The sequence below is a fragment of the Rhinoraja longicauda genome, chromosome 13, assembly GCF_053455715.1.
Source record: "Rhinoraja longicauda isolate Sanriku21f chromosome 13, sRhiLon1.1, whole genome shotgun sequence".
Taxonomy (NCBI): domain Eukaryota; kingdom Metazoa; phylum Chordata; class Chondrichthyes; order Rajiformes; family Arhynchobatidae; genus Rhinoraja; species Rhinoraja longicauda.
In genome coordinates, this window is record NC_135965.1 from 53063646 (window position 1) to 53198461 (window position 134816).

General features: G+C 48.0%; 2 protein-coding genes across 2 annotated transcripts in view; one reads left to right on the top strand and one right to left on the bottom strand.

Moving 5' to 3' along the window:
- The first annotated feature begins 41575 nt into the window (after window positions 1-41575).
- LOC144599323 (transient receptor potential cation channel subfamily V member 5-like) lies at window positions 41576-119067 on the top strand. Its single transcript, XM_078410118.1, has 15 exons — window positions 41576-41733; window positions 64618-64712; window positions 73838-73960; window positions 81280-81420; window positions 84153-84251; window positions 92825-92997; window positions 95526-95672; window positions 98380-98583; window positions 103484-103570; window positions 105219-105295; window positions 108631-108796; window positions 110599-110665; window positions 112734-113002; window positions 117306-117415; window positions 118753-119067. Exons 1-15 carry the CDS (start codon window positions 41576-41578, stop codon window positions 118925-118927), a joined length of 2091 nt encoding a protein of 696 aa, XP_078266244.1. The 3' UTR covers window positions 118928-119067.
- A 5646-nt stretch (window positions 119068-124713) lies between these two features.
- Window positions 124714-134816, bottom strand: part of LOC144599723 (neuroserpin-like) — a 48303-nt gene continuing 38200 nt past the window's right edge. The window contains exons 7-9 of the mRNA XM_078410984.1: window positions 129221-129307; window positions 129015-129104; window positions 124714-126204 (exon numbers count right to left, since the gene is read on the bottom strand). Of these exons, the coding sequence (XP_078267110.1) occupies window positions 126128-126204; window positions 129015-129104; window positions 129221-129307 (254 nt within the window). The 3' untranslated portion in view covers window positions 124714-126127. The remainder of the gene's footprint in view (window positions 126205-129014; window positions 129105-129220; window positions 129308-134816) is intronic.

Consider the following 134816-nt stretch of genomic DNA (forward strand, 5'->3'; position numbering starts at 1 on the left):
ATTTCTGCAGACATTTGCCTGGGCTCCCAAAGGTAGATTTGTTGAAACCTAGAACTTGTGTCCCAAATAAAATTCATAAATGAAGGAAAAATATCCTTGGTCATAACAGGAATGAAACGTAAGTTACAATGGGGTGAGGGGGATCCATTTTAACTCCGGTTTCTTGTTTGTAACCACATTCTAAAATGCATATGGTACATTACAGTTTGTAGCACTCTTCACTTCCACTCATTGTTTGCTTTTGGAAAGAACTATTGTGGAGATCTATGTGGGAAAGAGCTGCAGATGCAAACTGTTGAGGTCTGAAGAAGGGTCTCGACCCAAAACGTCACCCATTCCTTCAATCCAGAGATGCTGCCTGTCCTCCTGTTGTAGAGATCTATTCTGTAGAGGAAAAGATAGACACAAAGTGCTGGAGTAACTCAGCGGGTACACCAGCATCTATAACATCAGCATCACAAAGTGCTGGAGTAACCCAGCGGGTACACCAGCATCTACAGTTCTTTGTTTCTACACTATACAAGTTCACAAGTTAGAGGAGTAGAATTAGGCCATTCGGCCCATCGGGTCCACTCCGCCATTCAATCATGGCCGATCTCTGCTTCCTAATCCCATTTTCCTAACTTCTCCCCATCACCCTTGGCACCCGTTCTAATCAAGAATCTGTCTATCTCTGCCTTAAAAATATCCACTAACTTGGGTATTCTGTGGCAGAATTCCACAGATTAACCACCCTGTGACTAAAGAAGTTCCTTATAGCAAAGATCAATTTCTCTTCCAAATGACCTGTTGTTGATGATCAAAGGTCAAATTGGATGTTCTTTTAGGAAGGAGATGAGGAGGAATTTCTTTAGTCAGAGGGCAGTGAATCTGTGGAATTCTTTGCCACAGATGGCTGTGGAGGCCAAGTCAGTGGATATATTTAAGGCAGAGATTGATAGATTCTTGATTAGTACGGGTGTCAGAGGTTATGGGGAGAAGGCAGGAGAGTGGGGTTAGGAGGGAGAGATAGATCAGCCATGATTGAATGGCGGAGTAGACTTGATGGGCCGAATGGCCTAATTCTGCTCCTTTCATTTATGATCTTATGATGTATATTCTGCACTCTGTATCTTCACCTCTGACCTCTGGTTATGTTGATGGAAAGTATATCTGATCTGTTTGGACAGCATGCAAAACAAATCGTTTCACTGTACCTCGTTACATGTGACAATAATCAACCTCAACCTAATCCAAGCACCTCACAGAACAAGCCCACCAACAAACAAGGCTCCTGAAGCTGAAGCCAACAGAGCTGAAACACAGTGAAGAGGAAACTCAGTCACAAACCCACGACAAAGGCACAAAAGATGGAACTGAGCCATTTAAACAGGAAATACAATAAAGACAAGAAAATGTTTTCAAAATTCACTTCTGTATCACTTTACATCTATTTTAAAATAAAATAAAATACACTTATGCATCTGACTTCATTTGTTTATCCCAGAAGAGGGGAATCAAGAACTAGAGGGCATCAGCTTAAGGTGAGAGCGGAAATATTGAATAGGAAGCTGAGGGGCAGATTTTTCACTCGGAGGGTCGTGGATATATAGGACAAACTGCCCAGAGAGGGTAGGTACTATGGTTGAGGCAGGTACTATAACAGCATTTCATCGGCATGGATACGTTGAGCTGAAAGGCCTGTTTCTGTGCTGCATGAGTCTAGTACCTTTTGAATGAATCAAAACCGCAAATCTGCCCCATGAAAACCTTTACCAAGTTATACCAAAGACACTTCTAATCTGGTCAGATCAGCTTCAACAACAAACTTCTTCGTATTTGGGGAGATATGGGGAGAAGGCAGGAACGGGATACTGATTGTCCATGATCAGCCATGATTAGGGTGAATGGCGGGTGCTGGCTCGAAGGGCCGAATGGCCTTTTCCTGCACCTATTGTCTATTGTCTATTGTCTATTTTTATTTTTTGTTTTTTATTTTAGAGATACAGCGCGGAAACAATTCCTTCGGCCCACCGCGTCCGCTCCGACCTACGATCCCCGCACATTATCACTACCTTTAAAAGGACAATGTTTTACATTTATATCAATCCTGTACGTCTGTACAAACCTGTACGTCTTTTGAGTGTGGGAGGGAACCGAAGATCTCAGAGAAAACCCATGCTGGTCACGGGGAGAACGTACAACCTTCGTACAGGCAACACTTGTAGTCAGAATCGGGACTCTGGCGATGTATGGCAGCAACTCTACCGCTGCACCGCCGTGCCACCCAACTATTCTCCAATGTTTTGTTGCACTTCCACGTTAGGAGAAGTATCAAGAAACAAAGGGCCACACAGTGGTGCAGCTGTAGAGTTAGTGCCTCACAGCACCAGAGACCCAGGTTCGATCCTGACTACGGATGCTGTCTGCATGGAGTTTGCACGTTCTCCCTGTGACCATGTGGGTTTTCTCCAGGTGTTCCGGTTTCCTCCCATGTTCCAAAGGCATGTGGGTTAATTGTCTTCTGTAAATTGTAAAATAGGTGTAAGATAGAACTAGTCTACAGGTGCTCTTTGTTCGGCGTGGTCCCAGTGGGCCTATGAACTATTTCCAAGCTCTATCTCCAAATTAAAAAAGAGGAAAAAATAAGTCAAGATTCTGGGACAGAAAGTCAAGTCAAGTCAAGTCAAATTTATTTGTCACATCCACATACTCGATGTGCAGTGAAATGAAAGTGGCAATGCCTGCGGGTTGTGCACAAAAATAATTACAGTTACAATAAATAAAGTTAATAAGTTACTAAACATAGCACCAAAAGTGTCGACAAAAATTTAGTCTCTGGGGTTATCAAAGTTGACAGTCCTGATGGCCTGTGGGAAGAAGCTCCGTCTCATCCTCTCCGTTTTCACAGCGTGACAGCGGAGGCGTTTGCCTGACTGTAGCATCTGGAACAGTCCGTTACTGGGGTGGCAGGGGTCCCTCATGATCTTGCTTGCTCTGGATCTGCACCTCCTGATGTATAGGTCCTGCAGGGGGACGAGTGTAGTTCCCATGGTGCGTTCTGCCGAACGCACTACTCTCTGCAGGGCCATCCTGTCCTGGGCAGAGCTGTTCCCAAACCAGACTGTAATGTTGCCGGACAGGATGCTCTCTACAGCCCCAGAGTAGAAGCAATGAAGGATCCTCAGCGACACTCTGAATTTCCTCAGTTGTCTAAGGTGGTAAAGGCGCTGCTTAGCCTTACCCACCAGTGCGGCAATGTGCGTTGCCCACGTCAGATCCTCTGCGATGCGGACTCCCAAGTATTTGAAACTGCTCACCCTATCCACAATAGACCCATTTATCTCCAGTGGCGTGTACGTCCTTGGATGTTTAGCCCTTCTGAAGTCCACAATCAGCTCCTTTGTTTTAGTGACATTCAAGAGGAGGCTATTGTCCTGACACCAGAGTGCCAGATCAGCCACCTCCTCCCGGTAGGCCTTCTCATCGTTGTTGGAGATCCGGCCCACCACCACAGTGTCATCAGCAAACTTGATGATGGAGTTTGAGCTGAACCTGGCCCTACAGTCATGTGTGTACAGGGAGTACAATAGGGGGCTAAGGACGCAGCCCTGGGGGGATCCTATGTTCAGGGTGAGGGAGCTAGATGTGTGTTCCCCCATCCTGACCACTTGGGGCCTGGCAGTGAGAAAGTCCAGGACCCAGGCACACAGAGGGGTGCTAAGCCCCAGTTCCAGCAGCTTCTCAACCAGTCTGCTGGGGACTATTGTGTTGAATGCTGAACTAAAGTCAATGAACAGCATCCTCACATAGCCCCCCTGGCTGTCCAGATGAGAGAGAGCGGTGTGTAGAACCTGGGAGACCGCATCATCCGTGGACCTGTTCGGACGGTATGCGAACTGTAGTGGGTCCATGTTGCGAGGAAGGAGGGCGCAGATGTGCTTCTTGACTAGCCTCTCCAAGCATTTCATGACAACCGAGGTGAGGGCCACCGGTCGGTAGTCATTTAAACACGCTGGAGAGGCATTCTTTGGCACCGGTACAATGATGGATCTTTTGAAGCATGCAGGGACCACGGACTTTGCCAAGGAGAGGTTGAATATTGTGGTGAGCACTGGAGCAAGCTGAGTAGCACAAGACTTTAGTACTCGCCCAGATATACCATCTGGGCCTCCAGCTTTCCTCGTGTTCACACGCGTCAGAGCCCACCTCACCTCATGCTCGGACACCGAGAATGTGTGCACATCCCCGGCGGTGGATCCCCCTCCAGCCTCGCTAGCCAGCGCCCCTTCGGTGCTGTTTTTAGACGGCGAGCTGGTGGTGTTACCCGTCTCAAACCGTGCGTAAAAAGAAAGTAAGAAGTACTGTAGTGAGTCCGATAGCGAATGGATGTTGCAGACGAAGTTTATTGCATAGTTCTAAAACTCCGTGACAATTCGCAACACTCAAAACACTAGACAACTACCTAACGTCTTACCTATACAGAATTCAACGCTAGACTCCCGAATCTACCGCGCTATCACACCTCGTGACATCGCTAGCCAATCCGAGGGTTCGAACTCTTCTAGCCAATCCCTATGTCCCTACAGTACGCTCATGTGATTCCTTCCCTTCTCTCATACGCTGAAGACAGAAACATTGATTAACAAAGGTGGGCCTTTGTCAACAAAATGGTTAGAAAATTGTGCCACCTCTTGGTTTCACTGGCATCACCAGTAAACCTGCTAGTTAGAACATAGAACAGTACAGAACAATGTCTGTGCTGAACATGATGCCAGGTTCAACTGATCTCATCTGCCTGTACATGATTCATGTCCCTCTATTCCCTGCACCTCCATATGCTTATCTAAAAGCTTCTTCAGTGCTACTATCGTATCTGCCTCCACCACCACCCCAGGCAGCGTGTTCCAGGCCCCCACCACTCTCTGTGTAAAACACTTGCCCTGCACATCGCTATTGAACTTTCCCCTTCCCACTTTACAGCTATGCTCTCTAATGTTGGACATTTACACACTGAGAAAAAGGTTCTGACTATCTACCCTGTCTACGCCTTTCATTTCAGGCAACTGAACCATCCTAGAGAACAGTCCTGAACTACTATCTACCTTATTGAAGACCCTGGGACTATTATTGATCGGACTTCACTGGGTTAACCTTGCACCAAACGTTATTCATGGGGTTATTCACTGGGTTAACCTTGCACCAAACGTTATTCATGGGGTTATTCACTGGGTTAACCTTGCACCAAACGTTATTCATGGGGTTATTCACTGGGTTAACCTTGCACCAAACATTATTCATGTTATTCCTTTTGCCGTGTATCTGTACACTGTGGACGGCTCGATTGTAATTACGTATTATCTTTCTGCTGACTGGTGCATGCAACAAAAACCTTTTCGCTGTACCTCAGTTCACGTGACAATAAACTAAATTCAAACTTTGAAGTTTGAATTCATAATTTCATATACTTCCATCAAGTCTCCCCTCAACCTCTGATGTAGTTGCAACATGTACTTCTTCAATTTGCAGCAGTCCTGAATGTATTTGCTACTTGCAGGTTGATCTCCGTCAAAGGAATCAGTTCAGCCCTGCAGTAACCAGGGGTCTCTGGCCATCCTTGCCACAAGAAGCACGTTTCCATAAGAACTTTCCACGGGGTTTTTGGGAAGCAAGAGGTTGAATGACTGAATGAATTAATACTTTATTGTTACATGTGACAAGCCACAGTGAAATTCTTTGCTTGCATACCCAAGGTATGTAAAGAGTAGCCACACAAAGGGCACAGCCAAAGTTCCAAGGTACCCTCATGCTCCTCCTTTGTTCTCCCCCTTCCGTCCATTAGGGCAGTCCTCTCCCACGCCGGGTGTTCCCAGCAGTGTGTCCTCCAGCCCCCACATGGCCCATCCTCGACCGCCGGCACCCTCGTCCACGGCCGCGCTGGCCTCCTTTTTTTTTAATCAAAAAATACTTTATTCAAGTTATAAATATCATTTACAAACCATCATTTTTAAAACAAACCCATCCGACATTCCCGGAGGTTACATATTCAATACAGGCATTTACTTAGACCTTTACATACATTTACATACATATCCCTTATTTGGAGGGGCGTCTCTCTCCACCACACCCTGCCCCCCATGTCCAGCAGCTGGAAGGACCCTAGACTGTGGTCCTCCCCCACAGGGCTTTGGCGTTGGCTGCACCGAGCTTCAGAGCGTCCCTCAGCACGTACTCCTGCAGTCTGCAGTGGGCCAGTCGGCAACATTCCTTGACGGACAGCTCGCTCCGCTGGGAGGTCAACAAGGATCGGGCAGACCAAAGGGCGTCTTTCACCGAGTTGATGACCTTCCAGCAGCACTCGATGTCAGTCTCGGAATGCGTCCCTGGGAACAGTCCGTAGAGCACAGAGTCCTCTGTGACGGAGCTGCTCGGAATGAATCGTGACAGGGACCCCTGCAGACCTCTCCAGACTCTCCTGGCAAATCCACACTCTTTGAAGAGGTGGGCCACCGTTTCCTCTCCGTAGCAGCCGTCCCGAGGGCAGCGTGCGCTGGTAGTGAGGTTCCGGCGGTGCAGGAAGGATCTGACTGGGAGGGCTCCCCTCACCGCCAGCCAAGCCAGGTCTTGGTGCTTGTTGGTGAGTACTGGCGATGAGGCATTTTGCCAGACAAGCTGGGCTGTCCGTTCTGGGAACCACGCCACAGGATCCATGGAGTCATTCCCCTGCAGTGCCTGCAGGACGTTCCGTGCTGACCACTGCCCGATGGACTTGTGGTCAAAGGTGTTGGTCCGGAAGAACCTGTCCACAAACGACAGATGGTTCGGCAATGTCCAGCTGACTGGCACATTGAATGGCATCTGCGCCAGGCCCATCCTTCGCAACACCGGGGACAGGTAGAACCTCAGCAGGTAGTGGCATTTGGTGCCCACGTGCCTTGGCTCTACGCTCCGCCTGATGCAGCCACACACGAAGGTGGCCATCAGAATGAGGGCGACGTTGGGCACGTCTTTACACCCGTTGTCTGCCGACTTGTGCATTGTGGCTCGTCGCACCCGGTCCATCGCCGACCCCCAGATGAAACGGAAGACGGCCCGGGTGATCCCCGTGGCGTAGGAGGGAGGGACGGGCCACACTTGCGCCAAGTACAGCAGCCCCGAGAGCACCTCACACCTGATGACCAGGTTTTTCCCCGTGATGGAGAGGGAGCGCTGCTTCCACAGCTCCAGCTTCTTCCCCACCTTGGCTATCCACTCCAGCCAATTTTTGTTACATGCCTCAGCCTTCCCGAACCAGATCCCCAGCACCTTCAGGAAGTCAGGCTTGATGGTGAAGGGGATGGAAGATCGGTCGGGCCAGTTGCCAAAGAGCATGGCCTCGCTCTTCCTGCGGTTTACCCTGGCCTTTTTTTTTTTTTTTTTTTTTTTATATCAAAAAATACTTTATTCAAGTTATAAATATCATTTACAAACCATCATTTTTAAACAAACCCATCCGACATTTCCGGAGGTTACATATTCAATACAGGCATTTACTTGGACATTTACATACATTTACATACATATCCCTTATTTGGAGGGGCGTCTCTCTCCACCACACCCTGCCCCCCATGTCCAGCAGCGGAAGGACCCTAGACTGTGGTCCTCCCCCACAGGGCCTTGGCGTTGGCTGCACCGAGCTTCAGAGCGTCCCTCAGCACGTACTCCTGCAGTCTGCAGTGGGCCAGTCGGCAACATTCCTTGACGGACAGCTCGCTCCGCTGGGAGGTCAACAAGGATCGGGCAGACCAAAGAGCGTCTTTCACCGAGTTGATGACCTTCCAGCAGCACTCGATGTCAGTCTCGGAATGCGTCCCTGGGAACAGTCCGTAGAGCACAGAGTCCTCTGTGACGGAGCTGCTCGGAATGAATCGTGACAGGGACCCCTGCAGACCTCTCCAGACTCGCCTGGCAAATCCACACTCTTTGAAGAGGTGGGCCACCGTTTCCTCTCCGTAGCAGCCGTCCCGAGGGCAGCGTGCGCTGGTAGTGAGGTTCCGGCGGTGCAGGAAGGATCTGACTGGGAGGGCTCCCCTCACCGCCAGCCAAGCCAGGTCTTGGTGCTTGTTGGTGAGTACTGGCGATGAGGCATTTTGCCAGACAAGCTGGGCTGTCCGTTCTGGGAACCACGCCACAGGATCCATGGAGTCATTCCCCTGCAGTGCCTGCAGGACGTTCCGTGCTGACCACTGCCCGATGGACTTGTGGTCAAAGGTGTTGGTCCGGAAGAACCTGTCCACAAACGACAGATGGTTCGGCAATGTCCAGCTGACTGGCACATTGCGTGGCATCTGCGCCAGGCCCATCCTTCGCAACACTGGGGACAGGTAGAACCTCAGCAGGTAGTGGCATTTGGTGCCCACGTGCCTTGGCTCTACGCTCCGCCTGATGCAGCCACACACGAAAGTGGCCATCAGAATGAGGGCGACGTTGGGCACGCTTTTACCCCCGTTGTCTGCCGACTTGTGCATTGTGGCTCGTCGCACCCGGTCCATCGCCGACCCCCAGACGAAACGGAAGACGGCCCGGGTGATCCCCGTGGCGTAGGAGGGAGGGACGGGCCACACTTGCGCCAAGTACAGCAGCCCCGAGAGCACCTCACACCTGATGACCAGGTTTTTCCCCGTGATGGAGAGGGAGCGCTGCTTCCACAGCTCCAGCTTCTTCCCCACCCTGGCTATCCACTCCAGCCAATTTTTGTCACATGCCTCAGCCTTCCCGAACCAGATCCCCAGCACCTTCAGGAAGTCAGGCTTGATGGTGAAGGGGATGGAAGATCGGTCGGGCCAGTTGCCAAAGAGCATGGCCTCGCTCTTCCTGCGGTTTACCCTGGCCCCCGTGGCCAACTCAAACTGGTCGCAGACGCTGATCAGTCTGCGGACCGACCCTGGATCCGAGCAGAAGACGGCGACATCGTCCATGTACAGGGAGGCCTTGGCCTGAGTGCCCCCACTGCCTGGCAATGTCACTCCTCTTATGCTCGCATCCTTCCTGATGGATTCGGCAAAGGGTTCAATGCAACAGACGAACAAGACCCTGGCCTGCACGTCCCGTCCAGCGGCTCTCTGAGGTCTGTCTCTATCCCAGTCCCATTCTACACTTACTCCTCGCGTGTAAACCTCTTCACAGCCGTGCCGAAGGCTTTATTGTCGACAGCAATCTCTTCCGCTGCGATATTGTAGAAATGGAGCACCTTCCCTTCAGGCACATCTCTTCCCACAACCGTGATGCCACTGAGGCAACACTACATCTCCATGGCAACAAGTGAGGGGCGGCCATTTTGTACAGGGACTTATCCCCCACCTCTTTAACCCTCTCAATATCCATCGTTAGCTTAACTTAGTTTAGTCTGGTTTAGTTTAGTTTAGTCTGGTTTAGTTTAGTTTAGTTTAATTTAGTTTAGTCTAGTTTGGTTTAGTTTAATCTGGTTTAATTTAGTCTAATTTAGTTTAGTTTAGTCTGGTTTAGTTTTTGTTTAGTGTAGCTTAGTTTTAATTTAGTTTCCATTTAGTTTAATGTAGTTTAGTCTGGTTTAGTTTAGTTTAGTTTAGTTTAGCTTTGTTTAGTTTAGTTTTCATTTAGTGCAGCTTAGTTTTAATTTAGTTTTAATTTAATTAAGTTTAGTTTGGTTTAGTTTAGCTTAGTTTATTGTCACGTGTACTGAGGTACAGTGAAAACCTGTTTTGTTGCGTGCTAACCAGTCATCGGAAAGACGATACATCGAGCCGTCCACAGTGTACTGATACAGGATAAAGTGAATAATGTTTGGTGCAAGATGAAGTCCAGTAAAATCAGATTAAAGATAGTTCAAGGGTCTCCAATGAGGTAGATGGGAGGGGGGGGGGGGGGGGGGACTGCAGATGCTGGTTTAAACTGAAGACAGGCACAAAATGCTGGAGTAACTCAGCAGGCCAGGCAGCATCTCTGGAGAAAAGGAGTAGGTGCTGTTTTGGGTCGAGATCCTTGTTCAGAGAGGTCAGGACCGCTCTCTATTTGGTGAGAGGACGGTTCGCTTGCCTGATAACAGCTGGGAAGAAACCGGTCCTGGATCTGGAGGTGTGCACCTCACCTCCTGCCTGATGGTAGAGGGGAGAAGGGGACGAGACCGGGGTGAGACTGGCCCTTGATTATGCTGGTGCACTGATGGTCTGCTCCTGATATGGAGTAGACCATCAGTGCACCCTGACAATGAGTCTGATGCCTGAATACTTCATGTAGCTTCTTTCATTTGAGTATATGGAGTGGATAGGTTTGGAGGGATGTGGGCTCCAAATGCTGGCAGGTGGGACTCGTGTCGCTGGGACATGTTGGCCGGTGTGGGCAAGTTGGGCTGAAGGGCCTGTTTCCACGCTGTATCAATCTATGACTCTAAGCAACGTTTCAGAAAAACACCTTCAGCGGGACAGACCATTGAATCCAAGTAGGATATAGAGGGAGAGTCGAGTACGTATCTGTACCTAGATGGCACCAGGTCTGTATGGAATATAACAGCTGAACAAACCTGCTCTCCACATCTCTCTGACCTTGAAGTCCTCAAATGAACTGCACAGTGCCCACAAACAAAGTGTACTTCTCTTCACAGCCCCACATAGCACAGGTCAGTCTGCCATTTAGATGAACAGGTATCAAACAGAACAGTACAGCACAGCAGCAGGCCCTTCGGCCCACATTGTTAGTGCCGAACATGAAGCCATGTTAAATTAATCTCCTCCATGTGATCCATACCCTTCCATTCTCTGCATGTAGAAACATAGACATAGACAATAGACAATAGTTGCAGGAGTAGGCCATTCAGCCCTTAGAGCCATATCAAAATATAAATTAGAATCTACTTTACTTCAGAGATACAGTGCAGAAACAGGCCCTTATGATCACGGCTGATCATCCAAAATCAGTACCCCGTTCCTGCTTTTTCCCCGTATCCCTTGATTCCATTAGGCCCTAAGAGCTAAATATCTAAAAGCATCATAAATGCCCCATCGTAGGTTTTAGCTTTTTTCTGATGATAATATTTAATAATTGACAGCCCTTCCCTTGTTGCAGATATATCACATGTCCAAATCCGCCTCCTGCCCTCGTTAATTCTACCTTCTATTATAAATGAAAACAGAAAATGCTGGAAATACTCAGGAGGCCAAGAAACACCTGTTGTTGGAGAATCAAAATGTTTTCAGATGGTGTCCTGAAAGGATTTTATCATAATTTGTATTGGTTAAAGAAATTAACCCAGGAATTGACAATATGATGCATCCTGCATTTTATGTTATTATTTGGAATTTCCAAAACAATATTAATTTAATAATGGAATAGTGTAACTGAATGGTTTAGGTTTAAAACGGATGGCGCAGTAGTGGAGTTGCTGCCTTGCAGTGCCAGAGACCCAGGTTCGATCCGGACTACCGGTCGGTGCGTATCTGTCTGGAGCTCAGTATGTTTGCCCTGTGACCATGTGGGTTTTCTCCGGGTGATCCGGTTTCCTCCCACACTCCAAAGATGTGAAGATTTGTACAGGTTAATTGGCTTCTATTGTAAATTGTAAATCATCCCCTGTGTGTAGGATAGTGTTAGTGTACGGGGTTATCACTGGTCGGTGCAGACCTAGTGGGCCGAAGGGCCTGTTTCCGCACTGTATCTCTGAAGTAAAGTAGAGTCTAATTTATATTTTGATATCGGGAGTATCTACAGGAATTTAAACATGCCAGTATTAGATCAAACACACAAATGGAAATTCTTAATATTAGCAAGGAAACACATGGGCCAAGAATAGGGTCTATATATTAGGATCTATATATTTCTCAATAATTACTGAATGGAGGCAGAGAAATATATTCCTTATGTTCTACTTTCGAATAACTTAATTCAGAGAAATGAAGGGAAGGGTGGCACGATGGTGCAGCGGTAGAGTTGCTGCCTTACAGCGCTTTCAGCGCCAGAGACCCGGGTTCGATCCTAACTACGGGCGCTGTCTGTACGGAGTTTGTACGTTCTCCCCGTGACCTGCGTGGGTTTTCTCCGAGATCTTCAGTTTCCTCCCACACTCCAAAGACGTACAGGTTTGTAGGTTAAATGGCTTGGGTTTGTATGCTCGGTATATGTGTAAATTGTCCCTAGTGTGTGTAGGCATGTGTAAATGTGCGAGGATCACTGGTCGGTGCGGACTCGGTTGGCCGAAGGGCCTGTTTCCGCACTGTATCTCTAAACTAAACTAAACTAAAATTCACAGCAAATGTTGGTCACTAGTGCAATATTTTGTGCAGATATATCTTTAACCGGCTCAGTTATGGTAAATACTACACAACCTCGTCTGTTTGTGTCATAATAAAAAGTCAAGAGAATAAAACAGCAGTTCTGTTGATAGTAAAAATGAAGTCAGACAGGTACTACTGCAGCTGCTGTAGCTTAGGCCGCTATCTTTCACTAACTGCAATGTCCTGCTAGTGGGCTAAATAATACCCTTGTAACGCCACCACAATCTCACCAGCACATCTTTGATGTTGTGTAAAGTTTGTGTTATCAATGGGTGTTATAACTTAGCCACAATAATTACCCCAGTGATTAGAGTCCTAGTGTTGTACAGCACAGAAGCAGGCCGTTTGGCCCATCACATCCATGCCATCGTTCTGCCCAACTTCACCAGCTCCATTTGCCAGCATTTGGACTATATCCTTCTCTACCTTGCCTGTTTAATGCTCTGTCTAAATGCCTCTTAAAAGTGGTAAACGTACCTAACTCTATTAATGGTGCAATGGTCAATGGTCCAATGGTCAATGGTCCAATGGTTCATGGTCAATGGATCAATGGTCCAATGGTCAACAGATCAATGGTCAATGGATCAATGGTCAATGGTCAATGGTCCAATGGTCAACAGATCAATGGTTAATGGTCAATGGTCAATGGTCCAATGGTCAATGCTCAATGGTCAATGGTCAATGGTCCAATAGTCAATGGTCAATGGTCAATGGTTCAATGGTTCAATGGTCCAATGGTCCAATGGTTCAAAGGTTCAATGGTCAATGGTCAATGGTTCAATGGTTCAATGGTCAATGGTCAATGGTCAATGGTCAATGGTCAATGGTTCAATGGTCAATGGTTCAATGGTCAATGGTCAATGGTCCAATGGTCAATGGTTCAATGGTTCAATGGTTCAATGGTCCAATGGATCAATGGTCCAATGGATCAATGGTCCAATGGTCAATGGTCCAATGGTCAACGGATCAATGGTCAATGGTCAATGGTTCAAAGGTTCAATGGTCAATGGTCAATGGTTCAATGGTCAATGGTCAATGGTCCAATGGTTCATGGTCAATGGATCAATGGTCCAATGGTCAACGGATCAATGGTCAATGGTCAATGGTTCAATGGTCAATGGATCAATGGTCAATGGTCAATGGTCAATGGTTAACGGGTCAATGGTCAATGGTTCAATGGTCCAATGGTCAATGGTTCAATGGTCCAATGGTCCAATGGTCAATGGTCAATGATGGTCAATGATGGTCAATGGTCAATGGCTCAATGGTCCAATGGTCAATGGTCAATGGTCAACAGTCAATGGTCAATGGTCAATGGTCAATGGTCAATGGTCAATGGTCAATGGTCAATGGTCAATGGTCAATCATCAATGGTCAATGGTCAACAGATCAATGGTCAATGGTCAATGGATCAATGGTCAATGGTTGACAGTCAATGGTCAACGGATCACTGGTCAATGGTCGACAGTCAATGGTCAATGGTCAATGGTCAATGGTCAATGGTCCAATGGTCAATGGTTCAATGGTTCAATGGTTCAATGGTCCAATGGATCAATGGTCCAATGGTCAATGGTCAACAGTCAATGGTCAATGGTCAATGGTCAATGGTCAATGGTCAATGGTCAATGGTCAATGGTCAATGGTCAATGGTCAATGGTCAATCATCAATGGTCAATGGTCAACAGATCAATGGTCAATGGTCAATGGATCAATGGTCAATGGTTGACAGTCAATGGTCAACGGATCACTGATCAATGGTCGACAGTCAATGGTCAATGGTCAATGGTCAATGGTCAATGGTCAATGGTCAACGGATCACTGGTCAATGGTCAATGGTCAATGGTCAATGGTCAATGGTCAATAGTCAATGGTCAATGGTCAATGGTCAATGGATCACTGGTCAATGGCCAATGGCCAATGGTCAATGGCCAATGGTCAATGGTCAATGGCCAATGGTCAATGGTCAATGGTCAATGGTCAATGGTCAATGGTTTCTTTCTTATCACGTGTGCCAGGTACAGTGAAATACGTTTTTTTGCGTGCAGCTCAGCAAGACTGACCCGTACAGAAGCACCATCACCCTGGTCAGTACAGAATGTACAGAACAGCCCACTGAGTCTAGATGTAAGTGGTGCCATTTTGGGGCCATTGTACAGTCCCAGCTGCAGTCTGCACAACTTAGTTCCATCCCTTCCTCTGGCAGTGCATTTCCACATATTAACCACTCTCTTATGTGAGAAAAAGTTTTTAAAAAAGAATGCATGTTTTAACGTTTCTTACCTGTTTGGAACTTCTTCAAATGGAAAAACACTGAATTAGAGTCATGGAGTCACGCAACACGGAAACAGGCACTTCAGCCTAACTCGTCCATGCCGACCAAGAAGCCCCATCTAAGCTAGTCCCATCTGTCCTCAATTGGCCCACACCCTCTAAACTTTCCTATCCATGTACACATGACACATGATTTTGGAGCCTATATGGGCTGATAGCCCATGTCGCCTTGTCCCTAGGTAGGGCATCACAGTGGCGCAGTGGTAGGGTTGCTGCCTGAAAGCTCCAGAGACCCAGGTTCAACCCCAACTATGGGTGCTGTCTGCAAGGCGTTTGTATTTTCTCTGCGAGCTCCAATTTCCTCCCACATTTCAAAGACGTTCAGGTTTGTGTGTTAAATGGCCTCTGTAAGTAGCCCCTAGTGTGCAGGATGCGAAAGTGGGATAACATAGATCTCGTTGCACTAAACATTATTCCCTTATCACTTATCCGCACACTGTGAATAGCTTGTTTGTAATGTATATCCGCTGGCTGGTTAGAATGCAACAAAAGCTTTTCATTGTACACAGGACAATAAACTAAATGAACTAAGTTGGTGTACGGGTGATCATTGTGGACTCGGTGTGCCGACAGGCTTGTTTCCATGCTGTCTCTCTGAGCTCAATTAAACAGAAAGTGGATGAAGGGGCAAGAATCCATGGTGTTACTTCTTGTGGAAGGGACTTGGGTTTGCACAGGCTTTCTCCTGAGGACAGATCTGGACCTTGTTTTAAAATCCATGTGAAAATGAGCAGCAGAAATAGTTTCATAAATCATAAGGTTATAAGTAGTATAATAGTAGGAGGGCAGGAGAAATCAGGGTCTCGACCCGAAACGTCACCCATTCCTTCTCTCCCGAGATGCTGCCTGACCTGCTGAGTTACTCCAGCATTTTGTGAATAAATTAATAAGGTTATAAGTGTCAGGAGTAGAATTAGGCCATTCGGCCCATCGTCTACTCTGCCATTCAATCGTGGCTGATCTATCTCTCCCTCCTAACCCCATTCTCCTGCCTTCTCCCCATAACCTCTGACAACCGTATTAATCAACAATCCATCTATCTCTGCCTTAAAAATATCCTTTGCCTTGGCCTCCACTGCCTTCTGTGACAAAGAATTCCACAGATTCACCACCCTCTGACTAAATAAATTTCTCCTCGTCTCCTTCCTAAAAGAACGTCCTATTCTACACCATTCATATTGAAAGACAATCTGATGCAGATCGCTTGCTGAGGCCAACTGGTGGGACCTAAAACAACACTGAATGCACATAGAATGTCACATATAACTAAAAGCCACAGAAATCTCAAGGTCACCTTGTTTTTGTGTTTTTTGTGTTGCTTTCAATTCCTGTTCAGGTCAGTTTCAATGGCCTTCTGTCTTGTCAACAAGCCCATATTTTGTTGAATCTGTATAAATGATTGAAACTAATCCCATTCACAGTGTGAGCTAGGTGGCAATAGACAATAGACAATAGACAATAGGTGCAGGAGTAGGCCATTCAGCCCTTCGAGCCAGCACCGCCATTCAATGCGATCATGGCTGATCACTCTCAATCAGTACCCCGTTCCTGCCTTCTCCCCATACCCCCTCACTCCGCTATCCTTAAGAGCTCTATCCAGCTCTCTCTTGAAAGCATCCAATGAACTGGCCTCCACTGCCTTCTGAGGCAGAGAATTCCACACCTTCACCACTCTCTGACTGAAAAAGTTCTTCCTCATCTCTGTTCTAAATGGCCTACCCCTTATTCTTAAACTGTGGCCCCTTGTTCTGGACTCCCCCAACATTGGGAACATGTTTCCTGCCTCTAATGTGTCCAATCCCCTAATTATCTTATATGTTTCAATAAGATCCCCCCTCATCCTTCTAAATTCCAGTGTATACAAGCCCAATCGCTCCAGCCTTTCAACATACGACAGTCCCGCCATTCCGGGAATTAACCTAGTGAACCTACGCTGCACGCCGTCCATAGCAAGAATATCCTTCCTCAAATTTGGAGACCAAAACTGCACACAGTACTCCAGGTGCGGTCTCACCAGGGCCCGGTACAACTGTAGAAGGACCTCTTTGCTCCTATACTCAACTCCTCTTGTTACGAAGGCCAACATTCCATTGGCTTTCTTCACTGCCTGCTGTACCTGCATACTTCCTTTCATTGACTGATGCACTAGGACACCCAGATCTCGTTGAACTCCCCCTCCTCCTAACTTGACACCATTCAGATAATAATCTGCCTTTCTATTCTTACTTCCAAAGTGAATAACCTCACACTTATCTACATTAAACTGCATCTGCCATGTATCCGCCCACTCACACAACCTGTCCAAGTCACCCTGCAGCCTTATTGCATCTTCCTCACAATTCACACTACCCCCCAGCTTAGTATCATCTGCAAATTTGCTAATGGTACTTTTAATCCCTTCGTCTAAGTCATTAATGTATATCGTAAATAGCTGGGGTCCCAGCACCGAACCTTGCGGTACCCCACTGGTCACTGCCTGCCATTCCGAAAGGGACCCATTTATCCCCACTCTTTGCTTTCTGTCTGTCAACCAATTTTCTATCCATGTCATGGACAATTCATGGACAATTGGCATCCAATGCATCAAAACCGTAGGACTAGACCCCTGGTACTGACCTGGATGGTTATCTGCATCCCCCACCACTGATGTCAGACTAACTGGTCTATAATTACCCGTTTTCTCTCTCCCTCCTTGACTGGTGTAACTTGATATTTAGTATTTTTAAGTTACCACAACTGTGAAATATACTGCAGGCTCCACCTCTGATTTTCCGGCACCCTTGGTCCCAGAGCCTTTCCGGATTATCCGTGTTGCCGGACTAACAGAGGGCACGGCCTCTGAGAGGAGTCCAACGTTACCGGAACGTTCCGCCGAGGGGCCGAGGGGCCGAGATACTGGCCTGCAAAGTCGGCCATGGAAGTCGGCTATGGGGATGGATCTGCCGGCTCTGGCCAGGCCGGAGTTCCAGAGCCCTGGCCGCAGGGGGCAGATTCCACCCGCCGATCGGCCGCGGAAGTCCCGATGAGGCCGAGACCGGCCGCCTCACCCGGCCTGGGGGACACATTTCCGGGAGGACCTCTGGGGGGGGGGGGGGGATTGCAAGTGCGCTCGCGTGATTTTGTCCGGATTCTAGGAGGTGCCGGAACACCAGCTTCCGGGAAATTGGTGATGGACTGAACACAACCAGTTATCTTAAATGTTTCTGAAGTCTTAATTACGTTTCTCTTTCCTTTTCATTCCCACTTAGCGGGTCAGGCAGTATCCCTGGAGAACATATTGTAGATAGAACATTGATGAGCATGTAACCCTCTGGCCTGTGTTCACGTATCAATGGCCATGTTCAATCCTGCTCCTCCTCTCTCTCAGCTTTCTCCCCCCCCCACCCCTACAATCAGCCTGAAGAAGGGTTCTGAACCAAAGTGTCACTTATCCGTGTTCTTCAGAGATGCTGCCTGACCCGCTGAGTTATTCCAACATTTTGTGTCTCTCTTTGATTGATTGATAGATTGTTTGAAATATAGAGCATGGAAACAGGCCCTTCGGCCCACGGAGTCCACGCCGACCATCAATCGCCCGTTACACATAGGTTCACGTTATCTCACTTTTTTGTCTGCTCCCCTCACACGAGGGGCAGTTTATAGAGGGCAACTAACCGACAAAGATGTGGAAAGTAACCGGAGCACCCACAGAAAACCCATGCAGCACGGTGGAAGCAGCGGTAGAGTTACTGCCTTACACCACTTACAGCGCCGGAGACCCGGGTTCCATCCCGATTACGGGTGCTGTCTGTACGGAGTTTGTACGTTCTCCCCGTGATCTTTCTCCGAGATCTTCAGTTTCCTCCCACACTCCAAAGACGTACAGGTTTGAAGGTTAATTGGCTTGGTATAATTGTAGATTGTCCCAAGTGTGTGTGGGATAGTGTGCGGGGATTGGTGGTCGGTGCGGACTTGTTGGGCCGAAGGGCCTGTTTCCGCACTGTATCTCTATAAACTAAACTAAACAGGGAGAACGTGCAAACTGCACACAGACAGCACCTGATGTCAGGATTGAACCTGGGTCCATGGTGCTGTGAGGCAGCAGCTCTACCTGATATACCACTGTACTTTCCAAAATGATATCCACAAATATCAGACCAGTCACTGCGAAGGTCAACAGAATGATAATAAACTGAAGCCTTTGGAATGTGGGTCAGAATGTGGTGCAGCGGTAAAGATGCTGCCTTTACAGCACTTACATCGCCAGAGACCCGGGTTCCATCCCGATTACGGGCGCTGTCTGTACGGAGTTTGTACGTTCTCCCCGTGACCTGCGTGGGTTTTCTCCGAGATCTTCGGTTTCCTCCCATACTCCAAAGACGGACAGGTTTGTAAGTAAATTGGCTTGGTGTACACTGTAAATTGTCACTTGTGTGTGTAGGATAGTGTTAGTGTGTGGGGATTGCTGGTCGGTGCGGACTCAGTGGGCCAAAGGGTCTGTTTCTACGCTGTATCTCTAAAACTAAACAACTCTCTCTCCCCCCATTGCCATCCTCTGGCATTCCAGGGGAAACAATATTGCACATATTATATCTGCAAGCCCTTTCTCATTGCATTCGATAGGTGTAATATTTTAACCATGAATAAGTCATGATACAGTGCTGTAGCTGCACTCCAAACTGCTGTGTGCAGTAAAAAGGAGGTAAACATGAGAGGGTGGGACTGTGTGCAGATACTGACAGGAAGGATCTACAAGTAAAATATAAATTGTATACTGTTAAACAATGCTGAAAATTGATATCCAGTTTTTGGGATAAGATTGTTCGCAGTTCAGTATTCTGCTCTCTCTCAACGATGGCAATTACCTCCACAACTTAAACACGGCTATTAATAAAATATATGGAAAATATTACTGCTCCAAGTGGCTTTTTTCCATTGAAGACTCACAGTCTTTATTTTGGAAACAGACCACCTGCTGAAGTTTTAAAGCTGCTTTCAGAAACAAAGTTGTATTTGGTGATGATACACCCGTATGAAACCAGCAACATGAGGAAAAAAGGTGAGTAAATAAGGTCACTGTGAATATTACTTTAAAAGGTATTCCAGCTGGAGTTTACAGCTGAGAGAAAGAATCTTAGCTCCAGGTACAAGGCCTTCCTCCTACTCCAGGCAATAGGCCTTCCTCCCACTCCAGGTACAAGGCCTTCCTCCTACTCCTACTCCAGGTACAAGGCCTTCCTCCAACTCCAGGTACAAGGCCTTCCTCCTACTCCTACTCCAGGCACAAGGCCTTCCTCCAACTCCAGGTACAAGGCCTTCCTCCTACTCCAGGCACAAGGCCTTCCTCCAACTCCAGGTACAAGGCCTTCCTCCTACTCCAGGCACAAGGCCTTCCTCCCACTCCAGGCACAAGGCCTTCCTCCAACTCCAGGTACAAGGCCTTCCTCCTACTCCAGGCACAAGGCCTTCCTCCTACTCCAGGTACAAGGCCTTCCTCCTACTCCAGGTACAAGGCCTTCCTCCTACTCCTACTCCAGGTACAAGGCCTTCCTCCTACTCCAGGCACAAGACCTTCCTCCTACTCCAGGTACAAGGCCTTCCTCCTACTCCAGGTACAAGGCCTTCCTCCCACTCCAGGTACAAGGCCTTCCTCCTACTCCAGGTACAAGGCCTTCCTCCTACTCCAGGCACAAGGCCTTCCTCCTACTCCTACTCCAGGCACAAGGCCTTCCTCCTACTCCAGGTACAAGGCCTTCCTCCCACTCCAGGTACAAGGCCTTCCTCCTACTCCAGGTACAAGGCCTTCCTCCTACTCCAGGCACAAGGCCTTCCTCCTACTCCAGGCACAAGGCCTTCCTCCTACTCCAGGTACAAGGCCTTCCTCCTACTCCAGGCACAAGGCCTTCCTCCTACTCCTACTCCAGGCACAAGGCCTTCCTCCTACTCCAGGTACAAGGCCTTCCTCCCACGCCAGGTACAAGGCCTTCCTCCTACTCCAGGTACAAGGCCTTCCTCCTACTCCAGGCACAAGGCCTTCCTCCTACTCCAGGCACAAGGCCTTCCTCCTACTCCAGGTACAAGGCCTTCCTCCCACTCCAGGTACAAGGCCTTCCTCCTACTCCAGGCACAAGGCCTTCCTCCTACTCCAGGCACCAGGCCTTCCTCCTACTCCAGGTACAAGGCCTTCCTCCTACTCCAGGTACAAGGCCTTCCTCCTACTCCTACTCCAGGCACAAGGCCTTCCTCCTACTCCAGGTACAAGGCCTTCCTCCCACTCCAGGTACAAGGCCTTCCTCCTACTCCAGGTACAAGGCCTTCCTCCTACTCCTACTCCAGACACAAGGCCTTCCTCCTACTCCAGGTACAAGGCCTTCCTCCTACTCCAGGCACAAGGCCTTCCTCCCACTCCAGGTACAAGGCCTTCCTCCTACTCCAGGTACAAGGCCTTCCTCCTACTCCTACTCCAGGCACAAGGCCTTCCTCCTACTCCAGGCACAAGGCCTTCCTCCCACTCCAGGCATAAGGCCTTCCTCCTACTCCACACAGTAGATGGGTTCAAGATAATATGGAGGTTGACTCTTGATTGAAATACTTTGAATGAAATTTTTCTTTTGCACACAGATCAGTAAGATTATTGCACACCAATTATGTTTAGTTTAGTTTAGAGATACAGCGCGGAAACCGGCCCTTCGGCCCACCGTGTCCGTGCCGACCAGCGATCCCCGCATGTTTAACATTACTCTACACACACTAGGGACAGTTTACAATTTTTTACCTACAGACCTGCAGGTGTTTGGAGTGTGGGAGGTTAAAGAAGATCTCGGAGAAAACCCATGCTGGTCACGGGGAGAACGTACAAACTCCGTACAGACAGCGCCCGTAATCAAGATCGAACGTGGGTCCCTGACGTTGTGGCTTTACCGCTGCGCCACTGTGCCGATAAGTACATAGTGCATAGAAAGAGCCCACTGAGTCTATGTGTAAGAGTCGCTAGGTATTGGTACCTTCTTACATCCAAAGCCACAGCCATCTTGTGAACTAAGATGACCGGACCCAGGCCCATGGGTCTCCTCTGGCAGCTGGTTCCATTCCTCCTCTACCTCCTCTGGCAGCTGGTTCCATTCCTCCTCTACCTCCTCTGGCAGCTCGTTCCATACAGTTCACTGGCACCCTCTGCCACGCTCAGTTCCCCATGGCCTTCCTTTGGGTCACAGGCTCATACTGCACAGAAACAGGCCCTCCACTCAATGCATCCACGCTGACCAAAATACCCCACCTTGTCAGATCTTCATGTGTAGGAAGGAACTGCAGGTGCTGGTTTAAATCAAAGATAGACACAAAAAGCTGGAGTAACTCAGCGGGACAGACAGCATCTCTGGAGAGAAGGATTGGGTGACGTTTCGGGTCTGAAGAAGGGTCTCGATCTGAAATATCACCCAATCCTTCTCTCCAGAGATGCTGCCTGTCCTGCTGAGTTACTGCAGCTTTCTGTGTCTATTGTCACCTTGATCTGAATATAATAAACACACACCAAGGACACTGTACCCAGAACATGTTGTTTGTATCCTCCATTCCTTTACACATCTAAACTAGTCCCATTTGCCCGCATTTGGCCCATCTCCCTCTAAGCCTTTCCCATCCATGTACCTGTCTGAGTGTGTTTTAAAAGCTTTTGTACTACTTGCCCCAACTACCTCCTCTGGCAGCTCGTCCCATACACCCATCACCATCTGAAAAAGTTGCCCCTCACATTCCTAATAAATCTTGCCCCTCACACCTTAAATCTATGGTTCTTTTCCTCTACCAAAGGATTCAACCTTCAACCTATCTATTTCCTTCATGATTTTATACACCTCTGTAAGATTACCCCTCAGCCTCCTGCACTCCAAGGAGTAAAGTCCTAGCCTGCCCAACCTCTCCCTGTAGCTCAGTGCCTTGAGTCCTGGCAACATCCTCGTAAATCTTCTCCACAGTTTTGCCTTTATAATGCCATCCTTCCTATAGCAACTGAATGCAATACTCCAAATGCAGACACATTGACATCTTGTACAACTGTAACATCTCGTCTCAATGTCTGTACTCCTGACTGATGAAGGCCAGTGTACCAAAAGCCCACTTCACCCCCCTATCTACCTGTAACATCACTTTCAGGGAACTATGCATACGTACTCCTCGATCCCACTGCTCGACAACACTCCCTGTGGCCCTGCCATTCACTATGCAGGTCATAGAAACATAGAAACATAGAAAATAGATGCAGGAGGAGGCCATTCAGCCGTTCGAGCCAGCAAGGCCATTCATTGTGATTGTGGCTGATCATCCACAATCAGTACCCCGTGCCTGCCTTCTCCCCATATCCCTTGATTCCACTAGCCCCTAGAGCTCTATCTTTTAAATTCATCCAGTGATTTGGCCTCCGCTGCCCTCTGTGGCAGAGAATTTCACAAATCCACAACTCTCTGGGTGTAAATGTTTCTTCTCACCTCAGTTTTAAATGGCCTCCCCCTTATTCTTAGACTGTGGCCCCTGGTTTTGGACTCCCCCAACATTGGGAACATTTTTCCTGCATGTCATATCATATCATATCATATATATACAGCCGGAAACAGGCCTTTTCGGCCCTCCAAGTCCGTGCCGCCCAGCGATCCCCGCACATTAACACTATCCTACACCCACTAGGGACAATTTTTACATTTACCCAGCCAATTAACCTACAAACATGTACGTCTTTGGAGTGTGGGAGGAAACCGAAGATCTCGGAGAAAACCCACGCAGGTCACGGGGAGAACGTACAAACTCCTTACAGTGCAGCACCCGTAGTCAGGATCGAACCTGAGTCCAGTCCTTTTATAATTTTATACGTCTCTATAAGGTCCCCTCTCATCCTCTGACCTCCAGGTCCTGTCCTGGTTTGACTTCCCAAGTGATGGCACATGATTCTGACCTCATAGTGTCGTTGTATGTACCACTCACCCCTTGGTCGGTCCAGGGTTAGGGTCCTCTTGGGCTAGATAGAGCAGGCACCACCCATTACTGACCAGTTTAAAATGAGGGGGTTTAATTTGAGTTGAGTTTGTTTAATTGTCATAAGTACCAACAAAGGGATAATGAAATACTTACTTGCAGAGGCATAACAGGCCAGCAAACACAATACACATAGATAATATATAATGAACACAAATTCAATAAATTATTAATCCCAATACTTGTGCAAACCCCCCCCCCCCCAAAGTCCTCAGTGTAACCACACACAGATTCTCGAAAGTTTATAGTTGAGGTTTGTTTTGTGTAATGTTGGGAAGAAGCTATTATTGAACCTGCACGTTACAGTTTTCAGACTCCTGTACCTTCTTCCCGATGGCAGGGGTGAGATGAGAGTGTGGCCAGGGTGGTGTGGGTCAGTGAGAGTGTGGCCAGGGTGGTGTGGGTCAGTGAGAGTGTGGCCAGGGTGGTGTGGGTCAGTGAGAGTGTGGCCAGGGTGGTGTGGGTCAGTGAGAGTGTGACCAGGGTGGTGTGGGTCAGTGAGAGTGTGACCAGGGTGGTGTGGGTCAGTGAGAGTGTGGCCAGGGTGGTGTGGGTCAGTGAGAGTGTGGCCAGGGTGGTGTGGGTCAGTGAGAGTGTGGCCAGGGTGGTATGGGTCAGTGAGTGTGTGGCCAGGGTGGTGTGGGTCAGTGAGAGTGTGTCCAGGGTGGTGTGGGTCAGTGAGAGTGTGTCCAGGGTGGTGTGGGTCAGTGAGAGTGTGGCCAGGGTGGTGTGGGTCAGTGAGAATGTGGCCAGGGTGGTGTGGGTCAGTGAGAATGTGGCAAGGGTGGTGTGGGTCAGTGAGAGTGTGGCCAGGGTGGTGTGGGTCAGTGAGAATGTGGCCAGGGTGGTGTGGGTCAGTGAGAGTGTGTCCAGGGTGGTGTGGGTCAGTGAGAGTGTGTCCAGGGTGGTGTGGGTCAGTGAGAGTGTGTCCAGGGTGGTGTGGGTCAGTGAGAGTGTGGCCAGGGTGGTGTGGGTTTCAGACGATGCTGGCTGCCTTTGTAAGGCAGCAACTCCCATAGATCCCTTCGATGGTGGGGAGGTCAGTACCCGTGATGGGCCTTCGATGGTGGGGAGGTCAGTACCCGTGATGGACTGGGCAGGGTATACCTTTTGTTGTAACTCTGCACTGTGGCTTGTAAAAATGCCACTTTAAAGAGAACTTTGGCAAATTGTTGTGATGGATTTTACTTTAGGCGTTAGAGAAACAACGCGGAAACGTGCCCTTCGGCCCACTGGGTCCGTGCCGACCAGCGATCACCATGTACACTAGCACTATCCTACGCACCTGTGATAATTTACAATTTTTACCAAAGTCAATTAACCTACAAATCAGTACGTCTTTGGAGAGAGGGAGGTAACCGGAGCACCCAAAGAAAACCCACGCAGGTCACGGGGAGAACGTACAAACTCCATTCAACCAGCACCCGCAGTCAGGATCGAACCTGGGTCTCTGGCGCTGTGAGGCAGCAACTCTACCGCTGTGCCACCATGCCGCCCAAAGGAAGCACGATACTTTAAGAAATGCTGATGCAGACATGGAGACGACAGGATGTGCACAACAGATCAGGCAGCATCTGTGGAAAGAAACATGGAAACATAGAAAATAGGTGCAGGAGGAGGCCTTCGAGCCTGTACGCACCACCATTCATTGTGATCATGGCTGATCATCCACAATCAATAACCCGTGCCTGCCTTCTCCCCATATCCCTTGATTCCACTAGCCCCTAGAGCTCTATCTAATTCCGTTTTAAATTCATCCAGTGAATTGACCTCCACTGCCCTCTGTGGCAGAGAATTCCACAAATTCACAACTCTCTGGGTTAAAATTTATTTCGCTCATCTCAGTTTAAAATGGCCCCCCCTTTATTCTTAGACTGTGGCCCCTGGTTTTGGACTCCCCCTAACATTGGGACCATTTTTCCTGCATCTAGCTTGTCCAGTCCTTTCATAATTTTATACGTTTCTATAAGATCCCCCCTCATCCTTCTAAATTCCAATGAATACAAGCCCAGTCTTTCCAATCTTTCCTCATATGACAATCCCGCCATCCCAGGGATTAACCTCGTGAACCTACGCTGCACTACCTCAATAGCAAGGATGTCCTTCCTCAAATTGGGAGACCAAAACTGCACACAATACTCCAGGTGCGGTCTCATCAGGGGCCTGCACAACTGCAGAAGGTCCTCTTTACTCCTGTACTCAAATCCTCTCGTTATGAAAGAAAAATGTTTAATCTTTCAGATTGAAAGCCCTTCATCGGGACTGGGAAAGAGAGAAAGGTAGGTGGCAAAGGAGCAAATCGCACGATAATGTAATGATTACGTTACTGCACTAGTGTGCAGGAATTTCATCCACAATCAGAGAGAGTTAGATAGAGCTCTGGGGGCTAGTGGAATAAAGGGATATGGGGAGAAGGCAGGCACGGGTTACTGATTGTGGATGATCAGCCATGATCACAATGAATGGCGGTGCTGGCTCGAAGGGCCGAATGGCTTCCTCCTGCACCTATTGTCTATGTTTCTATGTAATTCCCCTGAGATTGTTTTTAGCAGAGATAGCTCATTGATCGATCAGTGCCACTCCCTGCCGCATTTAGAATGAAGATGAGGAGGAACTTTTTCAGTCAGAGAGTGGTGAAGGTGTGGAATTCTCTGCCTCAGAAGGCAGTGGAGGCCAGTTCGTTGGATGCTTTCAAGAGAGAGCTGGATAGAGCCCTTAAGGATAGCGGAGTGAGGGGGTATGGGGAGAAGGCAGGAACGGCCTACTCCTGCACCTATTGTCTATTGTCTATTGTCTATTGCTCTTTTGAAATTGTAATCCTATTCCTTTTTGAAAGTTACTATTAAATCTGCTTTCAGCTCACATTCAAGGTGTGCTTTTGGATCATGTCAAGTCACTGCATTAAAATAAGACGCAAGTACTGGAGTAACTCAGCGGGTCAGGCAGAATTTCTGGAGGCGATTTTTCGGGTCGAGATGCTCTTCAGACTGATCATAGAAGAGTGGGTCTGGCTGGTGTTAGTCTGCTTGATTTGCAGATGGGTGGACAATGGCCAGAGATGAGAAGAAGACAAAAGACAGAGAGATAAGGAGAGAAGAGTGTGAAATGTGAAGCCAGAGGAAAGCACAAAATGTGTAGGAAGGAACTCCAGATGCTGGTTTAAACCAAAGATAGACACAAAGTGCTGGAGTGACTCAATGGGTCAGGCAGCATCTCTGGAGGAAAAGGATGGGTGACGTTTTGGATCGGAACCCTTCTTCAGGAAGGGAAATAGGTGGAAGAGGATGGATGGTCACATTTCTAGTTTAGTTTAGTTTAAAGATACAGCGCGGAAACAGGCCCTTCGGCCCACCGAGTCCGTGCCGACCAGCGATCCCCGCACATTAACACTATTTTACACACACTAGGGACAATTTACACTTATACCAAGCCATTTTACCCACATACCTGTTTGTTATTGAATCATGGGAGGAACCAAAGATCTCAAACAAAACCCACGCAGGTTACGGGGAGAACGTACAAATTCCGTACAGACAACACCCGTAGTCAGGATCGAACTTGGGTCTCCAGTGCTGCAAGTGCTGTAAGGCAGCAACTCTACCGCTGCGCCACTGTGTCGCTTTTTTTGATTATGCTTTTTTTAAGAGATACAGCGCGGAAACAGGCCCTTCGGCCCACCGGGTCTGCTCCGACCGACGATCCCCACATATTAACATTAGAGACAACTTACACTTAAACCAAAGCAATTAACCTACAAACCTGTACATCTTTGGCATATTAGCTGCATTTCTGATGCAGTTTGTCAAGTCAAGTCAAGTCAAGTCAATTTTATTTGTATTGCACATTTAAAAACAACCCACGTTGACCAAAGTGCTGTACATCAGTTTAGGTACTAAGAACGAACATACAATGGCACACAAACATAACGGCACATACATAAACAGTTCACAGCGCCCCCTCAGAGGGCCTCAAATGCTAGAGATTAGAAATAGGTTTTGAGCCTGGACTTAAAGGAGTCGACGGAGGAGGCAGTTCTGATGGGGAGAGGAATGCTGTTCCACAGTCTAGGAGCTGCAACTGCAAAAGCGCAGTCACCCCTGAGCTTAAGCCTAGACCGCGGGATAGTGAGTAGCCCCAAGTCGGCCGACCTGAGGGACCTGGAGATAGAGTAGTGGGTTAGAAGATGTTTGATATGGGGGGGGGGGGAGCCCATTTAGGGCTTTGTATGTGAATAGGAGGAGCTTGAAGTTGATTCTGTACTGTACTGGGAGCCAGTGGAGAGAGGCCAGAATCGGGGTGATGTGGTCCCTTTTACGGGTACCCGTCAGGAGTCTCGCTGCGGCGTTTTGGACCAATTGCAGGCGGGACAGGGATGATTGGCTGATCCCAGTGTATAGGGAGTTGCAATAGTCTAGGCGGGAGGAAATGAATGCGTGGATGATTTTTTCAATGTCGTCAAATTGGAGGAATGGTTTGATTTTAGCTATGGTACGAAGCTGGAAGAAGCTGGCTTTTACCACAGCGTTCACTTGCTTGTCAAACTTTAATGCAGAGTCAAATATCACGCCAAGGTTTTTGACATGCGCTGAAGTCGAGAAGGAGCAAGATTGCACAGTCGCCGGTGTCGATGGCGAGAAGCAGGTCGTTGTGTACATAGAAACATAGAAAATAGGTGCAGGAGTAGGCCATTCGGCTCTTCGAGCCTTCACCGCCATTCAATATGATCATGGCTGATCATCCAGCTCAGTAGCCTGTACCTGCCTTCTCTCCATACCCCCTGATCCCTTTAGCAAAAAGGGCCACATCTAACTCCCTCTTAAATATAGCCAATGAACTGGCCTCAACTACCTTCTGTGGCAGAGAATTCCACAGACTCACCACTCTCTGTGTACCTTCAACAAGGCAGACTCCGTGCTGTGGTGGGCCCTGAAACCTGACTGGAAACTTTCCAGGATGGTATTTTGGTGTAGGTAAGGCAGTAGTTGATTTTCAAGGACTTTTGACAGGAATGGCAGTTTGGAAATGGGTCTGTAGTTGCTAGGCAAGGTGGGGTCTAGGTTAGGTTTTTTCAGGAGGGGCTGGACCACCGTGTGCTTTAAACAGGATGGAACGGTGCCAGTGGCCAGAGAACTGTTGATGATAGAGTGTGAGGTGCAGATGGAGTCAATGGTGGGAAGACTGGTCTGCGTGCCGGAAGAAACATAGCAAAGTTAATTTTATTATTTAACTGTGTGCAGTGCATGTGTGTTTTAGTGCTTCAAATGAAAACAAAACTGCAGATGCTGGTTTACAAAGGAAGACACAAAGTGCTGGAGTAATTTAGCGGGTCAAGCAACATCTCTGGGGAACATAGAGAGGGGTGACATTTTGTGCGGAACCCTTGTTCAGACTGATTGTAGAGGGAAGGATAGATGGACCGGGGGGGGGGGGGTGCAGGACCAACGCTGATGAGTGATTGGTTGATTACGTGTGAGAATGGATTTTTGATTGGCTGATAAAGGTCAGAGAGATGAAAAGATGGAAGGTGTGAGACAAGAGGATCGAAGAGCTGCAAATTGTGAAGCTAGAGGAGGGAATGGGGAAGGGGAGAAATAGATGCAAGTCCAGGTGGAGCACAGGGGGTAGTGGAGAGGGGGAGGAAAGGAAGAGGGGGGGCAATTATATGTGGAATTAAGGGGGGGGGGGTTATGAAGTTACTTAAAATTGGAGAATTTAACATTCATACCATTGGGTTGTCAGCTACCCAAGTGGGATATGGGATGCTTCTCCTCCAGTTTGCGTGTGGCCTCACTCAAGCAATGGCCCAGAATAAAAATAATATTTTTAATTTCAGTCATACTATTTTCATTTTTGAGATCCCTGAAGTGTCTGTGAATGCCCAAGACCTTCATACATGAGATCATAAGATCATAAATGATAGATTTCAAGATTTGAAGATTTGAAGATCAGTTTATTGTCACATGTACCAATTAAGGTGCAGTGAAATGTGAGTTACCACACAGCCATACTAAGTGAAAAGCAACAAGACACACAGCCACATAAAGTAAAATGTAACATAGACATCCACCACAGCGGATTCCACATCCCTCACTGTGATGGAAGGTAATAAAGTTCAATCATCTTCCTCTTTGTTCACCCGCGGTCGGGGCTGTTGAACCGTCCATAGTCGCTGCTGCCGACTGTCCGAGGCCCTCACGTCGGGGCGATCGAAACTCCGGCGTGGGGACAGTTGAAACTCTCACCGCGGCACAGAGCCCCCGAGTCCACAGGCCTCTTCTCACCAGAGACCGCGGGCTTCACGGTGTTAAAGTCCACAGGCCCGGCGGTTGGAGCTCTCCACAGTCGATCCCCGGCAAAGGATCGCAGCACCGCGATGTTAAAGTCCGCGCCGGGCCGGTCTCCAGGAAAGGCCACCACCTCCTCGATGTTAGGCCGCAGAATGGATGGAGATACGATACGGAGAAAAATCACATTTCCGTCAAGATAAGAGATTGAAAAAAAGTTTCCCCCAATTCCCCACGAGAGGAGTAGAATTGGGCCATTCGTCCCATCAAGTCTCCAGGGCCTGCACATCCTTCCTCAGATATGGGGCCCAAAATTACTCTCAATATTCCAAATGCAGCCTTACCAGTGCCTTAGAGAGCCTCAGCATTACATCACTGGTTTTGTATACAAACCCTCTCGAAATAAATCCTAGCATTGCGTTTGCTTTCTTTACGACCGATTCGACTTGCAGAATAACTTTATGGGAATCCTGCACTAGCTGCCAAGTCCCTTTGCACCTCCGATTTCTGTATTCTCTCCCCATTTAGAAAATAATCTCCGCCTTTATTCCTACTATCAAAATGCACGACTCCACACTTTGCTACACTACGTTCCATCTGCCCACTCTCCCAGCCTGTCCAAGTCCTTCTGCAGAGTCCCTGCTTCAGTAGCAGTGAGAGTGGTGACCGTGAGTCTGTTGCTGGATCTCTGTTGTTGTCAAAACCATTCTATGTAGACTGGCCGGCCCCTCTGAAACCTGCTTCAAAAAGGCTGCCAGCATTATCAAGGACACACACCACCCTGGCCACGCTCTCATCCCACTAATACCTTCAGGAAGAAGGTCATAAGGTCATAAGTGATAGGAGAATTAGGCCATTCGGCCCATCAAGTCTACTCCACCATTCAATCATGGCTGATCTATGTCTCCCTCCTAACCCCATTCTCCTGCCTTCTCCCCGTAACCCCTGACATCTGTACTAATCAAGAATCTATCTATATCTATCTATCTATCTCGGCGGCACGGTAGCGCAGCGGTAGAGTTGCTGCTTTACAGCGAATGCAGCGCCGGAAACTCAGGTTCGATCCTGACTACGGGTGCTGCACTGTAAGGAGTTTGTACGTCCTCCCCGTGACCTGCGTGGGTTTTCTCCGAGATCTTCGGTTTCCTCCCACACTCCAAAGACGTACAGGTATGTAGGTTAATTGACTGGGTAAATGTAAAAAATTGTCCCTAGTGGGTGTAGGATAGTGTTAATGTGCGGGGATCGCTGGGCGGCGCGGACTTGGTGGGCCGAAAAGGCCTGTTTCCGTGCTGTATATATATGATATGATATGATATGATATGATAAAAATATCCATTGACTTGGCCTCCACAGCCTTCTGTGGCAAAGAATTCCAAACATTCACCACCTTCTGACAAGAGAAATTCCTCCTCATCTCCTACCTAAAGGAACGTCCTTTAATTCTGAGACTATGACCTTTAGTCCTAGACTCTCCCACTAGTAGAAACATCCTCTCCACATCCACTCTATCTGAGCCTTTCACTGTTTGGTACGTTTCAATGAGGTCCCCCCTCATTCCTCTATACTCTGAGTTCACGCCCAGTGCCATCGTTCCTGGGATCATTCTTGTAAACCTCTCCAGGGCCAGCTCATCGTTCCTCAAGAGGGTACAGGAGCCTAAAACCATGACCACCAGTTTCAAGAACAGCTTCTTCACAACAACCACCAGGCTCTTGAACACTGCACGACACGGACTGCTATTGCAGCACTTATGATTTCCCATGGACTGTGCTTTTGGATGCACAGTCGACTGGTGTTGCAGTATAATGCGTACCTCACATTACTGGTCTTAATTTATTGATTGATAATTATATATTTTAGCTGTGTGTATTACGTTAATGGGCCTGTTGAGCTGAATTAAGCATTTCATTATTCCATTGAATATACATATGACAATGAAACACACTTCACTTTTCACTTCACTTCCCGTAAACCATAGAAGTTCCTGAACATGTACGTTAATGAATTACAGCAACGGGTTGCTTATGGGGGGGGAGGGGGGGGGAGTGGTGGAGAGGTAGAGTTGGTGCCTTACAGGAATGAGTGGGTAACACATAATGAGCGTTTGACTGGGCCTGCACTCGCTGGAGTTTAGAAGGATGAAGGGTGATCTCATTGGAAGTTACCGAATAGTGGATTGTGAAAGGCCTGGATAGAGTGGATATGGAGCTGCACAGCTCCAGATTCAGGGACAGTTTCATCCCAGCTGTTATCAGGCAACTGAACTGTCCTACCACAACTAGAGAGCAGTGCTGAACTACTATCTACCTCTTTGGTGACCCTCGGACTATCCTTGATCGGACTTTGCTGGCTTTACCTTGCACTGAACGTTATTCCCACTATCCTGTATCTGTACACAGTAACGGCTCGATTGTAAGCATCTGTAGTCTTTCCGCTGACTGGTTAACACGCAACAAAAGCTTTTCACCGTACCTCGGTAGACGTGACAATAAAATAAACTAACTAACTAAATCATGTCCAATATGATAGAAATAAGCACTAAAATAGATAACAAGGGCAAGAAATTGGATAGTGTTGGAAATGTACATCTGCATCACGGTGAATGGTTCACCTACACCATCTTAATTATCACCCAGTGTAGAGTCGGCACCAATCACACTGTACATCAGCAATCTGGAGTGAAACTGGGATCAGTTGAAGCCAGCTAATACAGGTTGAAACCATGCCAACATCTCGTAAACCAGATCCCATTGCTGCCAGACAGTGGTGTAGGACCTTGCACAGATTTTAGAAACATAGACAATAGGTGCAGGAGGAGGCCATTCGGCCCTTCAAGCCAGCATTGCTATTCATTGTGATCATGGCTGATCATCCACAATCAATAACCCTTGCCTGCCTTCTCCCCGTACCCCTTGATTCCACTCGCCCCCAGAGCTCTATCTAACTCTCCAATTTTGAAAACATAAACCGTGGCAAAGCAGTAAATTACTCCTCTAGTTTTTAATGCTTTGGTCAGTGAGTTTAGTTTTATTCTAGTTTAGAGTTACAGCGTAGAAACAGGCCCTTCAGCCCACCGAGTCCGCACCTATCTGCAATCCCCGCACATTAACACTACCTTGCGCACACACACACACTGGGGACAATTTTACACTTACACCAACACAATTAACCTGCGCGTCATTGTGGGAATGTGGGAGGAAACCGGAGGTCCCGGAGAAAATCCACGCAGGTTACAGGGAGAACGTACAAAATCCGTATAGCCAGCACCCATAGTCAGTATAAGAAAATAACTGCAGATGCTGGTACAAATCGAAGGTATTTATTCACAAAATGCTGGAGTAACTCAGCAGGCCAGGCAGCATCTCAGGAGAGAAGGAATGGGTGACGTTTCAGGTCGAGACCCTTCTTCTCCTGACCCATAGTCAGGATGGAACCCGGGTCTCTGGCGCTGTGAGGCAGCAGCTCTACCACTGCGCCACTGTGCCACCCATGCCGAGTTGGAAGGTAAGATGCTTTCAATCCATTTGGGCCCAGGGAAGCCTCCAGAGAGATAGTGGGAAGAGGGAATCTTTGGCATCAAGACCAGGAGCGGTCACACATGGATACGCAGAGAATGTAGAGATACGTGCAGGCAGAGGATCTAGTATAACTTGGCATCATGCTCAGCAGAGATGTTGCGGGCTGAAGGGCCTGTTCTTGTGCTGACTGTTCCACATTCCATGTTCTAAGAGTTGTTGGGAGGGAGATGGTATAGGAGGGAAGGCAGGGAGAGTGTGCAGTTGCCAACTTCCTCACTCCCAAATAAGGGACAAGGTGATGTCATCACCCCGCGCCCCACGTGACCTCACCCAGCCAGCGGCCATGTGCTCCCACTCTACCAATGGCGGCCGCCCGGGCTGGGAGACGGGTTGCTACGCAACCTCCGTTAGGCGGCGCCCGGGCCTACACTGTCTGGGACTGCTGCGGCCCCTGGGCGATAGTGTCCGGGCCTACAGTGTCCGGGCCTACAGTGTCCGGGCCTACAGTGTCCGGGCCTACAGTGTCCGGGCCTGCAGTGTCCGGGCCTGCAGTGTCCGGGCATGCAGTGTCCGGGCCTACAGTGTGCGGGCCTGCAGTGTCCGGGCCTGCAGTGTCCGGGCCTACAGTGTCCGGCCCTACAGTGTCCGGCCCTACAGTGTCCGGGCCTACAGTGTCCGGGCCTACAGTGTCCGGGCCTACAGTGTCCGGCCCTACAGTGTCCGGGCCTACAGTGTCCGGGCCTACAGTGTCCGGGCCTACAGTGTCCGGGCTTACAGTGTCCGGGCCTACAGTGTCCGGGCATGCAGTGTCCGGGCCTACAGTGTCCGGGCATGCAGTGTCCGGGCCTACAGTGTCCAGGCCTACAGTGTCCGGGCCTACAGCACTAACTGGGCCTAATATGGGACAAGGGCGGTCCCGCACAGGACAAAAAAATTTAGCCCAAAATACGGGATGTCCCGGCTAATACGGGACAGTTGGCGACCCCTAGAACAGACTACGCATCCCAGCAATGTGAGAAGTCAAAATGGCCGATCTGCAGCACTGGAGCGTTTCTATGACGACCAACACAGAGCTTGTGCCCTTCTGTTATCTCTGCTGATAAACTAAACGATAAAAGTATTGTATTTTTCCCAGCTGATAGGGATAGAGTTTGGAGTGGGAGTGCACCACATCCACTCTATCCAGGTCTTTCACTATTCTGTACGTTTCAATGAGGCCCCCCCTCATTCTTCTAAACTCCAGTGAGTACAGGCCCAGTGAGTACAGGCCCAGTGAGTACAGGCCCAGTGAGTACAGGCCCAGTGAGTACAGGCCCAGTGAGTACAGGCCCAGTGCCAACAAACGCTCATCTTATGTTGCCCCACTCATTCCTGGGATCATTCTTGTAAACCTCCTCTGGACTCTTTCCAGAGCCAGCACATCCTTCCTCAGATACGGGGCCCAAAATTGCTCACAATATTACAAATGCGGCCTTACCAGCGGCTGGTAGAGTCTCAACATTACATCGCTGATGGAGTTACTGCCTCACAGTGCCACAGACTCGGGTTCGATTCTGACCTCGGGTGCTGTCTGTGTGGAGTTAGCACGTTCTCCCCGTGACTACATGGGTTTCCTCGGGTGCTTCATTTTCCTCTCTCATTCCAAAGACATACAGGTTTTGTAGGTTAATTGGCCCTCTGTAAATTGCCCCCAGTGTGTCAGGCGTGGATGAGAAAGTGGGATAACATGGAACTGATGTGAAAGAGTGATCAATAGTTGGCTTGGACTCAGTGGGCTGAAGGGCTTATTCCCATGCTTGTTCGTTCTATCTATCTATCTATCTGTCTGTCTATCTATCTGCCTGTCTGTCTGTCTGTCTGTCTATCTGTCTGTCTGTCTGTCTGTCTGTCTGTCTATCTGTCTGTCTATCTGTCTGTCTGTCTGTCTGTCTGTCTGTCTGTCTATCTGTCTGTCTGTCTGTCTATCTGTCTGTCTGTCTATCTGTCTGTCTGTCTGTCTGTCTGTCTGTCTATCGGTCTATCTGTCACAATTCTTACAGATGCCAGTGTTTAGCCTTGCAGGTTTGACCTCTGTGCTCAGCATTTAGAATGCCAATCCTCGATGAAAACAACTCTTTATACCTGCTCTACCAATGCGTTGCTACTGAATGAATGGGTGCTCCATAGATGGGAATAGGCGGCAGAATGCTTCTGGATTCTTGCACAATACTAACCTCAGTAGGGTCTTGAATGCTGCCAGGAATAAGCACAAATTTGCCCTGCTCTGGATTAATTATTTCACAGCTTCACAGTACTGTTTCTTTGCTTGGATTTGATGCAAAGAAACTTCAAGGCCGTCGATTCCGTGGCCTGCTGATTTGCAATTTTAACTTCACCGGGCTTTTGGTTACAGTAATGATCTCTTCATAAGGGTTTGACAAATGACACAGACTGCTGGAGTAACTCAGCGGGTCAGGCAGCATCTCTGGAGACAGGGAATAGGTGACGTTTTGGGTCGAGACGTTTCTTCAGAAAAGAGTCTCTCTTCAATTGGTGTATACTGGATGACCTGGTCAAATGTCAGAAGTTTGTGTATTATGGTAATTATCAATGTGGCACGGTGGCGCAGCGGTAGAGTTGCTGCCTTACAGTACCAGAGACCCGGGTTCAATACCGACTACGGGTGCTGTCTGTACGGAGTTTGTACATTCTCCCTGTGACCGTGTGTGTTTTCTCTGAGATCTCTGGTTTCCTCCCACACTCCAAACACGTACAGGTTTGCAGGTTAATTGTCTTGGTATGAATGTAAATTGTCCCCAGTGTGTGTAGGATAGTGTTAATGCGCAGGGATCACTTGTCAGCGCGGACTCGGTGGGCCGAAGGGCCTGTTTCCGTGCTGTATCTCTAAACAAAAAATAGTGCACTGACTGCTGAATTGGCAATAATAATATGGGGCTGATCTTGTAATGTGGAAAGAGGGAGGAAGGGATTTTACTGTCAGCCGTTATAATAGACAGGTACATGGATAGGACAGGTTTGGAGGGATATGGGCCAAATGCAAGCAGGTGGGATTAGTATAGCTGGGATATGTTGGCCGGTGTGGGCAGGTTGGGCCGAAGGGCCTGTTTCCACACTGTATCACTCTATGACTAGTGTAACTGGGACATGTTGGCCAGTGTGGGCAGGTTGGGCCGAAGGGCCTGTTTCCACACTGTATCACTCTATGACTAGTGTAACTGGGACATGTTGGCCGGTGTGGGCAAGTTGGGCCGAAGGGCCTGTTTCCACACTGTATCACTCTATGACTAGTGTAACTGGGACATGTTGGCCAGTGTGGGCAAGTTGGGCCGAAGGGCCTGTTTCCACACTGTATCACTCTATGACTAGTGTAGCTGGGACATGTTGGCCGGTGTGGGCAAGTTGGGCCGAAGGGCCTGTTTCCACACTGTATCACTCTATGACTAGTGTAACTGGGACATGTTGGCCGGTGTGGGCAAGTTGGGCCGAAGGGCCTGTTTCCACACTGTATCACTCTATGACTAGTGTAGCTGGGACATGTTGGCCAGTGTGGGCAAGTTGGGCCGAAGGGCCTGTTTCCACACTGTATCACTCTATGACTAGTGTAACTGGGACATGTTGGCCGGTGTGGGCAAGTTGGGCCGAAGGGCCTGTTTCCACACTGTATCACTCTATGACTAGTGTAACTGGGACATGTTGGCCGGTGTGGGCAGGTTGGGCCGAAGGGCCTGTTTCCACACTGTATCACTCTAGGACTCTCTATCGTCACAGCAGAAGAAATGGTGTCAGTTGTCATTTACTAAATCCCTTTGATTCTTCCACAAGTGTGGTAGATCAATCCTGGCTGATTGTAAACGTAGATAGGTTCAGGGGAAATACTCATACGAAAATGTTATATGTTAGATTGGCAAATGGATATGCGGGGACTGGAGGGATATGGATCAAGGCAGGCCAATGTTATCTTGGCACCATGTTTGCAAAAGACGTTGTGAGCTGACCGGCCTGTTCCTGTGCTGTACTTTTCCAATATCTCTAAACTGAATTAGACTCTTGATAGTTTTTCCAATCATTATTTTCCAGGAAGGGGTGACATTTCAGGTCGAGACCCTTCTTCAAACCATTCCTTCTCTCCAGAGATACTGCCTGTCCCGCTGAGTTACTCCTGCATTTTGTGTCTATAAGAAAATAACTGCAGATGCTGGTACAAATCGATTTATTCACAAAATGCTGGAGTAACTCAGCAGGTCAGGCAGCATCTCGGGAGAGAAGGAATGGGTGACGTTTCGGGTCGATACAGGCCGAAGAAGCACAGGTCTGAAGAAGGGTCTCGACCCGAAACGTCATCCATTCCTTCTCTCCCGAGATGCTGCCTGACCTGCTGAGTTACTCCAGCATTTTGTGAATAAATCATTTTGTGTCTCTCTTCGGTGTAATCCAGTATCTGCTGTTCCTCCCTGCACAGTACCTTTCTGTGTAGCTTTCTACATTCTGGACCTTATCCTTGTAAAACCATGACATCATAAGACATATGGGCATAGTTAAGCCATTGTGTCATGGAGGGGGTGAGCTGTGTTGTGCAAGATGCTCCACAGTTTGAGGAGCATCCTCCCCTCCAAGACCATCTCCAACTCCACCCCCAGGACAGAGCCAGCCTTCCTGATGAGCTTGTTAATCCTGTTAGCATCCCCGGCCTTCGCCCTGCTGCCCCAGCTCACGACAGCGAAGAAGATGGCACTGGCCACCACCGATTGGTACCTAATGGCCACCTAATGGCCATCTAATGGTACAGGAGTACCTAGACCATAACATAATACTTCTGGCACAGTGGTAGAGTTGCTGCCTTACAGAACTTAAAGCACTGGAGACCCGGGTTCGATCCTGATTACGGGTACTGTCTGTATGGAGTTTGTACATTCTCCCCGTGACCCGCATGGGTTTTCTCCGGGTGCTCCGGTTTCCACCCACATCCCAAAGATGTACAGGTTTGTAGGTTGATTGGCTTCGGTATAATTGTAAATTTTCCCTAGTGTTTAGGACATTAGTGCTTGTGTATGGGGTTATCACTGGTCGGCGTGGACTTGGTGAGCAGAAGGGCCTGTTTCCGCACTGTATCTGTAAATGTCTGCAGTATTACAACGTAATAATGGCTCGTTATGGGTAGGCATCATAGTACATATGTGCGTATGATTCAGAGCCAATTTTACTCTTCATGTTATGTGGGCTCTGGTGTGGAGATAGAGCTCTTAAAGATAGCGGATTGAAGGGATATGGGGAGAGGGCAGGAAAGGGGGACTGATTGTGGATGATCAGCCATGATCACATTGAATGGCGGTGCTGACTCGAAGGGCCGAATGGCCTCCTCCTGCACCTATTGTCTATTGTCTATTGTTCTTGATTCTCCTATTCCAGGAAAAAAACTGTGCATTCACCCAATCTATTCCCCTCATTATTTTATCGAGGTATATATCCTGGCAACATCCTCATATATCTTCTCTGCACTCTTTAAAGCTTAATGACATCTTTCCATTCTGCCGCCCCATTTCAGCTAATAAGGAAACAAAATGTGTTTGAGGTTATTTGAGTTTTTTTGTGATCTTCTTAAACTGTTCCTGGCACTGTTAGATGAATTATAGCACATTGGAACATAGAACAGTACAGCACAGCAACTGGCCTTTCAGCTCGCAATGTCTATGCTGAACATGGTGTCAAGACCAACTCTTACCTGCCTGCACATAATCCGTTTCCCCCCCCCCCGCATGTTCATAAAACTCTCCAAAGGTCTCTTAAATGCCACTATTGTATCTGCCTCTTCCACCATCCCCAACAATGTTTAAAGGCACTCACCACCATCTGTGTAAAAAATACTTGCCCCCACACATCTCCTTTAAACTTTGCCCCTCTCACCTTAAAGCTATGCAACGATGGTCCAGTTTTATACTGCCGTCACAGTCCGTCCTCACCTTCTCCATCATGGTCTGGTTTGGCTCAGCCACCAAGCACCACATCCGGAGGCTGCAACGCATCGTTCGCCAAGCTGAGAAGGTTGTTGGCTGCAACCTTCCCCCCATTGACGAACTGTACACTGCAAGGGCCAGGAAGCGAGCAGGCAAGATCATCTCTGACCCCTCTCACCCTGGCCACAAACTATTTGAAGCACTTCCCTCTGGAAGGCGACTCCGGACTGTCAAAGCAGCCACAGCCGGACATAAAAACAGGTTTTTTTCCACGAGCAGTAGCTCTACTCAACAACCAAAAGTCTGTAGCCTCCTTTTGCTCTGGTATTTTATTTCATTCTTCACATGTTTAGATTATAATGCTTTACTGTTTACTGTATGTCGTGTTGTTACTTGCGAGCAAAGCACCAAGGCACATTCCTTGTGTGTTTACATACTTGGCGAATAAAATGTATTCAATTCAATTCAATATTTCCCCCCTAGTTGGAAAAAGGTTCTGACTGTCTACCCTATCTATGCCTCTCATAATTTTAATGTACTTCTATCAGATCTCCCCTCATCCTCCGACATTCCAGAGAAAACAATGCACGTCTGCCCAACCTCTCCCTGTAGCTAATACCTCCCTGGAATGCAGAGAACATTTCAGAGGATGTTGCCAGGAACTGAGAACCTGAGCCCCAGGGAGAGGTCGTGCAGGCTGGTACTTTGTACCATGGATGGAATGCAGAGAGGTGAGATGCGATCTCATGGAGGTGTGTAACATCATGACGGAAATAGATAGGGTGGAGTCTTTTTCCCAAGAGTTGGGAAAGATAGATAGAAAAGGTTTAGAGGGATAGGTACTGATCAGTGGCAGGTGGGACTATTAACGGGACGTATAAATGGAGTCAATTGAAGGGAGGTTGGTTTTGTTCAAGAGAGAATTAGATTTAGCTCTTCGGGCTAAGGGAATCAAGGAAAATGGGGAAAAAGCCGGAACAGGGTACTGATTTTGGATGATTAGCCATGATCATATTGAATGGCGGTGCTGGCTTGAAGGGCCGAATGGCCTGCAGGAGTAGGCCATTCGGCCCTTCGAGCCAGCACTGCCATTCAATATGATAATGGCTAATCATGATTATTTTCTATGTTTCTATGTGTGATGGGATATCATGTAATCATAGAGTCATACAGCATGGAAACAGGCCCTTCGGCCCGACTTGCCCACACCAGCCGCCATGTCCCATCTGCCTGTGTTTGGCCCATATCCCTCTAAACCTGTCCTATCCATGCACCTGTCTAACTGTTTCATAGATATTGGTGGGTGTGGGCAAGGTGGACCAAAGGGCCTGTTTCCAAGCAGCATGACTTTGTGACTCTAGGACTGGGGATTGTAATAGAATCTAGAATCTTGGGCAACCCCAGAGCTTATCTTGGAGGTAGCATGGACAAAGCCAATATGTAGCACCAAAGAACTGCAGATTCATAGTTCATGTTCTAGGAGCAGAATTCGGCCATTCGGCCCATCAAGCCTACTCTGCCATTCAATCATACCTGATCTACCTCTCCCTCATAACCCCATTCTCCTGCCTTCTCCCCATAACCCCTGACACCCGCACTGATCAAGAATCTGTCAATCTCCGCCTTAAAAATATCTATTGACTTGGTCTCCACAGCCGTCTGTGGATTCCACAGATTCACCACCTTCCTCCTCATCTCCCTGTCTAAAGGTATGTCCTTTTATTCTGAGGCTGTGCCCTCTGGTCCCACACTCTCCCATTAGTGGAAACATCCTTTCCACATCCACTCTATCCAGGCCGCTCACTATTCTAGTCACAGATGCAAGTTTATGCCAAAGATAAGTATGCAGTGTTTGGAGTAACTCGGGTGGGTCAGGCAGCATCTCTGGGGAAGGGGATATAACGGACGTTTCATGGAAGATTAAGGCTTCATGGAGCCGTGCTGGTGCCTCTCCTGCCTGAGAGTGTGTAGGTATGTGTTTGACGTCAGTTGGTTAGTGTATAACAGAGCTGACCAGAGGCGGCGACCACAGTGTGTGTGTGTGTGTGTGCGTGTGTGTGAGAGAGAGAGAGAGAGAGAGAGAGAGAGATGGAAGAGGCAAGTCCCTGGTGATTATGGCAATGGGTGACTCGGTGCTTGGTTATATCCAGACTGCACCGAGGGACTTTTGGGATGTGGTCCGTGAGAATACGCGATAATGATTATTGAAGATAGCGAGTGATATGGCTGCATTCAGAAAAGCGATTGACTGTTTCATCAACAGGGTCAAAAACCCCATCTCCCCCGGCCAGTCCATTTCCAAGGACAACACGTCTGACAAAGTGGAACTCGGGGGGCGCCAGAAGAACTTTAACAACGTGTTCGAGGTGAAAAGCAGAGGGTAAGTGCAAGGTGAACTTCAAAGTATTTCAGTGTTTGGAAGTGCCTGTCAAATTCAGAGGCGACGTCGCTGCAAGTTTCACTGGCTGGTACATTAGTGCCCAGACTGTAAACGTCTCTGGCTCTGGCGACATACATCTTTCATTTGTGCATTGTTTTCTATCTTTTGTTTTCCTCCGTCACTCTATTCCCTTGTTAAATATATATATATATATATATATATATATATATATATATATAATGCATCCTGAAGTCATGGCATTCGCCACGCTGTTTACAGCTGAGTAGGAAAATAACTGCAGATGCTGGTTCAAATCCAAGATAGACACAAGATGTTGGAGTAACTCAGCGGGTCAGGCAGCATCTCTGGAGAGAAGGAATGGGTGACGTTTCAGATCGAGACCCTTCAGACTGAACTGAAGTTTGAAGAAGGGTCTCGACCCGAAACGTCACCCATTCCTTCTCTCCTGAGATGCTGCCTGACCCGCTGAGTTACTCCAGCATTTTGTGTCGACCTTGTTTACAGGTGCAGTCAATTCAATGTTTTTTTATTGTACTGTGATTTTCTTTTTGCATACAATTCAGTAAAATGTTACTACACGTAAAGTCATCCATCCTACTGGGTTTTTTTATGTGCATGTAATACATTAAGATTGGAAATATGTAGGAAGGAACTGCAGATGCTGGTTTAAACCGAAGATAGACACAAAATGCTGGAGTAACTCAGCGGGTCAGGCAGCATCTCTGGAGAGAAGGAATGGGTGAAGTTTCGGGCCGAGACCCTTCTTCACACTGAGAGTCAGGGGAAAGGGGAACTGGAGATATGGAGAGATTTCGAACAAATGGATGAAAGATGAAAAATATGCGGAATGACCCGCTGGGTTACTCCAGCTTTTTGTGTCTAACATTGGAAATGTGATCACTTGCAGATAATAGACTCCAGTCGGTATTACTTGGAATTCAAGAAATCTTCGTCCATCGACCATCTAAAACGGAAACCTTTGTTTAAATCACTTTTTGTTGCGATCCACACTTTAAGTATGGAGGATTTACCATTCTTCCATCGCCTGCTCTCACAAAGTAGCTCAAGTTTGGAACATAGAATAGCACAAGAACAGGCCCTTCGGCCCGCAATGTCTGTGCTGAACATGATGCCAAGATAAACTGATCTCACCTGCCTGCACATGGTCTATGTCCCTCCATTCCCTGCATATCCATGTGCCTATCCACAAGTCCCTTAAACGCCTTCACCACCACCCCTGGCAGCACATTCCAGCCACCCCCCCCTCCCTCTCCTGTTCGAAAACACTAGCCCCACGCATCTCCTTTAAACGTTGCCCCTTTTGATTGAAAGCGATGCTCTCTGTCGTCTCTGACATTTCCACTTTCCGGGGAAAAGGTTCTGAATGTCTACTCTGTCTTTGCCCCTCATAATTGTGTCTGGTTGGATCAGGTCTCCCCTCAAACTCTGGCATCCCGGAGGAAACAATCTCTGTCGTGTAATGAGTGTACCTACAATCTCTGTCGTGTAATGAGTGTACCTACAATCTCGGGTAATGAATGTACCTACAATCTCGTGTAAGGAGTGTACATACAATCTCTGTCGTGTAAGGAGTGTACCTACAATCTCTGTCGTGTAAGGAGTGTACCTACAATCTCGTGTAATGAGTGTACCTACAATCTCTGTCGTGTAATGAGTGTACATACAATCTCTATCGTGTAATGAGTGTACCTACAATCTCGTGTAAGGAGTGTACATACAATCTCTATCGTGTAAGGAGTGTACCTACAATCTCGTGTAAGGAGTGTACCTACAATCTCGTGTAAGGAGTGTACCTACAATCTCTGTCGTGTAAGGAGTGTACCTACAATCTCTGTCGTGTAAGGAGTGTACATACAATCTCTGTCGTGTAAGGAGTGTACCTACAATCTCTGTCGTGTAAGGAGTGTACCTACAATCTCGTGTAAGGAGTGTACCTACAATCTCTGTCGTGTAAGGAGTGTACCTACAATCTCTATCGTGTAAGGAGTGTACCTACAATCTCGTGTAAGGAGTGTACCTACAATCTCGTGTAAGGAGTGTACCTACAATCTCTGTCGTGTAAGGAGTGTACCTACAATCTCTGTCGTGTAAGGAGTGTACCTATAATCTCGTGTAAGGAGTGTACCTACAATCTCGTGTAAGGAGTGTGTGTACCTACGCAGCAATCTAATCCGGATAATTAGATTTTGACAGAAGTGCTGTTTTTACAGATTATTTTTCCAGATTTACTCCAATTATCGCACCAATTTTTTAAAAAACAGACAATTAAAATTATCTATCAAAACAGAAGGATCTTTTGAATCCGTTTTGTAGCATCCATATAATGTGCTGGCCAATGGAAATAAATGTAATTATAAAGCAAGTAAGAATTTAGTTGTGCTGAAGAAGGGTCCCTGGGATGGCAGGACTTACATATGAGGAAAGACTAGATAGACTGGGCTTGTACTCGCTGGAATTTAGAAGACAGAGGGGGGATCTTATTGAAACATATAAAATTCTTAAGGGGTTGGACAGGCTAGATGCGGGAAGATTGTTCCCGATGTTGGGGAAGTCCAGAACCAGGGGTCACAGCTTAAGGATAAGGGGGAAGTCTTTTAGGACCGAGATGAGAAGACATTTCTTCACACAGAGAGTGATGAGTCTGTGGAATTCTCTGCCACAGAAGGTAGTTGAGGCCAGTTCATTGGCTATATTTAAGAGGGAGTTAGATGTGGCCCTTTTTGCTAAAGGGATCAGGGGGTATGGAGAGAAGGCAGGTACAGGCTACTGAGCTGGATGATCAGCCATGATCATATTGAATGGCGGTGAAGGCTCGAAGAGCCGAATGGCCTACTCCTGCACCTATTTTCTATGTTTCTACGTCTCGACCCGAAACGTCACCCATTCCTTCTCTCCAGAGATGCTGCATGACCTGCTGGGTCTACCAAGACTACCTGAGTCTACCAAGAATTTAGTTGTTCTGTTTTGGGATGTTTGACAATAAAACACTTTTGATTCTCTTGACTTGACTCTTGAATGTTGTTCGATAATAATAAGTTGTTAAGTAGTGGAGGTTGAAAGAGACTTAGAAACATTCATGCACGCGGTTCATTTAAGGCCATAGCCGGTTTACAGAAGGAAATAAATACAAAGAGTAATGGACTGGTGACTGTGTGTAAGACCAGTGTACAAGGGTCCAGAATGTATCCCACTGAAGTGGGAAGTGTGTTTGGTTCTATCACCTTTGGGGAAGAGTGGCCCGCTCTAGATTTTGCAACTCTGGGAATTGGAATTGGGAGTTGGTCTTGGAACAAACAGAGTGTGGATTTACCAGAACGACGCATAAACTTCAGAGACTAAACGGCGAGGCTTTTCCTTTGCACAAGCTATTCCTTGGAATATTTGGAATTAGTAACGTGTATTTTTCTGGTCTTGGGAAGATGATGGGAGAGATGTCGAGTGACTATTCCCAACCACTTTGCACCCTCTGGGGATTTCTGGACCGTTGAGTTCAGGGTCTAAGTATTACACACAGACTGTTTGGTATTGAGTTCTACGAAGAATGGTGGAGATATGTTACTCTCTTCCATGAATAGCAACTGATGTTGGATTAATCGAGCCTTTTAATCGAGCGTTTGATCGTGGGATTCTCTGCCACAGAGGGCAGTGGAAGCCAAATCACTGGATGGATTTAAGAGAAAGTTAAATAGAGCTCTAGGGGCTAGTGGAATCAAGGGATATGGGGAGAAGGCAGTAACCACGGGTTACTGATTGTGGATGATCAGCCGCGATCACAGTGAATGGCGGTGCTGGCTCGAAGGGCCGAATGGCCTCCTCCTGCACCTATTTTCTATGTTTCTATGAGGTCCATACTAGTCCTCGGCTCCATGGGCTAATCTTGCATTACTCTGCAGTAACTCAGCGGGTCAGGCAGCATCTCCGGAGGAAAGGAATCGGTGACGTTTCTGGTCGAGACCTTTTCCACAGAGATGCTGCTTGTCCCGCTGAGTTACTCCAGTATTTTGTGTCTATCTTCAGTGTAAGCCAGCATCTGCAGTTCCTTCTTACGCATTTGCATTCCATTCCATTTCTGAAGTTCCATTTCAGTGAAGTCAATGGAACTTAAAACCGACACGCATTGAATTGCAGATCAGGTTTGAGAGAGTATCTGACTTACTACTATCTTGTACAGTTCTTGAATGCAAATACAAATACAACCTAGTCACTTCCTTTCAATTTTCTCTCTCCCTCTCTTGCATGGGGTTTGTCTGTGGCAGAGGTGTCTGTATTCATCTCCTCTCTCTCTCGTTCTTCCCATGATCACTATGAACAACTGATCTCTGAACTACACACTGCCTGGCTCGTACCAGGGACTTTAGGATTTGTTTTGTTTTTGCACTATCTTGAATTTTTTCTTTATTGAACTTTCTTTGTGTTAATTTATTGTGTTATCCACTGAGCCCTGTTGTGCCACTGCAAGTAAGAATTTAATTCTTCTGTTTGGGGAACATATAACAATAAAACACTCTTGAGTCTTGTCTGATGAGTCTTGTCTGATGACCCGAAACGTTACCTATTCCTTTTCTCCAGAGATGCTGCCCTTCTTGCTGAGTTACTCCAGCATTTTGTGTCTATCTTTGTTGTAAACCAGCATCTGCAGTTCTTTCCTATCCACTCTTGACTCTGTCCCTTGACTCATCTAATTTTCCTTGTGCACTCTGCACTTCATAAGTTCATGAGTGAGAGGAGCAGAATTAGGCCATTCGGCCCATCAAGTCTACTCTGCCATTCAATCATGGCTGATCAATCTCTCACTCTCAACCCCATTCTCTTGCCTTCTCCCCATAAGCCCTGACACCCGTACTAATCAGGAATCTATCTATCTCTGCCTTAAATATATCCATTGACTTGTGGCCTCCACAGCCTTTTTGTGGAGTACCTGGAGGAAAGTCGTTGAAGGTGGACTTGTTCCGCAAATCATTTGTTCATTAGCATCAGGTGTCTTGGGTCTTTTGCACTGCCTGATTGTCCAGTGATGGACTCTTCAACAAGGTACCTACCAGCTTGGTGCCCGATGGCCTTTGGATGTTGCAATGGCTGATTCTAGGCAGGAAGATTGTTTAACATAAGGGATGAGGTACCAGGACAAGAAATTAAGATGAGGCACCAGGAACTATGTACCGAGGTTATCACTGTACCTCGGTACACGTGACAATAAACTAAAGTGAATGAACTGACAATGAAGTAAGCTAAACCTTTACCACTGACTGCTTGCTGAATAAATTGGGAGCCAAGTGAACAAAATCCAAAATATAGATATTTAGTTGAAGAAAATATGTTTCTTGATTAGTAAGGGGGTCAGGGGTTATGGGGAGAAGGCAGGAGAATGGGGCTGAGAGGGAGAGATAGATCAGCCATGATAGAATGGCGGAGTTGACTTAATGGGCCGAATGGCCTAATTCTGCTCCTATAACTTATGAACTTGTGAACTTTAACTCTAGTCTGAGCAATTGATAGAGCAAATGGTTCCTCAGACATGGTATTGCCCATCTCTTAACCAAATGGTTCCTCAGACATGGTATTGCCCGTCTCTTAAGAGGAAACACATTACTTTGTTGTTCCTTCCCTTAACTCAGTCTAGAGATTACTCTGTGACTGGGCGCTAAAAGCCCTGTACCTTCAAGCTTCATTGGTTTTCACCAAAAATATTCTTGCACAACCGTTACCTTGATGTTTCATGTGACTCTCTCCCTTCCCTTAACACCCATCTTCATGGGTTCTTGGAGGAGAATAAGGCCATTCGGCCCATCAACTCAACTCCGCCATTCATCAACGGCTGATCTATCTTTCCCTCTCAACCCCATTCTCCTGCCTTCTCCCATTAACCCCTGACACCCGTACTAATTAAGAATCTGTCAATCTCTGCCTTGCAAATATCCATTGACTTGGCCTCCACAGCCTTCTGTGGCAATGAATTCCACAGATTCACCACCCTCTGTCTAAAGAAATTCTTCCTGATCTTTCTGAAGGAACGTCCTTTAATTCTGAGGCTGTGCCCTCTGGTCCTAGACTCTCCCACTAGTGGAAACATCCTCTCCACATCCACTCTATCCAGGCCTTTCACTATTCGGCAAGTTTCAATGAGGTTTCCCCTCATCTGTCTAAATTCCTAAGGAGGTTGCAGCAATAGGGATGATATTCTTTTGGCAAATGTTGCCTGTCTTCTACCAGCAATGCAATGTACATGCACCACAATGTTAGGAGATGTATTAGCACATTTAGTTTGGAGATATAGTGCAGAAACAGGCTCTTCGGCCCACTGAGTCCGTGCCGACCAGTAATCACCCCGTACACCTGCACTATCCTGCACACTCGGGACAATTTACAATTTTACTGAAGCCAATTAACCTACAAACCTGCACGTCTTTGGAGTGTGGGAGGAAACCGGAGCACCCGGAGAAAACTCACGCCAGTCACAGGGAGAACGTACAAACTCCGTACAGACAGCACCCGTAGTCGGGATCGAACCCGGGTCTCTGGAGCTGTCAGGCAGCAACTCTACCGCTGCGCCACCGTGCAACCCCGCCCTTATTAACATGTTGCATGGGTGACCAGGAACACATCACTGCTCTGGATCTCCTCATCACCTGCCACGTCTTTGGTGGGACCTCCAAACAAATCTTTGGAGGAGTGTGAGAAACAGAATGGTCTTCCAAAGCAATGTGTTCTGCGTCTTTTTCACTCGGGAGAGTGTCTCCAGTTCCCATGGGATGTCATCCACAACTGTCTTGTCGTGGCTTCTTGTTAACACCAGGCCTGGCATCTTCATGCAGTCACTTTGAACGAGTGGACGGCACCTCGGTGCGAGCAAGCTTGGTGTCGGGAAGTTGCAGATCCAATTTCGGTGGAGGACGATAATTTGACCCTGAAAAACAAAGCATCCTGGCACAATCGTCAAGGGAATAGCAAGATAGCACCAGAACATGACAACGTTTGTGTGCTGCCCCAGAAGAAAATCTACTTCCAAGGACTTGACTCTCAGATCTGTGCGTATTGCACTCTCAGTGTGATTTGAGACAGCAAGCATCTCACTGTATCTTCTAATTTCGTTGTACTGTTCGTACAATGACAATAAAGGCATATTATTATTATTATTATTATTATTATTATTATTAATATTATCTAGGTCTACGTGATAATAATAAACTAAACTATTCCACCGTTTCCAGCTTTTTGTTTTTTTTTGGCAGCTATTTATTTAAATTTGTACACTAGGAACTGGCACTAAATATATTCGCTGAGACAGGGCGGCACGGTGGCGCAGCAGTAGAGTTGCTGCCTTACAGCAAATGCAGCGCCTGAGACCCGGGTTCCATCCCGACTACGGGTGCTGTCTGTACGGATTTCGTACGTTCTCCCCGTGACCTGTGTGGCGGGTTTTCTCCGAGATCTTCGGTTTCCTCCCACACTCTAAAGACGTACAGGTAAATTGGCTTGGTAAATGTAAAAATTGTCCCTAGTGGGTTTAGGATAGTGTTAGTGTGCGGGGATCGCTGGTCGGCGCGGACCCGGTGGGCCGAAGGGCCTGTTTCTGCGCTCTATCTCTAAACTAAAAAATGATGGGTAGATGGGACATGTTGGTCGGCTTGGGCAAGTTGAGCTGAGGGGCCTGTTTTCTTGCTGTGTGACTCTATGACCTGTTCTATCTGAATGAATTGTAATTGACTAAATTATGAGATGGTTTCCATTAGGGCGGGAGGGAGACAGGCAAAATGAACTTTATACCCTTCTGATGGACTATCACAGTGTTTAAAAACATTCGGACAAGTACATGGATAGGATAGGTTTAGAGGGACATGGGACAAATGCAGGCAAGTGGGACTAATGTAGATGGGGCATGTTGGTCAGTGTGGGTAGTTGTGCTGAAGGGCCTGTTTCCATGCTGTATGATTCAAAGACTTTAAATAATCTTGGTAGTAGTCTTAAAAACGGTCTTATTAATGATAATATTGAATTGATTATCATTATAGAATCCCAAATGTTTTATTAATATCTTCACTTATCCTGGCTTCTATGCAACTCCAGACTTGTATTGACTCTTAAAAAACCCTCTGAAATTCGCCCAGATGACCACACCGCCTTTTGGTAGACACCAAATGCTGGAGTAACTCAGCGGGACAGGCAGCATCTTTGGAGAGAAGGAATGGGAGACATTTCGGGTCGAGACCCTTCTTCCTATCATAGTCTTTTACTGTTTTAATATTACGACATAGCAGACTTGATGGGCCGAATGACCTATTTCTACTTCTATCATTTATGACCTTATGAATAGATCAGGTAGGTGCACAGAGTCTCTTGCCCAGAGTAAGTGAATTGAGGACCAGAGGATATAGGTTCAAGGTGAAGGGGAAAAGATTTAATAGGAATCTGAGGGGTAACTTTTTCACACAAAGGGTGGTGGGTGTATGGAACGAGCTGCCAGAGGAGATAGTTGAGGCCGGGACTATCCCAACGTTTACGAAACAGTTAGACAGGTAGATGGTTGGACAGGTTTGGAGGGGGTATGGACCAAATGCCGGCAGGTGGAGCTAGTGTAGCTGGGGCATGTTGGCCGGTACAGCCAAGTTGGGCCGAAGGGCCTGTTTCCACACTGAAAAGTCAGCATGATTTTTCGGAGAGTAAAATTGCATTTGAGAAATTTATAGAAGTTCTCGAAAGAAGTAACATTTCTTGCATAAAAGGGATAATGTCATGTATCGTACTTGGATTTCCAGCAGAATTTGATTATGTGTCTCATCAATTGATATTGATGATAGTAACATTGTAGGAAAGAACTGCAGATGATGTTTAAATAGAAGGTAGGCACATCTGAGATGCTGCCTGACCTTCTGAGTTACTCCAGCATTTTGTGTCTACCTTTGGTGATAGTAAGATATTGGTTGGCATTGTAGATATAATCGGGTAACTTTCAGATTGCTGAGGCCTCTGATTAAAATTTTAATAAATTAAATTAGATATGATTAGCTGGAGACACAAGAGATGCTGGAATCTAGAGGCAAAAATAAAGTGCTGGAGGAACTCAACGGGTCAGGCAGCATCTGTGGAGGCTATTGACAGATGACATTTTGGGTCAGGACCTTTCTTCACAGTGGTCTTCGGATTGGATGACCTTTTGTTGTCATACATACCAGAGTGCAAGGAGATTCCTTCAATAAAAGAATAAAAGGTATGGCTGTTGAATCTGCTGGGGATACAAGGCTAGATAGAAAAGTAGGATATTGAGACTGAAAAGTGTATACACTGGAATTTAGAAGGATGAGATTATTAAGGGATTGGAGACGTTAGAGGCAGGAAACATGTTCCCAGTGTTGGTGGAGTCCAGAACCAGGGGCCACTGTTTAAGAATAAGGGGTAGGCCATTTAGAACAGAGATGAGGAAAAACTTTTTCAGTCAGAGAGTTGTAAATCTGTGGAACCCTCTGCCTCAGAAGGCAGTGGAGGCCAATTCTCTGGATGCTTTCAAGAGAGAGTTAGATAGAGCTCTTAATGATAGCGGAGTCAGGGGGTATGGGGAGAAGGCAGGAACAGGGTATTGATTGAGAATGATCAGCCATGATCACAATGAATGGTGTTGTTGGCTCGAAGGGCCGAATGGCCTCCTCCTGCACCTATTGTCTATTGTCTATTGATCTAGTAAGTGAGCAATGACTGGCAAATTCAGTATTTGATGTGGAAATATGGGAAACTCTATTTTATAGTCATATACCGTGGAATGGTGCTGGTACTGGCTCGAAGGGCCAAATGGCCTCCTCCTGCACCTATTTTCTATGTGGAAACAGGCCCTTTGGCCCAACATCCTTCCTGGCACCACCAGATGTGAACCAACCTTGTCACTCTTCAAGTCACAGCTCGACAGCTTGGGCATGGATCATCTCGCCAAACATGCCCACATAAAAATCTAAATAACCTTTTTTGCAACCGTTACCCACGCGAGCGAAACCTGCACGGGATAGCCCAGCTGTTGGTGGTTGTGCAGCAGAAAACAGAAACAGAAACAGAAACGTGCCCACAATGACCAACATGCCCCATCTGCACTAGTCCCACCTGCCTATGTTTGGCCATTATCCCTCCAAACTAACCCTATGCATGTACCTGTCTCAATGTTTCTTAAGCGTTGCGATAGTCCCTGCCTCGATTTTGGCAGGTAAAATAACAGAAACACATCGTTTAAATAATCAAAGACTGTAGAACTCTGAGGTACAGATGGATCATGAGCGGCAAAGTTAGTAGAGAGGAACAGCAAGTGGTCAGGAAAGCTAACCCTTGTTATTTACGTCTTGGTGCATTGGATACGATGGTTGGGATTCAGTATTCTCAGATGCTGGAAATGCCATTACTGGATTACAATGTACACTATTAGTCTCCATATTTAAGGATGGATGTAAATACGTTGAAAGCAGATTTAGTTTAGTTCAGAGATACAGCGCGGAAATAGGCCCTGCGTCCCACCGAGTCCGTGCCGACCAGCGATCCCCGCACACTAACACTATCCCACACACACTTGGGACAATTTACACCCACATCAGGCCAATTAACCTCCGTACCTGCACGCCTTTGGAGTGTGGGTGGAATCTGAAGATCTCGGTGAAAACCCACGCGGTCACGGGGAGAACGTACAAACTCGGTACAGACAGCACCCGTAGTCAGGATCGAACCCGGGTCTCTGGCGTTGCAAGCGCTGTAAGGCAGCAACTCTACCGCTACGCCACCGTGCCGCACTACATACGTGTACCAGATGAGAGAACATTTGTCAAAGTACAGCCTCGGTCGAGCAGGTTGGACAAGCTACACGTGTATCCACTGAAGCTAAGAGGGAGAAGGACTTGATTGAGGGGCCTTGACTGATGGGAAGAGGATGTTTCCCTTTGAGAATCATGAAAGGAATCGGATTTTGGAACAGGATTTGAGAATCACAATTCCTGTTTGTGCGGCACGGTGGCGCAGCGGGTAGAGCTGCTGCCTTACAGCACCAGAGACCCGGGTTCCATCCTGACCACGGGTGCTGTCTGTACCGAGTTTGTACGTTCTCCCCGTGACTGCATGGGTTTCCCCCAGGTGCTCCGGATTCCTCCCACACTCCAAAGACGTGCATGTTAGTAAGTTAATAAGCTTCTGTAAATTGTCATGAGTGCGTGGGATAGAACTGAGATGAGGAAAAACTTTTTCAGTCAGAGAGTTGTGAATCTGTGGAATTCTCTGCCTCAGAAGGCAGTGGAGGCCAATTCTCTGAATGCATTCAAGAGAGAGCTAGATAGAGCTCTTAAGGATAGCGGAGTCAGGGGGTATGGGGAGAAGGCAGGAACGGGGTACTGATTGAGAATGATCAGCTATGATCACATTGAATGACGGTGCTGGCTCGAAGGGCCGAATGGCCTCCTCCCGTACCTATTGTCTATTGTCTATAACTAGTGCATGGATGATTGCTGGTGGGCCAAAGGGCACATTCCACACTGTATCTCTAAACTAAACTAAACTAAACTAAACTCTAAAACCACCGGTCACTGTTGAAAAATAAGGAGTTGTCCGATTGAAATTGGAAAGAGTTGAAATTCTTCCTCATTGGGAGCTGTGAATCTTTGAACACAAAGTGCTGGAGTAGCTCAATGGGTCAGGCAGCATCTCTGGAGAACATGGATAGTGATGTTTCTGGTTGGGACCCTTCTTTGAGACTGAATCTTTGGAATTTTCTTTATCAATGGGTAAATAAAACAGAATCTTCAAAGATCTTTTAAGGCAGATGTAGGTTGATGATAAATCAATTGACTGGAAAGTTAGCTGGGCAGGTGGGGATCAGATAAGCCAATGTTTTATTGAATGACAATGACCAACCCATGCTCCTTTCATTTATTTTTTTCGTACTCTCCAAATTAGGTAGTTTCTTTGGAGAGAGAAGACGGGTGATGTTTCTGGTTGATGATCTTTCTTCTGTATTTCCAGCATTTTCTCTTTTCATTTTGGATTTTTAACATCTGAAGCTTTTCTTTTCCTTTATCGTGCACTGCCACATCAAAAATGCCATTGCCTTTTCCACTTGCGCCACCATAAGCATCCGGATGTCGACAGGAGCAGTCAATGGCTCTAACATGGAAACACCAGGAACTGCAGATGCTAGAACCTCGAGCAAAAATCACAAAGTGCTGGAGGAACTCAACGGGCCAGGCAGAATGGACAGACGATGTTTCGGGTCATGACTCTTCTTCATAATCGAGGGCTGAAGAGGGGTCCCGTTCCGGAAAGGTTGTCTGTCTGTTTCCCTCTGCAGATGCTGCCTGACCCATTGAGTTCCTCCAGCACATTGTCGTTTGCACCAGGTGTGTGTGAGAGGCTGGGTAATATTATTCAGCTGGTTCATCTCATGACACTGCAAAACCTTCTTGTCTTCCACAAATCACGTCAAAATTGCGATGTAATACTCTCAACTTGGGCGGCACGGTGGTGCAGCGGTAGAGTTGCTGCCTTGCAGCACCAGGGACCCAGGTCTTGACTATGGGTGCTCTCTGTACGTTCTCCCTGTGACCGCGTGGGTTTTCTCCGGGTGCTCCGGTTTCCTCCCACACTCCAAAGATGTCCAGGTTTGTAGGTTAATTGGCTTCAGTAAATTGTGCCTAGAATGTGAGACAGTGCTAGAGTACGGGGTGATTGCTGGTCGGCGTGGACTCGGTGGGCTGAAGGTCCCGTTTCCACGCTGTGCACAGTTTTTTGTCGTGGAATTCTCTGCCTCAGAAGGCAGTGGAGGCCAATTCTCTGAATGCATTCAAGAGAGAGCTAGATAGAGCTCTTAAGGATAGCGGAGTCAGGGGGTATGGGGAGAAGGCAGGAACGGGGTACTGATTGAGAATGATCAGCCATGATCACATTGAATGGTGGTGCTGGCTCGAAGGGCCGAATGGCCTCCTCCTGCACCTATTGTCTATTGTCTATTGTCTCATGATTGATCCCTGGGATGGCAGGACTTTCATATGAAGAAAGACTGGATAGACTGGGCTTGTACTCGCTGGAATTTAGAAAACTGAGGGGGGATCTTATTGAAACATATAAAATTCTTAAGGGGTTGGAGAAGCTAGATGCGGGAAGATTGTTCCCGATGTTGGGGAAGTCCAGAACCAGGGGTCACAGCTTAAGGATAAGGAGGAAGTCTTTTAGGACCGAGATGAGAAAGCATTTCTTCACGCAGAGAGTGGTGAGTCTGTGGAATTCTCTGCCACAGAAGGTAGTTGAGGCCAGTTCATTGGCTATATTTAAGAGGGAGTTAGATGTGGCCCTTATGGCAAAAGGGATCAGGGGGTATGGAGAGAAGGCAGGTACAGGATACTGAGTTGGATGATCAGCCATGATCATATTGAATGGCGGTGCAGGCTCGAAGGGCCGAATGGCCTACTCTTGCACCTATTTTCTATGTTTCTATGTTTCTATGCACTGAGGTACAGTGAAAAGCCTTTTGTTGCGCTATCCAGTCAGCGGAAAGACAATACATGATTACAATCTAGCCATTTACAGTGTACAATAAGGGAATAACGTTCAGTGCAAGGTAAAGCCAGCAAAGTCTGATCAAGGATAGTCCGAGGGTCACCAATGAGGTAAATAGTAGTTTAGCACTGCTCTCTAGTTGTGGTAGGATGGTTCAGTTGCCTGATAACAGCTGGGAAGAAACTGTCCCTGAATCTGGAGGTGTGTGTTTTCACACTTCTATACCTTTTGCCTGATGGGAGAGGGGAGAACAGGGAGTGGTCAGGCTGTATCTTGAAAGTCTAACTTGTTTGGAAGAGCACCATTCTAACATTACCAAATAATCTCAACACCATCATGAGCAAAGCAGCCTCCTTGACCGATACCTTATTCCTCACGCGAAATGTTCATCCCCTCCTCCACTGACGTATGTCCATCCCCTCCTCCACTGACGTATCCCCTCATCCCCTCATCCACTGACGTATGTCCATCCCCTCCTCCACTGACGTATATCCATCCCCTCATCCACTGATGTATCCCCTCATCCCCTCGTCCACTGACGTATGTCCATCCCCTCCTCCACTGACGTATGTCCATCCCCTCCTCCACTGACGTATGTCCATCCCCTCCTCCACTGACGTATGTCCATCCCCTCCTCCACTGACGTATGTCCATCCCCTCATCCACTGACGTATCCCCTCATCCCCTCATCTACTGATGTATGTCCATCCCCTCCTCCACTGACGTATGTCCATCCCCTCCTCCACTGACGTATGTGCCATCTACAATTCCTCACAAAAAAAACAAAATATTGGAAGAACTCAGCGGATACACTACCAAACCTAACGTAGGGTCCTGATTCAAAATGTCAGCTTGGACCTCTGCATCCGCAGATGCTGCTTGACCCATTGAGTTCTTCCAGCATTCAGGTTTATTATCCAAACTCCAGTCTCCTTAGTCTTCATTAATCTCTTCAACCTCTTTGATAACAGCCATGTGACGAATGTCAATGGTGGCAGTGGACACATGGAAATACAGGCACCCGTAATGTTCTCTCCAAAGTCTCATTGTCCTGACTATGGAAACAGACGGTTTGTGCCACTGGGTTTACAGATACAGCACGGAAACAGGCCCTTCGGCCCACCGAGTCCGCGTCGACCAGCAATCCCTGCATTTTAACACTATCCTACACACACTAGGGACATTTCTTTTTCCATTTACCAAGCCAATTAACTTACAAACCTATACGCGTTTGGAGTGTGGGAGGAAACCGAAGATCTCGGAGAAAACCCACGCAGGTCACGGGGAGAACGTACAAACTCTGTACAGACAGCACCCGTAGTCAGGATGGAACCCGGGTCTCCGGCGCTGCATTCGCTGTAAGGCAGCAACTCTACCGCTGCGCCACCGTGCCGCCAAATTCCTCCGTACCTTGGAGGAATATTTGGTGGTGCCCCTCTAGTTTGTGTTTGGCCTCACCCTGGCTGTCAGGGAGGGTGAAGACTGAAGTGTCGGTATGGGAAGGTGAAGGGGAATTTAAAAGGCTAGCAACCAGAAGATTGGGATGGCTGTGTTACTCAGAGTACAAGTACGTGGCAGGATAGTCCTCTCGTCCCCTGATGCAGGCAAGGCCACACCAAGAGCACCTGATACAACAGACGAGGGTGGAGCAGGTGCAGCAGGTGAATTGTTGTCTCTCCTGGAAGGTTCCTGGATGGAGTTGAGGGAGGAGGTGTAGGGACAGCAGTGACATCCCCTGGAGTGGGAGGCTGGACCGGTGGGTCGTGGCCTGTAGAGGGAGCCAACGAGCCGGGCCCCTACTCGTCCCACGAGGGCCAGAGAGGGGCACGGAGGGGGCCGGCGATGGTGGACGCGAGGAGCAAGGGCCGGTGAGAGAGTGAACCGAGGACTCGCCTTCCGCTCCATCGAAGGCGGCTGTGAGAAGCTCCCCCCCCCCCATGAAGGCTGAAGGTGGCCGGGTGGGCGAGGAGAGGAGAGTTTAGTTTAGAGATACAGCGCGGAAACAGGCCCTTCGGCCCACTGGGTCTGCGCCGACCAGCGATCCCCGCACACTAACACTATCCTACACCCACTCGGGACAATTTTTATATTTCCTAAAGCAATTAACCAACAAATCTGCAGGTCTTTGGAGTGTGGGAGGAAACCGAAGATCTCGGAGAAAGCCCATGCAGGTCACGGGGAGAACGTACAAACTCCGTACAGACAGCGCCCGTAGTCGGGATTCAAGATTCAAGATATCTTTATTTGTCATCCAAAAAACAAGTTTTTTGGACGAAATTTAGTCACCCACAGTCCAATAATAAAAGCAATAAAACAAGCAAATTACACAACCCCAACCAACACACAAAAAAAAAGAAACATCCATCACAGTGAGTCTCCTCCAGTCCCCTCCTCACTGTGATGGAAGGCCAGAATGTCATTTCCCTTCCCCTGCCATCTTCTCCTGCGGTCAGGCTGTTGAAGTTGCCACGTTCCAGGCCGCGCCGGACGGTGAAATGTCCGCGGCGGGCCGACCCAAGCCCCACGATACGGTGCGGTCGAACACGTGGTGGCTGCACATCGGGGCGGTCGTGGCTCACGACACTGAAGCCCCCGCCGAGCAGAGAAAAGCCCGTGGCCTATTTCGGAACCCGGGTCTCCGGCGCTGTGAGGCAGCAGCTCTACCGCCGCGCCACCGTGTCGCGAGAGGACAGGGACGATGGTTCGCTGGACGATCCGGAAGGAGGCGACGGATGCAGGCCCTGCAGCAGCCTGGGGCTCGCCTGGATCAGGCCCCACTCCAGGAGACCCAGTTCGCCGACCGGACTCGATTGAAAATGGCGCCAAAACCTCAGTGGAGTATTTCTGTACACTTTGTACTAATCAGAGATAGTGCTTAGATCAGCCATGACCATATTGAATGGCGGTGCAGGCTCGAATGGCCTACTCCTGCACCTATTTTCTATGTTTCTATACAGTCATAGAGTCAGACAGCATGGCAACAGGCCCTTTGACCCAACATGCCCACACCAGCCAACATGTACCATCTACACTAGTCCCACCTGCCTGCAATTGGCCCTTATCCCTCTTTAGAAACATAGAAACATATAAAATAGGTGTAGGAGGAGGCCATTCGGCCCTTCGAGCCAGCACCGCCATTCATTGTGATCATGGCTGATCATCCACAATCAGTAACCCGTGCCTGCCTTCTCCCCATACCCCTTGATTCCACTAGTCCCCAGAGCTCTATCTAACTCTCTTTTAAATTCAACCAGTGAATTGGCCTCCTCTGCCCTCTAAGCCTGTCCCATCCATGTACCTGGTGGGGAGTGAGGAGCAAACCAGTGAGTCACAGAAGGGGGTGATCCCTGCAGACAGGGGTGGGGAGGGAACGACATTGGGGGGGGGGCTGCAGACAGAGGTGGGGAGGGGACGATGTTGGGGGGGGCTGCAGACAGGGGTGGGGAGGGGACAACGTTGGGGGGGGGGGCTGCAGACAGGGGTGGGGAGGGGACAACGTTGGGGGGTGGGGCTGCAGACAGGGGTGGGGAGGGGACAACGTTGGGGGGGGGCTGCAGACAGGGGTGGGGAGGGGACGATGTTGGGGGGGGGGGCTGCAGACAGGGGTGGGGAGGGGACGATGTTGGGGGGGGGGGGGCTGCAGACAGGGGTGGGGAGGGGACGATGTTGGGGGAGGGGGAAGGTCTGCTGCCATCTGCGTGGTACATCGGACTGTTTGGTACTTCGTAACTTTATGGGTGGCACGGTGGCGCAAGTGGACAAGTAGTGCTCCTGCCTTGCAGCGCCAGAGACCCGGGTACGATCCCGACTGCGGGGGCTGTCTGTACGGAGTTTGTACGTTCTCCCCGGGACCACGTGGGTTTTCTCCGAGATCTCCAGTTTCCTCCCACTCTCCAAAGACGTGCAGATTTGTAGGTAAATTACTCGGTTATAAATGTGAAAAAAAAGTTGTCTCTAGTGTGTGTAGGATAGTGTAAGTGTGTGGGGATCGCTGTGGGGATCGCTGTGGGGATCGCTGTGGGGATCGCTGTGGGGATCGCTGTGGGGATCGCTAGTGTGTGTAGGATAGTGTAAGTGTGTGGGGATCGCTGGCCGGTGGGCCAAAGGGCCTGTTTCCACTTTGTACATCTAAACTAAAGTACACTTGTGTACTGCCTAGGTTGTATGTGAAATAAACCATTTCACTGTGTCATCCATTCATTCATATCACCATAACTGCAGCACGATTCACTTTTTTATAGGCATATCATATAATTATATAATATCATATTGTGGCGGTCCCGGTACCTCCCCCAGTCCTCCCATTTCTGTTCCCTTTCCCATTATCCCCCTCCGCACCACCCTTTTTCATCTCCCCCCCCCCCCCCCCCATCCCTCCCCCCATCCCTCCCCCTCCCGGTCCCATCCTCCCACTTCACAAGTTCTTCACACACTGGATCCTCTCTGCATTTGGTTCCATCTGCCCTTCGTAATTCTTAATGGTTCCCACTCTCACCTTCCTTACTCACCAGATTTCTGCATGTAGTCTTTGTGTTCCTTCTCATCACCCTCTAGCTAGCCTTTACCTCCACCTCTGCCTTCCCCTCTCACCATCTGGCTTCATCTGCCTCCCCCCACCCCCCCCCCACACACACTTCCCCCCCCCCCTTATGTTCCCTTGTCTGCTTCCACTTATCACCTAACTACCCCTGTTTCTGGACTGTTTCACTCCTTGTGTCTATTACTCTTTTTCGAACTGTTCATGAACTATGGTACACCTGTGGACTGCCAAAGAATGAAATGATGAAGCTGGGATTGGAGGGACTGGAAACCCTTGAAATTCACAAAGAACTCACGAAGGATTAATAAATTGTGGAGTTGCTGCCTTACAGAGACCCTGGTTCGATCCTGACTACGGGTGCTGTCTGTATGGAGTTTGTGCGTTCTCCCCGTGACCTGAGTGGGTTTTCTCTGAGATCTTCAGTTTCCTCCCACACTCCAAAGACGTACAGGTTTGTAGGCTAATTGGCTTGGTATAAATGTAAATTGTCCCTTCTGTGTGTAGGATAATGTAAATGTGCGGGGATTGCTGGGCGGTGCGGACTTGGTGAGTCGAAGGGCCTGTTTCCACGCTGTATCTCTAAACTAAACTAAGCTGTAAAGACCCCAAAGTGCCATTTGCATTTACCACTGTCTGAATGTTGAGAATCTAGCTTTAGTTTAGTTTAGAGATAGAGCACAGAAACAGACCCTTCGGCCCACCGAACCAACACTGACCAGCGATCACCTCGTACACTAGCTCTATCCTACACACACTGGGGACAACTTTTAATTTTAACTTAAGCCATTTAACCTGCAAATCTGTATGCCTTTGGAGTGTGGGAGGAAACCGGAACACCTGGAGTAAACCCACGCAGGTTACAGGGTGAACATGCAAACTCTTTATTGTGAAATGTGAAGATAATCCTTGCACGTTATTCCTGTTCTTCTCTGGCCTGTAGTTACTAGACCATGCAGGTAATGAAACTGGAGTGTTTCTGATGAGAGAGATATTCCTGCAGTTTATGTCATCTTACTGCGACTTTTCATATCAATGCAAGTGTGAAACCATTGATTTACAGAGAACTGGCAACATTGGCAAATTGTGTTTTCAGTGAATAACATTGTCACTGCAATGTGTCTCTTCTAAGAGCTAAGTGATGAGACATAATTTTGTCGTAGCAGAGACATTTTACCCAGTAATAGACTTGGTCTACTTCATCCCTATCACAATGAGAGAGTTTAGTTTAGTTTAAAAATACAGCGTGGAAACGGGCCCTTCGGCCCCTTGAGTCCGCATCAACCAACGATCCCCGCACATTTACACTATCCTACACTGGGCCCAATTAAAAAATTTATACCAAGCCAATTTGCCTACAAACCTGCACGTCTTTGGAGCTTGGGCGGAAACCGAAGTTCTTGGAGAAAACACATGAAGGGAACGTACAAACTCCGTACAAACAGCACCCATAGTCGGGATTGAACCTGCGTCACTGGTGCTGTAAGGCAGCAACTCTACCTGTGCGCCACCATGCCACCCTGTCAAATAATGAGAAACGATAAGGTCGTAAGGAATAGGAGTAGAATTAGGCCATTCGGCCCATCAAGTCTACTCCGCCATTCAATCATGGCTGATCTATCTCTCCCTCCTAACCCCATTCTCCTGCCTTCTCCCCATAACCTCTGACACCTGTACTAATCAAGAATCTATCTATCTCTGTCTTTTGGCCCAATGGGTCCACTTGGTCAAGTTTGTAATAAAAATATCTTCATTGATTCCCAATCTGGTCAACCTTGTAACTAATCAATAATATATTATTGAACCCGTCAATCCCTCATTACATCTTTCATTTGGTAATCAGGAGCACTTCATTATCATAACCATACTTTATTAGCCAAGTATGTTTTGCAACATACGAGGAACTTTAGTAACACCTAACCTATTCTGAACAGATGAATGCTGGTAAAAGACTTTCTACCTAATTATTTTGGGTAATTACATAATCATCCCCTCTTCCTTCTTCCTCTATATACCCCTCCCCCCCCCCTTTATCCCCTTCCCACTCCCCTCTCCCCTGTATCCTACTTGGCACCCAGACCTATTCCAAATGAGTCTGAAGAAGGGTCCTGACCCAAAACGTCACCCATCCAAGTTAGAGTCTGAAGAAGGGTCTGACCCAAAGTGTCGTCTATCCGTGTTCTCCAGAAATGTTGTCTGACCCACTGAGTTACTCCAGCACTGTGTGTGTTTTTTTTGTAAACCAGCATCTGAACTTCCTTGTTTGCCTATACCAACTTAGCTTATTGCAAATGCAATTTTTAGATTTGTTTATGTATGCGAATAAAAACTATAATGGTTATGTTTCCAATGGATAAGTTGAGAAACCACCTGCATCCCCTGACAAATCTGTTATTTACATGTATGGACCTTTCTTCCTGAAACATTGCCTATCCTTGTTCTCCAGGGATGCTGCCTGACCTGCTGAGTTATTCCAGCACTTTGTGTATTTTTTGTTTGTAAACCAGCCTCTGCAGTTCCTTGTTTATCCAGAATTATTTGCGTGGTTGGTTGAGATAGCAAGACTTAATATGATTCTGAAAAGATAATTGGTAAAATTCCGATTCCTATTAATAACAACGATTCAGGATTCTTGAATTTTAGGGGAACTATCTAACTTGATGGGAACACACAAAGCCATAGGAACTGAATGGTAAAGGTAAACGGAGAAGAATGTTCAGAAAGTTTGTAGTTTCCCAAAGAACTGTTCGGAGTCAACTATAAATGGAAAAAAAATGTAAACGGGAGTCTTACCTGGAACTGAGGTGAGAAGGAGCTTTTTCACCCAGAGTTGTGAATTTGTGGAATTCTCTGCCACAGAGGGCAGTGGAGGCCAATTCACTGGAGGAATTTAAGAGAGAGTTAGATAGAGCTCTGGGGGCTAGTGGAATCAAGGGGTATGGGGAGAAGGCAGGCACGGGTTACTGATTGTGGATGATCAGCCATGATCACAATGAATGGCGGTGCTGGCTCAAAGGGCCGAATGGCCTCCTCCTGCACCTATTTTTCTATGTTTCTATGTTTGTGAAGAACACACAGGGCGGCACAGTGGTGCCGCTGGTAGAGCCCCTGCCTCACAGCGCCAGAGACCAGAGTTTGATCCCGACCTTGGGTGCTGTCTGTGTGGAGTTTGCAAGTTCACCCCGTGTCCACATGGGTTTCCTCCAGGTGCTCCGGTTCGCTAACTTATCCCAGAGATGTGTGGGTTTGTCGGTTAACTGGCCCTCTGTAAAATTGTCCCAAGAGTGAAAGTGGGATAACATAGAGCATAGAACTAATGTGGACGGATGGTCGATGTGGACTCGGCGGATTGAAGGGCCGCTTCCATGCTGTATCTTTAAACAAGAACAAAATGTAATTTGGATTAGTCTAAAGTTAGGAATATTAGATTATATCCCGTTCAAAACCATTATGAACAATTAAAATCAGGCAAAAATAGGAAATGAAAGAACGTTATTTTAATCAAATAGGTAACTAATAAGATGCCAAAGACAATATATATATGTATAATATTTTTTGTAAACCAGCAACTGGATTTTATTGATCGAGTTATGGATCGAGTTGCAGTGAAATTCATTTTTGTATCCAGTGCAGTGCAAGTATCACTAGACATAAGCGTCTCAGATACAGCACAAGTGTGTAGCAGTGGTACACTCAGGCAGTTTACAGAGTCGCCAGTTTGGCGCCATTTGCAAGTCCGAGTTGTTGTAAGTGCAGGGATTCTGATCTGACCATGAAGGCCCGTTGCCATGGCGACGTTGCAGGGTCGGCCTAGCCCAGCATAGCCGTGATGCCCCCCGCCACTGCTCCACCGCTGTAGGCCGCGTGCGGTCCACGCGCTCGGCCTTGGAGCGGCGCCCGGTCCTGCGGGGTATTGGATCTACTCAACGACAATGACGATCATATTTCGACACACACACAGTTATCAAGGTGAAGGTTTGCTGATATTTAGGTTTATAAGAAAATTGGACGAGTTGATCATAAGTGTTAATCTAAGAGCTTTTACGTTGGAGAAGCAGGATGCGAAAAAAGGCCAGCGGGTACAGCGGTGGGTTCGATCCCGACTACGGGCGCTGTCTGTACGGAGTTTGTACGTTCTCCCCGTGACCTGTGTGGGTTTACTCCAAGATCTTTGGTTTTCTCCAAAGACACTCCAAACATGTACGTGTTTGTAGGATATTTGGCTTGGTATAAATGTAAAATTGTCCCTTATGTGTGTAGGATAGTGTTAGAGTGCAGGGATTGCTGGTCTGCACGGACTAGATGGGCCGAAGGGCCTGTTTCCGCGCTATATCCCTAAACTAAACTAAGAAAGACTGTCTATTGTGCGGGATTTCAGACTAAATGTGTTCCTTGAGTCGTAGAAACTACAGACCAAAGGTGCCAACAGTTCACAATGGGCATTACAAGATGTAAACTTGGAGATTATTTAACGTTAGTCCATCTGATTCTTGGTGTACAAGTGCGGAAAGGTTATTGAATCCACCCGAGAAAATTATGGATCGGTAAAATATTTGACAGGAAGAGATATTTTCAACAAGGATTGCTGGGCAGGAGTTCTATTTTTCTCATTCTATATATTCTTGGGTTCTGAACAATGGTGAAACTAATTTTGCCCCCTCGATCCAGAACTAGTTATAAGTTATTGACCTACTGATGGCAGCCTTGCTGTATATTTTATTTATGTTTTTAACTTGACGTTAACATTCAATTTAAGCTTTTAACTGATGGATTACAAAAGAAATGATTTCACTTTGCAGAATAGAAAGTCCTTTATTCAAGGCGGCAAGACAAAATGATGTTGAATCCTTGAAGAATTTAATTGAGGAGAAACATGTAGACCCTTTTGAAAGAGGTGAGTAAACTGGAGCAGCAGGTAGCAATATATTGAGATATATATATATATATATATACACCGCAAAAAATATGTATGTCTCGGAACTGGCAAATATTTAGCATTGTGCCATTACTGGTAAATTGTTCAATGGACTTAAATGACTAAATTATTTAAATATGCAATAGCTTGTTCAGTAACATTGTATATTACAACAGCTATGGATGAACAATTCAAATTTATATCACTGGTTCCATTTCCCTTGCCCAAGATAAACCTGCGCTCCGATTTGTATCAAACCCTTTAAAGATTGCATCGAATAGGAATGCTAAAGTCGGTGTAAGATTATAAATACCAATGAAGTACTTGTAATGCCATGAATTACAGTAGACCACATTGAGGGAGGCATGGTAGAGCTGCTGCCTCACAGCGCCAGAGACCCGGGTTCCATCCTGACCTCGGGTGCCGTCTTTGTGGAGTTTGCATGTTCTCCCTGTGACCGCATGGGTCTCCTCCGGGTGCTCCGGTTTCCACCCACGTCTGAAAGACGTGCGGGTTTGTGGGTTAATTGGCCCTCTGTAAATTGCCCCCTGGTGTGTGGGGCGTGGATGTGAAATGGGCATAGACATAGTGTGAATGGGTGCTCGATGGTCGGTGTGGTGGGCCGAAAGGCCTGTTTCCATGCTGTGTCGTTCAATCAATCAATCTGCGGGGGACAAGGTATATAGTTGGCGCATGTATGTGCGTGTGTACGTGTGTATGTGTGTAAGTGAGTGTGTAATAGGGGCTGTGGGTAGCGGATAGAAGGGGGGACACTGGAGAATAGAAGCCTCTATAATTCTACGAATAGTCCAGTCATTAATCGGATGATTTTAAATTGGATATGCTTTGGTCCGAGCTTACCTATTGTCATCAAATTTCCTTTACAGAAGTTGGTGCAGGGCCTTCATTTATAACCTATTACAATAACTGTGGAGATATCCCAGTGTCTGTGACATTCTAGTTGGAAAGCAGCATAATTAACTTAATGATTGCATAATTAATGTATTGATTGCATAATTATTGATTGATTAACGAGTTGCATGCTGAACTAACTATTTAATAAATGGCTTGATTGCTTAACAAACTGTTTAACCAACGGCTTAAAGGATGGCTTGATTGCTTAATGAACTTTAACGAATGGACTGATTGCTTAACGGACTGATTGTTTAACAAACAGTTACTTAATGAATGGATTGATTACTTAATTAAAAGAAACTTCCAGTTGTGACATAGATTGTAAGACTGCCAAATAGACCTAAATTATATTAATCAACTTATTTCCAAAACAAGATATAATTTAGAAAACCAAATGAATCTTTCGACTAGTATCCTTGTCACCTCTGGTTGATTTTCTATAAACGTTCAGGCCATTTTTATCAATCGGTTGTGATTTAGAGTTGCTTATCTCACTTTAACTTTTATCCAACTTTGTCCCTCTGTTCTGTCAGCCGATTAATGGCATTAATTACACTGGCAGTTGCACTAACTCAGGGAACGCAGAACGCAGAGAGAACGTACAAACTCCATACAGACAGAACCCTTAGTCAGGATCGAACCTGTGAGGCAGCAACTCTACCGCTGCACAGGTTTTCTCCGGGCGCTCCCTCACACCAAAAGCATATAGGTTTGTAGGTTAATGGGTCTCGGTAAATTTGCTAAATGCCCCTGGTGTGCAGGACAGTGCTGGTGTACAGTGTGATCGCTGGTGTACAGGGTGATCGCTGGTGTACAGGGTGATCGCTGGTGATCGCTGGTGTACAGGGTGATCGCTGGTGTGTGGGTGATCGCTGGTGTACAGGGTGATCGCTGGTGTACAGTGTGATCGCTGGTGTACAGTGTGATCGCTGGTGTACAGTGTGATCGCTGGTGTACAGTGTGATCGCTGGTGTACCGGGTGATCGATGGTGTACAGGGTGATCGATGGTGTACAGGACAGTGCTGGTGTACAGGGTGATCGCTGGTGTGTGGGTGATCGCTGGTGATCGCTGGTGTACAAGGTGATCGCTGGTGTACAGGGTGATCGATGGTGTACAGGGTGATCGATGGTGTACAGGGTGATCGATGGTGTACAGGACAGTGCTGGTGTACAGGTGATCGCTGGTGATCGCTGGTGTACAGTGTGATCGCTGGTGTACAGTGTGATCGCTGGTGTGTGGGTGATCGCTGGTGATCGCTGGTGTACAGTGTGATCGCTGGTGTACAGGGTGATCGCTGGTGTTCAGTGTGATCGCTGGTGTACAGGTTGATCGCGGGTGTACAGTGTGATCGCTGGTGTACAGTGTGATCGCTGATGTACAGGGTGATCACTGGTGTACAGGGTGATCGCTGATGTACAGGGTGATCGCTGGTGTACAGGGTGATCGCTGGTGTACAGGGTGATCGCTGGTGTGTGGGTGATCGCTGGTGTACAGTGTGATCGCTGGTGTACAGGTGATCGCTGGTGATCGCTGGTGTACAGGGTGATCGCTGGTGTACAGGGTGATCGCTGGTGTACAGTGTGATCGCTGGTGTACAGGGTGATCGCTGGTGTACCGGGTGATCGCTGGTGTACCGGGTGATCGCTGGTCGGCGGGGAGTCGGTGGGCCAAAGAGCCGGTTTCCACGCAGTATCTCTAAAGTACACTAGCAGCATTCCCAGCTTTCACACTCTTGGCAAAATGATCTTTTATTTTTGCAACATAAAAATTAAACAATGCCTTTGCCCCGAGGGAGGATTTATAGATGTCTTGTCGTATGGATAGATAAGGGGCAGGAAGGTTCTGCAAATGTTGAGGAGATTTCTTGACTTCTCTAACTTCAGATAGCCCTTGCTTTCCCTCTCTATCTCCTCCCCCTTCCCATTTCTCCCACTAGTCTTCCTGTCACCGACTACATTCTATCTTTGTCCCCCCCCCCTCCACTGACATCAGTCTGAAGAAGGGTCTCGACCCGAAGCGTCACCCATTCCTTTTCTCCCGAGATGCTGCCTGACCCGCTGAGTTACTCCACCATTTTGTGTCCACCTTCTACAAATATTGAGTTTGATAAGTTTCTGTAGCTGCATAAAAACCTCACGGCTAACCCACATCATCTGTGAGATATTGCAGAATATTTGATGTCAATGCCTGCCCATGAATGAAGACACACTTCAGTCTCGGACAAAAGCCTTACCTTTTGCATTCTATGCTTTGACGCATTTAAAGAGCGCTCTTATTTCCACTTTCCATCAATATAAACCGTAATAAAATCACTGAGATCAAGAGTGCCGAGCCATCAACAGAGTTCACTGGGAAATGGTGTCCTGCAGAATTACTAAGGCTTGTCCGACTGAGACCATTTCCTTCAGGCAACATCAGCCCTTCATTTGTGTTTAGAGATACAGCTTAGAAACAGGCCCTTCGGCCCACCGAGTCCGCACCGACTGATGATCACAGTACACTAGCGTTATCCCACACACCAGGGACAGTTTACAATTTTTACCGAAGTTAATTAACCTACAGACCTGCACGTCTTTGGAGTGTGGGAGGAAACCAGAACACCCGGAGAAAACCCACGCAGGTCACGGAGAGAACGTACAAACTTCGTACAGACAGCGCCCGTGGTCAGGATGGAACCTGGGACTCTGGCGCTGTGAGGCAGCAACTCTACCGCTGCGCCACCGTGCCACCCTGAGAGTTGCCCACATCTTGCCAACCTCTGAAAGAATAAAGGATAAACAAAATTCAAGTGAAAAGCTCACGTATGATACACAAAAAGATGATGCAACAAGATTGGCTGAGGCTGAAGTGCAGATTTTAATTGGCAAAAGAAAGAATGTTATCATCTGAAACAATAAAAAATGGATCATTTAATACGGTGATACCAAAACACTCAAAGTAGTCAAATGGATGTGCTACAACTATCAAGGTTTAAGGTGCGGGGTGGGGGGGGGGGAGGGGTGGAAGATTTGATAGGAACTTGAGGGGTAACAATTTTTACACAAAGGGTGGTGGGTGTACGGTACGAGCTGCTGGAGGAGGTAGTTGAGGCAGGTACTATCACAACATTTAAGAGACAATTGAACAGGTACATGGATAGGAAAAGTTAAGAGGGATATGGGCCAAGTGCAGGCAGGTGGGACTAGTTTAGTCCCATGTTGGGCTGCGTGGGCTAGTTGGGTAGAAGGGTCTGTTTATGCAACAATTGCAGGATTTGAAACTCTTTAAATGGACAGAGGAGTCAATTTAGGAGGTAAAATGAGTCAAAAGTGCATGTGATACCTTTTACCTGCCTAAATTGACTACTATGTCCATTGAAAGAGTTTCAAATCCTGCAATCGCTGCATAATAGCCATGTATCAAAAGAGAGTCAAGAGTGCTTTAGTTTATAGATACAGCATGGAAACAGGCCCTTCAGCCCACCGAGTCCACACTGACAATCGATCACCTGTTTATGCTATTTCCACTCTGTACACACTAGGGGGCGATTTACAAGCCAATTAATCTACAAAACCTGCACGTCTTCAGAAAATGGGAGGAAACTCAGAGCACCTGGACAAAACCCACACGGTCACAGGGAGAACGTGCAAACTCTGCACAGACAGGATGGAACCAGGACCTCTGGCATTGTGAGGCAACTGCACTACCCACTGTCGCCTAACCCCCCCCCCCCCCTGCCCCCCCCCCCATATGTACCAACAATGAAAAATGAAATTCGCACCTGCAACAAAGTAACATGCCTGTAAACACTATACACATAGATAATATATAATAAACAGAAATTCAATAAATCAACAACCCGGACATTAGTGAAAATAAAAACCCTGAACTCCTTAGTGTATCCAAAGACAGTGCATAGATTACAGTTGAGGTTAGTGTTCAAGCTCCTGATGGTTGCTAATAAGAAGCTATTATTGAACCTGGTGGTCACGGTTTTCGGACTCCTGTACCTTCTTCAACGATGGTATGAGAGTGTGGCCAGGGTGGTGTGGGCATTTGATATTGGCTGCCTTTTTAGAAACATAGAAAATAGGTGCAGGAGGAGGCCATTTGGCCCTTCGAGCCAGCACCGTCATTCATTGTGATCATGGATGATCATGCACAATCAGTAACCGGTGCCTGCCTTCTCCCCATATCCCTTGATTCCGCTAACCCCTAGAGCTCAATCTAACTCTTTAAAATTCATCCAGTGAATCGGCCTCCACTGCCCTCTGTGGCAGAGAATTCCACAAATTCACAACTCTCTGGGTGAAAAAGTTTTTTTCACCTCAGTTTTAAATGGCCTCCCCTTTATTCTTAGACTGTGGCCCCTGGTTCTGGACTCCCCCAACATTGGGAACATTTTTCCTCCATCTAGCTTGTCCCGTCATTTTATAATTTTATACATCTCTATAAGATCCCCTCTCATCCTTCTAATCTCCAGTGAACACAAGCCCAGTCTTTCCAATGTCTCCTCATATGACAGTTTGAGGCAACACCGCCAGTAGATCCCTTCTATTGTGGGGAGGTCAGCAGTTATGATGGAGTGGGTAGTGCGCTCGCTAATCATACATGGATTTATATCAACAAGGATTAAAATATAGGTAGTCTTGGCAATACGTTTTTGAAATTTACTGTGTTAATATTAGAGCTCAGGGGCGTCACAGTGTAGCAACGGTAGAGTTGCTGCTTTACACCACCAGAGATCCGGGTTCGATCCTGACTAAGGGTGTTCTCTGTACTGAGTTTGCATGTTCGCCCTGTGACCTCGTGGGTTTTCTCCGGGTGCTCCAGTTTCCCAAAGACGTGCAAGTTTGTAGGTTAATCGGCTTTGGTAAGATTGTCCCTGGTGTGCAAGGTAGTGTTAGTGTATGGCGTGATTGCTGGCCGGCGTGGGCCAAAGGGCCTGTTTCCACACTGTGTCTAAAGTCTAAAAAAGAGACAAGATTCTATACATCCTCAGCACAGAAATGCAGTAAATGTGAACTGCTTAAACAAATAAAGTGGGATCTAAAGCTGTTGTTTTGGGTGAGCTGTGAGGGTACATTTTGCTGGTGCACTAGGATAGGCCCCCTAGATCAAATCTCACCTCCACATAGACAGTGAAAAAACTATGTTTAAGACAAATATAATTAATTATCCTGGGACTCGAGTGATGAGCCCATATTTATTGTTGCCTTTTATACGCACCACTTCCTTTGTCGTGGATGCTCATGAAAATGAAATGATCTCACCCATCTTGAGGAAACAAATATTCCAAATCTATTTTCTTGACTCTTTTTTGCACATCTCAAGATTGGTGAGAGTTGCTTGCGTCGTTGTGTCTCTGTGGTTGACTTGTCCGCAACTCCTAGGTGTCAGATTAGCAAGAAATGAAGTTGTGGCCCAGTAGATGTGGGTCTCCCGTGGGCATGGACATTAAAGTCACTGCACTAATGACTTTAATGCTCATAAGTCTAAAGAACATAATTAGGCCATTAATGCTTTTGCCGTATGCTCTGTGCAATAGTTTAGTTTAGAGATACAGCGCGGAAACAGGCCCTTCGGCCCACCGAGTCCATGCCGACCAGTGATCACATCGCACACTAACACTATCCTACACACACTAGAGACAATTTACAATTTTACCAAGCCAATTAACCTACAAACCTGTAAGTCTTTGGAGTGTGGGAGAAAACTGAAGATCTTGGACAAAACCCACGCAGGTCACGGGGAGAACGTACAAACACCCGTAGTCGGGATGGAACCCTGTTCTCTGGCGCTGTAAGGCAGCAACTCTACCGCTGCACCATCCTTAGTGTAGAAGTGTATGGGTAGGATAGGTTTAGAAGGATATATAGGCCAAATATGGGCTGAAGGGCCTGTTTCTATGTTGTATGATTTGTAAAGGCATAGAATATCAGAAAATTAATTGGTAAAACCATAGGATCAAATTGGAGAACAGTGTTAGCCATAATGTAGGGATACATTGGCTGTAATCAAGAAATGCCTGAGGTTTGTAGCTAACAGGAAGTTTGATGCGCCAAGCCAGAATACTTTTAGGAGAAATAGGAAGTGCAAAAATGAGGGGAGGGTGTGGAACTATCTTAACTCTCATCCAAATGGGGCCAGTTCAGCAAATGAAAACAGGAAGGCTGACAATATTCGGGGCAATCAAAGACCACAAAATGGGAGAAAATGAAAGCTGGAAGCTACATATAATTCAGGTTTATATTATTATGTAATTTTTACCTGTCTTAAGATGAGGAAATAGAGAAGGTTAAAGTTCAAATTATCTTTAAAACTATTACTCGGACCAATACTTGGATATCAATTCTTGATTTGGGTCTGGGGAATGATGTGTGGGAACAATTGGGAAATACCGAGGCCAATGTGAAAACATTGGAATAATATAATAGGAGAGTGAAGAATGAAAGATGAGGAAAACACAAAATCCATTCATATGATGCTATTTAAGACCTTTTCGGCAGATATGCTCATATCAGGAAATATTTGTAGAGATACGTATGATAAAGCAAATGCATAAGAAAAGGTGTCAATGTATTTTCAGAAGCTGATTGACCAGATATTTTTTGTATAGCTTTTGCTTTGCGGATATGAGTAACCAGGCAGATATTTGGAAAGGTCGTGGTTCAGCCGAGATCCTATTAAATGCTGATAAGGGCGGCACGGTGGCGCAGCGGTAGAGTTGCTGCCTCACAGCGACAGAGAACCTGGGTTCGATCCTGACCTTGGGTGCTGCCTGTCCCTTTCCTCCCACATTCCAAAGACGTGTGGGTTTGTAGGCTAATTGGCTTCTATAACAAGAGTGTAAGATAGATGAGTGTATTGTTGGTCAGCCATGAGCCGAAGGGCCTGTTTCCATGCTGTATCTCTAAATAAGCTAAATTTAGGATGAAGTTGGTTGGGAGAAGGGAGAAGGAAAACTTGGTTGCTCATGTATGTGTTTTCACAAAAGACGTGCAGAGTTGTAGGTTAATTGGGCTCCGTAAATTGCCCCTAGTGTGTAGGGAGTGGATGAGAAAGTGGGCTCGATCTAATGTGAACGGGTGATCGATAGTTGGCATGGACTTCAATCAATCAATTAATCGATCAATCAATTAGTCATACGTAGGAAAACATTTAACAGAATGCACAATAAGCTTGTCGAGGGACAGGTTTGGGAATTGGAATAAATGGACCAGGGGTCAAAATTTGGAGAAATCTGACAAGCTTATTTCTATTCTCAGTGTTTATTTCTATTCTCAGTGACTACACATTGAAGAGGGATGTCAAGCAAGCATGTTAGGCTTTGTTGACAACACAAGGCTCGGTATTTACTGAACAGTCAGACTAGCTAGAGCAATTAATTGGCTGATGGAACTGAACGTGAAGGAATGAGTAGTGAAATGTGGTGGGCAAATTTAAAAAAAAGAGAGGAATATTAACTAAATGGAATGTGTGGGGAGACAGAGAGACAGAGGCTCATGTGTATTAATCCTGACAGAAAGGCCTGGATAGAGTGGATGTGGAGAGAATGTTTCCACTGGTGGGAGAGTCCAGCACCAGCGGCTCAGAATTAAAGGGGTGGCCCTTGAGTGTGTCGTGTGTGGTGGATACGAAAGTGGCTTAAAATAGAATTAGTGGGAGCAGGTGATGGATGGGCAGTGTGGACTAGATGGGCCAAAGGGCCTGTTTCCACCTGTATCTTTAAAAGGATGACAAAACAAACCTGACAGATGAAAGACCCGATTGCCCATGTTACATCTGAAACTATAATACTGTAAAATCTAAAGCAATTGTGCGTGACGTCCAAATTAACTTTCTCATCAATGCGCTCCCACATCTTTTAAGAGGCTGAAGACACTTGCAGATCTGTAACTATTCCCAACATAACATGGAAAAATGCATGCTTGTGGAGTGCTGATTATTCATATAGAAGGAGTACAAATCTCTGCTTTTGCTCAGGTTGTACAAACTAATTTCTACTGCAGGCCAGGATAGATACATGATAGATGGGTAGGCTAGGATCTGCAGGATAGATATGGGTAGGTACATGGGTAGGATCTGCAGGATAGATATGGGTAGATACATGGGTAGGATCTGCAGGATAGATATGGGTAGGTACATGGGTAGGATCTGCAGGATAGATACATGCCTGTGCCTTTACAACTTTGCTTTGTGTTGCAGGAACTGTTGGGGAAACCGTTTTGCATGTTGCAGCTTTATATAACAGTAAAGATGCGGCAATTATTTTGCTCAATACCTTCCCATTCTTAATCGATGAACCGATTGACTGTGAAATGTACAAGGGTAAGTTACTGCACTCTTTAAACGAGTAAAAGATGCACTCGCCCTTCAGTGAGCCATATTTTAAATGTGTACATCAATTGGTTTTACCTCATTCCAAGTGTGCTTTAGCATAAACTTGATTCTGTCCATTCGTTCCATGAATGTCCCGTCAGATATCACTCATGCGTTGTAAGAAGTATCATTAGAAATCTTGCCTGACAGAGATTTGGGATGAAGGTTCACAATATCAAACTCTGATCAATATCTCTGCAGAAATGTACAGTACACTTGTCAGTCCTTTCGAAGGGCAGATCAATCTTTAATCTTTTTTCTCCTCTCTCTTGGGTTTTTTTAATATATCAATATTAGACCTTGTCTTCCAATCAATTACATTTCTCAGCCTGGTATTCATTTACTTACGGAGAAAGTGTTGATAGAGTGGATGTGGAGAGGATGTTTCCACTGGTGGGAGAGTCCAGCACCAGAGGTCAGAGCCTCAGAATTAATGGGCGCTCTTTTAGAAAGGAGGTGAGGGGGAATTTCTTTAGTCAGAGGGTAGTTAATCTGTGGAACTCATTGCCACAGAGGGCTGTGGAGGCCAAGTCAGTGGATATTTTTAAGGCAGAGATAGATAGATTCTTGATTAGAACGGATGTCAAGGGTTATGGGGTGAAGGCAGGAGAATGGGGTTAGGAGGCAGAGATCAGCCATGATTGAATGGCGGAGTCGACTCAATGGGCCGAATGGCCTAATTCTACTCCTATAACTTGTGAACTTGCGAAAGCTCAATCTCTCAATTTACTAATTGTATATTTTTGTTATTTTTGAGTCATTTCCTTTTCTTCATTCCCTTTGACATTAATTATTGTTGGCCATTATTTACAGCATCTCTGTGACTTCAATCCCATTCATCTATTCCACCTCTGTGTAGTTCCTTACCCCTTCCTTGATCACAGCTCAGTCGCTACCTTGTGGCATTCCGTTCTCCCAGAGTTTAACTTCAAGTCCATGTGCAGCTCATCAGTTAAGCCTTTCATGCCATTGAAAGGCTGGCATGGTGGTGCAGTGGGTAGAGTTGCTGCCTTACAGCGTTTACAGCGCCAGAGACCTGAGTTCGATCCCGACTATGGGTGCTGTCTGTATGGAGTTTGTACGTTCTCCCCGTGACTGCATGGGTTTTCTCCAAGATCTTCTGTTTCCTCCCACACTCCTAGGACGTACAGATTTGTAGGTTAATTGGCTTGGTGTAAATGTAAATTGTCCCTAGTCTGCCTAGGATGGGGTTGATGTGTGGGGATCGCAGGTCGGCATGGACTCGGTAGGCCGAAGGGCCTGTTTCCGCGCTCTATCTCTAAACTAAACTAAGCTGAAACTGAAACATAGAAAACATAGAAACATAGAAAAATAGGTGCAGGAGTAGGCAATATAATCATGGCTGATCATCCAAAATCAATACCCAGTTCCTGCTTTTTCTCCATATCCCTTGATTCCTTTAGCCCTAAGAGCTAGATCTAACTCTCTCTTGAAAGAGGGCAGAGTAGACAGTCATAGTCATGCAGCACAGAATCAGGCCCTTCGGCCCAACTAGTCCATGCTGACCAAGTTGACCTGACCTAAGCTAGTCAAATTTGCCCATTGTTCGGCCCATATCTCTCTAAACCTTTCCATTCCATGTATCTGTCCATCTGTCTTTTGGAATATTGAAAGACAGGTCTTTGTGCTCTAAAACTCACTGATTCCCACTTGTACCGAACGCTAGTAAAATGTACAAATACAATTTCTATCCATCATGATATCCATTGGTTTCCCATCTCTTTATGAATCTCTTCCTCTCCTAACAACCTCACACATCCTTTGGCCTGGCATCTTTGTTCAATGATGTGTGGACATGTGGTGTGTGTGTGGAACGAGCTGCTGTTCATTGATGTGCTGACATGTGGTGTGTGTGTGGAGTGAGCTGCCGGGGGAGGTTGTTGAGGCAGGGACTTATGATTAAGAAAATGTTAGCCAGGTACATGGATAGGATAGGATAGGTTTAGAGGGATGTGGGCCAAATGCAGGCAGGTAGGACTAGTGTAGATGGGACATGTTGGTCGGTGTGGGCAAGTGGGACTAGTGTAGATGGGGCATGTTGGTCGGTGTGGGCAGGTAGGACTAGTGTAGATGGGACATGTTGGTCGGTGTGGGCAGGTGGGACTAGTGTAGATGGGACATGTTGGTCGGTGTGGGCAGGTGGGACTAGTGTAGATGGGACATGTTGGTCGGTGTGGGCAGGTGGGACTAGTGTAGATGGGACATGTTGGTCGGTGTGGGAAAGTTGGGCTGAAGGGCTTGTTTTATGACTCCAACTTCATTGCACAGTCAGTAATTCTCCCAGAAACCCCTTCTCAGCCAGACTTCATCCACCCCCCATTCAAGACGTTCTCCAGAGCCTGTTCATAGAAGCATAGAAACATAGAAAATAGGTGCAGGAGGAGGCCATTCAGCCCTTCGGCCCCTCGAGCCAGCACCGCCATTCATTGTGATAACGGCTGATCATCCACAATCAGTAACCCGTGCCTGCCTTCTCCCCATATCCCTTGATTCCACTAGCCCCTAAAGCTCTATCTAACTCTCTTTTAAAATCACCCAGTGAATCAGCCTCCACTGCCCTCTGCGGCAGAGAATTCCACAAATTCACAACTCTCTGGGTGAAAAGGTTTGTTCTCACCTCAGTTTTAAATGTCCTCCCCTTTATTCTTGGACTGTGGCCCCTGGTTCTGGACTCCCCCAACATTGGGAACATTTTTCCTGCATCTAGCTTGTCCAGTCCTTTCATAACTGTTGTTTAAACCCTTCGTTTGGAGTCTGAACCTCTCCAGTAGGCTGGCCTATCCTGTTGCACCAAAGTTGCTCTGATTACAGAAAAACATGCTGGAACTTGGGGTGAAACATTTTCCATAATCATTTTCAAGTGTTCCCCCATACAGCGAGTTAGCAGAATAAATTATCCTAATCTCCAAACATTAATAGCATCCCTAATGTCCAAGAGTGTCACTTCAAACTCCATGGGAACCATCCTTGTCCCATTTCTGATGAAGATGTCAAAGCCAGTAGTATTAAATAAGAGTAACTTTTACATTTCAATGTTCTGTCTCGGGGCATACGACAAAACCCTCTCTTCACTCTTGACTGATTGAGAATGATCAGCCATGATCACATTGAATGGCGATGCTGGCTCGAAGGGCCGAATGGCCTCCTCCTGCACCTATTGTCTATTGTCTATCTCTGGAATTTACAAGAAGACAAGTGATGAGTGTTTGTCAGCACTGGGCCTGTACTCGCTGGAGTTTAGAAAGATGAGGAGGGACCTCTTTGAAACGTACCGAATAGTGAAAGGCTTGGATAGAGTGGATGTGGAGAGGATGTTTCCACCAGTGGGAGAGTCTAGAACCAGAGGGCACAGCCTCAGAATATACGTGTGTATCTTTAGAAAGGAGATAAGGAGGGATTTCTTTCGTCAGAGGGTGTTGAATCTGTGGAATTCATTGCCACAGAAGGCGGTGGACGACAAGTCTATGAATATTTTAAAGGTGGAGATTGCCAGATTCTTGATTAGTACATCAGGTGTCAGGGGTTATGGGGAGAAGGCAGGAGAGGAGGATGGTGTTGAGAATGAAAGATAGATCAGCCATGATTGAATGGCAGAGTATATTTATTGGGCCGAATGGCCATAAGTCTGCTCCTAGAACTTATGAACAATGTAGAGTGTAAAAGCTCATAGAGTGTGGAAACTTGTATTCCATTAACTTGAGCGCAATCTTCCAGAACAGTGATTGAACTGCATGGCATTACCATCCACATAAGTATCAGAAACTGAATACAGTGGACATGTGGCGTTGTGTCTGGTGATCGTATATGAGCAACAAAGAGGGTGTCACGGTGTTGCACCGGTAGAGTTGCGGCCTTACAGCGCCAGAGACCAGGGTAAAATTGTAAATTGTCCCTAGGCTGGTATTAGTGTGCGGGGATCGCTGGTTGGCGTGGACTCGGTGGGCCGAAGGGCCTGTTTCCTTGCTGTATCTCTAAACTAAACTAAACTAAACTAAAACACCAATCTCTATTAGATTACCACCGTAAGGCCCAAATAAATGGATAATTAGTCTTAATTTCCTTCCCTGACATCAGTCTGAAGAAGGGTCTCAACCCAAAACGTCACCCATTCCTCTCTCCTGAGATGCTGCCTGATCTGCTCAGTTACTCCAGCATTTTGTGAATAAATACCTTTGATAAAGGAATAATGTTTATTGTAACGTAAAGCTAGTAAAGTCCAGTCAAGGATAGTCCGAGGGTCATCAAAGAGGTAGATAGTAGTTCAGCACTGCTCTCTGGTTGTGGTAGGGTGGTTCAGTTGCCTGATAACAGCTGGGAAGAAACTGGAGGTGTGCGTTTTCAAACTTTAATACCTTTTGCCCGATGCGAGAGGGGAGAAGAGGGAGTGGCCGGGGTGCGACTCGTCCTTGATGATGCTGCTGGCCTTGCCGAGGCAGCGTGAGGTGTAGATGGAGTCAATGGAGGGGAGGTTGGTTCGTGTGATGGTCTGGGCTGCTGGCCTTGCCGAGGCAGCGTGAGGTATAGATGGAGTCAGTGGAAGGAAGGTTGGTTTGTGTGATGGTCTGGGCTGTGTCCACAATTTGTTGTAATTTCTTGCGATCTTGGATGGAGCTGTTCCCAAAGCAAGCTGTGATGCGTCCTGATACGATGCTTTCTATGGTGTAACTGTAGAAGTTGGTGAGAGTTGTAGGGGACATGCCGAACTTGCAAAGCCTTCTGAGGAAGTAGAGACGTTGGTGTGCCTTCTTGGTCGTTGCTTGAATATGGGTGGTCCAGGAGAAGTCGTTGGTGATGTTGACTCCTAGGAATTTGAAGTTTTCACCCAACTCTACTTTGGCCGTTAATGCAAACTGGGGTATGTGAACCGCTTCACTTCCTGAAGTCAATCACTATATCCTTTGTCTCGCTGACATTGAGGGAAAGGTTCTTGTCTCGACACGAGGTCACGATGCTCTCGATTCCCTTCCTGTGCTCCGTCTCGTCTGGCCCACTACGGTGGTGTCGTCTGCGAATTTGAAAATTGAATTGGGCCATTCTTTGGAAAGTGAACCAAAATGTCACACACGTGACCAGACGTCATCGCATAAAGTAACACATTAAAACATTCTTGTAAGAGATTAATCTTATTCATTGCTATTTTCCTACCTACTAAACTATAATGCATGTCTGCTAAAGATATGAACATTCTAGCTTTTAAAATTCACAGAGTTTGTAAGTAAAAACCTGAAATACCTGTAATGCTTTCAGAATTAGAAGAGATGTATTCCACAATTGTTCACGTTTTTGGTCACACACGTGACTAAGAATGGCCCAATTAGATGTTGTACATGGCTGTACAGTCATGAGTGTACGAGGAGTAACGAAGGGGGCTGAGAACACATCCGTGTTGAGGATTCTAGCGGAGGGCGATTTGGCCCCTCTCCTCACTGATTGGGGTCTGTTGGGCAGGAAGGTGAGGATCCAGTGGCAGAGATCAGTGCTGACACCAAGTCCCATGAGTTTGGTGATAAGCTTGGATGGCTTCAGACCCGAAACGTCACCTATTTAATTTCTCCAGAGATGCTACCTGACCCGCTGAGTTACTCCAGCATTTTGTGTCTATCTTTCTGAATTCCCTGACCCCTCGTGAAGTGAACCCTGGAGTTTTCTGGTGGCGAAGCCAAGAATCTCTTCACAGAAGAGTGTTACTCATTGTGGACTGCAGAGTAGTCCAGGTGCTATAAACACTGCTTTTGTTGGGAGTTTTTATGTTGTGTTGGGATGAGTTGAGTCTGAGAACAGCTCTCTTAATGGAGTCCCGTTGAGAATTTCAACATGGTTTTTTTTGGTTAGTAAGTTCATGATGATTTAAACCAAGTCTTTGAGCCTATTTCTTCATATCTGGATTTTATTTTTCCTAAACTAAACTTTATTCAGCATAATCCAGAATATATATACAAAACAAGAACAGTGCAAAAACTCTCCCGACAATGTAGGAGTTTTATTTTAATCAGTATTATTTGGTAATGGAGCAACTGTTCACAAGCTATCCTCATACCAAGCTCCCTTGCTATTCATGTGCCCCCCCCTCCTCTGGAGTGATAGCCTTCCCTTGTTTGAGGGGCGTCTCCACCACACTATGCCCCCCCCTCAATGTGCAGGAGCGGAAGGACCCTAGACTGTGGTCCACCCCCACAGAGCCTTGGCGTTGGCTGCCCCGAGCTTCAGCGCGTCTCTCAGCACGTATTCCTGCAGTCAGGAGCAACGTTGAGCCAGTCGGCAACGTTCCCTGATGGACATCTCACTCTGCTGGGAATGTCAACGAGTTTCAGTTCAGTTCAGTTCAGTTTAGTTTATTGCCACTCGTACCGAGGTACAGTGAAAAGCTTTTGTTCAAAGAGCGTCTTTCACCGAGTTGATGATCTTCCAGCAGCACTTGATGTCCGTCTCCAAATGTGTCTCTGAGATCAGTCTGTCGATCAGAGAGTTCTCTGTTACGGAGTTGCTGGAGATAAACAATAACAAGGGCTCCAAACGATAATGAAGGTGTGAATGAATGAAACTCACCTTGAACTTTCAGAGTTATCATTCGCTTCTCTTTCTCCCCCCTTTTTGGCAAATATCTTAACAGAGTTTAGACAATTCTTTGCATCCTGATAGGCCTTCTCCATCGCTTTTAATACGACCGACCCATCTTATTGTTTTTAACGTGTATTTTGGAATACTTCCTCAAGTCTGTTTTTAAATGTACTCTCTCTTAACCATCTGCAAGTTTTTTTTGTTACAGTGAACTGTTATTCCTACTTGGTAGCGCCATTTTATAGATTTCTAAAGACCCGCGCCAGAGACCCGGGTTCCATCCCGACTACGGGTGCTGTCTGTGCGGAGTTTGTACGTTCTCCCCGTGACCTACGTGGGTTTTCTCCGAGATCATTGGTTTTCTCCCACACTCCAAAGACGTACAGGTTTGTAGGTTAATTGGCTTGGCGTGAATGTAAAATTGTCCCTAGTGCGATTAGGATCGTGTTAGTGTGCGGGGATCGCTGGTCGGTGTGGATTCAATGGGCCGAAGGGCCTGTTTCCGCGCTGAATCTCTAAATTAAACTAAACTAAATTTCTGTGGAGAAACATTCACTCCATTTGGTGCTTATTTTTGTCTCATTGATTCAAGAAGCGAGAATCACAGATGAAGTAAATAGAAGAATGATCTCTGCTGATGACTCGATGTGTTTTAACTTGCCGTAATTGAATAGTTACTGTATCTTCAGGTGAAACAGCATTGCACATTGCGGTGGTGAATCAGAACGTGGACCTTATTAAAGAATTGCTGGCACTAAATGCAGATATTAAAAATTCTCGTGCTGTGGGAACGTTCTTCACTCCAGGAAAGGACTGTCGATGTTATTATGGTATGGTAAGGCGTTTAACGTTATACTTGCAGTAAAACAATGTTCTGGTAGTTTAATATTTTATTGCCATTCTTAACTGACGTTATGATAGGATGAATGAATACTTTATTGTCACATGTGACGAGTCCCTGATATTCTTTGTTTCGCGTATTGCAGTCACCACATAAAGGGTGCCGACCAAGTTACAAATGATCCCACGCCGGGTCCACCTTTGTTCTCCCCCCCCCCTTCCCACTCGATGGTTCCCCCACGTCAGGTTTTCCTTCCCCCCCCCATCTCACGGCGGTCCCCCCCAACAAAGGGTCCACCTTTGTTCTTCCCTGAGGGTATGAATCTGATAACAATTAACATTGGGCGATCTATCAAAGAGCTGCCTATTCCCTTTCACACCTTTACAATATTCCACATTCACATGTCTTGAAGGAATATTGTAACATATTTCTCAATTCAGCGACTGAGCTGATATGAATGGCCTAAGATTTTTATTGAGGGGTGGTTCAGTGGTGGAGCTGCTGCCTCACAGCGCCAGAGGCCCGGGTTCGACCCTGACGATTGATGCTGTCTGTACGGAGTTTGTACGTTCTCCCTGTGACCCCGTGGGTTTTCTCCGGGTGCTCGGGTTTTCTCCCACACTCCAAAGACGTACAGGTTTGTAGGTTCATTGGCTTTGGTAAAAATTGTAAATGGTCACTAGTGTGTAGGATAGTGGTAGTGAGTGGGGTAATCGCTGGTTGATGCGGACTCAATGGGCAGAAGGGCTTGTTTCAACGCAGTATCTCTAAAGTCTAACTGCAACTGACCCGTTTTTCAACTTGTATTTTGGAAACTTCCTCAAGTCTGTTTTAAATTTTGTGAGTTATTTTCAAACATGATGAATCAAATACCGAGTTTAAGCAGCTATTATATTACAATTCAGACTGGTGGCAGCAATAATGCTTACATCTGTGATATCCTGCATATTAACAGAACATTTACTGTAGTAAGCACCGTGCAGAGTAATGCAGATATTCTACCAACTCTGCAGAAACCGCAAAATACTTTCCAACTGTAAATAATTCCTTTTAATTTCATCCACCTTTTCACTTCGCTTTCCATTTGAGTGTCTGCATTCGAATGAGCATAAATCTTAAGCAGAGATGGCTTCTGAGATACAGCAGGCATTCACTACAAATTGTAGAAACATGGAACTGCAGATGTTGGATTACACAAGTGCTGGAGTAACTCAGCGGGTCAGGCAGCATCTCTGGAGAACATGGATAGGTGACGTTTCCAGTCGGGACCCTTTATGTCCTTGCGGTTCTTTGTCTCTTGAACAAGTGAAACAAGATGGACACAAAATGCTGGAGTAACTCAGTGGGTCAGGCAGCATCTGTGGAGAACATGGATAGGTGACGTTTCACAGAGTGCTGGAGTAACTCAGCGGGTCAGGCAGCATCTGTGGGGAACATGGATAGGTGACGTTTCACAGAGTGCTGGAGTAGCTCAGCGGGTCAGGCAGCATCTCTGGAGAACATGGATAGGTTCTTCTCAAGTCTGAAGATGGGTCCTGACCTGAAATGTTACCTAGTTTAGCTTCTTGTCACGTGTACCGAGGTACAATGAAAAGCTTTTGTTGCGTGCTAACCAGTCAGCAGAAAGACTAGACATGATTACAATTGAGCCATTTACAGTGTTCAGATACATAATAAAGGGAATAACATTTAATGCAAGATAAAATCCAGTAAAGTCCAATTAAAGATAGTCTGAGGGTCTCCCATGAGGTAGATAGTAGCTCAGAACCATTCTCTGGTTGTGGTGGGATGGTTCAATTGCCTGATAACAGCTGGGAAGAAACTGTTCCTGAATCTGGAGGTGTGTGTTTTCACACTTCTCTTGCCCAATGGGAGAGGGGAGAAGAGGGAGTGAACGGGGTGAGACTCGTTATTATGCTGCTGGCCTTGCCGAGGCAGTGTGAAGTGTAGATAGAGTCAATGGAAGGGAGGTTGGTTTGTGCGATGGTCTGGGCAGCTGGCCTTGCCGAGTCAGTGTGAGGTGTAGATGGAGTCAATGGAAGGGAGGTTGGTTTGTGTGATGGTCTGGGCTGTGTCCACAACTCTCTGCAATCCATCTCAGAATAGACAGAGAATCACCATTCTCCACCTATCCATGTTCCCCAGAGATGCTGCCTGACCCGCTGAGTTACTCCAGCACTCTGTGAAACGTCACCTATCCATGTTCCCCACAGATGCTGCCTGACCCGCTGAGTTACTCCAGCACTTTGTGTCCTTTCACTACAGATTGTTTTTGCTGAACATAATCATTTCCTTCCATCGATCCTTCCGAGTTTGGAAGGAATGGAAGCCATATTTGTAGTGCAAACAAAAATCAGTTTATTTGAACACACAGTGAACAGGTTATTCATCTGGATTAAGAACAGATATAGTGCAGAACAGTCCTAGAGGGGTGGGGTCCACAAAACCGGTTGCAACTAACCAGCAACTGGAAACGCACACCTTTGTGGCTTTGCTTTGTCCACTGCTGCAACCCCATCTTGCGCCAGGTGAGCTGGTCACTGTGAACCGCAGGTATTCCCATGCACAATTAAAATGAGAGATGCAATTTGCAGTGAGCTTCTGTGAAGAAAAGGCAAACATTTCAGCTGTTTTATCCGGAAGTGAATGTTTAAAACCACTGCTGCTGTTTGAAACAAAAAAAAACCGTGGTAACTAATTTTTCTTTTTTTTGTATGTTAGGAGAATATGTTTTATCATTTGCAGCCTGCATAGGAAACGAGCAGATAGTTAAAATGATTGTGGCACATGGGGCACCTTTAAATGCACAAGACAAACAAGGTACGGTCTATGTTATATATCGTTTAATTTAACTTGTGTTCTCTTATTTTGTGGCATTCATTATTTCGGCATCCTAAACACATCTAGGAGTACAACAGGTACAAGGTCGAGTCGCAGGTCGATAAGGCGGTCAAAAAGGCTTTTGGCTCTTTGACCTTTATCAGTCAAAGTATTGAGTATAGAAGTTGGGAGGTCACGTTGCAGTTGTATAAGACGTTGGTGAGACCGCATTTAGAATATTGTGATCAGTTCTGGGCACCATGTTACAGGAAAGATATTGTCAAGCTTGAAAGGGTTCAGAAAAGATTTACAAGGATGTTGCCAGGACCAGAGGGTGTGAGCTATAGGGGGTAGTTGAGTAGGCTGGGTCTCTATTCCATAGAGCGCAGGAGGATGAGGGGTGGACAAAATCATGAGAGGAATAGTTCGGGTAGATGCACAGCGTCTCTTGCCCAGAGTAGGGGAATCGAGGACCAGAGGACATCGGTTCAAGGTGAAGGGGAAAAGATTTAATAGGAATCAGAGGGGTAACATTTTCACACAAAGGGTGGTGGGTGTATGGACCAAGCTGCCAGAGGAGGTGGTTGAGGCTTGGCTATCCCATTCTTTAAGGAACAGTTAGACAGGTACATGGATAGGACAGGTTTGGAGGGATATGGACCAAGCGCAGACAAGTGAGAAGAGTGTAGCTGGGACAATGTTGGCGAGTTGGACCAAAGGGCCTGTTTCCACACTGTATCACTCAACGACGCCAAGACTTTGACAGTGATGGAGTTTACTGCTTGATTAGTTACTCAATTAATTGATTGATTGAAAGATACAGCATGGAAAAAGGCCCTTCGGCCCACCAAGTCCACACTGACCATTGATCAAATCTTTATGTTCTCACATTTTCACATCCATTCCCCTGCACACTTGGAGCGATTCTGCCAAGGCTAATTCACCTTTCTGACCGCACACATAGGGCACCTACATGATCATGGGGAGAGCTTGCAAACCCCGCACAGACAGCACCTGAGGTCTGGATTGGACCCGGGTCTCTGGCGCTGTGTGGCAGCAGCTCTACCTGCTGCACCACTGTGCTGCAGAATGTAAATCATGTTCATTTTACATTTTCAGTTCAAAGTAATATTCAGCCCTCCTCTCTCAAGAATAAATTATTAAATGAAGTTCGACACAAAGTGCTGGAGTGACTCAGTGAGTCAGACAACATCTCCAGAGAAAAGGACCAGGTGACGTTTGGGGTCGGAACCCTTCTTCAGACTGAGTTGAGTTACTCCAGCACTTTGTATTTATCTTCGGTGTAAACCAGCATCTGCAGTTCCTCCCTGCACATTTTGTCCACTGCAAACTCCAGTGGAAGAAGGGATCTGTCCCAAAACATCACCTGTTCCTTCTCTCCAGAGATGCTGATGCGTTGAGTTTCCCCAGCACTTTGCTTCCATCTTCGGTGTAAGCTAGCATCTGCAGTTCCTTCCAACACATAGGTTCAAGGTGAAGGGGAAAAGATTTAATAGGAATCTGAGGGGTAACATTTTCACACAGAGGGTGGTGGGTGTATGGAACAAATTGCCAGAGGAGGTAGTTGAGGCTGGGACTATCCCAACAGTTAGACAGGTACATGGATAGGACAGGTTTGGGGGGATATGGACCAAGCACAGGCAGGTGGGACTAGTTAGCTGGGACTTATTGGCCGGTGTGGGCAAGTTAGGCCTAAAGGCCTGTTTCCACGCTGTATCACTCCATGACTCTAGATGATTTAATAAATTGTTTTTAAGAACAAAACTACACATGAAGTAAGATGTCTAGACTCACCAGCAGGTCAGAGCCACCAGGAGTGGCGGAGTAGTGAGACATGGCTGGGGGGGGGCGTAGACATAGGAGTCTTCAACATTGAATCCAGAGCCCATAAAGCCTCATGACACAGCTTACAGAGGTGTTTAGACAAGCACATTGATATAGAGTGATACAGTGTGGAAACAGGCCCTTCGGCCCAACTTGCCCACACCAGCCAACACGTCCCATCTACGCTCGTCCCACCTGCCCGCGTTTGATCCATATCCTTCCAAACCTGCCCTATCCATGTACCTGTCTAACTGTTCCTTAACTGTTGGGATAGTCCCAGCCTCAACTACCTCCTCTGGAGAGAAGCAACGGGATATGCAGAGAATGGAGGGATATAGATCACATGCAGGCAGAAGAATTTATTTCAGCTTGGTACCATGTACACCATGTACCTTGTGGGCTGAAGGGCCTGCTCCTGTGCATACTGTTCAACACTCAGCGGCAGTATGAAGGATAAGATGGATATGTGCTACTGAGCAATGTAGACATCTTCAAGTAGAGAGTGCAGGCGTGAGGTCACTAAAGTGGCAATGTCTCCAAGAACAATGGCTAACTGTGCAAGAAGGAACTGCAGACGCTGGTGTACATCAAAGATGGACACAAGATGCTGGAGTAACTCAGCGGGACAGGTAGCATCTCTGGATTGAAGGAATGGGTGACGTTTCAACCCGAAATGTCACCTATTCCTTCTCTCCAGAGATGCTGCCTGTCCCGCTGAGTTACTCCAGCATTTGTGTCTATCTTCAATGGCTAACTGTACCTACATTGTGGACTGGAGAGTAGTATCGGTGGTAAGAATTTCATTGTTCTGTTTCGGGACATATGACAAGACACTCTTGACCTGGTTGGACAAAGAGGTGGATAGAAGAATGGTTGTTCCACAGCTCCAGAAATTGACCAAAGGATAGTTCAGTTTAGTTTATTATCACGTGTACATTGGTACGGTGAAAAGCTTTTGTTGTGTGCTAACCAGTCAATGAATGATTGATTAATAGATAGATGCAGCAAGGAAACGGGTCCTTCCACCAGCCGAGTCCACGCCGACCATCAGTCACCCGTTCACACTAGTTCTCCGTTCTCCCACTTTCTCATCCACCCCCTACACACCAGGGGCAATTTACAGAGGGACGATTAACCTACAGACCCGCACGTCTTTGGGATGTGGGAGGAACCTGGAGCACCCTGGAGGAAAGCTGTACGATCACAGGGAGAACGTGCAAACTCCACACAGATTGACAGCAGCAGCTGAGGTCAGGATTGAACTGAGGGTCTCTGGTGTTGTGAGACCACCTGTACTACTGTGCGATCTCATTATGCCTTGAAAGAACCCAATTCTCTGGGAAACGTACATGTTTTCAGAAAAGAGGGGGACGGCGTGTCCCTGATTCCTGGTGGTTTTTGACAATCCTCGGAGCTAAAACGTCCTGAAAAACTGGGCGGTCACGGTGGTGCAGCGGTAGAGTTGCTGCCTTACAGCGAATGCAGCGCCTGAGACCCGGGTTCCATCCCGACTACGGGCGCTGTCTGTACGGAGTTTGTACGTTCTCCCCGTGACCTGCGTGGGTTTTCTTCGAGATCTTCGGTTTCCTCCCACACTCTAAAGATGTACAGGTTTGCAGGTTAATTGGCTTGGTAAATGTAAAAACCCTCCCTAGTGGGTATAGGATAGTGTTAATGTGCGGGGATCGCTGGTCGGCGCGGACCCGGTGGGCAGAAGGGCCTGTTTCCGCGCTGTGTCTCTAAACTAAACTGAACTAATCTGCAGTAAAACGGCCTCCAAAATATGAATTCAGGAGTCATTGAGAAAGCAGCCCACTGGAAAAGGTAGGAATGAGCAAAACTGCTGTTTTGGAGCAGTGCGGGCGACTGGAGGGCAGGAGATGGGGGATTGTCCACATCTCGGGTGAACCATATTGTGCACCAAGAAATTCATGGAAACTGCTTTCTCTGTTGAAGTTTCCTCAAAGCAATCTCAACGTGTTGTAGCTATTGAGAATGTCTTTGATTGAAGTGTAATTCATAAATTTTGAATTGATGATGCATTCATAAACTCCTGGCTTTGTAATAAATTCATAAATTCTAACTTTGATTTAAAATTCTGTCTTGGTAACATTGGAAACTAAACAGCCACCTGGAATTGGCTAAACCAGCAAACGCTAAGTGTCACAAGGATTTTGAGTATGATTTAAGGCATTGAGCAGTGGAACAGAACTATACGAGTGCTCTTTGAGAAAGACTTGACACATGTTGGGGGAGTCCAGAACCAGGGGCCACAGTTTAAGAATAAGGGGCAGGCCATTTAGGACTGAGATGAGGATTTTTTTTTTCACCCAGAGAGTTAGGAATCTGTGGAATTATCTGCCACAGAAGGCCGCGGAGGCCAATTCACTGGATGTTTTCAAGGGAGATTTAGATATAACTCTTAGGGCTAACAGAAACAAGGGATATGGGGGGAAGGCATATCCCCCCCCCCGCCCCTTACGACTTCATCCAGAGTCAGAATGCTGCTTGACTTATATTTGACATAGTGCCTTATTGGGGTCTCCAGGGAAAGGGGTGATCAGCCCAGAGATCTGTGTCTTTGTGGATCAGAGATTCATTCTGCTGTCGTAACAGGAGTTGTCCTGCCTTATGTGTGCTGTGTGTGCCAGCCGTGTGCTGTGTGTGCCAGCCGTGTGCTGTGTGTGCCAGCCGTGTGCTGTGTGTGCCAGCCGTGTGCTGTGTGTGCCAGCCGTGTGCTGTGTGTGCCAGCCGTGTGCTGTGTGTGCCAGCCGTGTGCTGTGTGTGCCAGCCGTGTGCTGTGTGTGCCAGCCGTGTGCTGTGTGTGCCAGCCGTGTGCTGTGTGTGCCAGCCGTGTGCTGTGTGTGCCAGCCGTGTGCTGTGTGTGCCAGCCGTGTGCTGTGTGTGACTGTCCTGCATATTCTTCCATAACGAGGAGCTTTCATTACTAAACAAATCACAGTTTACAGTATACCTCATTAATCACAACTACTGTTTGTGCAGTTTGCAAGCACCAACCATGAGATTACAACATTGCCAGCCGCATCCATAACGCACCTGACCTCTCTCAGCACCAGCGATCAAAGAAGGCGTCTCTAATCCACATGGACACTGCGTATTCCCTCTCTGGGGACACACGGGCTCAGATGTAGGTCCGGAGGAGGGGCAGGCAGTCGGCTCGGGCAGAGTCCATGACCGCCTGCCGCCTGGACCTTGATCGTCCATCACGTCCAGGGGAAGGAGCGAGCCGACAGAGATTTCCCCCCTCCACCCACCCACCCACCACCCACTCACCCACCCACTGAGATTTCCCCCCTCCACCCACCCACCCACCACCCACCACCCACCCACCCACCCACCACCCACTCACCCACCCACCCACCCACCACCCACTGAGATTTCCCCACTCCACCCACCCACCCACCACCCACTCACCCTTCCCCCCTCCACCCACCCACCCACCACCCACTCACCCTTCCCCCCTCCACCCACCCACCCACCACCCACTGACCCTTCCCCCCTCCACCCACCCACCCACCACCCACTCACCCACCCACCCACCCACCACCCACTCACCCACCCACCCACCACCCACTGACCCTTCCCCACTCCACCCACCCACCCACCACCCACTCACCCTTCCCCCCTCCACCCACCCACCCACCACCCACTGACCCTTCCCCCCTCCACCCACCCACCCACCACCCACTCACCCTTCCCCCCTCCACCCACCCACCCACCCACCCACCCACCACCCACTCACCCTTCCCCCCTCCACCCACCCACCCACCCACCCACCACCCACTGACCCTTCCCCCCTCCACCCACCCACCCACCACCCACTCACCCTTCCCCCCTCCACCCACCCACCCACCACCCACTGACCCTTTCCCCCTTCTCTACACCGGGTGACCAAAGACCAGGACGGAGGGGCTGAAATGCCAAAACCCTGAGGGGCAACCTGTGTAGATCCACAGCGGTGTGTGATGCCCGACCACAGCGAACCCCACGGAACCCCTCCAGACCCCCAGAGATGGTGGAAGCCACAAATAACAACTGCTCCACTCCTGAACACAATCACGTTTTCTGTGGGTCAAAGCCCATGGAGGAATAATTGTTCCCAATCTCTATTACCAGAGACAGAAAGATTTACTACTCAATAGGATTGCACAACTTTACCCAGCATTGGAAGCCAAGTGGAGGGAACGGAATTCAAAATGAGGAATGAAACTTCGAGGAATAGTTTAATTTAGTTTAGTGTAGTTTAGAGATACAGCTCAGATACAGGCCTTTCGGCCCACCGAGTCTGCACCGACCAATGATCCCCGCACACTAACACTATCCTACGCACACTAGGGACAATTTACATTTATACCAAGCCAATTTACTTACAAACCTGTATGTCTTTGGAGTGTGGGAGGAAACGGAAGATCTTGGAGAAAACCCACACAGGTCATAGAGTCATAGAGTGATACAGTGTGGAAACAGGCTCTTCGGCCCAACTTACCCACACCAGCCAACATGTCCCAGCTACAATAGTCATAGAGTGATACAGTGTGGAAACAGGCTCTTCGGCCCAACTTACCCACACCGGCCAACAATGTCCCAGCTACATTAGTCATAGAGTGATACAGTGTGGAAACAGGCTCTTCGGCCCAACATACCCACACCAGCCAACAATGTCCCAGCTACATTAGTCATAGAGTGATACAGTGTGGAAACAGGCTCTTCGGCCCAACTTATCCACACCAGCCAACATGTCCCAGCTACACTAGTCCCACTTGCTTGCACTTGGTCCATATCCCTCCAAACCTGTCCTATCCAACTGTCTAACTGTCATGAGGAGAATGTAGGAACTCTGTGCAGACAGCACCCGTAGTCGGGATCGAACCCGGGTCTCTGGTGTGGCAAGGTAGCCACTCTACCGCTGCGCCACCATGCTGCTGTTTATTGTCACGTGTACCGAGGTACAGTGAAAAGCTTTTGTTGCGTGCTAGCCAGTCAGCGGAAAGACAATACATGATTACAATCGAGCCGTTTACAGTGTATAGGTTCACAATAAGGGAATAACGTTTAGTACAAGGTAAAGCCAGCAAAGACCAAGCAAGGATAGTCCAATGAGGTCGATAGTAGTTTAGCTCTGCTCTCTGATTGTGGTTGGATGATGACTGAATATTTTACTGGGTTCCAAGTTTTGCAAAGGTCTTTGAGTTTTCTTATTCGTGAATCTCAGCCTGAGAATTGATGTGCATATTTATAGTTGGATGTGTAACAAGGCACTGCAGATGCCGGTTTAAACTTACTGAAGAAGTGTCTCGACCCGAAACATCACCCTTTCCTTCTCTCCAGAGATGCTGCCTGTCCCGCTGAGTTACTCCAGCATTTTGTGTCTATTTCGTAGTTGGATGGTTTGTTTCCAAACGTAGGAGGTTTTATCAGCTGTTCGGATGATCCTTGGCATCTCGGTTGGCAAGTGAAATTTTGTGTGTGTGTGCGTGAGAGTCGAAAATGTTTTATTGTCGTTTGTCCCAGATAGAACAATGAAATTCATACTTGCAGCAGCACAACAGAATATGTACACATAGTACACATAGTACACATAGTACACTGTAAACAAAATAATAAACAAGAACTAGAAGTTCACTGCGTGTGTGTGTGTGTGTGCGCAAGTGTGTGTGTGTGCGCACGTGTGTGTGCGTGCGCACGAGTGTGTGCGCGCGCGTGAGTGTGTGCAGGCCACACACTTAAAGGCAAACAAACAAGAATAGTGCACAGGAGTAGAGGGATATGGATCATGTACAGGCAGATGAGATCAGTTTAACAGCATCATGTTCATGCAAACTTTGTGGGCCGAAGAGCCCGTTCCTGTGCTGCACTGTTCTATGCTCTACGTAACATGAGTCCTTTTAAGCAGCAAAGTATTTAGACACGCGCTGGTGTTTTCGATAAATGTTTTAAGGGGAAGTCAACGAGACCTGGGTGTTCATACATCAGTCACTGAAAGTAAGCATGCAGGTACAGCAGGCAGTGAAGAAAGCTAATGGCATGTTGGCCTTCATTGCAAGAGGATTTGAGTTTAGGAGCAAGGAGGTCCTACTGCAGTTGTACATTGCCCTGGTGAGACCACACCTGGAATACTGTGTGCAGTTTTGGTCTCCTAATTTGAGGAAGAACATCCTTGTTATTGAGGGAGTGCAGCGTAGGTTCACCAGGTTAATTCCCGGGATGGCGGGACTGACATATGATGAAAGAATGGATCGACTGGGCTTCTATTCAATGGAATTTAGAAGGATGAGAGGGAATCTTATAGAAACATATAAAATTCTTATAGGATTGGACAGGCTAGATACAGGAAAAATGTTCCCAATGTTGGGGGAATCCAGAACCAGGGGTCACAGTTTAAGAATAAGGGGTAGGCCATTTAGAACTAAGATGAGGGAAAACGATTTCACCCAGAGAGTTGTGAATCTGTGGAATTCTCTGTCACAGAAGGCAGTGGTGGCCAATTCACTGGACGGCTTCAAGAGAGAGTTAGATTTAGCTCTTAGTGCTAACGGAATCAAGAGATATGGGGAGAAAAAGCAGTACTGATTCTGGATGATCAGCCATGATCATGTTGAATGGCGATGCTGGATCGAAGGGCCGAATGGCTATATTCCTGCACCTATTTTCTATATTTCTACGTTTCTATGTCTCGCCTAAGGAGGCTTGTTTCTGTCGTTCCACAGGTAACACAGTATTCCACATGCTTGTGCTGCACCCGAATAAAAGCATGGCCTGCCGAATGTACAATTTCATTTCTTCGCTTATTTCCAAGGAGAAGATTGAGTATTTGGAGAGCATCACCAACAAGGAAGGCCTGACACCCATGAAGCTATCAGCGTTCGAAGGAGATGTAGCAGTAAGCTGACACATTTCTGCCTCTCCGTTAACAACCATTAGTTTTTGAGGGACAGTTGATGATTAACGGTAACATAAGTTCATAAGTTGTCGGAGCAGAATTAGGCCATTCGGCCCATCAGGTCTATGCCGCCATTCAATCATGGCTGATCTATTTCTCCCCCTCAACCCCATTCTCCTGCCTTCTCCCCATAGCCCCTGGTGCCCGTACTAATCAAGAATCTATCTCGCTCTCTGCCTTAAAATTACGCAATGGGTAACAACTTTAAATCAAGCTGCTACTACATTACTAGCTCCATGCTGTGATCGGGGAGGTTGCGCAGCGGTAGAGTTGCTGCCTCACAGCGTCAGAGACCCTGGTTTGATCCTGACAATGGGCACTGTCTGTTTGGAGCTTATACGTTCTCCCCGTGACCTGCGTGGTTTGTCTCCGGGTGCTGCGCTTTCCTTCTGCATTCCAAAGGTGTACAGGTTTGTAGGTTGATGGCTTCAGTAAGTTGTGGTCGGCGCGGATTCGATGGGCCGAAGGGGCCTGTTTCCGCACTGTACTTCTAAAGTCTAAAGGCACAAGGAACTGCAGATGTCGGTTTACCAAAAAAGACACATAGTGCTGGCAGCATGGATGGGTGATGTTTTGGGTCAGGATTTGTTTTGCTTCCTTCTAAAAATAAATCTTCCATTCAATTTTGGCTTAGATTAGCTTTTTTTAGTTTAGAGATACAACCATGGAAACGTGCTATTTGGCCCACTGAGTCCTCACCAACCCATTTAATGTAGTTCATGGTCCCGTGTACCGAGGTGCATTGAAAAGCTTTTGTTGCGTGCTAGCCAGTCAGCGGAAAGACAATACACTACACAATACACAATACAAAGACAATAACCTACAAAGCCTTCCATAACCTGGCCCCATCCTACCTGACCGACCTCCTCCACAGGCACACTCCCACCTGCACCCTCCGCTCTGCCGCTGCCAATCTCCTATCCCCCCACATCCGGACCAAACTCAGATCCTGGGGGGACAGGGCTTTCTCCATCGCTGCTCCCACCCTATGGAACTCACTACCCCAAACCGTTAGAGACTCCTCCACACTCACCACATTCAAAACATCGCTGAAGTCTCACCTGTTCAGTACTGCCTTCAACCACTGAAAGTCACCTCACCTTCTGTCTCCTTTCTCTATTCATTTATTTATTTACTTATTTATCTATTTATTCATTTCCTATGTTCTCAAAATCTCTGTAAAGCGTCTTTGAGTATATGAAAAGCGCTATATAAATAAAATGTATTATTATTATTATTATGATTACAATCGAGCCGTCCACAGTGTACCGATACAGGATTAGGGGAATGACGTTTAGTGCAAGATAAAGTCCGATTAAAGATAGTCCGCAGGGCTGGTCTTTGAGTTACAGTGAGACTGAGCTGGACAACACACATGAATATTTAAGAGAGTTGACACGCCAAACCTTGTTTGTGAGAACCACTTGTATTTCTGTGGCTCTGGTTATTTATATCACTGAACAGCTTATCTCTGCAATGCAGTGAAATGTATTTCCATTTATTTTGAATTTGATTTACTTGAAAGACAAACTAAGTTTGAACATTGTTAGTGTTGACACTGGATTGATGCTGACCTCTCTTCCTCGATGTGGTTGGTAGATCTGGTAATGCAGGCACTCCCTGACCTGTGTAGCAGGTGATTTATGTAAACAAGCGCTAACCTGAGCAGTTCTTTGAGCCCAAAGCTTTATTTCCAAGTTGTGTGTCTTGTAGTCTCGGTAGCCTTGCGTTACTGTGCAAGTGACCATTTCCACAAACCGGTCAGCTGTTCTTGTAGGTGCTTCCCCTGTGTGGTCTCCACACCGGAGCTCTCGGCCATGGTCTCCACTTCAGAGCTCCCCTCATGGTCCCCACGTCGGAGCTACCCCCCCCCCCCCCCCCCCCCCCCCCGGTGGTTCCATCTCGGAGCCCCCCCTGTGGTCCCATCTCGGAGCCACCCCTGTGGTCCCATCTTGGAGACCCTCTGTGGTCCCATCTCAGAGCCCCCCCTGTGGTCCCATCTCGGTGCCCCCTCCTCGTGGTCCCATCTTGGAGACCCCCTGTGATCCCATCTCGGAGACCCCCCCTGTGGTCCCATCTCGGAGCTCCCCCCGTGGTCCCATCTTGGCGCTCCCCCTGTGGTCCCATCTCGGAGCCCCCTCCTCGTGGTCCCATCTCGGAGCTCCACCCCTGGTCCCCACGTCAGAGCTCCACCCCTGGTCCCCACGTCAGAGCTCCCCCCATGGTCTCCATGTCAGAGCTCCATCCCTGGTCTCCACATCGAACAATACATTTACGTGAGCTCTGTGGCACTCTCGTTTCCGACTTGTGTAACATCAGACCAACGCACGGGTCTGGGGGAGGTAACTCTTATGTAAGTCTGGGAGCGAGCGCCTGTATAACTTTCCCTTAAGGTGACCTTATAAAGATAATGTATTACTGGTAATTGTTTGAATGGAGATAGATTTTATTGTATGCTTTTCTAACAGATGTTTAGTCATTTCATGCAGAAGAGAAAGCAGATTTATTGGGCATTTGGGCCAGTGTCGTCCACCTTGTATGATCTGACTGGAATTGACACCTGGGGCGATGAGCTCTCTGTCCTGGACATCTTGTGCTCAAGTAAGAAGAAAGAGGTGAGTGACTATTGTGTGCGAAGATTAAATACCGAGACTGTAAGAACAATTCGTCACAGGAACATTATTGTACTTGAAGATAGACCCAAAGTGCGAGAGTCAGGCAGCATCTCTGGAGGAAAAGGATGGGTGACATTTCGAGTCAAACTTGAAAGTAGAGGGGACGGAACTGGAGGTGGGAAAAGGCCAGAACTAATCGGGGCCGGCAGGAGATGACCAAGGAAGGGCGGAGCCCACAATGGCCCATTGTTGACTGGGGAAGAGGTGATAATGAAACTAGTAGGACAGCTAGAGTGGGGGAGTGGATCTTCTTCTTATTGTGTCCACACATGCTAGATATTGTGTTTCAGCCAAAACTGAACACAACTCTTAGCAATATCATTGTTCACTGTGAGGTCCACAGCTTTTCATTGGTGCTCCAATAGAGGACATCTCAATCGGTGCTCCATAGTTTGTGGTTCAGTGCCACATATTCAGATGACATCTTCTGTGTCTATATAGCAAAGATACCAGAGGAACAAGATGGACCACTCTGTTGAAATCGCCTTTACTGAAGTGTAGTACGCAAAGGAGCCATTTTAGTAGACAATACTTGCTGTTCGCTCTGCCTCTTGCAGTGTAATCAGTGTTTTGGGGGAACATTATGTGTGATGATACCGTTAAAGTGTAGAATATATCTCATCTGTCAATTCACAGATTTTTGTTATTTTTCTTTTTAAATGTTTCTGCAAGTTTCTGCTTACTAAAATGGCGCCAAGACGTACGACGGTTTTTAAGGGTCGAGTGGTCTATCTTGTTCCTCTAGTATCTTTGGTTATGTAGCCCCATTTCTTGAGAGTGGCTTTACAACGACCAGGACCAGCTCTCATCTGTTGAGGCATTTCCATTCAGCCCAGCTTGATTCGGCCCCAGGAGGAAGTTCTTCTTTGGCACTTATGGACATGGATGTCGTTGAGGGAGGGAATACTTGAAATTAGAGAAATCAGCATATCATGATCCCGCTGGGCTATAAGCTGCCCAAACAAAATATGAGGTTTTCCTCCAATTTGCGTGTGGCCTCACTCTGACAATGGAAGAAGTACCTCCCTAGTTTGAATTGATTCTACTTTTGTATCGCATTATATGATCAGATAATAGTATCCGATAACAGTATAATTTTGAGGATTAGCATATAGCTAATCTAATGCTAAATATATATTTTAAATGATTCGGGTTAACATATGATGAGCGTTTGACGGCACTGGCCTCGTTGGAGTTTAGAAGGATGAGGGGGGACCTCATTGAAACTTGCAGAATAGTGCAAGGCTTGGATAGAGTGGATGTCAAGTCAAGTCAAGTCAATTTTATTTGTATAGCACATTTAAAAACAACCCACGGAGAGGATGTTTCCATTAGTGGGGGAAACTAGGACCAGAGGTCACAGCCTCAGAATTAAAGGACGTTCTTTTAGGAAGGGGATGAGGAGGAATTTCACTAGTCAGAGGGTGGTGAATCTGTGGAATTATTTGCCCCATAAGGCTGTGGAGGCCGTCAATGGATATTTTTAAAGCAGAGATAGATAGATAGATTCTTTATTAGTATAGATGTCAGGGGTTATGGGGAGAAGGCAGGAGAATGGGGTTAGGAGGGAGAGAAAGATCAGCCATGATTGAATGGTGGAGTAGACTTGATGGGCGGAATGGCCTAAATCTGCTCCTATCACTTATGACCTTAAGAAAGTACAGTAGCTGTCCAAGATACACACTGAGGAAGTGTCTGACACTGATCATCTGATGGTGAAGATATTGAACAGGATTCCAAGAAGTTGATTTGGGGCAGAGAACTTGTTTCCAGCCATTGAGTCTTTGGGATTGATTTTACCAGAGAATCCATCATGGAGATATGTGGTTTGCTCTCCTCCATCTCGTCAACATGTCCTCAATGTTTATCTTCCAACTCTCCCTTAACTCTCTTACATTTTATTTATTCAGTGTTTCCATAATCAAAGAGCTTTCACTGGTCACTGACTTTCTCCCAGCTCTCGTAGATACAGAAGATTGAAAGTGCGCACCACCAGACTCAAGAACAGCTTCTTCCCCTCTGATGTCAGGCTTCTGAACGATCCATTCATAAGCTAGGATACTGTCAGATTCACCTCTACCCCATTGCGGACATTGGACGTTGTCAGTAGAACTGTTGCGCTACAATGCTGAGAACTATATTCTGCACTCTGTATCTTTCCCTTCACTCTACCCGATACAATACAGTCATAGAGTGATACAGTGTGGAAACAGGCCCTTCGGCCCAACATGTCCCAGCTACACTAGTCCCACCTGCCTGCTTTGGTCCATATCCTTCCAAACCTGTCCTATCCGTATAAAGGAGTTTGATTTGATTGTGTTTACATATTGTACTATCTGATATAATTGGACAGCATGCAACAGAAAAAGCTACACGTGACAATAATAGACCTAAACCTCAGGCTTGGGATATTTTCTCTATTTTATCGGTGCCATCTACAGTAAATGAAAGAGTGCCATTGCATGTGACACCTTCGATTTGTACCAGCATCTGCAGTTATTTGTACCAGCATCTGCAGTTATTTTCCTACACGCCATTGCATGTGAGATACTCAGTGTATATTTGTGAAGCTGAACAAGCCAAAAACAAGAGGGGTATCATGAAAATGCATTCAGTGATGATAACTTTTCGTTTGTTCTTCTTAAAGGCCCGGAAGCTATTAAAAATCACCCCAGTGAAAGAAGTGCTGCATCATAAGTGGACTAATTATGGATTCAAATATTTCTTACTGTGGACTGCACTTTACTTTTTGTACACAATCATTTTTACTGTCTGCTGCGTGTACCGGCCTCTTGCACGAGCTGGCCCTGGTGGGGACAACATCACCATCATGGTCCCAAAGCCCCTGAATGTAAGCGGAGAAACTTAAGAGTCAAAAGTGTTTTATTGTCACACTAGACCAAGTGGACCCATTGGGCCCAAACCTCTCCTGCATTGGTGCAGCACCCTCTCCTCCCCCCCCCCTCCACTCTCCCCTCCCTCCCTCCCTCCCTCCCTCCCTCCCTCCCTCCCTCCCTCCCTCCCTCCCTCCCTCCCTCCCTCCCTCCCTCCCTCCCTTCTTCACCCCTTCCACTCTCCCCCCCTCTCCCCTCCCCCTCTTCCCTCCCACTCTCCCCTCCCCCTCCCCTCCCTCCTCTCCCCCTCCTCTCCCACTCTCCCCCCTCCCCTTCCCCTCTCCCCCTCCCCTCCCTCTCCTCCCCCTCCCTTTCCTCCCCCCTCTCTCCCCCTCCCTCCTCCCCTTCCCCCTTCCCAACCCCCCTACTCCATCCCCCCTCAACCCCCTTCCCCTTCCCCCTCCCTCACCCCCCCCCCCCCCCACCCTCCCCAGGAGATAAATTTAAACTTTAAAATGTGAATAACTTAAAAAATATAACACCGATTCCAATTAAACTTCTTCCATTAGCACCAAAGGGACGACGGTGATAAGGTGGGCCTAAAATTGTTGTGTTATCGTGATTCGTTTTGGCTGTAGTTCAGGAACAAACAAACAAACAAACGAGTTTTAGTGTATAGATGTCCCAGGTAGAACAATGACATTCTTACTTGCTGCAGCACAACAGAATATGGAAACACAGCACACTGTAAATAAAGTGGACTGTTCATAATAAACCAAGGGATCTATTATCTGTACAATTAGGTAGAGGGATACAATGTGTGGGAGGGAACTGCAGATGCTGGTTTCAACCAAAGATAGACACAAAAAGCTGGAGTAACTCAGCGGTTCAGGCAGCATCTCTGGAGATAAAGGAATAGGTGATGTTTCGGGTTGAGACCCTTCTTCAGACCGAGAGTCGCGGGGGGGGGGGGGGGGAGGGAAACGAGAGATATGGATGGCGATATAGAGAAATATAGAACAAATGAATGGAATATAAGCAAAAAAGTAACGATGATGAAAAGAAACAGGCCATAGTCAGCCGTGGGCAAGGTGAGAATGAGTTCCAATCAGCTCCAGCTTTGTAGCTGGAACAAGGACCTGCGTGGGAGAGGGACAGACAGAGAGGGGATGCAAGGGTTAACATATGATGAGTGTTTGACAGTCCTGGGCCTCTGCTCACTGGCGTTTAGAACGATGACGGGGGACCTCATTGAAACTCACTGAATAGTGAAAGGCTTGGATAGAGTTAAATGTGAAGAGGATGTTTCCACTAGTGGGAGAGTTTGGGTCCAGGGGCAACAGCCGAAGAATAAAATGACGTATCTTTAGAAAGAAGATGAGGAGGAATGTCTTTGGTCAGAAGGTGGTGAATCTGTGGGATTCATTGATTGGTGAATACAGAGATACAGAGATACAGAGATTGAGATACAGAGGGTGGTGAATCTGTGGGATTCATTGCCACAGACGGCTGTGGAGGCCACAAGTCAGTGGATATCTTTAAGGCAGAGATTAACAGATTCTTGATTAGTGTGAGTGTAAGGGGTTATGGGGTGAAGGCAGGAGAATGGGGTTGTGAGGAAAAGATGGATCAGCCATGATTGAATGGCGGAGAAGACTTGATGGGTCAAATGACCGAATTCTGCTCCTAGAACCTATCAACATGACACAGCATGGAAACAGGCCCTTTGGCCCAACTGGGTCCATGCTAAACATCAACCACCCAGTAGGGCAAAGTTGCTGCTTTACAGAGCCAAAGACCTGGGTTTGATCCTGTCTATGGGTGCTTGTCTGTATGGAGATTGTACGTTCTCCCAAGGACCGCATAGGCTTTCTCTGGGAGCTACGGTTTCCTCCCACACTCCAAAGACTTGTAGGTTGATTGGATTCTGTAATGTTTGTAAATTGTCCCTAGCGGGTGTAGGATAGTGCGAGTGTACGGGGATCGCTGGTCGGCGTGGACCCAGTGGGCCGAATGGGCCGTTTCTATGCTATTCTAAACTAAACTAAACCATCTATTTACACTACTTTAATCCAACTTTATTCTCTCCATATTGTTATCGACTGCCGCTCTTGATTCTACCACCCACTTACACACAGTGACAGAGTTCTAAAATTAAATACTTACTCAATTAATTGATTGATTAAAAGATACAGCATGGAGAAAGACCCTTTGGCCCACAGAGTCCCTGCCAACCATTGATCACACTAATTGATGTTCTCCCAATTCCACTCCCAACACACCAGGGGCAATTTTGCAGAGGGTCATTTAACCTACAAACCGCACGTCTTTGGGATGTGGGTGGAAAGCAGCTGTACAATTAAATTATATATAAATTAGAGATTAAGGATGACAATGGAGAATAACAACTAGATTGTAACTAGCACAGATCCTTGTAAAATTTAGTTTGATAAAGGAAGTAATTTAAAAAGTAAACGTGCTTCAGATTGTGAAAGTTCATTTTGGCACGTAATTTTATAAAATTATCACCAGTAAGAATTAACAGTTAAAGTCATAATATAATATTTGCAAAATGCCATTTTATGTTCCCAAGCAGTATTTCCATTTCATGTACTTTTTTTCCAGTTTTCTTTCTCCCAATAAAATTTAGTTCCAGTGATACACAACGTTCCGGAGGAGCTCAGTGGGTCAGGCAGCATCTGTGGAGGGAATGGACAGGCGATGTGTTGTGTCGGGACCTTCCACAGATGCTGCCTGACCTGTGGAGTTCTTCCAGCACTTTGTGGTTTGCTCAAGGTTCCAGCCTCTGCATTTCCTTGTGTCTCCATCATTCCTGTGTTGCTGGCCTGATGTCCATGATTAGCCATCTAATGCTTTCCCAGCAGCTGTTCCTCGACCAACTTCTCTCATGTACAGAACTATTTTCCCATTTTTCATTCCTAACCTTTACTGCTTAGGGTCATAGTGTGATACAGTGTGTAGACAGGCCCTTCGGCCCAACTTGCCCACACCGAACAACATGTCCCATCTACACTAGTCCCACCTGCCAGCATTTGGTCCATACCCCTCTAAACCCGTCCTATCCTTGTACCAGTCTAACTGCTTCTTAAATGCTGGGATAGTCCCAGCCTCAACTACCTCCTCCGGCAGCTTGTTCCATACACCCACCACTCTTTCACTGTTATTTTAGAATCTGACTGGGATAGTGTAGCAGGTTTGTTAATGATACAGCATGGAAACAGGCCACTCGGCCCACCGAGTCCATGCTGATCATCGATCACCCATTCCCGCTAGTTCTATGTTATCCCACTTTCTCAGCAATCTCCCGTAACCTGCCTTAAATGTGTTGCATGTCGGGAAGACATCAATGCAAATCCCCAGCTGTTATTTATTCTCGCTGTTATGCTGGATGAGCCCCAGGCAAAAACTCCTGCTTTTTTTAAACAAAAATATCAGTGTTAGCTTTGGTTTGGAGATATGGAAGCTGCCAACAAAACCACCACGATTCCTGGTTCAGAAACACTATCCAAGAAAGTGATCCTCTGCTAACAAGCTAAAGTTACAATGAATCTTCAATAAATTACCGCCTTAAAGCTTCTCAACTGCCCAGCAAGTTACTTAATGCGTAGAAATGTCAAAATGTTTGGTAATTCGACCATGGAATTAACTGCAGTGTTATTTTAGCAAGTTTTTGTGGAGCCTCTACTGTTTTGTTATGACCTGTTTTTTCTTTTGTTAGCCATGTGATTTAAGGCTTTATGTTGAAATAATATTTTCAGCCTCAAAATGATACTGATATTCTGTCACACAGAAGCTACAAAGTCATTCAGCACAAAACCAGGCCCTTCAGCCCAACTGTCCATGTTGCCCCATCTAAACTAGTCCCATTTGCCCACGTTTGGTCCATATACCCATCAAATGAGGCTTTGGACTCTAGACTTTAGAGATACAGCGAACAGGACCTACAGCCCACTGAGTCCGCGCCGACCAGCGATCCCCGTGCACTAGTGCTGGCCCACGCACTAGGAACAATTTACAATTTTACTCAAGCCAATTGAGCTACAAATCTGCACGTCTTTGGACTGTGGGAGGAAACCGGAGCTCCCGGAGAAAACCCACGCGGTCACAGGGAGAACGTACAAAGTCCGTACAGACAGCACCCGTGGTCAGGATCAAACCTGGGTCTCTGGCGGTGCAAGGCAGCAACTCTACCGCTGCGCCACCGTGCCACCTGTTGTGTTTATTTATTTTACCAAGATCATCAAGAATGAAAAGGAATGCAGCCCTGGTATTCAATAGACAATAGACAATGGGTGCAGGAGGAGGCCATTCGGCCCCTCGAGCCAGTACTGCCATTCAATGTGATTGTGGCTGATCATTCTCAATCAATACCCCGTTCCTGCCTTCTCCCCATACCCCCTTGCAATAAGTACTTACCCATGTGGATGACACACTGTTCGTCCACACTGCATTCTGTTTACAAATTATATAAGAGGAATTTGTGAATCTTACACTGTTGATCTCTTAAGTATGAAATTGTCCCAATCCAGAGTTGTACCGATCCAACATGTTATTGTTTATACATTTGCCATCTACCTTTGGTCTCCATCTTTAAATTAGTTTTATCAAAACTCCTTTTGGCAACCTTTTAAAAAAAATGTTTAGAAAGACATTAAGACAATTCCAGATATCAAACAATTGATACGTTAAGGTTACAGGGAGAAGTCAGGAGAGGGGAAATGGATCGGCCATGATTGAATACAGCAGAGTAGATTCGATGGACAGAATGGCCTAACTTTGCTCCTATGTCTCACGGCCTTATCCCACAAACGAGGTTTAATTGAAGAAGAGGTCAGTTTCTGTAATGTTGAGGAAAGCTAATAATATTGTTCTCCTGTGCACATTATTTTTTTCCAGGAAGCTTATTCATCAGCTGAAGATTTTGCCCGTTTGGCCGGTGAAATTCTCACTGTTGTCGGAGCCGTTCTGATCCTAGTCACAGAGGTTCGTTGAAAATTATACCTTTCCATCTCGCCCTGCTGTTAAAAATTGAATATTCCCACGTATCATTTTTTCTAAAGCCTCTCTATGAATAGACCACAAAGCATCGTCCCCTTTGATGTCTCCTTTTCACACCTACCCTTCCATATCTCTATGTCTCCCTCTCCCCTGACTCTCAGTCTGAAGAAGGGTCTCCACCTGAAACGCCACCCGCTCCTTCTCTCCAGAGATACCCCGCTGAGTTACTCCAACACTTTTTGTCTATCGTTGGTGTAAAGCAGCATCTGCAGTTCATTCCCACACAACTCCGGCCAGCTTGTCTGAAAACTTCTTTTATTCATGATGGAAATGTTAGTGAAATTTTATTTTGGAAATGTTGGTACTTACAATACAATACAATACATCTTTATTGTCATTGTACAGGGGTACAACGAGATTGGGAATGCGCCTCCCATACGATGCAATAAATTAATTAGCTAGTCAGTATTAATTTAAACAACCCAATGAAACAAATTGTAACAGTTTTAAAACAGAATAAAGTGCAAGTAGATCTGTGCCGGATCACTGTGCGATGTGACCATCCGGCTCAGCAGGACCGGTTCATAGCAGCTATGGCCCTGGGGATGAAGCTGTTCCTGAGTCTGGAGGTGCGGACGTAGAAGGCCTTGTATCGTCTGCCCGATGGTAGAAGTTCGAACAGACTATTGCAGGGGTGTAAGGTCTTTGTGAATGCTGGTGGCTTTTCTGAGGCATCGTGTGTTGTAGATGCCCTCCAAGGCTGGTAGCTGTGTTCTGATGGTCCTCTGAGCTCTATGGACTACCCGCTGAAGAGCTTTCCTCTCTGCCTCCGTGCAGCTGAGATACCACACAGGGATGCCATGTGTTAGGATGCTCTCTATGGTGCAGCGGTAGAATGTCGTCAGCAGCTGTTGGGGTAGACCAGACTTCTTCAGTGTTCTTAGGTAGAACAGTCGTTGCTGTGCCTTCTTGACCAGCGCAGCAGTGTTATTGGATCATGTTAGGTCCTCCGAAATGTGAGTGCCCAGAAACTTGAAGCTGGACACTCTCTCCACACTGTCCCCGTTGATAAAGATCGGGGCGTATTCCCTGTTGTGTGACCTATGGAAGTTGATGATCAGCTCCTTGGTCTTGGAGGTGTTTAGGGACAGGCTGTTATCTGAGCAACTTGCATCTAGATCTACTTGCAAGGTATCTGTATCTAAACACTGTGGGTAAATTTGCTAGCTGTGTGATCGACAATAACTACTTGAGGATGTGGTAGAAGGCATGACCAAGTATTAAAAAAATAATGCCGACATTTTGTCTCAGCAGATCCATCAGGAGGGGGAGGTAGAACAGTCATGATTGAATGGCAGAGTAGACTTGATGGGCCGAATGACTTAGTTCTGCTCGTAACACTTATGATCTGACACCGATCAGCCAAACAATTATGACCACTGACAGGCGAAGTGAATAACATTGATTATCTTGTTACAATGGCACCTGTCAAGGGGTGGGATATATTAGGCAGGTGGTCATAATGTATTGGCTCATCAGGTCATAATGTTTTGGTTGATCGGTGTATTAATCGGTTGATCGATTGATTATCTTCACACAGCAAAACTAATCTATCTTCTCCATATCTTCACAGATTCCACGTTTGATTCATATAGGACCTGCAAAGTATTTTGGAAACACTGTAACTGGAGGACCTTTTCACATTACAATGTAAGACATGTACTGTTTAACTTTGATCTAAGTCTTTTCCCCAAAAATCTATCGTGGTGCATTATAAACTTTTACTGCATAAAATAATTTTCTGTTTGTAACAATTTATTGCCATGGTGTTATTGCACAATTTTCAGAGTCACATAGTCACACAGCACAGAAAAAGGCCCTTCGGCCCAACTTGTTCATGCCGACCAATAGCTGGTCCCATTTGCCCCATATCCCTCTCAACCTTTCATAGAAAATAGGTGCAAGAGGAGGCCATTCGGCCATTTGAGCCAGCACTGCAATCATGTACCTACCCATGTACCTGTCCAAACATATTTTCAATGTTTTTATTTTCAATTTTAATATCAATTGTAGAGAACCCAAGAATAGTACTAATCAGTAGAGAACCCAAGAATAGTACTAATCAAAGTCCGTTAGTTTAGTTTAGTTTTAGAGATACAACGATGAAACAGGCCCTTCGGCCCACCGGGTCCACGCCGACCAGTGATCCTTGCATATTAACACAATTCTACACACACTAGGGACAATTTTTACATTTAACTTTTAATTAAGCCAATTAACCTACAAACCTGCACGTCTTTGGAGTGTGGGAGGAAACCGAAGATCTCGGAGAAAACCCACGCAGGTCACAGGGAGAACGTACAAACTCCGTACAGACAACACCTGTAGTCGGGATGGAACCCGGGTCTCCGGCGCTGCATTTGCTGTAAGGCAGCAACTCTACCGCTGCACCACTTTTAATTTTGTTTAGAGATACAGTGTGGAAACAGGCCTTCGATCCACCGGTGACCATTGATCACCCATGCATTAGTTCTATCCGACACACTAGGGACAATCCACAGAAGCCAATTAACCTACAAACCTGTACATCTTTGGAATGTGCGAGGAAACCGGAGCACCTGGAGAAAACCCACGCGGTCACGGGGAAGATGGCCAAATTCTCTATAGACAGCACCCGCAGTCAGGAGTGAACCCGGGTCTCAGGTGCTGTCAGGCAGCAACTCTACCGCTGCGCCACCGTGCCGGCCCTAGAACGTAATCAGAACTTTTGTAAAGGAGGTATTGTGGGTGAAGAAACAAAATGATTTCAAAGGTCAGAATGTAGAACTACAGATGCTGGTTAATACACAGAAGGGTACTGGAGTACCTCAAACAGGTCAGCATCCATGGAGAAGGATCCCGACCTGAAATGTCACCTATCCATGTTCTCCACAGATGCTGCCTGACCCACTGAGTTACTCCAGCACTCAGTGAAACATCACCTATCCATGTTCTCCACAGATGCTGCCTGACCCACTGAGTTACTCCAGCACTCTGTGAAACGTCACCTATCCATGTTCTCCACAGATGCTTTTTTTAATTGTAATGGTCGAAATCCCTTCTGCTGAATTAAGGAATAGACTTGAACTGATGAGCTGAAACTAAAGACAAATATAGACTTAGTGGCTGTTAAATGAGATATTAATAATGAAAAATCAGCATGCAGTGAAAGCATCAAGCTTGCTTGAGGTGCAGAATGTATGAATCAATTGAAAATATACATTGTTTTGCTATTTACATGAACCACATGGAGAAAATAGAAATGTTACCTTATTATTCCTCCACTGTCAGAGTGAGGCCCAGAGCTAATTGGAGGAACAGCACCTCATATTTCACTTGGGTAGTTTACACCCCAGCGGTATGAACATTGACTTCTCCAACTTCAGATAGTCCCTGCTTTCCTTTTCTATCCCCTCCCCCTTCCCAGTTCTCCCACGAGTCTTACTGTCTCTGACTACATTCTATCTTTGTCCCGCTCCCTCCCCTGACATCAGCCTGAAGAAGGGTCTCGACCCGAAACGTCGCCCATTCCTTCTCTCCCGAGATGCTGCCTGACCCACTGAGTTACTCCAGCGTTTTGTCTCCCTTCGATTTAAAGCAGCATCTGCAGTTTTTTTCCCTACACATTTAGCATGGGTAAAGTACACTCTACAATGTGGGCTTCGTTGTTTCGGGTTGTCGTGCCAATTTACCTTCAATTTCTGGCATGAATCATGAGTGTGCTTCTTAAGCATGCCTAGCTTTATTGGGACATTGATTAGGAAGTGGTTCGGGCATCAATTATCTACTCAAGGAATGGGCAAAGTAGGCAGATTGTTCTATCAATGTTGTCTGTCACCAGTTTAACAACCAGCCAGTCAAAGTGGAGAGCAGCAGACTGTGTGGGGAATTCAGAAGCTAGGCAAGGAGAACTGACTGCCTTTTAGAGTCATACAGCCATACAGCATGGGAAAAAAATAAACAATCAAACAATGATAGTGCAAAGTCATAATCAAAGCCCCCGAGTCTATGTATTCCGAGCTTATTTGGAGGTTCTGTGGAATTCTCTGCCACAGAAAGCAGTGGAGGCCAATTCACTGGATGTTTTCAAGAGAGAGTTAGATTGAATTGAATAATTGAATTGAATACATTTTATTAGCCAAGTGTGTATACACACAAGGAATGTGCCTTGGTGCTTTGCTCACAAGTAACAACATGACATATAGTAAACAATTAGGAATAAAACATAACAATTTAAACATGAGAAGAATTAAATAAAATACCAGAGCAAAAGGAGGCTACAGACTTTTGGTTGTTGAGTAGAGCTACTGCTAATGGAAAAAACCTCTTAGGGCTAACGGAATCAAGGGATATGGGGAGAAAAAGTAGGAACTGGGTACTGATTTTGGATGATCAACCATGATCATATTGAATGGCGGTGCAGGCTTGAACGGCTGATTGGACTACTCCTGCACATATTTTTTATTCTTCTATGTTATAATCATAGTGATACAGCATGGAAATAGCCCCTTCAGCCCAACTTTCCCACACCGGCCAACATGTCCCAGTTAACTAGTCCCGCCTGCCTGTGTTTGGCACATATCCCTCCAGTTTGTGGTGTTTAGTAGCCTGATGGCTGTGGAGAAGAAGCTGTTCCTGAACCTGGGCGATACAGTTCTTAGGTTCCTGTACCTTCTTCCCGATGGCAGGGGTGAAATGCGAGCTTGGCCAGGGTGGTGTGGGTCTTTCAATCCTTTTGAGGCAGTGACTCTTGTAAATCCTTTCGAAGGATGTGGGCCAAACGCGGGCAGGGGGGGGTGCAAATGGGACTATCGTAAATGGGGCATCTTGGTCGGCAAGGCCAAGTTGGGCCGAAGGGCCTGTTTCCGTGCCCCGTGACTCTGACTCTACAACTTGGCAACGAAAGCCATTGTGAGAATAGAACTGTTGTTACACCGGGGACCTGATGTAAGAACATTTTTCTTTTTGCCACAACTTAACATTTGTTTTCCAATCTTTGTTTGCAGGATTGTTTATGCTTGCTTTGTATTAATCACCATGATATTGAGAGTTCTGAACCATGAATGGGAAACAGTCATAATGGCGTACGCACTGATAAGTGCTTGGTGTAATGTTCTTTATTTTGCACGTGGATTCAAGTTACTCGGTCCCCTCTGCATCATGATACAAAAGGTCAGTCCATTCTCCTCTGTCGCTTGTTCACAACTGACTTCAATGATGGTCGGTGTAAACAGGCATCCGCAGTTCCTTCCCACTCAATGATCTCATTACCAGTTGTATCAATTCAGTCATAGATGTCCGAAGAAGGGTCTCAAACCAAAACGTCACCTATACCTTTTCTCCAGAGATGCTGCCTGACCCGCCGAGCTACTCCAGCGTTTTGTGTCTATCTTCCTCAACTGAGATCCTGATGCTGAACTGTGATTTTCTCAACCCCCCCACACCCCCCACATCCGTCCCCACTCTTCCCCCACCCTGCCCCCTCCACACCTGGATGTACACACAGCTCTTAACCTTCAAACCTGTATGTCTTGGAGTGTAGGAGGAAACCAGAGCACCCGGAGAAAACCCACACAATCACAGGGAGAACATACAAACTCAGTTCAGACAGCACCTGCAGGCAGGATCGAACTCTGGTCTCTGGTGCTGTAAGGCAGTAACTCTACTGCTGCACCAGCGTGCCACCCTGACACACAATAGTGTTTTATAGACCCATAGGACTTGGGTTCCGATTTTATTATCATCACGTGTCCCGAGGGAGAGTGAAAATCTTTGTTTTGCGTGCTATCAGATATACCATGCATAGATGCAATCAGTTCAAACTCAAGTACAATAGGTGGAGCAAAGGGAAAGAGGCAGAGTGCAGGCAGGGTATAGTTGTCGGCATTGGTACCACATCAGCTCCAGATTCAACGTCCAATGTCCACAGCAGGGTAGAGGTGATTGGACAGTACCCTCGCTTATGGAAGGATCATTCAGAAACCTGATAACACAGGGGAAAAAGATATGCTCCTGAGTCTGGTGATGTGTGATCTTCAAGCTTCCTTCAAGAAGAAGGAATGACTAGGGTGGGACAAGTTTTTGGCGATGTTGGCTGTTTTCCCAGGGTTTTGTGAAGTGTGGGTGGAGTAGGGTTGCCAACTGTCCCGTTTTAGCCGGGACATCCCGTACTTAGGGCTAAATTGGTTTGTCCCGTATGGGACCGCCCTTGTCCCGTATTAGGCCTGGGCGGCACTGTAGGCCCAGACGCTGTAGGCCCGGACAGTGTAGGCCCAGACGCTGTAGGCCCGGACAGTGTAGTAGGAAAAAAACTGGTTAAAATCTGTGTCTACCTTCCGCACAGTGTAGGTTCGGACAGTGTAGGTTCGGACAGTGTAGGCCCGGACAGTGTAGGTTCGGACAGTGTAGGTTCGGACAGTGTAGGCCCGGACAGTGTAGGTTCGGACAGTGTAGGGCCGGACATTGTGGGTCCGCACAGTGTAGGTTCGGACAGTGTAGGGCCGGACAGTGTAGGCCCGGACAGTGTAGGCCCGGACAGTGTAGGTTCGGACAGTGTAGGCCCGGACACTGTAGGTCCGGACACTGTAGGTTCAGACACTGTAGGTCCGGAGGCCCGGGTGCCGCCTAACGGAGGTTGCGAAGCAACCCACCTCCCGGCCTGGGCGGCCGCCATTGGTGGAGCGGGAGCACGTGGCCGCTGGCTGGGTGAGGTCATGTGGGGCGCGGGGCGGTGACGTCACCTTGTCCCGTATTTGGGAGTGAGATGGTTGCCCCCCTCAGGTGGAGTCAATGGTGGGTGAAGGGATACAGAGGTTCGATTATGGCAAAGCTGATTATAATTCTGTCGTTCCTTAATTTCAATTCTATTCTCACGTTACCCGAACTTCATTGTTAATTAATTGAGTCTGCTTCTAGAATGCCTTTACAAGGACCATCATAATTCATCATATCTGTTTTCTTTTTCTCTTCCCCAGATGATCTTTGGTGATCTTATGAGGTTTTGTTACGTTCTGATAATTGTCATTATAGGATTCGGTGCAGGTGGGTAAAATATTATGTTGGTAGAAATGAGGCCACTGAAATATACCAGGATAATATACTGGGAATGAATAACACGGCGTCAGTCTGAGAAGAGAGAAAGGCCCTGTTAATATTTTGATGTGGTAAATGTCACTGTTCAAAGTAAAAGCTGTGACTGATTGATTGAAAGATACGGCATAAAAAATACTCCCACCGAGCCGACCATTGATTGCTCGTTCACACGATATTATTCTACTTTGTATATCATCCTACTTTCAAGTTCTATATTATCCAGTTCTATTTCTACATTATCCTAATCTTGCATCCACTCCCTGCACACGAGGGGCAATTTACAGGGGGCCAGTTAACCAACAAACCAGGAGTATGGGAGGAAACCAGAGCCCCCGGGGAAAAACCCATGCAGTCACAGGGAGAACGTGCAAACCCCACACAGATAGCGCCCGACGTCACGATGGAACCCATGGTCTCTGGCACTGTGAGGCAGCAGCTCTACCAGCTGTGACACTATGCCACCCAGTGGGGGTGAAAGTAGTGGGCAGTGAGGAGAGAAGATGGAAGTCATTAACCGTGCTCAGCTATTTTACTTTTTTAACTTATGGTGTAAAGACGTGACTCGCTAACCTTCAAATAATATATTATTCTAAGTGGCAATATTTTCAGGAGGTTGGTACTGTAACATTATAAAGGCATTTGGACAGGTTCAGAGAAAGGAAAGGTTTAGAGGGATATGGGGCAGGTGGGACTAGTGTAGGTGGGACTTGTGTAGATGGGGTATCTTGGTCGGCACGGACAGGATGGGCCGAAGCAAAGATACTAGAGGAACAAGATGGACCACTCCGTTGAAATCGCCTATACTGCAATGTAGTACGCAAACGAGCCATTTTAGTAAGCAAAACCCGCCGTTCACTCTGCCTCTCACAGTGTAATCAGTGTTGTGGGGGAACAGTATGTGTGATGATACCATTAAAATGTAGAATATATCTCATCTATCAATTCACAGATTTTCGTTATTTTTCTTTTTAAATGTTTCGGCAAGTTTCTACTCACTAAAATGGCGCCGTGACGTACTACGGTTTTTAGGGACAAGTGATCTATCTTGCTCCTCTAGTATCTTTGGGCCGAAGTGTCTGTTTCCCCACCGTGTGGCTCTGTGACACTTGAGTGTGGGATGAGAGAGGTCTCAGTGTAGCAGTGATGATATGTGGAATCTCCAGCCACCATTACAATTGGATCCTGGATAAAAATGATGCAGGAAGTATAATGAAATTTATTTAAATCAGGGGATATAAAGACTAAAAATGTTTTTTAAAGATAAAACTATCCAGATAACTAGAAAAAGGCACAAAGTGCTGGACTATCTCAGCGGGTCGGGCAGCGTGTCTGAAGAAGGGTTCTGGAAATTGTCCCTCGTGTGCAGGAAGAGAAACTAAGATAACATAGAACTAGTGTGAATGGGCGATCGTTGGTCAGCATGGACTTGATGGGCTGAAGGGTCTGTTTCCTTGCTGTATCGCTAAATAAATCTAAACTAAGCTAAATTAAACACCATACAATTACTTTCAATCAGGATTTTCAGGTCAGGTTGGTCAAATAAGTTTCTATTATTAACCTCCTTTTTAGTTTAGTTTAGAGATAAAGCACGGAAACAGGCCCTTCGGCCCACTGAGTCCGTATCGACCGGCGATCTCCGCACACTCACACTATCCTACACACACTGGGGACTATTTACAATTACCCTACAAACCTGCATGTCTTTGTAGTGTGGGTGGAAACCGGAGCACCCAGAGAAAACCCACGCAGGTCACAGGGAGAACATACAAGCTCCGTACAGACAGCACCCGTAGTCAGGATCGAACCAGGGTCTCTGGCGCTGTGTGGCAGCAACTCTACCACTGCACCACCGTGCCGCCCCTGAACGAGAGCCCTAATGAAAGTCCAATTACAGTTTAACAGTCGGTAACTCGTTGACAAATTTGTGCCTTTCGCGGTCTATTCTGTTTGTTGCTTAACTCCAGTTGTTTTAATTTTGTCTTTTAATCGTGTGCTTGTGTTTGAAACATCATCATAGGTTTCGACGTTCACTTTCAAGCCTTGGACCCCAACACCTACTTGTACTTCAGGGACTTCACCATCACTATTTTCACCTTGTTCCAGCTGATGATGGGCCTCACTGAACTGCCTGGCCCGCCTGACATCAAGATCCCTGATATTATCATTGTCCTTTACATGGTCTACATGTGCTTTGGCTTCGTCCTTCTGCTCAATCTTTTCATCGCCCTGATGGGAGACACTCATTATCGAGTTGTCAGTGAAAGAAAATCGCTTTGGAAAGCTCAGGTAGGGCTCACTATTCCTTTCCCACTCAATGCTTCCAGTCCTTATTAACTTTTAGCCCTTGCTAAGAATTTTGTATTTTTCAACCTGCATGGTTAATGGTGTAACATTAATAAGATAACTGTGTTTAAGTTCAGGTTATTGTCACGTGTGTAGAGGTACAGTGAAAAGCTTTTGTTGCATGCTAACCAACAATACATACAAGATTACAATCGATCCATTCACAGAGTACAGATACAATAGACAATAGAAAATAGGTGCAGGAGAAGGCCATTCAGCCGTTCGAGCCAGCACCGCCATTCAATGTGATCATGGCTAATCATTCTCAATCAGTACCCCGTTCCTGCCTTCTCCCCATACCCCCTGACTCCGCTATCCTTAAGAGCTCTATCTAGCTCTCTCTTGAATGTATTCAGAGAATTGGCCTCCACTGCCCTCTGAGGCAGAGAATTCCACAGATTCACAACTCGCTGACTACATTTTTTTTTCCTCATCTCCGTTCTAAATGGCCTACCCCTTATTCTTAAACTGTGGCCCCTGGTTCTGGACTCCCCCAACACTGGGAACATGCTTCCTGCCTCTAACGTGTCCAACCCCTTAATAATTTTATACATTTCGATAAGATCCCCTCTCATCCTTCTAAATTCCAGTGATACCTGATAAGGGAACAACGTTTAGTGCAAGGGAAAGCCAGCATCAGATTGAATTCCCCTTCACTGAAAGCATGATGAATGCAAGGGAAAATAACTGTGCTGTCAACCCTTGTTTTACCGGACCTCTTTACCCGGTCACTCCCTCCCCCCCCCCCAAGTCAAGTCAAGTCAAAGTCGATGTGCAGTGAAATGAAAGTGGCAATGCCTGCGGATTGTGCACAAAAAAGAATTACAGTTACAGCATATAAATAAAGTTAATAAAGTTACTATAGTGTAGACAAAATTTAGTCTCTGGAGTTATAATAGTTAACAGTCCTGATGGCCTGTGGGAAGAAACTCCATCTCATCCTCTCCGTTTTCACAGCGTGACAGTGGAGGCGTTTGCCTCCCCCCTCCCCTCCCATCAGGCAAGAGATACAGAAGTGTGAAAACACACACCTCCAGATTCAGGGACAGTTTCTTCCCAGCTGTTATCAGGCAACTGTCAACAATTGGAGAGCAGTCGTGAGCTAAGACCTACCTCATTGGAGCCCCTCAGACTATCTTTAATCGGACTCTATCTTGCACTAAACATTATTCACTTTATCAGGCATCTGTCCACTGTGGACGGCTCGATTGTAATCATGTATAGTCTTCCTGCTGACTGGTTAACAGGCTTTTCACTGTATCTCGGTACACGTGATGTAACCAAACTAATAACGGGTTTAGGTTACAGTGGTCAGACCAGCGAATAACCGCCGATGCCACCACTGGCTCGTGCCGCTTACAGCCCTTATCCACGCCAGCCTTATCCACTCATACCTGACTCCGCCACTCATACCTGCCCGCACCACCCACACCTGCCCACACCACCCACACCTGCCCACACCACCCACACCTGCCAACACCCACCACACCTGCCAACGCCAGCCTTATCCACACATGCCACTCATACCTGAGTCCGCCACTCACACCTGCCCGCACCACCCACACCACCCACACCTGCCCACGCCAGCCTTATCCGCACATGCCACTCATACCTGACTCCTCCACCCACACCTGCCCGCACCACCTACACTCACCACACCTGCCCACACCACCCACACCTGCCCACACCACCCACACCTGCCCACACCACCCACACCTGCCCACACCACCCACACCACCCACACCTGCCCGCACCACCCACATCTGCCCCCACCACTCACACCTGCCGGCACCACCCACACCTGCCGGCACCACCCACACCTGCCCGCACCACCCACACCTGCCGGTACCACCCACACCTGCCCACACCACCCGCACCACCCCGCACCACCCACACCTGCCCACACCACCCACACCTGCCCGCACCACCCATACCACCCACACCTTCCCACACCACCCACACCTGTCCACACCACGCACACCACCCACACCTGCCCACACCACCACACCTGCCCACACCACCACACCTGCCCACACCACCACAGCTGCCCGCACCACCCATACCGCCCACACCACCCACACCACCCACACCTGCCCCTACCACCCACACCACCCACACCTGCCCACACCACCACACCTGCCCACACCACCACACCTGCCCACACCACCACAGCTGCCCGCACCACCCATACCGCCCACACCACCCACACCACCCATACCTGCCCACACCACCCGCACCTGTCCACACCACCCACACCACCCACACCTGCCCCCACCACCCACACCACCCACACCTGCCCACACCACCACACCTGCCCACACCACCACACCTGCCCACACCACCCACACCTGCCCACACCACCCACACCACCCATACCTGCCCACACCACCCGCACCTGTCCACACCACCCACACCACCCACACCTGCCCCCACCACCCACACCTGCCCACACCACCACACCTGCCCACACCACCACACCTGCCCACACCACCCACACCTGCCCACACCACCCACACCACCCATACCTGCCCGCACCACCCATACCACCCACGCCACCCATACCTGCCCATACCTGCCCACACCACCACACCGGCCCGCACCACCCATACCACCCACACCACCCATACCTGCCCATACCTGCCCACACCACCCGCACCTGTCCATGCCACCAACACCGGAGTCCGCCACTGACGCCCCTTACCCGCACTCTGGCCGCCCGCGTGCTGTGACCTTCGACTCTGCCGATCCTCGCCTCTCCCCCTCCCCCCCCACCCCCGGCCATCAACTCACCCGGATTCCAGGCCCAGTTCCGGACTGAGAGTCTGAAGAAGAGTCTGGAAACGAATCGTTACCTATTCACATTCCCCAGAGATGCTGCCTGACCTGTTACTCCATCAACTCTATCAACCAGCAACTGCCGTTGCTTGTTTCTGCTAATTAGGATCAGAGATTCATTCAGCGTGGACACATGCCCTTCGGCCAACTTGCCCACTCCGGCCAACAAGTCCCATCCCCACCTGCCTGCACTTGGCCCAAATCCCTCTAAACCTGTCCTATCCATGTACCTGTCTAACTGTTTCTTAAACGTTGCGATAGTCCCAGCCTCAACTACCTCCTCTGGCAGCTCATTCCAAAACCCCACCTCCCTTTGTGTGAAAAAGTTACCCCTCAGATTCCTATTAAATCTTTTCCCCTTCACCTTGAACCTATGTCCTCCGGTCCTCGATTCCCCTACTCTGGGCAAGAGACTCTGTGCATCTACTCGATCTATTCCTCTCATGATTTTATGAACCTCGAAATGATCAGATACAAAAACTTCCCAATGATAATACCTTGCTTGGTTATAGCAGACAGTTGGCTATGGTCTGTTATAACCAGGGTTTACTGTCATTTGTTTAGATATTGTAATGAGTGAACATGGCTGGACTTCTCATTTATAATTATTATGTGGAGTCATTCAAAGTTTTAGTAAACCAGTATCTGCAGATCCCTGTTTCTACGTTGGTGATGTATATCATAAGATCATAAGTGATAAGAGCAGAATTATGCCATTTGGCCCATCGAGTCTACTCTGCCATTCAATAATGGCTGATCTATCTCTCCCTCCTAACCCCATTCTCCTGCCTTCTCCCCATAACCTCTGACACCTGCACTAATCAAGAACTAACACGTGGCTCTGGATATAAAGATTTAATAGCCGCATACATGTATAGAACCAGGAGTAGAAAATTATAATCTATCTATATACTAAAACTCTCGTTTGTTTGTTCCTGAACTACAGCCAAAACGGTACACGATAGTGCAACAATTTTAGGCCCACCTTACTCACCATCGTCCCTTTGGTGCCAATGGAAGAAGTTTCATTGAAATCAGTGTTATTCACATTTAAAAGTTTAAATCTATCTCCTAGAGAGGGAGGGGAGGGAAAGAGGGGTTGGAGGGAGGGGGGGAGGAAGGAGGATAAGGAGGGGGGAGGAGGGGGAGAGGGGAGTGGGGGAGGAGAGGGTGCTGCACCAATGCAGGAGAGGTTTGGGCCCAACGGGTCCACTTGGGCTAGTATTATTTAAAGTGTTCATTCTAATCTCCACTTATTCTGTTGTTTATTCTGGGTTTTATAGAGTACTATGTTTAGATAGTTGTTGTTACCACAGCAGTCAGGTTTTCATTGTGCTGTTTGGGGACAATACAAAGCTCTTGACTCCCAGAAGGAGTCAGTTTGACCACTAACAGGTGAACGTTGTTTCAGATTGCTGCAACCACACTTCTTCTTGAGAGGAGACTCCCAGCTTGGCTTTGGCCCAGAGCAGGAATACCAGGGGACTTGCTGGGCCTCAATGTGGACAAGTGGTATTTAAGGTAAAAGCTGAAAGCTGTGAAAAGTGCCTTGTAGAATATCCACTGGATTAAACTGCTCAGCGAGAATTATTCACTTAACTCCAACGGTTCATCAGTCATCATAGGAGCTGAATTAGGCCCATCGAGTCTACTCTGACATTCAATCATGGCAGGTCTATCTTTTTCTCTCAACCCCATTCTCCTGCCTTCATAAGGTCATAAGTGATAGGAGCAGAATTAGGCCATTCGGCCCATCAAGTCTACTCCGCCCTTCAATCACGGCTGATCTATCTCTCCCTCCTAACCCCATTCTCCTGCATTCACCTGACACCCGTACTAATCAAGAATCTATCTATCTCTGCCTTAAAAATATCCACTGACTTGGCCTCCACAGCCTTTAGTGGCAAAGAATTCTACAGATTCACCACCCTCTGACTTAAGAAATTCCCCCTCATCGCCTTCCTAAAATAACTCCCTTTAATTCTGAGGCTTTGACTTCGTCCCTCCCCCATCCTAGTTCTCGACTATAGACACAAAAAGCTGGAGTAACTCAGTGGGACAGGCAGCGTCTCTGGAGAGAAGGAATGGGTGACGTTTCGGGCCTGAAGAAGGGTCTCGACACGAAACGTCACCCATTCCTTCTCAAATGGTTGTGCAGCAGTAGAGTTGCTGCCTTTCAGCGCCAGAGTCCCGGGCTCGATCCCGACTACGGGTGCTGCCTGTACGGAGTTTGTACGTTCTCCCCGTGACCTGCGTGGGTTTTCTCCGGGTGTTCCGGTCCCCTCCCACACTCCAAAGACGTACAGGTTTGTAGGTTAATTGCCTTAATAACGTTGTTTAAAAAAGTGTGTAGGATAATGCTAGCATGCACAGGGGTGATCGCCGGTCGGCACATACTAGGTGGGCCGAAGGGCCTGTCTCCGTGCCGCATCTCCAAAGTCCAACGTCGTGTTGCACATCATAGAAACATAGAAATATAGAAAACAGGTGCAGGAGAAGGCCATTCGGCCCCTCGAGCCAGCACCACCAGTCATTGTGATCATGGCTGATCATCCATAATCAATAACCTGTTCCTGCCTTCTCCCCATATCCCTTGATTCCACTAGCCCCTAGAGCTCTATCTAACTCTCTCTTAAATCCATCCAGTGAATCGGCCTCCACTGCCCTCTGTGGCAGAGAATCCCACACATTCACAACTCTCTGGGTGAGAAAGTTGCTTCTCGCCTCAGTTTTAAAATGGTCTCCCCTTTGTTCAAAGACTGTGGGCCCCTGGTTCTGGACTCGCCCAACATTGGGAATATTGGTTCCTTCTCCCGCGGTCGGCATTTTAACGCAGGTCGTTCAATTTTGCTTTCAAGGGTCGAAGAGCGAAGTGACTACCAAAAGGCCAGGAAGAAGGCCGAAGACGAGGAGAAAGAAAACATATCCCATCCAAGAAAGAACAGAAGTGCCTACCGCTGGAAACTCATCCATAAAAACATATCGAAAAACCTGAAGAAAAATGACGTTCCAAGTGACATGACCACCCTTTAGATTTTCGTCGCTGTAACCCGAGAGACATTGGTTTGTCGGGACACACACAACTGTGCTGAACCTTGGTGCAGGGAATTTCTTCAAGACAACATACCTGCTTAGAAATGGGAAGAGTGCGTTTCCAGGTGTAACACAGTCACGTCAAGGGAACCATTTAAAACTTTACCTGGAGTTGAATTTCGATAGATTAATTTAAAACTCTAAATGTTTTTCGAATGTGACAATAAAAAGAATCCTTTGTTACCGCTCGCTATAAGTTAGGATCATTTGTAAAGTTAAGATTAGGTAGTCGCTTTTAATAGGCACCGGAATCAGTACTGAGACTTCTAACTAGAAAATCTTGGCATTCGCAAAGGTGATTTGCAGTAGAAATATTTCAAAGAGATACCACGACAATAATCCCAAAAATAAGTCAAATTAAAAACAGGGCAAAGTGGGTGCTTTTTTGTGCATCTACAGATTAAAGCACATTTGTTGCAACTGTTTTTAGAGGAATCTTTAAACTTTAATAACAAAATTACTTACAGTATGAAGTTACGTTCACGGCTTGTAAATGATCTGTGCAATATAATACATGATGTTACTGCACACACAGAATAAGAATGAACGTTTTTTATATATATATATATAAAATGTAGGTAAGTGAGAATTATACAGTATTTTAAAACAAGGTACAGGATGCTACCATAGTGCAGAGGTTTACTGCTGCTGACTGTTGTAACACTATGTACCACAATAAACCTCAAATAAGATTTTATTGAAAGAACGGAGAAACATTCACTGACTCCATCAGTAACCAGTTACTGAAAAATGCAGACCTGAAGGCTAAAAGCCACACGTGAAAATGTCATGTCCAGCCAGTTAATGGCACTCTAAGCAAAGGTAGGAATCGAGTCACATCATGGAAACAGGCCCTTCGGCCCAACTCGCCCACACCAGCCCAACTCGCCCACACCGGCCCAACTCGCCCACACCGGCCAACATGTCCCACCTGCACTAAGTCCCACCTGCCCGTGTTTAGCCCATATCCTTCCAAAACTGTCCTATCCATGTACCTGTCTAATCATTTCTGAAATGTTGGGATAGTCCCTGCCTCAACTACTTCCTCCGGCAACTCGTTCCATACACCCACCACCATTTGTGTAAAAAAAAAGTTACCCCTCAGATTCCTATTAAATCTTTTCCCCTTCACCTTGAACCTATGTCCTCTGGTCCTCGATTCACCTACTCTGGGCAAGGGGCTATGTGCATCTACACGATCTATTCCTCTCGTGATTTTATGCACCTCTGTAAGATTACCCCTCGTCCTCCTGCGTTGATTGATTAAACATTGATTGATAACATCAATCGATAATCCAAGATTGATTATTGTGCATTGTTTCATTCTAAGCGCTAAAATGATCTTCCATCTGATTAAATCTACAGCGTGACTTGTGCTCCAGAACGAGGGGCAGTGGGAATAACTCAGGTAGGCTACGACAGTTCGCACTACACTGGCATTCTTTGGCTACTTTTCTGAACAGTGATTTCTGTTTTAGTCATGGCCAACAATGGCTTTAGTCATGGCTTTGAAGATTCAGCTGCCTTACGAGGATTTGTGAATACCTGATTCACATTCGATTGAATCAAAATTTGTTTGTTCACCTCATCTAACTGCTTGGTTGTTAATTTTGGTTTTCTTAAATTATATTTTACCGTTACTTTTTGTAGTGCGTCATTGGAGATGTTATATCAGTGATCGACTAAACAGTCTAGAGTTTAGTGTAGAGATATAGTGCAGAAACAGGCCTTTCGGCCCACTAAGTCCGCGCCAACCAGCGATCCCCGCACACTAACACTGTCCTACACACCCACTAGGGACAGTTTACAATTGTACTGAAGCCCATTAACCTACAAACCTGCACGTCTTTGGAGTGTGGGAGGAAACCGGAGCACCCGGAGAAAACCCATGCAGGTCACGGGGAGAGCGTACAAACTCCGACAGACAGCGCCTGTAGTCAGGATCGAACCCGGGTCTCTGGCGCTGCATTGTCTCATCATCAGAGCACTCTTTGTGTACACAGTAATCACTGCGATTGTCACCAAGCATCTGCAGCTCTGTTTAAGGACAGTCTAAAGGTGAATGCCTAGAAACTGGATTCTTGCAGTCTGAAGAAGGGCCTCGACCTGAAACATCACCCATTCCTTCCCTCCAGAGATGCTGCCTGTCCCGCTGAGTTACTCCGGCATCTTGTGTCTATCTTCGGTGTAAACCAGCATCTGCAGTTCCTTCCTGTTCAGAATGTGTTCCAAAACCTTTTTCCTGTGCACTTTACAATTTGCTCGTCTGAATATTAAATGTATTGTGAATAAATAACAGTCAAATTCTTAACTTGTTTAAAATTTCTCAGTAGCTCAATAGTACAGATATTCCTTTTAATTTATGTAATCAGCTGCTTCAGGCAGGAAGGACGTGAAAGGAACAGCTTTGAGAATCTATAATGCGAAACCCGTGACCATCTAATGCCACAATGTCCCCCCCCCTCCCACCCATCTCCAACAGCTGCACTCTTTGTTTACACTCCAATCACTGCCGTTGTCACCAAGCATCTGCCATTCTGTTTAAGGACAGTCTTAAGGACACACTTCAATGGTTACAGGTGGTGTACGCCATTGTTGTGACCATAACAGTCTGGAGATGGAAGCACAACAGAACACTGGCTGGTGCCACCCAGCTAATCGACACACAAGCCAGAACTTTCACCAACTGACTGTGCGACACGCCAACCTCGACAAGGTCAAACCCAGCCGCGAAGTAAAACGCACTAGCTTGATCGTTGTGCCTTGTTTTGGACTTCAGCTTGTGGCACAGTGATACAGTGTGGAAACAGGCCCAACTTAGCCCACCACGTCACATCGACACTGGTCCCACCTGCTCTCCAGGAGAGAGGGCAGGAGAATGGGGTCAGGAGGGGGAGACGGATCAGCCATGATTGAATGGCAGAGTAGACTCGATGGGCCAAATGGCCTAATTCTACTCCTATCACTTATGCCCATATGACATTTTGTGCAAAGGATCCATGATCTTTGTTTAAAAACAGTAATGGAGAAAACAGGGGACTGAAGGGTCCCAACCCGAAACGTCACCTGCCAATCTTCTCCAGAGATGCTGCCTGACCCGCTGAGTTACTCCAACAGTTTATGCCCTTTAATGAAGGAAACTAACTGCTACAAAATAAGAGCAATGTAATAGTTTGCATTAGAACATGGAATAGTACAGCTCACGATGTCTGTGCTGAACATGATGTCAAGCTAAACTGATTACTCTTGCTAATTACCCATCTGAAGAAGGGTCCATTTCAGGGTTATGGGGAGAAGGCAGGAGAATGGGGTTAGGAGGGAGAGATAGGTCAGCCATGATGGAATGGCAGAGTAGACTTGATGGGCCGAATGGCCTAATTCTGCTCCTATCACTTCTGAACTTATTCCCTCTTCAGACGCTGCCTGTCACGCTGAGTTCCTCCAGCACTCAAGATTCCTGTATAGAATGTACAAAGGTGCAACACAGGAACAGGCCCTTCGGCCCACAATGTCTGTGCTGAACATAGAGCCATTGCATGATGCATCTCTTGCCCAGAGTAAATGAATCGAAGAACAGAGGACAGGGGTTTAAGGTGAAGGGGAAAAGATTTAATAGGAATCTGAGGGGTAGCTTTTTCACACCTGGTGGGTGGTGGGTGTATGGAACGAGCTGCCAGAGGAGGTAGTTGATGCTGGGACAATACCAACGTTTAACGATAGGACAGGTTTGGAGGGACTTGGACCAAGCGCAGGCAGGTGGGACTAGTGTAGATGGGGCATGTTGGCCGTTGTGGGCAAGTTGGGCCTGTTTCCACACCGTATCACTCTATGACTCTATCTGCAATTCCTTGTGTCTAAATCTCTCCCTAACCACCCAGCATTTTATTAACATTTTATTCTTTCTAAGAGAAAATCAATGAGAAGGAATAATTTAGTATATTTCTTACGCGTTTAATTTCGCAGCAACTTACGCCGAATATCCAAAATGAAAGTTGGCCGACAGCTACAGATCAATTTTTTTACTTCTAGCTGCTGGAAACATTTTGCCTGCGATTCACCAAGCCTCCCATTCTGGCCAGGAGTCAACTCAGTGCTGATGTACGACAAAGCACTGCAGCGCAGCGGTAGAGTTGCTACCTTACAGTGCCAGAGACCTGGGTTTGATCCTGACTACGGGTGCTGTCTGTATGGAGTTTGTACGTTCTCCCCATGATCTGCGTGGGTTTTCGCAGAGATCTTTGGTTTTCTCCCACTCTCCAAAGACGTGCAGGTTTGTAGGTTAATTGGCTTGGTATAAATGTAAAATTGTCCCTAGTGTGTGTAGGACAGTGTTAATATCCGGGGATTGCTGGTCGGTGTGGACTCGGTGGGCCGAAGGACCCGTTTCCTCGCTGTATCTCTAAGCGAAATCTAAAAATAAGGTGGTGGAGTAACTCAGCGGGTCAGGCAGCATCTGTGGAGAACATGGATAGGTGACGTTTCACAGAGTGCTGGAGTAACTCAGCGGGTCAGGCAGCATCTGTGGAGAACATGGATAGGGGACGTTTCCAGTCGGGACCCTTTATGTTCTACACGAGATACCAGTCCTTTGTCTCTTGGGTACCGATGTCAGCAGCTCACGAGAGAGAGAATATGATGCGTAAATATGGAGCTGGCACTGATTTTCAGGCCTGTAATGGGCAGACAACCTGGACTAAAGAACTTTCAGGGTGAACCGTAGACACAAAAAGCTGGAGTAACTCAGCGGGTCAGGCAGCATCTCTGAAGAAAAGGAACAGGTGACGTTTCGGGTCGAGACCCTTCTTCAGACTGAGAGTCGGGGGAAAGAGGAACGAGAGATTCATCACTTTCTCTACCTCACGTTTCCCTTTCCCCGTGGCTGTCTGAAGAAGGGTCTTGACCCAAAGCGTCATCTATTCCTTTTCTTCAGACGCTGTCAGACCCGCTGAGTTCCTCCAGCTTTTGTTGATCTTTGGTTTAAACCAGCATCTGCAGCTCGCTCCTATACATCAAAGTGAACCTTCTGCTTGAAATGCAGGACATCATAAATATGGAAAAATCCTAATGGTGGATGGAACAGCCGAGACTTGTGTCTCAAATTAATTAGTCATACAGCGTGGAACAAGCCCTACGGCCTGACTTGCCCATACTGACCAAATTGCCCCATCTACACTAGTCCCACCTGCCTGCATTTGGCCCTTAACTCTCTAAAGCTTTCCTATCCATGTACCTGTCCAGACATCTTTTAAATGTTGCCATAGGACCTGCTTCAACTACCTCCGTCAGCTTGTCCCATATAACCACCACCCTTTGTGAGAAAAAGTTGCCCCTCAGGTTCCTATTAAATCTTTTCCCTTACCTTGAACCTGTATCCTCTGGTTCTTGATTCCCTACTCTGGGTAAAAGACTCTGTGCGTTCACCCTATCTAGGCCCCTCATGATTTTATATACCTCTATAAGATCACCCCTCATCCTCCTGTGCTCCAAGGAATAACGTCCTAGCCTGCCCAACCTCTCTCTGTAGCTCAGACCCTCAAGTCTTGCCTGTCCCGCTGAGTTACTCCAACATTATGTGCCTAACATCCTTGTAAATCCTCTTTGCATTCTTTCCAGTTTAATTGAAGACAGACTTTTGTTTTACTATATGCTTTACGTGTGCTAAAATTGAATATTTAATCAGCTTAGATTATTTAGAAATACATATATACAGTCACCACACTGCTGAGTAAATCAAATTTTTATTTTAATGAAGAGAAATTTAGTACGAACTTGGAACCATCGAAGTAAGCAAACAAAAACAAAGTATTTTCCACAGATCACACACACCAGAACACCTAAATCTGATGAGAATATTGCAATCTATATGGGTTAGAATTCTAAATTATGAACAAAGTAACTGGTTTAAATGGTGCTTTACATCATGAATCCCCAGCACCTTGAAGAGCCATTCGGATAATTACATTAGTTGTACATGCATATCTTGGCGACTGTTGTTGACTTGTGTTACGATTTCTGACTTATTTCATTGCGACTTTGAGGAACACAGCCACTCCTATCCCTTTACTCTGGAGATGCTGTCTGACCCACTGAGTTACTCCAGCGTTTCGTGTCCGTCTTCTGTAGGGGTTACGTCAAAGTCAGATTTGTAGACATGTGGGAATCCCCAGTCCCTGCCTGAACCCACCCACAGAGGGTATTAACCTCTCAGCAGCGTACCGCTGGGTCCAGGGCACTTTCCACGGCGCACGGCCTTCTGGGTGAACAGCGCTGCCATTGCCGGCTTGTAAACCGGAGTGATGGCACAATGTCGTGAGAATCACAACCTGCCTTGATTGCACTGCGGACTGAGTATGGAATTATTTAAGTCTGTCCCGCTGAGTTACTCCAGCATTTTGTGACCCATTCCTTCACTCCAGAGATGCTGCCTGTCCCGCTGAGTTACTCCAGCTATGTGTGTCGATCTTCGGTGGAAACCAGCATCTGTTCCGTCCTACACATTTTGTCCGCTCCACTGCAAAATCTCCTTGAAGAAGTTCTCCTCCTCTGATGGGAGTTCTGCTACATCCTCACCCGCTGCTCCCCCTCTGTGCATCGGTACTTTGTTCCATATCTTTCATTCATTGTTCTTTATCTCTCTACATCATCGTCTATCTCTTGTTCCCCTTTTCCCTAACGAGTCTGAAGAAGGGTCTCGACCCAAACGTCACCCATTCCTTCTCTCCCGAGAAGCTGCCTGTCCAGCTGAATTACTCCAGCTTTTTGTATCTACCGTCTACTATTTACGTCAGTGCGAGTTTACGCAGGTCGCCAATGGTGTAAGTTGGCGGAGTGTCTGTATAACATTCATTTGTTGGTCTAAATGCCAGGAGATAATTCTAGTGAAATGCCAAAAAGGAATGGAATGGAATTTTCACATCAATTTTCAAATTATACACTAAAGATTATTTCAGTACATTAATATTAGTGTCATACATGTGGAACAGCGTGAGATGAAAGTTACAGTAATACGAATGTTCTTTACTTCATATATTTTCTATGCGTTTACTCCACAACATACTGAGCTAAAGAGATGGCAAAAATTGAGTGTGAGAAAATGGAGGGCTGTTAAATTAGACATCTCTCGTCGTAGAATGGCAGCCTCTACAATGCTTCAAAATCATGACTGTTCGGATTAGTATCTTCAGGATGCATGACTCTGCCCATAAATAGGATGGTACCTGTGAGGGTGGGGAGAGATTAATCAATCTTCACGCATCTGTTAAATAGTTATTAAATCATCGAAATAATGCATTTTGAGTTTTACTTTCGACTAGACCAAGTGGACCCGTTGGGCCCAAACCTCTCCTGCATTGGTGCACCACCCTCTTCTCCCTCCCCCCTTGCTATAAGGCTGCAGGGTGACTTGGACAGGTTGGGTGAGTGGGCGGATGCATGGCAGATGCAGTTTAATGTGGATAAGTGTGAGGTTATCCACTTTGGTGGCAAGAACAGGAAGGCAGATTATTATCTGAATGGTATCAGATTAGGAAAAGGGGAGGTGCAACGAGATCTGGGTGTCCTAGTGCATCAGTCACTGAAAGGAAGCATGCAGGTACAGCAGGCAGTGAAGACAGCCAATGGAATGTTGGCCTTCATAACAAGAGGATTTGAGTATAGGAGCAAGGGGGTCCTTCTCCAGTTGTACAGGGCCCTAGTGAGACCGCACCTGGAGTACTGTGTGAGATTTTAGTCACCTAATTTGGGGAAGGACATTATTGCTATTGAGGGAGTGCAGCGTAGGTTTACTAGGTTAATTGCTGGGATGGCGGGACTGATATTTAATGAAAGAATGCATCGACTGGGCTTGCATTCACTGGAATTTAGAAGGATAATAATAATAATAATATGCCTTTATTGTCATTGTACGAACAGTACAACGAAATTAGAAGTGCTACATCTGAAACAGTGCGACAGTGCAAATCTTTCAAAAACAATCGCACAAACATAGGAACCAACATAATAAGTACCAATATCAATAAAAACCAATAAAAAACTTAATAAATAATAAATGAGTTTTACACCTAAGATGCTGTATATATTTAAAAAGTGCGACGTAAGTGAGAGTCGTCAAGTCGTGTTTCCATTCACAGTTCTTACGGCCCAGGGAAAGGAACTGTTCTTAAGTGGGTTTGTTCTGGCCCTTAGGCTCCTGTAGTGCCTCCCAGAGGGCAGGAGAGCAAACACTTCATATCCTGGGTGTATGCCGTCCTTGATTATATTTCTGGCCCTGTTTAGACAACGCGAGCTGGAGATGTCCTCCAGAGAAGGCAGTGGACAAACGATAGTTTTCTCTGCTACCTTAATAACCTTCTGGAGGGCCTTCTGGTCTGCAACTGAGCAGCCAGCATACCACACTATGGTGCAGTATGCCAGTACGCTCTCAATGGTGGAGCGAGCGGTAGAAGGTCACAAGCAGATTCTCCTTCAGTTTGTTTTTCCGGAGCAGTCTTATTATTATTATTATTATTCTTCACCCAGAGTTGTGAATCTGTGGAATTCTCTGCCACAGACAGCAGTGGAGGCCAATTCACTGGATGTTTTCAAGAGAGTTAGATGTAGCTCTTAGGGCTAATGGAATCAAGGGATATGGGGAAAAAGCAGGAACAGGGTACTGATTTTGGATGATCAGCCATGATCATATTGAATGGCGGTGCTGGCTCAAAGGACCTATTTTTCTGTTTCTATCCCACTTTCTCATCCAATCCCTGCACACCAGGGGGCAATTTTACCGAGGGCCAATTAACTTTCAAACCTGCACGTCTCTGGGATGTGGGAGGAAACCGTTGCCCCCAGAGGAAGCCCACACGGTCACGCCGAGAACGTGCAAACTCCACACAGACAGCACTGGAGGTCAGGATCGAACTCCACACAGACGGTTTACAATACGATAGGACACCATTTTATTTATCCCAGAGGGAAATTGGTCTGCCACCAGTCCAAAGATACAAGGCGTTGAAAGTGTCATGTGCATTGTTATAGTGATGTTTAATGAAATAATAATCATGTCGTGAGTGGCCAGTTATAGCACAGCACACGTGTAACGTGAAACACTGCACGTGTAACTTCAAACACTACACACGTGTAACGCGAAACACTACACACGTGTAACGCGAAACACTACACACGTGTAACGTGAAACACTGCACGTGTAACGTGAAACATTGCACGTGTAACGTGAAACACTGCACGTGTAACGTGAAACACTACACACGTGTAACGTGAAACACTGCACGTGTAACGTGAAACACTACACACGTGTAACGTGAAACACTACACACGTGTAACGTGAAACACTGCACGTGTAACTTGAAACACTACACGTGTAACGCGAAACACTACACGTGTAACGCGAAACACTACACACGTGTAACGTGAAACACTGCACGTGTAACGTGAAACACTACACACGTGTAACGTGAAACACTACACACGTGTAACGTGAAACACTGCACGTGTAACGCGAAACACTGCACGTGTAACGCGAAACACTGCACGTGTAACGCGAAACACTGCACGTGTAACTTGAAACACTGCACGTGTAACTTGAAACACTGCACGTGTAACGCGGCACACTACCCGTGTAATGTGAAACACTGCGCAAACATGAAATCACATTATCGAGTAGGAACGTCCAGGATGAGGGATGGGGGGAGGAGGAGTCGGGGGGGGGAGTCGGTAGAGGAGGAGGGGGAGTCAGTCTACCCCACGACAGAAGTGGGAGGGGGGGATTTGTACAGTTTGATAGCCCCTGGCACTGAGGCAGCAGCTCTACCCGCTGCAACTACGCATGGCCCTGGAGACGAGACAATGTAGAACATTGCGTGTCGATTGCACCTTGACCAGCGCCTTATAGGGGCCACCCTTACTGGAACGAGTGTGCGAATGTATGCAGTTTACCACTTGTTTTTTTGTACTTTCACAGTCAAGGTAGGCAGTGCGGAACGTGAGCAGTGCCTGGAGGTCGCGGCTGGAGCTGCCTCTCTCTTACCTGTCGTCTGGTTCCGGATCAGAAAGAAAAACGGATGATCAACGATGACCTGGGGATTAAGGGTCAGCATTCGGCTGACAGCGATCATCTCTGCAAGAGAAAGCCATTCACACCCGACTTTAGTTTGCCGGCACGCGTACCGTTTGGTACAGCGAGAGAGAAGCATTTTGTCACGCGCTAATCAGTCGGCAGAAAGGTGGCTTTACCCGAAGCTGCTGCTGCCTCCGAGCCTTCCTCGTTCACCTCAATGAAAGACGTGTGGAAGGCCTTGGAGATGTGCAGGTCCTTGTTTCCTGCCGATTGAATGAGAAAACGCCACGTTTCATAGAACATAATATTTTATGACGATGATACTTCCTCACTTGTACCAAGATACAGCGAGATTACACACAACAGTTAGACATTACACACTAGGAGTAGGCCATTCGGCCCTTCGAGGCAGCAGCGGAACTGACAAAGTTACAAAAAGCACTCTGAAGTGTAACGCTGCCCCTTTCTCGTAATCCCCCCCCCCTCCTCCAGCTCATCTCCTTTGTTCTTGCGCCCCCTCCACCCCCCCCACCCTCCTCCTCTCTCCCCCCCACCCTCCTCCTCTTCCCCCCCACCCTCCTCCTCTCCCCCCCCACCGATCCTCCTCTCGGGCCCCCCCCACCCCTCCTCCCCTCCTCCTCTCCCCCCCACCCTCCTCCTCTCCCCCCCCACCCTCCTCCTCTCCCCCCCACCCTCCTCCTCTCCCCCCCCACCTCCTCCTCTCCCCCCCCACCCTCCTCCTCTCCCCCCCCACCCTCCTCCTCTCCCCCCCACCCTCCTCCTCTCCCCGCCCCACCCTCCTCCTCTCCCCCCCCACCCTCCTCCTCTCCCCCTCCCACCCTCCTCCTCTCCCCCCCCACCCTCCTCCTCTCCCCCCCCACCCTCCTCCTCTCCCCCTCCCACCCTCCTCCTCTCCCCCTCCCACCCTCCTCCTCTCCCCCCCCTCCAGCTCATCCCCTTTGTTCTCGCGCCCCTTCCTCCCACCCACCCTCCTCCTCCCCCCACCTTCCTCCTCTCTCTCCCCCCCACCCTCCTCCTCTTCCCCCCCCACCCTCCTCCTCCCCCCCCCCCACCCTCCTCCTCCCCCCCCCACCCCCCACCCCTCCTCCTCCCCCCCCACCCTCCCTCCTCTCCCCCCACCCTCCTCCTCTCCCCCCCACCCTCCTCCTCTCCCCCCACCCTCCTCCTCTTCACCCACCCTCCTCCTCTCCCCCCCTCCAGCTCATCCCCTTTGTTCTCTGCGCCCCCTCCTCCCCCCCACCCTCCTCTCTCTCCCCCACCCTCCTCCTCTCCCCCTACCCTTCTCCTCTCCCCCCTACCCTCCTCCTCTCTCCCCCCTACCCTCCTCCTCCTCCTCTCCCCCCTAACCTCCTCCCACCCTCCTCCTCTCCCCCCACCCTCCTCCTCTCCTCCCCCCCACCTCCTCCTCTCTCCCCCACCCTCCTCCTCTCCCCCCCCCACCCTCCTCCTCTCCCCCCCCACCCTCCTCCTCTCCCCCCCCACCCTCCTCCTCCTCCCCCCCCCACCCTCCTCCTCTCCCCCTCCCACCCTCCTCCTCTCCCCCCCCACCCTCCTCCTCTCCCCCCCCACCCTCCTCCTCTCCCCCCCCCACCCTCCTCCTCTCCCCCCCCCACCCTCCTCCTCTCCCCCCCCACCCTCCTCCTCTCTCCCCCCCACCCTCCTCCTCCTCTCCCCCCCCCACCCTCCTCCTCTCCCCCCCCCACCCTCCTCCTCTCCCCCCCCACCCTCCTCCTCTCCCCCCCACCCTCCTCCTCTCCCACCCCACCCTCCTCCTCTCCCCCCCCACCCTCCTCCTCTCCCCCCCACCCTCCTCTCTCTCCCCCCACCCTCCTCCTCCTCCTCTCCCCCCCCACCCTCCTCCTCCTCCTCTCCCCCCACCTCTCCTCCTCCTCCTCCCCCCCACCCTCCTCCTCTCCCCCCCCACCTCCTCTCCCCCCCCACCCTCCTCCTCTCCCCCCCACCCTCGCTCCTCTCCCCCCCCACCCTCCTCCTCTCCCCCCCCACCCTCCTCCTCTCCCCCCCACCTTCCTCCTCTCCCCCCCACCCTCCTCCTCTCGCCCCCCACACATCCTCCTCGTCCCCCCCTCCAGCTATTCTCCTTTGTTCTCGGCGCCCCCTCCTCCCCCACCCTCCTCCTCTCCCCACCCTCCTCCTCCCCCCCCCTCACCCTCCTCCTCTCCCCCCCCACCCTCCTCCTCTGCCCCCCCACCCTCCTCCTCTCCCCCCCCACCCTCCTCCTCTCCCCCCCCACCCTCCTCCTCTCCCCCCCCCCACCCTCCTCCTCTCCCCCCCCCCACCCTCCTCCTCTCCCCCCCCCCCACCCTCCTCCTCTCCCCCCCCCACCCTCCTCCTCTCCCCCCCCCCACCCTCCTCCTCTCCCCCCCCCCCCCTCCTCCTCTCCCCCCCCACCCTCCTCCTCTCCCCCCCCCCACCCTCCTCCTCTCCCCCCCCCACCCTCCTCCTCTCCCCCCCCCATCCTCCTCCTCTCCTCCCCCCCACCCTCCTCCACTCCCCCCCCCCCACCCTCCTCCTCTCCCCCCCCCCACCCTCTTCCTCTCCCCCCCCCACCCTCCTCCTCTCCCCCCACCACCCTCCTCCTCTCCCCCCCACCACCCTCCTCCTCTCCCCGCCCCCCCACCTCCTCTCCCCCCCCACCCTCCTCCTCTCCCCCCCCCACCCTCCTCCTCTCCCCCCCCCCCACCCTCCTCCTCTCCCCCCCCCACCCTCCTCGTCTCCCCCCCCCCCACCCTCCTCCTCGTCCCCCCCCACCCTCCTCCTCTCCCCCCCCCACCCTCCTCCTCTCCCCCCCCACCCTCCTCCTCTCCCCCCCCCCACCCTCCTCCTCTCTCCCCCCCCCCCCACCCTCCTCCTCTCCCCCCCCACCCTCCTCCTCCGCTCCCTCCCCCCCAACCCTCCTCCTCCCCCCCCCACCCTCCTCCTCTCCCCCCCACCCTCCTCCTCCTCTCCCCCCCACCCTCCTCCTCCTCTCCCCCCACCATCCTCCTCCTCTCCCCCCCCACCCTCCTCCTCTCCCCCCACCCTCCTCCTCTGCCCCCTCCAGCTAATCCCCTTTGTTCTCGCGCCCGCCTCCTCCCCCCACCCTCCTCCTCTCGCCCATCCTCCTCCTCTCCCCCCCACCCTCCTCTCCCCCCCCCACCCTCTTCTCCCCCCCCACCCTCCTCCTCTCCTCCCCCCCCACCCTCCTCCTCCTCTCCCCCCCCAAACTCCTCCTCCTCTCCCACCCACCCTCCTCCTCTCCCCCCCCACCCTCCTCCTCTCCCCCCCCCCCAACCCTCCTCCTCTCTCCCCCCCCAACCTCCTCCTCTCCCCCCCCAACCCTCCTCCTCTCCCCCCAAACCCTCCTCCTCTCGCCCCCCAACCCTCCTCCTCGTCCCCCCCAACCCTCCTCCTCTCCACACCCTCCTCCTCTCCCCCCCCCCAACCCTCCTCCTCTCCCCCCCCCACCCTCCTCCTCTCCCCCCCATCCCTCCTCCTCTCCCCCCCCCCCTCCTCCTCTCCCCCCCCACCCTCACTCCTCTCCCCCCCCACCCTCCTCCTCTCCCCCCACCCTCCTCCTCTCCCCCCCCACCTCCTCTCCCCCCCCACCCTCCTCCTCTCCCCCCCCCACCCTCCTCCTCTCCCGCCCACCCTCCTCCTCTCTCCCCCACCCTCCTCCTCTCCCCCCACCCTCCTCCTCTCCACCCCACCCTCCTCCTCTCCCCCCCTCCAGCTCATCCCCTTTGTTCTCTGCGCCCCCTCCTCCCCCCACCTCCTCCTCTCCCCCACCCTCCTCCTCTCCCCCCCCTACCCTCCTCCTCTCCCCCCCACCCTCCTCCTCTCCCCCCCACCCTCCTCCTCTCCCCCCCACCCTCCTCCTCTCCCCCCCCACCCTCCTCCTCTCCCCCCCACCCTCCTCCTCTCCCCCCCCACCCTCCTCCTCTCCCCCCCACCCTCCTCCTCTCGCCCCTCCTCCTCTCCCCCCCACCCTCCTCCTCCCCCCCCACCCTCCTCCTCTCCCCCCCACCCTCCTCCTCTCCCCCCCCACCCTCCTCCTCTCCCCCCCCACCCTCCTCCTCTCCCCCCCCACCCTCCTCCTCTCCCGCCCCCACCCTCCTCCTCTCCCCCCCCCCACCCTCCTCCTCTCCCCCCCCACCCTCCTCCTCTCCCCCCCCACCCTCCTCCTCTCCCCCCCACCCTCCTCCTCTCCCCCCCCCACCCTCCTCCTCTCCCCCCCCACCCTCCTCCTCTCCCCCCACCCTCCTCCTCTCCTCCCCCCCACCCTCCTCCTCCTCTCCCCCCCACCCTCCTCTCTCCCCCTCCAGCTAATCCCCTTTGTCTCGCGCCCCCTCCTCCCCCCACCCTCCTCCTCTCCCCCATCCTCCTCCTCTCCCCATCCTCCTCCTCCTCTCCCCCCCACCCTCCTCCTCTCCCCCCCCCCACCCTCCTCCTCCTCTCTCTCCCCCCCCACCCTCCTCCTCTCCCCCCCCACCCTCCTCCTCTCCCCCCCCCCCCCTCCTCCTCCTCTCCCCCCCCCCCCACCCTCCTCCTCTCCCCCCCCACCCTCCTCTCTCCCCCTCCAGCTAATCCCCTTTGTTCTCGCGCCCCCTCCTCCCCCACCCTCCTCCTCTCCCCCCCCTCCCTCCTCCCCCCCCCCACCCTCCTCCTCCTCCTCTCCCCCCCACCCTCCTCCCTCCCCCCCCCACCCTCCTCCTCTCCCCCCCCACCCTCCTCCTCTCCCCCCCCCCACCCTCCTCCTCTCCCCCCCACCCTCCTCTCTCCCCCTCCAGCTAATCCCCTTTGTTCTCGCGCCCCTCCTCCCCACCCCTCCTCCCCACCCTCCCCTCCCCCACCCTCCTCCTCCCCCCCCACCCCCTCCTCTCCCCCCCCACCCTCCTCCTCTCCCCCCCCACCCTCCTCCTCTCCCCCCCCCACCACCCTCCTCCTCCTCTCCCCCCCCCAACTCCTCCTCCTCTCCCACCACCCTCCTCCTCTCCCCCCTACCTCTCCTCCTCTCCCCCCCCCCCCCAACCCTCCTCCTCTCTCCCCCCCCAACCCTCCTCCTCTCCCCCCCAACCCTCCTCCTCGTCCCCCCCAACCCTCCTCCTCTCCCCCCCCAACCCTCCTCCTCTCACCCCCCCAACCCTCCTCCTCTCCCCCCCAGAACCTCTCCTCCTCTCCCCCCCAACCCTCCTCCTCTCCACACCCTCCTCCTCTCCCCCCCCCCCAACCCTCCTCCTCTCCCCCCCCACCCTCCTCCTCTCTCCCCCCCCACCCTCCTCCTCTCCCCCCCCACCCTCCTCCTCTCTCCCCCCCCCCTCCTCCTCTCCCCCCCCACCCTCCTCCTCTCCCCCCCCACCCTCCTCCTCTCCCCCCACCCTCCTCCTCTCCCCCCCCACCTCCTCTCCCCCCCCACCCTCCTCCTCTCCCCCCCCCCCACCCTCCTCCTCTCCCCCCACCCTCCTCCTCTCCTCCCCCACCCTCCTCCTCTCCCCCCCACCCTCCTCCCTCCTCTCCACCCCACCCTCCTCCTCTCCCCCCCTCCAGCTCATCCCCTTTGTTCTCGCGCCCCCTCCTCCCCCCACCCTCCTCCTCTCCCCCACCCTCCTCCTCTCCCCCCCCTACCTCCTCCTCTCCCCCCCACCCTCCTCCTCTCCCCCCCCACCCTCCTCCTCTCCCCCCCCACCCTCCTCCTCTCCCCCCCCACCCTCCTCCTCTCCCCCCCACCCTCCTCCTCTCCCCCCCCACCCTCCT

Coding starts and splice junctions, on each gene's coding strand:
- LOC144599323 (XM_078410118.1), top strand. CDS start 41,576: ATGGCTGCATTCAGAAAAGCGATTGACTGTTTCATCAACAGGGTCAAA. Junction 64,713..73,837: donor TGTAGACCCTTTTGAAAGAG/GTGAGTAAACTG, acceptor TTTGTGTTGCAG/GAACTGTTGGGGAAACCGTT. Junction 95,673..98,379: donor GCTCAAGTAAGAAGAAAGAG/GTGAGTGACTAT, acceptor TTCTTCTTAAAG/GCCCGGAAGCTATTAAAAAT.